General features: G+C 38.4%; 2 protein-coding genes across 3 annotated transcripts; both read left to right on the top strand.

Annotated features, from left to right (window-relative positions):
- Nucleotides 1-55,916: 55,916 nt before the first annotated feature.
- On the top strand, nucleotides 55,917-78,362 carry LOC146545690 (uncharacterized). The gene is made up of 2 exons (XM_085227120.1): nucleotides 55,917-56,619; nucleotides 78,199-78,362. Exons 1-2 carry the CDS (start codon nucleotides 55,917-55,919, stop codon nucleotides 78,360-78,362), a joined length of 867 nt encoding a protein of 288 aa, XP_085083246.1.
- Nucleotides 78,363-109,538: 31,176 nt separating this feature from the next.
- Nucleotides 109,539-134,337, top strand: LOC146545689 (uncharacterized). Of its 2 annotated transcripts, none has more exons than XR_014880878.1 (2): nucleotides 109,539-109,696; nucleotides 129,145-134,337. XR_014880878.1 is itself a non-coding variant. In XM_085215641.1 (2 exons), exon 2 carries the CDS (start codon nucleotides 122,508-122,510, stop codon nucleotides 123,339-123,341), a length of 834 nt encoding a protein of 277 aa, XP_085071767.1. In that variant the 5' UTR covers nucleotides 109,539-109,696; nucleotides 111,010-122,507; the 3' UTR covers nucleotides 123,342-123,877. The 2 variants fall into 2 exon arrangements, 1 of the variants encoding a protein (XP_085071767.1); XM_085215641.1 differs by lacking the exon at nucleotides 129,145-134,337 and adding an exon at nucleotides 111,010-123,877.
- The last annotated feature ends 9,842 nt before the right edge of the window (nucleotides 134,338-144,179 follow it).

Raw genomic sequence — 144,179 nt, 5'->3', positions numbered from 1 at the left:
AGAGCTGTTGAAAAAGCAAATTATAGATCTATAGTGAATTGGAAATTTTACCAGTATTTGTCATCATAATTTTTTTAACTTCTTAGCAACCTGATATCAGAGTCACAAAATAGTGGCTTAACTAATAACTTTCTACATATTTCCTTACTAACATTCTTAAGAGAAGTTATAGCTTCTTTAGCTGGAGAGTTACAAATGAATCATACGTAATTTTTCTCTTAACATTTTCCTCAAAATGAAAGGGACATAAATCAATACCAGCTGGCCTCTTTCCTTAATTAACTATTACAAATCCTGATTTTAGACTGCCATATCTGCTACTGCAGAAGGTGTAATTCCAGAACATTTCTTCCTGTGTCCTTTGAACTTTCTTCTATTGAGCAAAGAGCCCTCTAAAAGCTCTTGATACCCTTATTCTTAATTAGAATATGTAATAAATGTGGGGCTGAATAAGAGTGCACTGACAGACTTTCCTAGCTCCCTTCTAAAAGTGGACAATTTAATTATGTAAGGCTAGATGAGGCTGCTGGCTGATGAGACAGTTTCTTCTCTTCTGTTGCTTTAGTCCATTTGGTTAACTTGGATGGCTTAACACTGCCAGTTCAGGAAAACTTTTTAATATTTGCTAGCTGTAACGGTGTTAAATAAACTATCTTGTCTCAAATGTCAGAAGAAGCACATTTTAACATTAACTAAAGTCTGATAAATACACAATTTTTTTCTCTATCACCATGGAAGATAATACAGAAGAGAGAAATGGGAATCTATTCTGCAAAACGTATTTTATATAGCTTCTTTTGTAACCAAGCATGTTCAAAGCTGGATGTTTTCACCTCTTTTAAGAGAAAATCTAAGACAGTTATTGTCTTTGTGTTCTTTCTGCTATTGCAGTAACAGTTATCAGAAAAGATAATTCAGAATAGCAGTACAGAATGGCTGTTTTCAATGACATTTCTCTACCACTTTCCAGGAATTTTCACTCTACTGAAATAGAAGTTCTGGATTTGCCTCCCTTACTTGTGCAATTCAATCTCCAATATGCCTTTTATCAGAATATGATTACTTTTCAGGTTTTAAGTACTGACAATCATGTTTCAGTTAGGAGTGAGGAATTTTGACTATCACAATGATTCCAGTCATTGCTGAAAATTTAATTTTAGATATTGATGCATTGTGTTTAACTGAGAGTGGGGTGGGGCTGCATGTGTGGCTTCTGTAAGAGCCCAGGTGCTGCCCCATGTTAGATAAAAATGGGTAACAGCTAGAACCACTACCTGCCAAATGGAGACACTCAATGATGTTAGTTGTGCCTCTCTGAGACTACACTTAAGAACAACAAAAAAATAATACTGCACAACAACTGAGAGAGAAGATTAATAAAACATAGAGAGAAACAACACTGCAGACACCAAGGTGCAATAAGAAAGAGAAGTGGAAGTGATTTAGGAACTGAACAGAAGCTCCCTGCAGCCTAGGGGAGGCCTAAGGGGGAATAGGCTGTCCCCCTGCAGCCCATGGGCACCATGCAGAGCAGGTCTCCACTTGCAGCTGTGGGAATGGAATGTTGTTTCTGCATTAGATGTTAAAAAGGGCAATTGGTTTGAAGAAGTAGAACATAGTGTATTTGTATTCTGTAACTTATCCTTCAAAATAATTGTGCTATGAAATAGAAATACTGTATATGTTAGCAGCATGTTTTAGAAACATTATTACTGAATTATTTGATTAATTCTTTCTTGCAAAACTGCAACAGTTGTTAAATGTTCCAAACAATGTGGCTATAGTGTTAGGGATTAGAAGACATATTGTAGGGTTGTTCTGTTAGGATAAGAAACTCCCAGCCAAAGAAAAACAAATTTAACAAACGTCAAAGAAGCTAGGGCCTCTACACAAGGCTGGACTTGTGAGAAGGTTGAGATGTAACAGGCAGGCATCAAGATACTCCCCTCTGTCCTCCTTCCAAGATTATCTCTATGCAAGGGAGGACAAGCAGATATCCAGAAACAATGACCAAGAGTGGAGTGAGGGTCAGAAGTTAGATTAATTAATTAGAAGTTTACGTTTAGCCAGTGAAGATTTATGTTTGTCCAGTGATTGTATGTTTAATGAAGTGTCGGGAAGATTGTGAAGCTAAAGTACTCAACCAATGAGGAACTAGGGGAGAAAGAGATAAGTGTCAGGAAATGGGGCATAAAAGATGTAACACTGTTTTCTGTGTGCTCTCCTGCTTGTAGGAGGCCCACCATTGCAATTGCAAATAAAATCTTTATCAGAGATACCATCCTGATACATTATTCAGATATTTCCAATACGCTATGAAGAAGTTCACGGTGCAGCAGTGGATGAGGTCTGAAGGAGGCACAGCCCATGGAGAGTTCCCATAGGAGCTGTGGCCTGTGGAATATAGCCTGTGGTAGGGCAGGAGGGTTGAGGGAGCTGCCATTGGTGGGGACCCATGCTGGAGCAATGTGTTCCTGAAAGATGAACTCTGTGATACAGACGTTGGAGCAGTGCTTGTTGAGCTGCAGCCTGTGGGAAGCCCATATAGGATCAGTATGGGAAGGATGATATCCCATAGGAAAGACCCAGCGCTGGAGTAGAGATAGAAAGCTACTGCGAAGGAGAAGCAGAGACTGAGTGTAATGGACGGATCACAGTCCCATTTCCCATTCTTCTGAGTTACTGGAAAGGGACCTTGGTGTTCTGATGGACAGTTGGCTGAATATGAGCCAGCAGTGTGCCCTGGTGGCCAAGAAGGCCAATGGCATCCTGGCTAGTATCAGGAATGGTGTGGTGAGCAGGACAAGGGAAGTCATCCTACCTCTGTACTCGGCATTGGTGAGGCCTCACCTTGAGTACTGTGTTCAGTTTTGGGCATCTCAGTACAGAAAGGATGTGGAGGTACTGGAGCAGGTCCAGAGAAGGGCAATGAGGCGAGTGAAGGGCTTGGAAAATCAGTCCTAGAGGAGAAGCTGAGGGAGCTGGGGCTGTTTAGTCTGCGGAAGAGGTGGCTGAGGGGAAACCTTATTACTCTCTTCCAGTACCTGAAAGGTGCTTACGGTGAGAGCACGGTAGGTCTCTTCTCACTGGTGACCGGTGACAAGACAAGGGGAAATGGCCTCAAGTTGCACCAAGGTAAGTTTAGGTTGGACGTTAGGAAACACTTCTTTACAGAAAGTGTGGTTAAACATTGGAATAGGCTCCCCAGGGAGGTGGTTGAGTCACCATCACTGGATGTGTTTAAGAGCCATTTGGATGTGGTGCTTGGAGATATGATTTAGCAGAGGGTTATTAGAGTTAGGGTACTATAGTTAGGCTACGGTTGGACTTGATGATCCTTGAAGTCCCTTCCAACCTGAGTAATTCTATGATTCTATGATTCTATGATACTGAGGGTGGTGATAAGGGGTGGGTAGCTTGCCTGCAGTTTTCACTGCTTTAATCTGTTATCAGTAGGCAATAAATTGCATTAATCTCCCTACACTAAGTTTGTTTTCCCAGTGACAATAATTGGTGAGTGATTTCCTCATCCTTATCTCAACCTAAGAATCTTTTTTTCATTGCATTTTCTCACCTTTTTTTTCTGAGAAGTGAGACGGAGGCATAGTAGTACTGATCTATCTACTACTCTTAAACCACTACAGTGAATAGATATTTTCAAGGCCTTATTGTGAAAAGGATTAGATGTGAAGCCCTGTTTCCTGTGGAAAATGTACCCATCTGATATACACATTAAAAAAAAAAAAAAAAAAAAAAAAAAAAAAAAACACAGTAGACAATAGTCTTTCAAAGCAGAACAGAGATTCATCCATATTATTATTGTATGAACCAGTTTTACATGCTGTTTACATTATCATCTTACACTATCAGTTTGTGCCATTCAGACTATTTTGCCAAGGTTCACTTGCAGTTTCACTGAACACATACTTAGAATTATAGAATTGAAAATCCTGAGTGAAACCATTTAATATCATATACAGTATACATTTTTTTAAGTGCTGCTCCAAAAGTAATGACTTCTATTTTATTATTTTGTCCCATGTTGCCAGAGGCAGATGGTGGTATGTCAGTAGGATGGAGACTTTCTGCCAGTATCCGCTTATATTCTGTTGCCATGCAACAGATTGCAACAAGAGTGGCAGTCTGACAGAATGGTTTCTAATGTGGAAGTGTGTATGAAGTAAAAGTGTGGAACTGAATTCACACACGTGGAAGAAATGGCACCCACTGACATTCACTGACTTTTGTTGAACATTTCACAGAATCACAGAATCACAGAATTGTAGGGGCTGGAAGAGACCTCCAGAGATCACTGAGTTCAACACCTCTGTGAAAGCATGCTCCGTAGACCAGGTTGCACAGGTAGAAGACCAGGCAGGTCTTGATATCTCCAGGGAAGGAGACTCCACAATCCCCCTGGGCATTCTGTTCCAGTGCTCCATCACCCTCACTGTGAAGAAGAAGTTCTTATGCATGTTTGTGCGGAACTTCCTACACTTCAGTTTGTGGCTGTTTCCCCTTGTCTTACTGCCACACAGTGCTGAAAAGAGTCTGGCCTCAAGAAGCCAGATACTTATGGAGATCAAGCAGTGGATGTGAGCACAGTGAGATTATGGATGGTGTGTTTCTGCAGTGGCAACAGTAACAGTAGGTCACCTTCATTGGTGCATATTTTTATGAGCATAGCATGCATCTCTTATTTATCACTGGCGAAAGTACATAGTAATGGTGATGACTACACTGAAAAAACTGTTTTGTAGCTGAGAATTTGTTCTATCTGTGTTATTGTGCTGTTTGTATCTGTTGTAGTTCCCATGGAAATAAATAGAGGGCATTACTTTCAGAGCAATATTTGTGTATGTGGTCAAAGACTCAGTGTGGCCAAGCAAGCTAAAAGATTGGATATCCACACTATAAGGGTTAAAAGATCATTAATAGACTACATTTATTTTCATATATTCTCACCTGCATATTTAAATTAATAGTTTTGACACAACATTAATTTTAAATTGAGGGTAAGCTGGAATGTTTATTAATGCATGATTCAAAGGAAAGAAAGTTGCCGAAGTATCCAGCATTTCTTCTGCATCACTTACTTTATATTTTATCAGTAACTCATACTTGGTGATTTCTACTGGAGGCTTGAAAACAGAAATGTATCTTTTGAACGTCACTAAAGTCCAGGAAGAGAAAGCAGTGGTATATGCTCTTTATTCTTTATTTCTTACCAAGTTTTATCAGTATTTTTCAGAATATTAGAATATTTAAAAATATATACTAAGCTTTGTCTTTAAAGAACACATGTTAGCATTAATATTCTGTAAATATATACTAGTAATATGTGGAAAAAACAGAGCAAGGTCATCATGTTTATTTCATATGCTAAAGTACTTCCATCAATATTTTAGGGGCTGGTCTGCCCCGATTCTGAGACAAAAGTGCAGGGGGGACCCACAGACACATTGCCCCAGGAAAGGGGAAAGGGGGGAAAGTGGAAAGGGTAGGGAGATGGGCCTAAAAACAAAACAGCAGCAACAATCTGAGGAGGAAAGCTAATTTACTAACTATATTATCAGAATGCAAGATAACACAGTATAGTTCAATATAATTAGAACTGAAAGTAACAAATAAAATAAAATGAGAATGTCAAAAAAAAAAAAAAAATACACAAAAACGAAAGCCTTGCTCAAATGCTGAAGACAGGACATATAATCATAGAATCATAGAATCAAAAGGTTGGAAAGGACCTACAAGATCATCCAGTCCAAGAGTTCTCCCATTACGATTGCTACCACAAGGCACTAAACCATATCTCGTAACTCCTCATCCAGATGCCTCTTGAACACTACCAAGGTGTCGTGGTTTTATGATTTTTGGTTATCAGTATTCCACATCATAACATCATGTAATGCACTGGGAGTTTGACTGTTGATGCTCAAGTTCCAGGTGCCTGTCCAGAGGAGAAGAAGAACTACATTTCCCAGGGGGCTTTGCGGTCAGTGAGGAGATATAACTCCTGGCAAGGTCACCTGATGCTCTCTTCTTCACCTGCTCTTCTTCGCCTGAGCTTCTCCGTCTGCTCTTCTCCATCTGCTTTTCTTCATTGGCTCAACTGGACTGCACTTCTCACTTCAGCGTTGTGGTGAGACCTGTCCACCTTTCAGACACACTCTCTCTCTCTCTCATTATATTTTGCTGATACTATATTTAGTAAATTAGCTTGTTTCACCTCAGATAGTTGCCACTGTTTTCAATTATTTTGGGGTCCTTGTTTCCCTTTTCCGGAGGCGCAGATCTGTGGATCCCTCCGTCCCATTAGTCACGGAACTGGTCCAAATGAGCCCGTAAGCCGTTGACACAGGGATGACGAATCCACCACCTCCCTAGGCAAGCCATTACAGTGCCTTACCACTCTCTGAGAGAAAAAGTTTTTCCTTATATCTAATCTAAACCTCCCTTGGTACAACTTGTAGCCATTTCCTCGGGTCCTGTTTGTTGCCTGGAAGAAGAGGCCAAATCCCTTCTCATCACATCCTCTCTTCGTAAAGTTCTAGAGCGCAATGAAGTCGCTTCTGAGCCTCCTCTTCTCCAGACTAAACAATCCCAGCTCCCTCAGCCGCTCCTCATAAGACTTGTGTCATGGTTTTGTGTTTTTTTTTTTTTGGTTTTCAGTATTCCACATCATAACATCACGTAGTGCACTGGGAGTTAAAGTGTCAATGCTCCAATTCCGGGTACCTATCCCTATACATCACGGAAGTCATGGGATCTGGCCCTTCCAGGTGGGGCGGTCTCTCTTTCCGCCTTGCTGTGGGTGCTGGAGGGTGCTTTCCTAGCCATACAAAGCTTTTCAGGTTTGACTCAGTCTCGGGAACTCTCTCTCTTTCCTATTTTATTTGATTTATTAGTCTCAATTTCAATTAGATTGTATTATATTGTGTTATCTTGCATTCTGATATCATGGTTAGTGAAATAAGTTTTCCTCCATAGATCATTGCCACTTATTTTTTTTCCTTCCTTGAACCCAGCTTCCATCTCCCTATTCCTTTTCCCTTTCCATTCCATTTTCTGGGGCCAGGGTGGGGGGAGGGGGAGGCAGGGGCCTACTGCCCCCCTGTCACAGGCATAGATTGATCTAGTTAACTCCGTGACAGGTTTTGGTGGAGGATGCAGGCAGAAGATGCTTTTTAGCTTTAGAATGAATCTCTCTGCTCTCAGAAAGCTTCTCTGGGGAACATTATCAGTAGTTCAGGTTTCTGTGCTGGAAAACTTGACTTTGAAAGGCCAGGTGTACTGCCAGTATTCTGGGATATTTGTAAACTTTGAGCACTGCTTAGTCTGGGCAGTGCTTTTTCCTTCTTTTTTCTCCTCTTGTCAGCTTACATTCATTAATCCCTTTTTAACAGCTACCAGCAATGAACCCACTCTTTATCGTGGGGGCGCTGTGTAAGGGATTAAAAGCCACCATGTTCTTCATGACTTATTGGCCAATTATCAGTGTCATAAATAATTTCTTGTTATGGAATTGTGTTTGTATATAACCAAATAAAGGCACTGATGGAGACACCTGTGTGATACTTAATGCAATGTAGTATGATATGAATTTTGACACTTACATCCCAGATGGAATAGCTAATTTTACCAAACAACACAATGTTCAGACCAGTTTCCAAGCTTTCTTCTCAGTTTGTCACACGTTTTTCGGATGCTGAATTAATGCTCACTTTCATACTCTTGTGCGTGCAGTCTCCCTGAATGTATTCTTCTGTGTTCATGGTATGTAGAAGGAATCTCCTCCAAAACCACAGAATGCTGACTGGCAGGGAATATGGAGAGGTTGAGGCATGGGGACCTGCAATGTCATGGGATTTCACTCTTGAACACCTGTGGGTACCCAAGAAACTAAGCAGTATTTGAGTCAGGGACAGTGCAGCTTACACAGATCTTAGGAGGTACAACTTATCTGGGGTTTGGCTTGTGCTTAGCATGCCCTATATAACACTATTCTGGAGAGAGAAAGTTTCCGAGCTGAGGTTCAAGCCAAAGGGGAAAATCTCCAAGTCAAATCTGATCAATCACAGGAGACACCAGTAACAATGTCAGTTGCCCCTGTGGAAGGCAAGAAATGGAAATTAGTGTCCTCGTGTCTAGAATGGAAAGAAGTAGAGGAGGAGGTAGAGGAAGATCCAGGTGAGGGGCCCTCCTCAGAACCACCATTATTGGGGAAGGCAAAAGCAAAATCTAAGGGACATGCAGAAGAGAGTGATGAAGAGGAAGCCTCTATTACCATCACTTGTCGGCCTCTGAAGATGACTGAAACTCAAGGCTCAAGAAAGGAGTTTACAGGGTGCCCGAATGAAACTGTTTCCTGGTTGCTTTGCTGCTGGGACAGCGGGGCCAGTAGCTTGTCTCTAGATGGTAATGAAGCTCACCAACTAAGAGGCATTGCCAGAGATCCAGCTATTGACAGAGGGATTGGTGGATCTTTGGATGGGGCTGCCACCCTGGAAACATGTGTTAATAGCCATGAAGGAAAGATATCCCTTCAAAGGGCTGATCTGAAGCCTGTGATGAAAAAGGGGGATACAGTTGAAAAAGGTATCCAATATTTGAGGGAAATAATTGTGGTGGAAATGTTGTATGACCCTAATTTTGTTCCTAACCACCCACGCCAAGACCATGACTCTGAGAGAGTGAGGACGATGGTTGATATGTGGCAGAAACTCACAACAACAGCACCAGAAAGATACACCAGTACACTAGCAGCAACGTTTGACAGATATGAGAACCAACAGAAAAGACCCTTAGTTTTTGAATTGATTCTTACTCTCCAAAACTATGAACAACAGCTACCCCAACTCACGCTTCTATTTCCGCCATCTCACAAGTAATGGACCAACTGAATGAAATGTGAGAGCAAATGTCTTTCTTGATTAGTCGTGACAAACCTGTAGTAGTATCAGAAGCACTTGATGAAGATCAGGATAATCAAAAGAGTCTAATGAAGAAGGTAATCAAACTAGTGTGAATCCAATAATTAAAGATGACAAATTCTCCTTTTCATGTGCACTATATGGGAACTGCTGAATCACGACCTGAACCTCTGATTGATCACCTGAGGTGAGCAATGAGTCAGTTACTGGAGCACAAGTGAAGGAAATTCACCTGTGCTGCCTGAAGGGATGGAGTCTGGCTCCACCTCTCCTAGACCCATTTAAGAGCTGACTACGAGTGGGAAAGGATCTCTTCTGGACATCCCTCCTCTGGAGTTTTGTAGGGAGCCCAGGACATGGGTAAGCATTCTGTCTATTCTCTTTTTGTTATTATAACCTGTCTTGCCTAACTCTCTTGTTTATTTCATAATTATAACATCTTTATATTCATTGATTATACAAGTGCCATCAAAAATCTCAGCTGTTAAAGACAAACGCTTTCTGGCTCCAGTAAGGAATACTACATTGAGAGTTGCCTTGTGGCCTTACCTACATGACCATGGAGAAGAAATGAGGAAGTGGCATGACCAAGCCACTGGTAGGTTGATTATATCACCTTGCCACGATCTTGCACTAGTGTTATGTGCTTCTCATGGTGGAGGCAACCACTAGGTGGCATGATACATATGCAGTACCCCATGCTACCGCCCAAAACACCATACTGGATCTCGAGAAATGAGTCCAGTGAGGACATGGCACCCCAGAAAATATTGAGTCAGATAATGGGACTCATTTCAAAAATTCTCTTGTAAAAACTTGGGCCAAAGCTCATGGCATTGAGTGGATTTATCATATTCCCTACCATGTACCAGCCTCTGGTAAACTTGAATGATACAATGGATTGTTAAGAACTATGCTGAAAGCAATGTGTGGTAGAACATTGAAGCACTGGCAGAAGCCACCTGATTGGTGAACGCCAGAGGATCTATCAATCATGATGGTCCTACCCAATCCAGCCCCCTACATACTGTAGAGGGAGATAAAGTCCCTGTAGTACATGTAAAGAACATGCTGGAAAAAGCAGTTTGGATCCTTCCAGCTTCTGGAAAGGGCAAACCTCTTCATGAAACTGTTTTTGCCCACGGGTCAGGGTCCACTTGGTGGGTGATGCAGAAAAATGGGTAAGTCCAATGTATACCACAAGGAAATTTGATGTAGGGGAAGTGCAGTCAGTAATTCTATGTATATACATGTATATAGGAGTGTGTGTAATGCATCCTAATCATTTTTTGTTTGTATATACGTATATATATTAAGCTTGATGTAGTGATGTAGAATAAGGGATGGAATGTCATGGTTTTATGTTTTTTGGTTTTCAATATTCTACATCATAACATCATGTAGTGCACTGGGAGTTAAATTGTTTATTCTCCAATCCTGGATACCTGTCCCGTGCATCGCAGAAGTCATGGGATCAGGACTTTCCTGATTGTGTGGTCTCTTAGTGCCTTGTAATGGGTGTTAGAGGGTGCTTTCCTAGCTGTACCAAGCTTTTCAGGTTTGACTCGGTCTCAGAAACTCTCTCTCTTTCCTATTTTATTTGATTTATTAGTCTCAATTTCAATTAGATTGTATTATATTGTGTTATCTTGCATTCCGATATCATAGTTACTAAAATAAGTTTTCTTCCATAGATCATTGCAGCTGTTTTTTTTCCCTTCCTTGAGCCCAGCTCCCATCTCCCTATCCCTTTTCCTTCCCACTTTGTGGGGTTGGGGGAGGATAGGGGCCTACTACCACGGGCATAGATTGATCTAGTAACTCACAACAATTTCTGTGTGCGTTAAGGTAGGAAAAAAAAATCAAAGATGTTCAAGGGTGTTTCAAAATTAATTCCTCCTATTCTCTTGTGTTGGTTCACAACGTCAGATAAGGATATTGGTAGAATAGCAGTGGAGGTTGAAGTTTCCCACGAATATTCCATTACATTTTGATCCCATGCAACAGATAGCAGCAGAGGGGTAGTCTGAGAAAATGCCCCCTGATTTGGAAGCATATGTGAAGAACAAATTTGTGATAAAATTTCTCCATGTAGAAAAATTGAATCACTTGACATTCATCAACACTTGCGAGTATTTATGGAGACCAAACAGTGGAAGTGAGAACAGTGAGGTGAAGAGTGGTATGTTTCAGCAGTGGCAATAACAACATGAAAGACAAGCCACTTTCTAGGTCATGCATAGCAGTCACACCATGAAATGTGAACTGTCTTGATCACCTCATCCATGCAAACTTACTAATGGTGGTGGTGATGTTAAAAATATTGTATTTTTGTAGTTTAGACTTTGCTCTATCTTTGCTCTATCGTAGAGTGTTATTGTGCTCATTTTATTTGTTTTAATTTCCATTAAAAATAAAAGGAAGCATTGCTTCTAGAATGGCCTACGTAAAAGTGTAGGAAGAAAAGATGATCAAACTACTAAATTTTCCTCTGCAAGTATTTTGAAGTAATGTGACTCAAAACTTCTTTAACCAAAAAATATTGACATAACTTTTCTGATTCAATAAAAATAAAACAAAATATGTTCCCTTTTTAGTTGAATTTAATCTTTCACCAGATTTTCAAACACCCTGTAAGGGAATACCATTTAGTCCATATGGTAAAGCTTTATTTCATTGCTCTGAGAGTATCTTCCCTTCAAAGGTACATGGTAGCTGGCCTTGGCTGAGTTCCAGACACCCACTCAGCTACTGTCATCCCCCTTTTTCAACAGGAGGTGTGGAGAAAAATAAGATTAAAAAAAGCTCATGGATGAAGATAAAGGCAGGGAGATCACTTACCAATTACAGTAACAAGTAAAACAGGTTTAGCTTTAGGAAACCTATTTTAATATATTGACAAATAAAGTAGAATGATAGGAATTGTAGAAACAAACAAATGAACACACAAAACTAAAACATTTCCTTACCCTGCCCCCTTTTTTTCAGGCTCAACTTTACTCCTGCATTTGCAAATGTAGCTCATATTCACTAAATGGGTACTGGTTTTTTGTTGCTGTTTGTTTTTTAATATTATTATTAGATCAGACAAAATAATGGAATAACCTAAATTAGTGCAGAATATGTGTACCAGTATGGTGTAGAAATTTTAGTTTATTGTTGTTTATCTTTAGTATTGATGATAAGAGCTATGTTAGACCTATGATTGCCATAAATTATGACTTTAAAACTCAGATTATTACTGTGCTATTTACCTATATTATTTTATTTTTAATCGAACATAAAGGAAGTCAAATATTTTATATTTTTAACAACTTCTGCAATATATTGTCACTTTGGTACATGTGAGAACATCAAGCTTGAGTCAAATATGGAAAACAAACAAAAAGGAGCAAGAAGGCAAATTATGTCTGATGAAAATCACTTATCTCCCTGATTCCTTTCTCAGGAAGTAGCAGTTGTTCAGTAAGGAGTCATGGAAGGAAATATGACTTCTCATTTTAACTGTCCTGAACCTGCCAGCAGTTAGTCAAATAGAGGCACTAAACTTTTCCATAACATCATTGTACTTCTATTTTGACACAACTAATGGTAAGTTCCATTTCCTTCCCTCCTCTTTCCCTCTCCATTTATCTTGGTTGAGATAAATTGTCACCAAAAAGTGATTCATTCCATTCACAACAGATGTATATTTTCTATACATGCAAAAATGAAAGCTGAATATGAAATCAAAAGCAGTTACTGTTTGTATTAAAAAGTAATATTTGTATTAAGTTTAAATAGCAATAAGTGATTTATAGAATCAAGCATCTCAGTTGTATCTGGAAGGGAAATAACTTTGCTCCTGAATGTAATTTGTGCTACATTTTAATTTGTGTAGCACAGAACTTAAAATGAGTCATATGTTTTTTCCTCTGAATTTTTTGCTACAAGAGGAAACTGGGATTTTTCATGCAGCTGTTAGTGTTAGCCATTATATGTGTGTCTGAATATCAGTGACACCTATGCTTCCTCCCTTATGTATTTGATTACCATAGATCTTAAGTCTTTTTTTTTTTTTTCAAATCATAGAGTGTGAATACAAGTAAAACTTAACAAACAGATCCTAAACTAAATGTTGAGCCTGTGAAATATAAATCTGTTATCTTAGATAAATGTTATCACTGCAAAAATGGGCTAATGAAAGTTAGATAAAATGAATGAATGGTGATTTCCCATTAAGAGCAAATACAGGAATAATTTCTTCCACTATATTTGATATTGAGGACTATGTCTGCATATTTCTTTTTCTAGAAGACATCAATAGTTATTACTCAGTTTATGATGATGATGATGATTATTATTATTCAGCCTTGTTTATCAGACATGTAGGAGTTGATAATGCCACTGAGATGCTTCTTTTGAATTTTATGTTATTAAAACATTGCCACTCAACTGTTTCTACCTAACAATATCATTTTAACATTGGAATTCTGATAGGGTATTTACAACTTAAGTTGTATTGATTTTTCGATTGAATTAATAAGAAAATAAGATTTATTCAAATGCTTTGTGTTTGCCCTTGTGTATGCTCTCATTTCTTCATCATTCTACCCTTAAACAAAATCCCAGTAATGCTTACATCTACTAGTTAATTTCAGCCTAATTTCACAGAGGTTTCAGGATAAAAGAAGTCTTAAATTTCTGTGAAACTGGGCTGCTGTGTACAGGACTCCTATAACCACCCTGACAGTGGAAATAGCTGCAGGTGGAGCTCACATATTTTAATATAGAAAATCATCAGAGGAGAGGAAGAGAATGTAAAATAGAGAAAAAATAAATTTTTATGAATTCTTCAGCCATGGGAATAATTTCATTTTCAGCTAACATATTCTTAGATACCAAAGTCAAGCACAAAACCTCCAACTGTAAGAGATCAGATTTCATTAGTTTCTTGTTTCTAGACCAGGTTTTATTTTCCCTTCATTTATGTAAAGTAAAGGAAAAAGTAGGCACGCTGTATATTTACAAACTCAGTGGGAACATTCAGTGTTTAGTCACTCCCCACTGTACTGTTATTTACCAAGAACACTCTGAATAGCACTTACTCTCAGGGGTTGTTATTCTTCTGATAAACATTCATATATTTGGCCGTGCATCTTAAAGGACACCTTAATTGTTTCTATTCATATAGCTGTTCTGTTTTGATGTCTTCTCTAGAATGATTGCTAAAATTGCAAGAATATTAACCATAGCATAAAGAATTATTTTTAATTCCTGACATGTTGAATATTTTCCCTCTGAGGTTTCACAAATACAGCATTTAATCAATATTAAACACTTCAGCACTTTCAATAAATGAGTGGTTATCATATTTACACTAAAAAAATTGTGGTCATACTTTAGGCCTTTCAACCAAATCATCTTCTACTTAAATAGCAATCTAAACTTGATGCCTTAATTGACTATAAATAGCCATTTGTCAAGTATGAAGTAAATGCCCATCATAAATTAAAGGCATAAGCTAAAAACTTTTAGAAGATCATATTTCTACAATCAGAAGTTATTTCCTTACTAATATATCATGTTCCATTGAAGTGTGTGGAAAGAAAAAGTCATTTCATTTTTTCTTAATTCTTCTCAAAAATGAGAGGTTTCAATTTATACTTATCAACTTGGATGTTCAATATTATTTCAGAAGCCTTAGATTACTCAAGTCCTTCCTGTCAACATGGAAGATATGACCAGAACTTTTAGAATGAATTGCCCCTGTAGCACGGCAAGTGAAGGTCAAAAAGAGTACCCAAGGTTACCTAGAGATAAAAGCTTCTGTCCTTTTGAAATAATGAGAAAGAGGAATAGATTGTTGTATTTGAGAAAGAGTTTTAGGTAAGCAAATACGTGTGTATAAATGTAATTTAAATAAGAAAAATCAGACTTCTACTTCTGTGATATGATCTGATGAAAGTATGCAGTGCTGAAGTAAATTTTCTGTATATATTTTCTATAAACCTAAATACTTTCTGATCCCCTGAAGTATCAGTATAAGAATTAAGAACTTTAATTGTAGAAATAGTGAAGCAACTCCTCTAATATTTATTAGAAAAAAAATTGAGTAAATTTATTTCCATCTAGGATAGTATTTAGATTATAGTTTTATATTATTTTAATAATGTATTTAATAATAATGGGTCTTAATAATGTATTTACATAAAATCACAATCCTGCTGCAAACTAAAAATGCTAAACTTTAAATTAATTTACAATGACTAAGTTTTATGTGAAACAAATGAGCATTCAGTAGTACATTTGTCTCCTTTAAAATTGAAATAAAGTTTGTTCACATTAAATTCTAAAAGTATCAACTTTTACACGGCTTGATACAGCTTATGTACTGCCACATAAAACAGTACAAGACACTTTATAAAGTTGTTCATGTGTTCATTCTTAAACTGCATGTCTTTTTCTTACATGTAACATAAATAAAGAAGTAAGTCTCTGAGAGATAGGATGTAACCAATTTAGACAATTATGTTGATTATACATGTCAGCTCCGTAACTCAGCTGTAACAGATCAAAGTGCCATGTGTTCTGTGTTCTTGTCACTTTGAGTTATGAGTTTTCTGAATGAAAATTAAATATATATATAGATTAGTGACAGCTGATAGTTTTCTAACTGATTTATGTGAATGAACAGAATGTGTCTAAATGGTCCCCACTGGCCAAACAATAGCCTTGCAAACAAACAATGTTGATATTGAAAGAGTTAATCAGAGAAAATATATACAAAGTAGAAATCTAAGGCAAATGCATATACCATAACAATTGATATTACAAACCATTTCTGGCAGAAGAGAAGAAAAAGATTGAATACTTACAGCTTTGACTTACTCACTGTCTTTTCTCTTAGTAAACAAATATTAAGATACTAGTTTCCTTCATAAAAACAGACACATTTGCTCTGAAAGAAGATATACGAATCTAGCTCATCATGACTTTGTGGGGTCGTGCATTTAAAACTGTTATTTCTTAGATCTGTTCAGAATCCTATAAAACTTTTACAACTACTAACAGACTATATTTTATAGGTATGCATATTTAAATAAGATCGACAATAGTTCAAAAAAGCTATTCATGTTGTGTTAATATCTCTTCTAATGATGTTTTCAAATTTGCCTTCGCACATTTTTCAAGAATAGAACAGTACCTTTCGTCCCATGAAAACAGATCTTTTAATATATTTTAGTCTGGGTAGCTACATAAAATGTTTTTGTAGTGTAATAGTAACATATTCTAATAGTTACAGACTAAAATATGCTCCTTGATATGATTTTCCAAGTCTTTTCTCGTCTGAACTGTATCAATTTTCTCAGCCCCATGTCACAGAGGAAGTGTTTCAGTCCTTTGATCATCTTAGTGATTCTCAACTGGACTTTTTACTGTGTGTCCATTTATCTCTTGTACTGACGAGTTCAAAATTGGTTGCAGTAATATAAGTGTGGTTGCACCAATGCTGGAAAAAAAGGGAAAGGATTACCTCTTTTGACTTGCATGCAATACTTTACTTACTGCAATCAAGAATACTATCATCCCTCTTAGCATCAAGGGCTTATTCCTGGCTGATGTTTAACTTGGCATGCACCAGGAGTCCGAGGTCCTATTCTGTAGAGCAGCTTTCCAGCTGGACGATGCCCAGCAAGAGCTAGAGTTTTTCTTCCCGTGAAGGATATTCTTAAAGTTGTTGTTGTTGTTTGTGTTTGTTTTTGTTTTATATATAATATACCTCATAGCAAAGCAAAACTGAAGTGCATCAGAACCTAAAAATAATATGGAAGACAAGGAAAGGAGGGAAAGGAGGGAGGGAGGAAGGAATGAATATAGAAAATTGTAAGATGTGTAAGTATAAGTGCATATTTCAGGTCTTTCCTATAATATAAATAGCCCTACAGGGGGAAAAAAAAAGAAAAAAAATAAAAAAAACAATCAATTTGAGATCTTAATGATTTAATTACATTGTTTACCAATGACCTACTATTTTTCCAGTTTTACAACTTCAAATTTATTTTGTATCACTGCACCTTTAGTCATGATGGTTATCACATTTAATTCTGCAAGTCCCTGGTTCTTCAAAGCATGGCTATAATTGGTTCTTTGTACTCCAGTGTTTTCTTCTGCAAGATCTAGACTAATATCACTATAAAGATCCATAAAGATATTTTGAGATTAGTAGGTAAAAAACATGTGAAACAAAAACTTAATAAATGAAGCTTGAAGTATGGAATCTGACATATCCTGTTCTGTTTTCCTTTGTAGCCTGTAAATCACAGTGATTTTAGATCTTGAGATTATATAAACATAGATGATAACCCACTCCAGTAACAGAATCTTTCCAGCACCTTTGAGCTTTACATCAATCCTGTACGTTCTGCTTCCTTGACCTTTTTGAATCATGAAGAAAAGCATTTAAGCTATGAAGTATTTTTGCTGCCTGACAGTATGGAGTATTTTCACTGCACTGAATGGTTAGCACTGTATAATATATACTCCTACAACACATACACATGTATATGTATGTATATATGCATATACAGATATTTAAATTCCCATGATACTTGTTTCCTTCTTAACCAGAATAGCATTTGTTAGATTTTTGTTTTATTATTCTCATGTATTTGATATGAGACATTACAACATTATTATTTTTTTTTCCACGTATCCTCACGTTCTCACCAAAGTCTATTAGAATCTATCAAAGTTATATTTGGCCACACTGGATGTAATGCATTAATGCATCCTTTTTATTTCTATGGAATCTACAACAGATACATAGAGTGCAATAACACTGTTTGATAGAACAAATTTTTAGCTACAGAACACTATTTTTCAACATAGTCTTGACCACTAACTACACATTTTTGACAGTCTTGAACAGGAATCTGTACACCATGCTCAGAAAAATTTGCACCACCTCTTTGATCCATTCTCTCTGTCACTACTGATGAAATACAGCACTCACTGTTTCACTATGTCATCACCCACTGTTTGGTTTCCATGAATATTCAGAAAGTGTCAATGAATGTGTTTGGGTTCAATTTTTTTCCCATGGAGGAAGGGCAGGGAAGGGGGGTTTACATTAGATATCCTTTTTCTATCATTTGATTTTATTAGTGAAAATGATTTTTTTTTTCCCCTTTGGAATGTTTAGTTTTAATAAAACATCTTTCAAAAGCTGTAAATTAATTATAGTTTTCTGTTCTAAGAAAATTGTTTTCCATGCATACTTTGAGATGTGTACTTTCCTGCAGATGCCTGCCTCTACATATGAAGAATATTATCATAAAACCTGAAAAGTTAAATAAGCTTAGGAAATGATAAAGTTTTTCATCTTCCTGCTTTTTCTGACTGTGGTCACTTATATAGCTAGCATGGGACAGAATTAGGATAGCTGACCCAAACTGGCCAAACAGTTATTCCATACAATATGACATTATGTAGAAATATAAAACTGGGGAATTTGGCTGCAGGAGTGCTCCCACTGGATGGTAGCTGGCTGAGAAGTGGTCAGCAGGTGGTAGGTAATTGCATTGTGCATCACTTCCTTTGTATATTTTATTATAAGCATCATTTTCCTTTCATTTTCTATGCTTTCTGCCTTTATCTGAAATCACAACTTTTCATTGTTTTTTCTTTTTTTTTTTGTTTCCTTGTTTTATATTTTCCCAATTGTCTCCTTCATCCCATTGGAGAGAGAGAAGTCAGAGAAGGGCTGTGTAGTGTTTGGCTACCTGCGGGGTTGAACAACACCACAGATTCATTTCCCTCTATTCAGATGATCAATTCTCCCTTCAGTGAATAGACTATGCCTGCTTTTTGAAAGATATTCCTCTGTGGATATTCACCTTGCCAGTCTTCTGCTGTAAAAAAATCTTTATTCTTTTTTGACTGTAAAACCTCTTTACCTTTACTTTGATTATGCAATTGAAAAAAAAAAAAAAAAAAGTGATAAATCTGCTAATCATATATAACACAAATGTTGTTTAATGGCTTTTTTTCGGGGGGGGGGGGAGGAAGGGAGAGGGCATCAGAAGTGTCCACCATGAGAAGAGACTGGTGTTGACCCATACTGGATCTTCTATCTTGATCCACAACAGGCACACAACTGGCCCATCAGCTAAGCTGATGGCACCTGGTGAAATCGTATTTTAAAAAGGGCAAATCACCATATGGCAGTAAGTGGTGAGGAAAAAAGTGAGAAACTATCCTGCAGACATCAAAGCCACTGAAGATGGGGTGAGAGGAAGTGCTCCAGATGCTGGAGCAGAGATTTTCCTGCAATACATGGGGAGGAGCATGGTGGAACACGTTCTGAAGGACTAAAGCAGGAGAAAAGTGTGAAGAAAATGAGGAGGAGCAGAAAGCAACTGCTAAAGACTCACCATATTCCTTCATTCCCCTTGTCACTGCGCTACCAGGACTTGGGAATGAGGGTGTCAACAGTTTACGGGCTGGTTCGGCCCAGTTCTGCGACTAGCAGGGTAAAAGGATTTCACAAAATCCTTGCCTTTGGAGAAAGGAAACAAGACCCCAAAATAATTAAAAACAGTGGCAATGATCTGAGGAGAAACAAACTAATTTACTTAATTAGTACCAGAATGCAAGATAACACACTATAATACAATATAATTAAAATAGAAGCTAATAAATCAAATATAATGAGAGTGTCTGAAAGGTGGATAGGTCTCATCATAACGCTGAGGTGAGATGTGCAGTCTGTTTGAGAAGCAGGAAGGCGAAGAAGAGTCAACAAAGAAGAGCCGACAAAGAAGTGCACATCAGGTGACCTTGCCAGGGGTTATATCTCCTCTCTGATCGCAAAGCCTCTTGGAGAATGCAGTTCTTCTTCTCTTCCGGACAGGTGGCCGGAACTGGAACACTAGCAATTAACTCCCAGTGCAGTACATGATGTTATGATGTGGAATACTGAAAACCAAATATCACAAAACCATGACATTCCACCCCTTATTCCACATCACTACATCATGCTTAATATATACAAACAAATTGTAGTTACCAAACATTAAACACACGCACACACAAACCTATATATATACACATGGAATTACTGACTGCACTTTCCTACATCAAATTCCGTTGTGATGCACATTGAACATCCCCATTTTTTTGCATCATCCACCAAGTGGACCCTGGTCCTTGGACAAAAACAATTCCATGAAGAGGTTTGCCCTTCCCCGAAGCTGGAAAGACCCAAACTGCTTTTCCCAATGTGTTCTTTATATCCCTTTATCTCCCTTGGCAGTAAGTAGGGAGCTGGCAGGACCATTGTGATTGATCGATCCTTTAGTATTGACCAACCAGGTGGCTCAAATAGACTTGGACTGGAACACAAGAGTGAATTATTTCTAGCTCGGTGGGCCCATGAGACCTTAGGCCATCAAGGAAGAATGCAACTTAAAAATGGGCTAGGGACTGAGAGGTGGACTTAACTACGGATGCTATTGTACAGGTTATCCATGACTGTCCATCATGTGCCACAATTAAACAAGCCAAGAGGATGAAGCCTCTCTGGGGGGAAGAGCAATGGCAAAAGTATAAATATGGGGAGGCATGGCAGGTTGATTATATCACCTTGCCACGATCTCACAATGGTAGGCATTATGTGCTAACTATGGTAGAGGCAACCACTAGGTGGCTAAAACATATGCAGTACCCCGTGTTACTGCCCAAAACACCTTATTAGGTCTCGAGAAACAAGTCCCATGGCAACGTGGCACTCCAGAAAGAATTGAGTCAGATAATGAGACTCATTTCAAGAATTCTCTTGTAAAAACTTGGGCCAAAGATCACGGCATTGAGTGGATTTATCATATCCCCTACCATGCACCAACTTTCAGTAAAACTGAACACTACTGGGTTGTCATGGGTATCATGACTGAAGTAAACCATGATTTAAAACAAACAAACAAACAAACAAACAAACAAACAAATAAATAGAAATGTTTTAGACTTTTGTTTGCTTGCTTTTTTGTATTTCACCATTCTTTCTCAAATTTAATTGACAGTAAACAAAATTATATTTCCCCAGGATGAATATGTTTTACTGTGATGGTAATTGGTGACTGATCTCCCTTCTTTTTGCTTCAGTCAACTAGTTCCTTAATTTTATTTTGTCTATGTGTCATCCTGAGGAGAGGGAATGAGAAAAAACCTAGATGGCAACCTAGCAGCTAGTGAAGGTGAAGTCAACATGCAGAGGTAGTAAACAGCCCTCCTTTTCATGCTCCATAACAGTCAAAAAATATAAGGAGGTGTCAATGGTTTATGGGCTGGTTCGGCCCGGTTCCGTGACTAGATGGGAGGAGGGATCCACGGATCCGCGCCCCCGGAAAAGGAAAATAGGGGGCCCCGAAATAATTGAAAACAGAGGCAACAATCTGAGGTGAAACAAACTAACTTGCTAAATATGGTATCAGCAGAATATAAGGAGAGAGAGAGAGGGTGTGAAATTGAAGGTGGATCAGCCTCACCACAACGCTGAGATGAGAAGTGCAGTCCAGTTGAGCCGATGAAGAAGCACAGGCAGAGAAGCGCAGGCAGAGAAGCGCAAGCGAAGCAGCACAGGCAAGAAAGAGAACATCAGGTGACCTTGCCGGGAGTTATATCTCCTCACTGACCGCAAAGCCCCCTGGGGAAATGTAGCTCTTCTTCTCCTCCAGACAGGCACCCGGAACTTGAGCATCAGCAGTCAAACCCCCAGTGCATTACATGATGTTATGATGTGGAATACTGATAACCAAAAATCATGAAACCATGACATTCCACCCCTTATTCCACATCACTACATCATGCTTAATATATACAAACAAAATATAAACACGCGCACAAGGAATTACTGACCGCACTCCCTCAATATCAAGTTTCCTTGCGGTACACATTGAACATCCCCGTTTTCCTGCATCACCCACCAAGTGGACCCAGGTCCCTGGCAAAAACAGTTCCACGAAGAGGTTTGCCCTTCTCAGAGGCTGGAAGAACCCAAACTGCCTTTCCCAACATGTTCTTTACATGTACAACAGGGACTTTATCTCCCTCCATGGTATGTAGGGAGCTGGACTGGGTTGGACCATCACGATTGATAGATCCTCTGGTATTGACTAACCAGGTGGCTTCTGCCAAATGCTTCTCCCAGTGCTTAAATGTACCGCCTCCCATTGCTTTCAGTATAGTTTTTAACAACCCATTGTATAGTTCAATCTTACCTGAGGCTGGTGCATGGTAGGGAATATGGTAAATCCACTCAATACCATGACCTTTAGCCCAGGTATTTACAAGAGAATTTTTGAAATGAGTCCCATTATCTGACTCAATTCTTTCTGGCCACAGGACTTGTTTCTCAAGACCTAATATGGTATTTCTCAAGACCTAATATGGTATTTCAGGTGGTAGCATGGGGTACTGCATAGGTTTCAAGCCACCCAGTTGTTGCCTCCACCATGGTGATCACATAACGCTTACCACTGCGAGATCGTGGCAAGATGATATAATCAACCTGCCATGCCTCCCCATATTTGTACTTTTGCCATCGCTCTTCCTCCCAGAGAGGTTTCATTCTCCTGGCTTGTTTAATTGTGGCACACGTGTCACAGTCATGAATGATTTGCGCAATAGCATCCATACTTAAATCCACCCCTCGGTCTCTAGCCCACTTATATGTCGCATCTCTTCCTTGATGGCCTGAGGTCTCATGGGCCCATCGAGCTAGAAATAATTCACCCTTGTTCTGCTAGTCCAGGTCTATTTGAGCCACCTCAATTCTGGCAGCTCTGTCTACCTGATGGTTATTTTGCTGTTCTTCAGTAGCCCTACTCTTGGGCACATGGGCATCTACGTGACGCACCTTTATAACCATATTCTTTATTCGGGCAGCAATATCTTTCCACAGCTCAGCAGCCCAAATAGGTTTATCCTTTCTTTGCCAGTTGTTTTGCTCCCACTGATGTAGCCACCCCCATAGAGCATTTGCCACCATCCATGAGTCAGTGTAAAGATAAAGCTTTGGCCACCTCCCGTTCAGCAACATCCAAAGCCAGTTGGACAGCCTTTACCTCTGCAAATTGGCTCAATTCTCCTTTTCCTTCAGAGGCCTCTGCAACTTGTCGTGTGGGGCTCTATACAGCAGCTTTCCATCTGCGGTGTTTCCCCACAATACAACACGATCCATCTGTGAATAGGGCATATGTCTTCTCATTTTCTGGTAGTTCATTATATGGTGGGGCCTCTTTAGCACGTGATACCTCTTCTGCTGGCGGTGTTCCAAACTTTTTGCCTTCAGGCCAGTCCATGATCACCTCTAGGATCCCTGGACGGCTGAGATTCTTCATCCGTGCTCACTGCGTAATCAGTGCAATCCACTTACTCCAAGTGGCATCAGTAGCATGATGGATGGAGGGAACCTTTCCCTTGAACATCCAGTTCAGCACTGGCAGTCGAGGTGCCAGAAGGAGCTGTGTTTCTGTACCGATTACTTTGGAAGCAGCCCGAACTCCCTCATACGCGGCTAAGATCTCCTTCTCAGTTGGAGTGTAGCACTCTTCAGACCCTCTGTACGCCCAACTCCAAAATCCTAGGGATCCGCCTCGGGTCTCTCCTGAGGCTCTTTGCCACAAACTCCAAGTGGGACCTTTCTCTCCAGCAGCAGTGTAGAGGATGTTCTTTACGTCATGTCCCATCTGTACTGCCCTAGGGTGACGGCACGGGCTATCTCCTGCTTTATCTGCTCAAAAGCCTCCTGCTGCTCAGGGCCCCATGTAAAATCATTCTTCTTCCGTGTCACCTGATAAAGGGGGCTTACAATGAGGCTGTAGTTTGGAACATGCATTCTCCAAAAGCCCACTACGCCCAGGAACGATTGTGTCTCTTTCTTATTAGTGGGTGGAGACATGGCACTGATTTTGTTGATCACATCTGTCAGGATGTGACGACGGTCATCTTGCCACTTGATCCCTAGGAACTGAATTTCCTGGGCAGGTCCTTTCACTTTGCTTCGCTTAATAGCGAAACCAGCACGCAGAAGGATCTGGATTATTTGCTCTCCTTTCTCAAAAACTTCCTTTGCTGTGTTGCCCCACACGATGATGTCATCAATGTACTGTAAGTGTTCAGGAGCACTGTCCTGTTCCAGTGCGGCTTGGATCAACCCATGGCAAATGGTTGGGCTACGTTTCCACCCCTGGAGCAAATGATTCCAGGTGTGCTGAATGTTCTCCAGAAGAAAGCAAACTGTGGCCTAGATTCTTTGGCCAAAGGAATGGAGAAAAAGGCATTAGCAATGTCAGTGGTGGAGTACCATTTGGCTGCTTTTGACTCCAGTTCATACTGGAGTTCTAACATATCTGGCACAGCAGCACTCGATGGGGGTGTGACTTCATTCAGGCCATGGTAGTCCACCGGCAGCCTCCATTCTCCACTGGCTTTACGCACCGGCCATATGGGGCTGTTAAATGGTGAGTGAGTCTTGCTAATCACTCCCTGATTCTCTAGTTGGCGAATCAGCTTCTGAATGGGGAGCAAGGAATCCTTGTTGGTGTGGTACTGCCATCTGTGCACTGTTTTTACGGTTAACGAAAAATCATGAAACCATGACAGGAGGTTTTAGAAAAAGAACAGTACAACAAAGAAAAAAAAAACTACTATTGTATACATCTCTAGTGCACTACATCATGTGCAGAGGAGCGGTGTTTAAGAAATGTGGAAGTTTGGTTTTTAAGGACATAGTTTAATGCTGGACTTTATATTGCTAACTGATTTTTGAACTTGATAACATAAAAATATAAATATATGGAAATAGATATATAAATGATTCTGTGATTCTAAACAACAACTATATCAACAGCAACAATGGAAATGAACAAAGAAATAAAACCAAACAAATGAAACATCTATTACACAACAGAACTTTTATATAAGACACAAATATACAGGATAGGAATTATCAGCCTAGAAAAATATAGCTGAGGGAGATATGACAATTCTATAAAATCTTAAGGAAAACATGAATGTATTATTCACTGTCTTGTTCCAGCAAAAGAACAAGAATACACCAAAATAAAACAGACAGCAATTTAATAGTAAATTAAATGAAGTAGTTATTCATGAAAATAAGTATGCTAATTAGCTTAGTAAAGATATTTTTACATTCTTATGATCTCTATGTAGAAAAGTAAGCAGAGATAGGGAGTAATATTCTCTTTCAGGTAGTGAAAGAAATTGTGGAATTGCTGTTACACATTCTACCATAGTGATAAAGAGATCATCTCTAAGCATTCCAGTATTGGAATTGGAAATTTTTACTTGCCATACGTACAAATAAAAGAAAAGACGACTGAGAGGGGACCTGATCCAGGTTTATAAATATCTGAGGTGTGGCGGCCATAGCGATGAGGCCAGTCTCTTTTCAGTGGTATGTGGAGACAGGACAGGGGGAAACGGACATAAGCTACAGCATAGGAAGTTTTGCACGAATGTGCGTAAGAACTTCTTCACGGTGAGGGTGACAGAGCACTGGAACAGGCTGCCCAGGGAGGTTGTGGAGTCTCCTTCTCTGGAGATATTCAAGTCTTGCCTGGATGCCTATCTGTGCGACCTGGTGTAGGGAACCTGCTTTGGCAGGGGGGTTGGTCTCAATGATCTCTAGAGGTCCCTTCCAACCCCTACAATTCTGTGATTCTGTGATTCTGTGTGAAAGTAACAGTGAGTTTATTTTCTTCAAAGTATAGTAAGAATGACAAAAGGATCTCTGAAAAAAAATTTACTGACATGGATTAATTTGGAAAAACCAGGGAGAAATGTGGAAATAATTTGTTCTAATAAGTGTAGTAATCTCATCTATTTGACTATCAGCAAACAAAAATGACAAGTCCTCCTGTTCTCTTTTTCTGTTTTATTTTGCAAGAACACACGCAAACACACAAATCTGTACAACTTCCCATTTTGGAAAGAGTTAGACTGTTCAGCTAAACTGTCTGCTGTAAATCATAGACAACTAACTGTGAAATGGGTAATGTTAGGCAACTTTAATAATTTGTACTGTGATAAACTGGCACAGTACGAAGTATGCATGTATGTGTTAAGTGTCAAGTATGTTTATGTATGATATCATTAGAGTGAAATATTATAACACCATATCTTAACACCTACACATCTTTTTTTTTTTTTTTTTTTTTTTTTTTTTTTATCTAAAATATGTTGAAATTAAATGTTGCACTTTTTCTGCCTCTGCTGTTCAGGAAAAGGAGGGGCGGGTATCTAGACTCTCCAATACTCTGCATGGACAAAAGCATAACTAGAAGAAAATTCTACTCCAAGTGAAACTTCATGAAATAAAATTAGGCTTTTTGACCTTCTAATTTTTACTGCTGTTTATTGTGTTTTAAAATATGCAAATTTCTGAAGTAACTTTCATTAATGTGAGTGTTCCTTATCTACCAATAAAACACTTAAATTGTTACCCATCACCTTTATAACTCTCTGTATATACAACTTTATATATATATATATATATACACAGCAAAGATTGTAAGAGATAATTAATAAAAGTCGCAACAAGTTCTTAAATAATTAATTCAGTCTCTCTCTCTTTTCCTGAATTTTCTCCACAAATATATTTTAAGTTTTTTGCTCATACATAATATTATAGATGTGTTTTTCTTTGGTAGTCTTCATATCTCAAAACCTAAGAATTATGCAAAATTTTGCTTTGAATTATGTTTGTTCTGTTCTCCTATAAGTTTTTGAACTCACAGAAAGAGAATATTCTATGCATTTGCTGACCATATGTAGCTTACTCATGTCTGCATCCTTCCATTCTGATCTTGAAAGCTTTCTATCTTCATTAATAATATATTATAAAAATGATTGCTCTTTCCTCTGATGTTATAAGAAACACACCTTTGATTGCCTCTCAAACCAAACATGTAAGAAAGACTGTTGATGGCATTCTGCATCCAAACTAATAAATTTTTTCTTCTAAAACATTAGTCAAATCTGATAAGGAAAAGATTCTCTCTTGCCTAAGACAAAGCTTACTATCATTTTGAGAGAATCAACATTTTTATTTACATTTTCCCTAACATTTTGCACACTCAGAAATTTAACAAAATAAAAACTGATTTTATTGCGAGGCTGACATCTATGTTTTTTCTTCCCATTTTGTCCCACTTTATATTACTAAATACAAAAGGCCAAGACAAAGTTTACATTGCTTAGAACTAGACCCTTCTACATGTTACTAATGTTTGATCTCATTTGTAGTGCACCAAGAGCCCAAATACGGAATTATTCTGCTTTGCATATTCTTTTCTGTTTACTGAGTATGAAATAAAGTAAAATGTGTGTTGCAGTCCACCAATCTGAAATGGAAATTATGCACTGTGTGCTCTGAGATGAGGTACAGAGTAAAGTGGAAGTGTTCAGGAGTGCAAAGTTCAATGAAATAATGCTAATAAAAGGAAGGAAGCCAAATCTGAAATTTTAACTTTGCAGAAAGGTTCTTGGAGTGAATCACTTTTCGAACTACACCAATATTAAGAATAAAAACAGTTATAGTGTTGTAACAGCAAAGCATTTTAAATACTTGCTTTTCCTCCAAAATTCTTACCTCTTGGATTCCTCCAGTATAAGCAGCAGTCATTACCTCAGCACTTAAATGCTATTAAGCAACTCAAGCTCTCTGATTCGCCAGTAAGACAGATTTTCCGTACCTCTGATATCACAAATACCTACTCTTTACATCAACTCTACTTTCAATTAATCTCCACCACAGACGACCTCATTATATCATATTTCAAGCAACTCTGCACAACTTGTATAACGTCTTCCTTCCTCTTTTTGAAGTGCTTATTTTTCATATTTGTTTGTTTGCTTTCCTGTGACTGTATCATTTGGAAATATCAAAGTTCCTTTAAGTGCAGAATATATTCAAATCCTTTCTTATGTCATTTTTTTATTATTATTATTTGCAGGTGTTGACCTTGAATTTTGCATTGTTGAATTTCTTACTACCTCAATTATTTTAAACTTCAGTACCATTAATTTTTTTTTTTCCATATTTTATTCAGCCTTCCTTTTTTATTGACAAATTCTTTCTATGACTTTGTGTCATCAGCATTTTTCATCAGTACATTTCTACTTTCTGTGCCAAGATCATTAATGGAAATGCTAAGACTTAGACTTGAAGCGTATAATTCAGTTTTATGAAGTAGAATCCAACTCCTTTATTGAGTTAACTACAATAGGATAATCTCTGAAGAAGAGACTACTTGTGTTTGTATACTCCAAATATACTGAAGAATAGCATATAAAAATCCATAAACATTTTCAAGGCAATACACAAAGAAAGAATGGAATATACTCATTATTTACAGGTGATGAAAGAAAAAAATGTTTTGAAAATGACAAAGAAAGCATTTATTCTTAATAAAATTTATCAATAATAGAATTGAAGAAATTGTACATCTAAAAAAAAAAAAAAAAAAAAAAAAGCTACATCATCACCAGTTGGTGAATGTAAAATAATAAACCATCTTCAAGAAAATGATAATTCTGCAGCAAAATATTAACTAATGAAAGCTCTTGGAGTTCATCACAGCAGTAAAAGTCCAAAGCATAACATTGCACTAGCTGCACTCAAAGTGTCAATTAATGTCAGTTGGTGAAATTTAATACTTTTGCTTCATACACACTTCTATGTCAGATGCCATTTTGTCAGATTATCCATCTACTGACGTCTGTTGCACACCAAAGAAATTGAATGAAATGTTGTTGGGAGGTTTCAACCTCTATTGCCATACCACCAATATCTGACTCTGGTGTCATGGATCAATAAAATTGGAAGCATTATTTTTGGAGCAGCTTCTGTATCACTGGGGGGGGGGGGGGGGGGAAACCTGGCCGAGTGAGAAATTGATAAAAAGTAGACCTTGTAACAGAGAATGTCTTCCTAGACTTGACCCCAATTTAAGGCAGGTTAAGCTAACTGTTGCAGTTTTGAAGATCATAAGCAGGAGAAAATACAGATGAGGGTTGTTTGTGAAAAAAATGATGGAGCCTTTGGATGATTATTAGAAACTGGCTCTTCAAACCACATATGCGCTTAAAAAATGAATAGTATAATGAAAAAAAAAAATCAGAAAAGAACAGTCTGACCTAGTATAATCTAGAAACCACACTAGCTCCCCAAAAAGACTACCTTAAGGTACCTTAAAAGGTCTATTCCAATACTGCAAATTTATATGAAATGTCACAGGCAACATTTTACATCAGCCCATTTATGCTCTGTAGCGGTATGCTAAGCCAGAATTTGTTTGTTTGTTTGTTTGTTTGTTTTCTTACTTACTTACCTATTTAATTCATTTATTTATTTATTTTGCCTGTATATACACTGCTGTCACAGTTTCCTTAAAGAATCAGTTATTGATGTATTGAATAAATGGGAAGTGTTTCCAGCTATCCTGATTGATGTTAGACATCAGCTAGTGAGCAACAAATGAAAAGCTTACATTACATTTGAAGGTCTGCATTTCCCTACTGAATTCTTCACTTTCAAATATGTTGCAAAATGTTTATGTGAAGTTACTTTAAAAGGACTAGATGATTTTGCAACATTTTGTTTTGTAGGATGTGAATCTAGCTCTAACTCATAACTGAAGTTGCAATTTGTGTTCTATTGGATTAAATTCACAGATTATCTTCCATGTTCTATCCCGCTTTGTGTTTTCTTCCTTTTGCTCTAATGCACAGCTTATATACTATCTCTGCTTCTGAATGTATAGCTGCTTCCCCTCCAATGTGTGGACATTTTTAATATACTCTTTACTATTTACCAGTACTCCAGTTGATCCTTCTAGAGAATACAATTTCCTAAATTCACACTATGTGAAATAAGATGACGCAAGTTTGTTCAGAGGGGAAGATGGAAATATTCAGAACATGTTTCTATTAATAGTCTTCCGAAGAAATCAATATTTCTCTGCTAAAAGTAGAGTTTGCTGAGGGAAATTTTATCTTTAAGTCATCAAAGCCAGACTCTAAGAAATTCTCACAATTTCTATATTTGAACCCCAGTATTGTTTGGAAATCATTTTAATGTTGACAGCACACAGGTTCTGCTTCTTTTCATGTTTATTTGTATTCAGAAATAGCATATATATATAGAAGTTGGGAATAATATATACAATGTCTACAGGGTAACTTACATTTATAAGCCCATACATATACACAGATGTGGTGAACATATAGTCCCATTATTACATACGTACTAATGTGACTTTAAAAAATAACATAATGTATGTCTGAGTCATTTAAATATAGGTACAAATCACAATTACTTCTATATCACCGTGGTCTTTTATTTTAGCTTGTTTAACTTACTGAAGCTTTGGGATTCTGTGTGATTTTTTGATAGATGCTGAATTAAATATTACAGCAAGTAGCATTGTACAACAGTGACAACACTGTTCCCAATATGACCTTTGAATGCCAATGAATGACATTTAATTTCCATGTATTATTCAAAACCTGCTTGTTCCCACAAAATATTTTTCTCTACTTCAAAGATAAAGAGAAAAGGCTGTTTACCTCTTGCTGAATTTTTGCAAGATACATCAAAAAAGGTAACAGAAAAATTAAAGCAAAATCAGTCCAGAGCAAGAAAGAAAATATAGTTGCTACTTTTTGAATGCTATCTGCATTCATGAATAATTAGTTAAGATTGATGAAATTTAATGACTATTATAGTACTGTTTCTATTTGAGAATGATAGGGGTGTTTTTTTTTCTTTTCAGCTGGAAACAAGAGAGATCAACAAGAAATCTCTAAGGTGATTCAGAATGAGGCATTCTAAACTGTCCTTACATAATTGACTTCATTTTAAAAAAAAAAAAAAAAAAAAAAGCGGATGATTCTCTATAATCAATTGTATTTGCTTCATAATTCATACGATATTTATGCAGAGTAAATCATATTCACAGCTATGCTGTTTATAAATACAACTACAATATGTTGCAATAACAAATCCTTGTCTGCATAAAATATAGGAGGAGATTTTGAAGAGGTTAAATTCACTGATTACTTCATTCTAAGCTCTCAAAAGATAGATTGATGATTGCAGAACATTAAACAGTGTTACATAGGATCATTGTGCATAGTCATGAGTTCATAAAGGTATATACTGGCTTTATTGCATGTTATGTTATAATGAGAATATGCATAATGCCTTTTCAGTTACTGCCCATGTATATATTTTCTCATTCCTCAACTGCAATCATAAGAAAATCTACCTGCTTTTTTTTTTTTTTTTAGTTATGATGGAAGTCTCATGAGCAGATCAATTTGCTTCTTAGAATCACAGTATAATTTAAGTTAGAATTTAAGTTAGAAATACTTCTAGAAATCTCATCACCCAATCCCATTCTTAAAGCCAACACATAAAATGTTATTCAGGACCTCGTACAGTAGAGTTCCAAGCACCTGCAAGAGCTAAGCTTCTACAGCAGTAGTGTGCAACATGGGAATTTTTAAACATAATTCTTGGAAAGGCAAATGTGACCACATCTAAATACACTCACACACACACACACACACACACACACACACACAAAAAAAAAAAAAAAAAGACTACAACAGTAGCAGTTGATGTGTTAAAATATTATTTTAACAACTCTGGTATAGAAAATACAAAAATATATCAAATTGTTTTTTGGGGTTTTGTTTTGTTTTCTAACTATTGTTACAATTATTTATGTAACATCAATGATACTATAAAAGTAAATGGCTGTTGTTTTTTTTTTTTTTTGCTTTTCTTTTTAATTCCAGCATAAATTGAATGTTGTTGTGGTTTTTGTTTTTGTTTTTGTTTTGTCCTTTTTTGTTGTTGTTTTAATAGAAATATATTTAAAAAAAAAAAGTTTTATTACCTATGTACCTTAACTATATTATATAATTAATTGTTATTTGTTACATGTTTTATGTGTGTCCCAATACAATTCCTCTTCAGTCAGTGCAGCCTAGGCAAGCCAGAATATTGGACATCTGTGGTATATACATCCTCTCTGGTCAAACCATTCCAATGTCTAAACATTTTATCATATCATCTTGTCATCCCAGTTTTGCAGACTGTTTTGATCCCTTTGAATAACAGAGTTTTGCCCATTAAAGCACTGAATCACTTTTAACATTTTGGAATGCTCGGATCATCTTTTTTTCTCTGCCTCTTGTATTGGGTAAGGACACAGAAACAAACCAAAGAATTGTACCTTTAAATATTTGGATTCATGGCTGGCGCCATTGCCAGAACTTCATTTTTTGTTTGTTTGTTGTTTTTTGTTTGTTTGTTTGTTTTTACAACAAATTAGCCTACACTGTACTCTGATTGTGGTCACTGAATGAGGTTTGCCTTTCTCAAAAGGGGAGAGAGGTCCTTGGGGAAAAGTAGCGGGGCTCATTGGGAGGGCTTTAAACTAGATGTGAAGGGGGCTGGGGAGGATAGAGTGTCTTCCCATGATAAGTAGTGGAAAGACACAACTATACTAGAAAGACAGGGTGCTGGCAGGGGTCTTGAATGACCCACTGCCTTGAGAGGTGCTGGTAGCTCTGCAACACACACAAAACTCTGTGATGAGGCAGTGATTGTTGGGGCAACAGGAGAAGGCAGTGGGAAAAAATCAAGGGAAATACATAGAAGAAACTAGGGAGTTATCTTTTAATGAAGTGACAAGATGAGCTGCCAGCTCAAGTGTTGCCTTCCGCCTCGCTTACAGGCCCACCGCCCAGCCTTCTAGGCCCCGCGCACGACCCGGGCCATCCTCCCATTAACCACACCAATATGATGTGAGGTAGAATGGCGTTTATTGGCAGTGTGTCCCTTGCTTATATAGATTTTGTGTCCCCGCCTGCAAGCTGCATAATCATTGGGTAATTGTTCATTTGACATCTTTTGCCACATATTATCAAGCACGAGGCATAGGGAGGGATCCTACCACGTGACACCCGACATGGTGCATATCGCCTAATACAACACTGAAGTGCCTCTACAACAATGCACGCACCTTGGGAAAAAAGCATGAGGAGCTGGAAGCTACTGTGCTACTTGAAATCCATGATATAGTTGTCATCATCAAAACCTGATGGGATGATTCCCTTGACTGGAGTGTGGCTATAAATAGCTACAAACTGTTCAGAAGGGACAGGCGAGGAAGGAGGGATTTGAGGTTCAAGACCACCTAAAGAACCTGAAGGTGCACAAATCCATGGGACCTGATGAAATCCATCCACAGGTTCTGTGGGAACTGGTGGATGAAGTTGCCCAGCCACTATCCATCATACTTGAAATGTCATGGCAGTCTGGTGCAGTTCCCAATGACTGAAAAAGAGGAAACATAACCTCCATTTTCAAGAGGGGAAAAATAAGAATTAGAGAACTGCAGGCCAGACAGTCTCACCTCTGTGCCTTGCAAGATCATGAAGCAGATCCTCCTGCAGGCCCCACTAAGACATGTGGAAAATAAAGCTGAGGTAACTGGTGGTAAAAAACACAGCTTCACCAAGGGCAAATCATGCCTGACAAACTTGGTGGCCTTTCATGATAGAGTTGCAGAATCAATGAAGGAAGAACAACTGATGTCATCTACTCGGACTTGTGCAAAGCATTTGACACTGTGCATGACATTCTGCTCACCAAACAGGAGAAAAATAGATCTGATGAATGGACCTCTTTCTGGATAAGGAATTGGCTGGATGGTTGCACTCAGAGAGTGACGGTCAATTGCTCATTGCCAAGTGAAGACCATTGATGAGTGTTATTCCTCTGGGATTGCTGCTGGGACTGATGTTATTTAACATTTTTGTAGCCAATGAGGATGGTGGGATTGAGTGCACCTTCAGAAACATTGCAGACAACACCAAACTGAGTGGTGCAAGTTGACACCCTAGAGGGAAGGAATACTGAATAGATCAGGACAGTCTTGAGAAGTGGGCCCAAGCCAGCCTCATGAAATTCAACAAGGCCAAGCACAAAGTCCTGCTCCTGGGTCAGGGCACTCTCAAGCACAAATACAGTTTGGGCAGAGAATGGCTTAAGAGCATCCCTGAAGAGAAGGATTTGAGAATGTTGGCTAATGAAAGACTCAACGTGATCCAGCAATGTGTTCTTGTAACCCAGAAGGCCAACTATATTCTAGGCTGTATCAAGAGAAATGCGACTGGCAGGTTGAGGGAGGTGATTCTGCCCCTTTGCTTTGCTCTTGTAACACCCCATTTGTAGTACTGCATCTAGTTCAAGGGCTCCCCAACAGAAGAAGGACATTGAGCTGTTGGAGAGGGCCCAGACAAGGGCCATAAAGATGATTAAAGGCCTGAAGCACGTATCCTACAAGGAAAGGCTGAAAGAGCTGGGGATCTTCAGCCTGGAGAAAAGAAGACTCCAGGGGGACCTTATAGCAGCCTTCCAGGACCCGAAAGGAGCCTACAGGACGGATGGGGAGGAACATTTTATAGGGCCATGTAGTGGCAGAACAAAGAGAAATGGTTTTAAACTGGAAGAGGGTAGATTTAGACTAGATATTAAGAAGAAATTCTTCACTGTGAGAGTGGAACAGGTAGCCCAGCAAAGTTGTATATGCCCACTCTCTGGAAGCATTCAAGGCCAGGCTGTATGTGACCTAGAGCAACCTGGTCTAGAGGGAGGTGTCCCTGTCTCTAGCAAGGGGCTTGCAACCAGGTGATCTAGAGGTCCCATCCAACCAAAACCATTCTATGATTCTATGATTTTATGATTCTATGATTCTATGACTCTATGATTTATTATGTTCAGTAAGTCATGATGACTGTGATCAACCAGCCTGGACCTTAAACACCAAGACATTTTCTAGGATGTAGGATTTTCCAGCCACAGCAAAAGATTTTAAGTGTTTGTTACCAGAAAAGTGGATGTTCAGAAAAGCTTTTTAAATTCTATTTTTTATTGCTGTTCTAATTTTCTGCATGTAAAATATACAGGTCTGAATTTTTGGTTAATTTGGTTTGACATGATTTGTTCCTCTGCTTCATTTTTCTTCTCATGAGAACTGGCTTTGTAAACCCAGTAAATTTAATTTCCCAAGTTACTCTTTGACTTGTGCACTGTTAACATGAAATCTTTATTGAGGAGTATCTTTAACCTTTACCATACAGAAATACGTATTAAACAAAAAAAAAATCTGTTCATGTATTAAGTATGGAAAGAAATAGAGCTATTTTTTTGTGAGATCATCTCAGAATACATCTTGGCACTTCTTTATTCTTGTAACACATTATCTTTTCACATCATAATCTCGAAGAATTATTTCTACTTTTCTCTTTTATAATAATGGACACCTCTTCTCATTCTTGCTAACTATATGATTCAAAATCTTCAGAATATCATTACACATAATTACAAATATTACTGTCAAGGCAAGTGTATTTGTGAGTAGAACAAAAACTTCTCTCATTAAATTCTAATAGCTTCAGTCCATGTTGCTAGAGTCCAAAAACCAAAGTACTGCGATGGTGGTAATTGTGCTGGTAGTATAAATAAATTAAAGTTGAAGAAATACAGACTGCATATCTGAAATGGTAATGATACTCTTTGAGTCCAAACAGCCATCAAAACAGTGATTTTTGCTGAAATACATCGTAACTTCTGATAATCAAGTTGCAGAGAAATTGAATTTCCAACACTCTTAGCTAATCAATGATCTAAAAGTAAAAAAACTGTCCTGCAAATATATATTGATGTATTTTCGCAGTAGTTGCTAAAGATTTGAACACACAGTCCACCCTGGAAGATTTTCTGTGGTTCGTTACAACAGTTGGATCATCCTTTCACTTAAGTTGTGCAGACTCCTCAGTATACCACAGAGTGACTATAAAATGAAGCACAGAGAAAACCTTGAAGTCAGAGGTACCTTCTTTATTAATTTACTCTTAAGATTTTCTAGTTGCTTTCATTTCTCCCCACAAAACAGTTCAGCTTTCATCACATTTGTTGCTTACAGTTCTGTAGGACTCTTATCTGGATGCCTACCAATGCTATGTTAGAATTCTTTGTTTACTGCATGGTCTATGATATTTCATATAAACATATACCTGGTCACGAGTTCAAAAATGAATAACATTTAATACAACTGAATTATTATCTATGATTAGAATTCTCATATCACATCAAAGTTATAATTTTTCTGTCACAGCAATTTTCTATCACATGCCAATTTGAAGCTTAGAGTTTGTTTGCAAATACAAAATAAATAAATAAATAAAAATAAAAAATAAAAACACCCCACACATACCAGACTTAGAGAAGATACAGATAACTCAGCTCTACTGTGACCCACAGCTCTGCCCTAGTTACCAGTGCAGAGCCTCACTCTCATCTTACTTACACTGATTTCCCCTGCAGTATTTGATTTTGTGAACGCATATAGCAACCATAAAGGATTGTCAGAAGATCCCACTCATACCAGTAGCTGATGTTAGGATTTCATTTGCTTCCGAAGTTGGCATCCAGTTCACTAATGCAACTGATGTTCTAGACTCAAAGTCTATAGGATCCTTTCAGATCCAGAGGCATATGGACCTTCAAACTACTGACACTAGGATTCTGCTCAGCCTAGTAGCTGACACCACAGTCTGCAGAGCCCGCTCCAGTAGCTGGTATTTATTGTGCAGAATTTAGGAGAAAAAAAGAAAACCTGATTAAGAAACATGAGGCAATGTATAATTTAATTACTTGTAATTAAATTATTTATCATTATTTATACATATAAATATTGTAATCATTATTTATCATAATAGACATACTGGTTCATAGATTAACAGGGAAGACTAAAAACATGTATTTCTCAACAGTAAAACATCTCACGGTCTGGAAAGCTCGAAGGATATCCGCAAGTGTATAAAGTTGCATTTAGTTTCTATTATACAGTATTCTGAGTTGAGCCGCTCCATTTAAAAACTTGTTGATTCCATATAATTTTTCTTTTAACATTACGTCAGGAAATAAAAAAAAAAAACACCTGTGCAGCATCTGAGGCATGGACTCATTTATTGCAGGTTCTAACATCCCTGTATACATTCACATGTTTTCTCTTGTAACTTTCCCATGAATCACAAGTGTTCCTAGCCACTCACTCTTCCTCCAGTTAGGATCATTATCATGCAGGCATCATGCAGTTTACTTTTGTTTTTCTTTCCTGGAGCCTTCCTTGGTTCTCAGCATTCCTTTCTCATACCATTTATCTTGCTCCACAGATTCTGCTCTGAATATTCTTTCTCGAATCCCAACACACCTGTAACAGAACTGTCTCAAAGTACATACTTACTTATTAATAAAGGATCAAGAATCATTAGGTTTTATTTCTATTTACCTATAGCTTCTTAGATGAGAAAGAATTGAAAAATATTAAAGAAATATCAAATAATAAAATTTCATCAGTGTATTTCTTTTAACCTGATGATTCCTATCCCTAATACTGTGGAAAGAGTTTGTAATGCTCTTTTATTCTCCTGATGACCATCCTATCAGTGCACAATGGAAGACTCTTTTCCTTCTTGGTGTTATCACTCCATCACCAGTATTTGAAAAAAACATCCTGGTACTAGCCAGATATCTGCACTTTGTTATAATATTAAAAACTTCATAGAAAGATATAGCAAACCAGTTGTATCAAATATTTGCTGCCTATGAAGACTAAACCCTTCCTGTCATAGTGAAATGTATACATCAGTTAGCAGAAACCAGAAAGTAAGAAACCATTTAAGATAATAATCTAATTGAGGTGCATAAAATATCTATACCTGTGCCCATGTAGGTTATTACTGCTATTTCATACAGTCATAGATTGGCTTGAGTTGGAAGTGACCTCGAAGACCTACTTCTAACCGTTCGGTCATTGGCAGCATTGTCAACCACTAGATCAAGCAGTACATCAGATGGCCCAGGATCTCATCCAGCCAGGCCTTGATAATCTCCTGGAATGGGTATCCACAGTTTCTTTAGGCAGCCTGTTTCAGTACTTCATCATCCTCTTACTAAAAAGCTTCCCTCTGACATCTAATCTAAACTTTCTCTCCTTTAGACTAAAACAATTTCTCCTTATCCTATCACTATCTACCTGTGGGGGAAAACAAAAAACAAAAAAACAGGAGAGGTGCTTCATTCCTCTGATCATTTCTGTGGCCATCCTCTGGACCCTCTCCAAAATCTCCACATCTTTCTTTGTTGGGGGCTCCAGACATGGATGTAGTACTCCAGATGGGACTTCATGAGAGCAGAATAGAGAAGGACAAACACCTCCCTCACCCTGCTTACCACTCCTCTGCTGATGCAGCCCAGGATACTGTTGGCATTCTGGGCTGCAAGTGCACACTGTTGACCCATGTTAAGTCTTTCATCTATAAGTACTCCTAACTCTTTCTCAGTGAGGCTTCTCACAAGTTCTTCTTCCAGTCTTCATACATACCTGGAATTGTCATGACCCAAGCCCAACACCTTGCACTTGACTTTTTTGAACCTAATTTGGTTTACATGGAACCACCTTTTGAGTTTATCAAAGTTCCTCTGGATGGCATTTCTTCTTTCTGCTGAATCAACTGCACCACTCAGCTCAATATTATCTGAAAATTTGCTGAGGATGCACTCAATCTCATCATCTATGTCACTGATGAAAATGTTGAAGTGTACTCGTCTCAAGACAGACCCTTGAGAGACACCATTCATCAGGCCTCCACCTGGATGTAGAGGCATTGACCACAACCCTCTAGCTGCTACCTTCCAGCCAATTCCTTATCTACTGAATAGTCCACCCTTCAAATCTGTATCTCTCTTATTTAGAGATTAGGGATTCAGCACCATTTCAAAGATCTTGCAGAATTCCAGATAGTTGATATCAGTTGCCTTCCCTTTGTCTACCCATGCTGTCATTCCATCACAGAAGGCCACTGGATCAGTTACACAAGATCTGCCCTTGGTGAAGCCATGTTGACTATCTCAGATCACCTGCTTGTTACTCGCATGCCTTAAAATGCATTTGAGGGGGATCTGTTCCATGATCTTCCCAGGCACAGAAGTGAGAATCACTGGCCGGTAGTTCCCTAGGTCTTCATTTCTCCCTTTCTTAAAAATATAAGTGATGTTTCCCTTTTTCCAGTCACCGGAGACTTTGCCTGACAACTGAGACTTTTCAGATATGAAGGAAAGAGCCTCAGCAAACACCTCACCGGCTCCGTCAGGACCATGGGATGCATATTGACCAGCCATATGGACTTATATACATTCAATCTCACAAGGCAGACTCAGACTTGCTCCGCTGTTACACTTGGGAGAATTTTGCTCTTCTAGCTCCCATCTAGAGTTTCAAGGATGTGAGAGACATGAGGATCCTGGCTGACTGTGAAGATTGAGGCAAAGAACTCAGTAAGTATCTCAGTTTTCTTCTTGTTTGCTGTAGCCAATTCTCCTTTCTTGTTTCTATCAGATGGAGTACATACTCTCTGGCCTGTCTTTTCTGACCAATGAAATAGAGGAGATTGAGTCCTTTCTTGTCATTTTTAACATCTCCCACAAAGTTCAATTTGATCTTCACCTTGGCTTTCGTAATCCTGCCTTTGCGTGTCCAGACAGCATTTTTGTATTATTCCTGGGTAACATGTTCTTGTTTCCTCTGCCTGTATATGCCTTTCTTATCCCACAGTTTGACCAGCAGGTCTTTGCTGAGTCATACTGGTTTCCTGCCTCCTCTGTTTGTTTTCTTATAGTGGGATGCAGAGAGTTCTTGCACTCTCAGAGAGACTCCTTAAACAGTTGCCAGCTTTTCTTCGCTGCTTTGTCTCTAAAGGAAGCTTCCCATGGGATTTTACCCAGTAAATCCCTTAAATAGCCTAAAGTTTGCTTTCCTGAAGTTGTGTCCTGACTTTGCCTTTTGCCAGGCTCATTCTCCTCAAAATCACGAACTCTATAGCCACCACAAATCCAGCACAAACCCAGGGCCTGCTTCATTAGAATATACTTTATTTTGAATTAATGCAGTTGAAATTCTGTATTTGCAACATTTAAAGATTTCCTGTTTGGGAAATAATAATGCTTTGTATAAAAGTCCCTCCACTAGGGGCCGCACAGAGACTGTTTAAATATTACTTGTTAAATTGGAATTAGAGAGTAAAAGTACAATCAAAACCCAACATATTGCTTTGCTCTATGATGAACAGTTTAAACTCCTAGAAAAGAGTCGTTGCTGGGTTTTGTAGCTGCCGTTGCTTTGCTTATCTATATATTTTTTTTTCATTGTAAAATGTAAGTAATATTCACATTTTTTTCTTTTTAAATTGCATGGCCTTGACTCATTATGGATTAAAAAAAATGTCTTGTACATACTGCATTATTATAAATTTTACTGCACAAAAGAAGTACTCTTCTCAGACTTTTTTTCTCATTAAGTTCAGAGGAATCACAAGACTCCAGGTTTTGATGTGTTCCCAGACTAGGAACTCCTTTTTGATGCTTCCTGAGGTGTTCTTGGAAGTTCTGCTGAGTAAATAACAGGGAAGCAGTAATTACACCATCCTTATTTCAAAGGAGGGTGGATAGAAATAAACTCTGGGAGCCTTGATTGGGTCCTTGACCCCTTGCCCCACTTACTGCAGAAATCTTGTTCCACAAGGTGCCAACCCTTCTTGGGACAACCACCACTCCAGTAGAGAGGGGAACTGAAGCCACTGGCCGGGGGGGTTCCAGGAACATGAGTAGGAACAATGGATACCAGAGAGGCAGAGATGGTTTTCTTTGCAAATTACTTTTAGAAACATAAATAGGGAGCATATATCTGTTAAATGTACCCTTGCAGCTCAGAAAGCAAGTGGTTTCCTGGGCTCCATCAGAAGAAGGGTGGCCAGCAGGGACAGGGAGGTGATTGTCCTTCTCTATTCTGCCCTTGTGAGGCTCCATCTGGAGTACTGCATCCAGGTCTGGGGCCCCCAGTACAAGAAAGGCAGAGTTGTTGGAGAGGGTACAGAGGAGGGCCACAAAGATTATCAGAGTGTTGAAGTACCTCTCCTATGAAGACAGGCTGAGGGAGTTGGGCTTGTTCAGCCTGCAGAAAAAAAAGGCTGCAGGGTGACCTCACTGCAGCCTTCCAGTACCTAAAAGGAGCCAGGAGGAGAGTCAACTCTTTCAAAGGGTAAATAATGGCAGGACAAGGGGAAGTGCATTTAAGCTGGGGCAGGGAAGATTTAGGTTGGATATCAGAGGGATGTTATTTACCAAGAGAGTGGTGAGGTGCTGGAACAGGCTGCCCAGCTGTGGATGCCCCACCCGTGGAGGTGTCCAAGGCCAGGTTGGATGGGGCCGTAGGCAGCCTGGTCTGGTTTTGGATATGGAGGTTAGTGGCCCTGTCTGCGGTAGGAGGGTTGGATCTTGATGATCCTTGAGGTCCCTTCCAACCCCTTGGATCCCTTAAGCTTACCCCCTTCCCTGTTTTCCTAATGGCTGGGTACTCCATGTACACAATCTTAAGAAAGTTTTACATTTGTTAATTACATTCTGACACTTGTTAATTCATAGTCTATCTTGTTGCCAGCCCATCGCTAACCTGATGTTTCCAAGATGAGTCAGTACTTTTCTTATCATATTGATGTGGTGATTCTCTCCAAGTCCTCTCCCATTCTGTCCAAAGAACACTTTCTTTGTTAAACAGAGCACGAGGGGGTGCCAAGTCTTCCTGATGCTTCTTCAGGTAGGCATATTTTTATCTCATGCAATGTGTACGAGCATGAAATGCTAGCTATGCGTGTATATTATTCAAGTCTTTCTTCTTAAATTTTCTATCTCTTAGGTCTTATCTGTCCAGCACCAAAAATTACTATTCTTACAACATAACAAGCCTATTATCCTTGTCAAGGGTTTTTGACTTGTTAAAGTCATTGCAATGAGATTTCTAACTTTTCTTCAACTCAAGACTCAGAGGTATTCCAGATGGCTGGACAGATAAGAGCTCCAGTCTTCATACCTATAAATTAAGACCATCTTATGCAGGGGAAAAAAAAAAAAAAAATCAATTCCCACTACACTTAAAGAGATTATAACTGTATTCTTAGGGACCAGGAAGTTTCTTTCAGTTCATTTGCTATTGAATTTCTAAGCAGCTTTTGATCCGCATGCATGAAACTGTTGAGTGGCTTAGAAGTTCTTCATGCTTTTTTTTATTTATTTATTATTTTTTATTTGTTTGTTAATAGTCTACAGGGAATCCCAGAGATCCAAGCAGAAGTATTGATTGTGGTCCCTTGACTCTCTGAAAGTAATTGTTTTTATTTCTTCTTATGTAAATTTTGTCATTCTGCAAAATCAAGGGAAACAAAAGAGCTGTTCCTCATTTTCCTTTGAGTAAAATATTTAAAAGCCCTTGAGAGAAATGGTAGCATTTTGAGTTAAGAGAAACATTGTTATTATTGTTATTAACTGTTAAAACAAATGTTACTGACAGTGCTACTGCCAAGTTGATGAAGTATTGAATACTGTCTGAATAGCCAGGCCGAAAGGATGGTGATCAGTGGCACAAAATATAATTGGAGGCCAGTAACAAACAGAGTGCCCCAGGGGTAAACAAGTGTTCAGTCCTGTTCAACATTTTTACTAATGATCCAGATGATGGGTCAGAGCAAGTCTGAAGATGATACAGAGCTGAGGAGGGTGATAGATAAGACAAAGGATTGTGCAGATATTCAGAGGGACTTTGACAGGATAGAGAGATGGTTTAAGAGACTATTTCTGACAGATGGACAAGTAAGTCCTAGACAGTCTGCACCTGTTTCAAATCTTGCTGTTGGACAACTTCAACAGGGCAAGTTCAAGAAATCTTTTGTCTGAAGACTTCCAGGCCAGGGACAATGAGAAATAAGTTGCTGCCAGAGATAAGCAGATGCTGAATGGCCAATAAGCAGCTCTTTGTGGGCACATCTCTAGGGAGGTAACCATCCAAGAAGATCTGCACGCCCACAGGTGTTGCACGTAATTCTAATAGGAATGCCACACTGGCAGAAGAAGATGATTTAAAAAGGCACCTACAACAAAGAGGACTGTGCCCAATATTGTATGCCTTGTGGCATGATACTTGCCTGCTGCTTGATTCTACCTACGACCTGTCTGTTTCTCCTAGGCCATCTGTTGGTTGCCTACTTCTTACCTGCTTTCTGCCTAAGGCCAACCATTAGAAAGGAAGGAAGGAAGGAAGGAAGGAAGGAAGGAAGGAAGGAAGGAAGGAAGGAAGGAAGGAAGGAAGGAAGGAAGGAAGGAAGGAAGGAAGGAAGAAGAAGAAAGGAAGGAAGAAAGGAAGGAAGGAAGAAAGAAGAAAGAAAGAAAGGAAAGAAAGAAAGAAAGAAAGAAAGAAAGAAAGGAAAGAAAGAAAGAAAGGAAAGAAAGGAAGAAAGGAAGAAAGAAGAAAGGAAGAAAGGAAGAAAGGAAGAAAGAAAGAAAGGAAGAAAGAAGAAAGAAGAAAGAAGAAGAAAGAAAGAAAGAAAGGAAGAAAGGAAGGAAGGAAGAAAAGAAAGAAGGAAGGAAGGAAAGAGAAGGAAGGAAGGAAGGAAGAGGAAGGAAGGAAGGAAGGAAAGAAGGAAGAAAGGAAGAAAGGAAGAAAGAAAGAAAGAAAGAAAGAAGAAAGAAAAAGAAAGAAAGAAAGAAAGAAAGAAAGAAAAGAAAGAAAGAAAGAAAGAAAGAAAGAAAGAAAGAAAGAAAGAAAGAAAGAAGAAAAGAAAGAAAGAAAGAAAGAAGAAAGAAAGAAAGGAAGGAAGAAAGGAAGGAAGAAAGGAAGGAAGAAAGGAAGGAAGAAAGGAAAGAAAATTATCATTATATTCTCTTTAAGTTAGTTAATGAAGAAAAAAAGATTTAAAATATTTTAAATACGACATTCTTTGTTTGCTACAATATTCATTATCTTTAACAGAACAATGAAATAACTTAAGCCCTTACATGGTACATAGACTGTAAATTATTTTCCTTAAAATGTTCAGTGAATATGCATATACATTCAATAATCTGTTTGTATATGTGTACTCTTTATATATTTGCATATTTCAACTTCCCACATAAAACTAGTAATTTTCATTTATGTGTGTAAGTACAAGTGTATGTGTTCCCAGATTTTTCATATTTTATATGTCTGTAAATATATGTTTGTTTACATGCACATAAATATAAGTATTTTGCTTTAGATATAACTGCTCTCCCTGCATTCATTACAGATTCCCCAGTACTTCATAAAAATTAAGTACAAGAAAGAACTGAAAATTGATCACAGTGACTTTTTTATAATTCTGGAAAGTTTCACTGCTAGAAGATATTGCACACATAAATTATGATTGTTAGTACTAACAGTTTAGATAAAGTCTGTGCTATTATCTATGTAAAGTCTATGTATTATTACAGCTGTGGTGATTTGACTGGTGGCAACATCTACAATAGCACACTATGTGTGCTATGGCAGTTAGAAGTAAGGTTAAAAACTAGTTTATATTTGATATGTGCCTTAGCAGGTGCGTATGCTTAAGCCTGAAAAATGTTCCCAATCTCCACAGATCCAATTTGGAAATATGTGCTTCACAGAGAGGGGGAGACTGGTGAATTATTAAACCTTTAGACATTAATGAACATTCTTAAAGCTAAATAATTTTATTAAAAATTCATGAAAATTGACCAACCGTTTAACACAACATAGGCAACTGTCTGATAAAGAGACAGTGTCTTTTCATTTGGTCATAGTGTGTTCAATAATTTAAAAGACAAATGAAATAGAGTTTTGCATTATGCTGATAATATGTCAGAAATAAATAAAGGATCTGAGAAACGTATTCCTTTTGTCTTACTTCCACAGTTTGTGATTATTTCTGTAGCAAAGAAAATTAGGCTTTTAAGAGACAAGAAGCAGCAATTAGAAAATATAGAAAAAAAATATATATATATATATTATGATTCTTTACTTCTTCAAACTAGTGATTCAATAAATTGAGAAGAATAAATAGCCATCATTCCTTTATGATATGTGTACAGAGAACTGAAATATTTAATGTAGTGTTCTGAATCCTAATTGTCATACATTTCGCAGAGAGTCCCAGAAGAGGGATTTATTTACTCTCAAATAGAGGGGACATTTTTTTCTGTCTCCCAGTAGGTTTCATTTCATTTCTGAGTACAGTAACAGATTATCTTTTTTCCTCTGTAACACTTTTGTTTTAAAATACAATACAGTGGAGTACAAAGCTAATGTTTTCTCTTGCATTTTGCATTTTATCCATGATATTTTTGGAAAATTCCAGCTAGCATATCTATCCAAAATATGTACTTGGGCTAACTAGTTTTCTCTTTTCAAAGAAATATGACACCTTTTGAACTTCTGACAACAGTAATCAAGTATGGGTAAAAGTATTCTGTTAGTTCTTTCTGCATTTTGAGAACAACCTTTGAAAATATATTGGTTATGATGACAACATGTTATACTCTGGTATCAGCTAGAAGGATATAAAAAGTCAACTGCTAAAATTAGATTTAAAATAATAATAAAATAGCAGATCTGAATATATTTCAGCTAGTTTTAAAACACTCCACTAAGGACTAAGTCAATTCCACACAAGCAAGAATGGTCACCTACTGCAAGCCAGATATCCTGATATTGATCTGAAGAGTGGCAACTCAGCAGATGACATGGAACTTAATTTGCAATGTTTTTATTAATGCAAACTAACATGGGTTTATAAAAATCTTTTCAAAATTATTGGATATCTTTTTTATGAGAATTAAAATTTGAAGTGCTTTTTTAATTTGAAATTTTAGTTGAAAGATTGTCCTTGCATGTATATCTGACAGTGTCAGAGTGCTACATTATGTGACCTTGAGAAAAATACTATGAATATGTTTTATGTTGATTATTTCAAAGGTTAACCAATTGTTATCAAAGTTTAATTTTAAACTGGGGCCATGAGATAGGGGTATTAACTGCTCAGGTTCTTTAAGCAACACGTGAAGAGAGCTGCTTCAGAACCCAAGTTAACTTGACACTGAGGCGACTTCTTAGACCTAGATCAAGATATCAGCTGCACAGTCTATTCAGACATGTCCCACCTGCTGCCTGTAGGCCATATGTGACCCAACACAGCTCATAATGTGACCACCCCCTGCCCAATGACATCATGGTAGCTCTGTTCACCTCAGTGTGGCTTGTCTGGGCCTGGGCACACAACCATCACTGAGCAACAATGGAACACTGGTGAACTATTAAACCCATCTGGTCTAAAATCAGGGCATGGGGAAGGTGCTGTGCAGTGCTAAATCAAGTTATGCTAATGACGTTTATGGATTTTGATGCATTGGCTAAACATAGTTCAGTGAACAGTGAAAAAGATGCTACTTTGTTTTCCATTTAGATAAAGGAATTTGAGAACAGGTTTCAAGATTTGCAAAAGAAAAAAAAAAAGGGGGGGGGGGGTTGTTTGTTTGTTTTTTGTATATTTGTCTGTCCATTTTGAGTCAACATAAATACATTACCTGCAAGTTTTCACATGGAATGCATAGGGTTCCAATCCAAAATTTGTTCACATCTCTTTATCAGAGATTTATAAGCCCTATTTTACCAGAGAGAAATATGTATCACTACAGAGTCATGCCTTATTCATATCATTTTTTTTTGGCAGTGAGTACATTTGTGAACGATTTTCAAGGATGAATTACAGAAAGGGTAAATTTTTATCAAAAATCTCTGATGAATACTCTGAGAACTCACTATGAATTGCAACCACTATCAAACCAGGCTGATACACTAGTTTCACAAGAATGATGTCATGTATCCCATGAGTTTTATGTTTTTCTTGCTCTATTTTTTTATGTTTTAATTTTTAAAAAGGTTGTTTTTTTTGTTGTTTTTTTTTGTTTGTTTGTTTTGTTTTTTTTTTTTTTTACTTATGCACATTAGCTACATGATATATTATGAGGGCTCCTCCGAATGTAATACTTCTTATTTTATTATGCTGGCCCAAAATTTCAAAGGCATATGACAGTGATGTGGCAGTAAAGGTTGAACATTCCAAATAATATTCAGTTACGTTTTGTCCCAGTGTGACAGATGGCAGTAGAAGGACATCTGACAAAATGTTGTCTGACATGGAAGTGTGTGTGAAGTAAAGGAGTGTCACTGAATTCCTTCATGAGGAAAAAATGGCATGCATTGACATTCATCAATGTTTGCTGAACATTTATGGAGACCAGACAGTGGATGTGAGAACAATGAGGTGGTGATAGTGCATTTCAGCAGTATCAACAGTAACAAGTTACCTCTGCTGATGCAGATTGTTACAAAAGTGGAATGCAAGCTCTTGTTCATTGCTGGTGAAAATGTATAGCTAATGGTGACAGTCATGTGGAAAAAAAACTGTTTTGTAGCTGACAATTTCCTCTATCACCTAGTGCTATTGTGTGCTTTGTAACTGTTGTAGTTTCTATGGAAATAACTAGGCTGCATTACTTTTGGAGTAATCTACATAGATGTGGCCCTAGACAATTCTTCTTCACTCAGGCTCTGGCAAGCCACAAGGTTGGATATCCATGGACTAGATGTTGCTCTCCACCCTTATCAGTCTCTACCTTTCTCCTTAAGAGCTAAATGAAAATTCTGTTCTAAAATGCTGTCAAATGATCTGTTTTGGGAATTGAAACATTATCCCACATAAGAAAATCAAAATTCAGCACCTGCTACTACCATTCCTGTCTAGAAAAGTTTATCTTCTAGTTTTAAGAATCACAGAATCACAGAATCATAGGGGTTGGAAGGGACCTCCAGAGATCATTGAGTCCAACCCCCCTGCCAAAGCAGGTTCCCTACACCAGGTCACACAAGTAGGTGTCCAGGCAGGTCTTGAATATCTCCAGAGAAGGAGACTCCACAACCTCCCTCGTCAGCCTGTTCCAGTGCTCCGTCACCCTCACCATAAAGAAATTCTTGTTCACTTCTGTGCAGAACTTCCTATGCTGCAGCTTATGTCCGTTTCCCCTTGTCCTGTCTCCAACACTGCTGAAAACAGTCTGGCCTCGCCACTCTGCCCCCCATACCTTAGATATTTATAGACCTGGATCAGGTCCCCTCTCAGTCTTCTTTTCTCAACGCTAAATAGACCCAGTTCACTTAGCCTTTCTTCATAGGGGAGATGCTCCAGGCCCTTCACCATCTTTGTAGCCCTCCGCTGGACTCTTTCCAAGAGATCCCTGTCAAGAATGTTTCAGGATCAATTTTTAGTACTGCTGTTAATGCAGGTCCATTGTGTAGAAATGATCTAAAGGTTTATTAGATAAAAGGGAGAACAAAATTTTTCCTATATTCATATTTTACAAAATCATCATGTAGAGACTTTGCCAAGCTTTGTGATATTTGAAAAACTTACCTCCAATCTCTTCTTTTATATGTGAAGAGAAATGCTCGAGTTGAAGAAATTGATCTTATTTATTAGAATCATAGAATGGCCTGGGTTGAAAAGGACCACAGTTATCATCGAGTTTCAACCCCTCTGCCACGTGCAGGGTTGCCAACCACTAAACCAGGCTGCCCAGAGCCACATCCAGCCTGGCCTTGAATGCCTCCATGGATGGGGCATCCATAACCTCCTTGGGCAACCTGCTCTGGTGCATCGCTACCCTCTGTGTGAAAAACATCCTCCTAATATCTAACCTAAATCTCCCCTGTCTCAGTTTAAAACCATTCCCCCTTGTCCTATCACTATCCATCCTAGTAAACAGTCATACCCCCTCTTGTTATACGCTCCTTTCAAGTACTGGAAGGCCACAATGAGGCCTCCCCAGAGCCTTCTCTTCTCAACAAGCCCAGTACCCTCAACTTTTCTTTATAGGAGAGGAGCTCCAGTGCTCTGATTATCTTAGTGATCCTCCTCTGGACCCATTGCAAGAGTTCTGTGTCTTTCTTGTGCTGGGGGCTCCGGGCCTGATTGAAATTAGTTGATCCTTGAAGCTGCCTATACATATGGCAAGTTCAGAGATCAATTCCAGAGTGAAAACCAGAATGCATGATTTTTTCTTTTTGGAAAAGAATGATAAAATAACATAAAATAAAATAAAATAAAATAAAAAATAATAAAATAAAATAAAATAAAATAAATAAAATAGAAAGCTACAAAATTTTCGTGAGCAATAGGGTAGCTTGAATTTGATACTACCTCCCACCCATTCTTTTAATTCCAGCACCGCCACACTAGAACACACACACCTTAGCCTGACTATGAGATCGGTGCAGGATTTTTAAATCACCAAAGAGTGAAGAGGAAATTGATAATATGTTAGCTGCATTCTTGGTCATTGCTTTAAGTTCTAAGTTATTTCTTAAAAGTGAGCTTGCAGATCACTTTTTTTTTTTTTTTTTTTTTTTTTTTTTTTTTTAAGAAATTGTCAACAAATACTCCTTTGCATATGGAGCCTGATTCTGTCAGTGTGTGTTAGCATGCCTTAAGAACGCCTTGTCACTGGAGCACCATTGGATGTTTCCATCCTCCACAGAGGAAGACAGGTGCATTGTGATTAGCCCAAAGATAGTGATAAGGATGGATAGAGGTTTAATGCTTAATTTCTGGATTTTGATCAAATTTCAAAGGTAATCTGGACATTAATTTCCTGACTCAGTGAAAGAGGAGGTTTCTGTTCCTGCTTGTCTTTATCAGCAGCACTGCATATTCTCCCGGGCACAGGAAATGATAGTATTTGTGCCGTGCAGCCTTCTTTCATTCTTATTTCCAGTATGATGCTGATCCACTAATTCTGACAGTTCTGCACAAATGCTGTGTTGTAGCTACAAACACACACATGAAAAAAAAAAAAAAAAAAAAAAAAAAAGTAAATTTCTAATGTAATTCAAGTTTTTTTTTAATGAAATGCCCAGTTTGTCCTTTTAATATCCTTATGCAGTTGGACCCTGAGAATCTAAGCCAGAATATGAGTATCTCCCTTCCGGGAGAGAGTGTCAGTGAAGGAGGATATGCTGAGATTTATGTTACTCAAGTTTTAGACTCCCTTGCAAAATACGATATTTAAAGAAGTTCTTTGGACTGCATTATGTAAGATATTAATCATAGTGATTCTATTCAGATTTAGAATCTTATTGTCTGTTTTAAAAATATCTAACATCTCTTAGAAAAAAAAAAGCTTTTGTGAGTCATCAAAAATGTATGTATTTTTTAATGCTGTCATTATTCATATTGCCACTGTTACTGTGATTCTTCTTACTTTTGTTTACTGAGTAAATGTTTTAAACTAAACACACGCAGTTAAATTGAGAGTGCATTACTGAGGTATTTAATTCATACTATGTGAGAGAACAAATCAAAAGAAATAAAATAGGTTGCCCAGAGATGTGGTGGATGCCCTGTTCCTGGTGATTTTCAAGGCAAAGCTTGATCGGGCCCTGATCTAGTGGTGGATGTTCCTGTTTGTTGCAAGGGAGTTGGATTAGATGGCCTTTAAAGGTCCCTTCTAGCTCTAAGGATTCTGTGATTATATGATTCTTCATATCTCTTCTTAAAAGATAATGGATGGGTCATTTTTTTTCTGGAATGTTTTCATATATTTCTAAAGACAGATGGAATTTTATCCTTGTACAAAAATGTATGTCTGAAATGGTTCTAGGGAATATCATCTGTCCTTGTTTTATAATGTAAGTATAATGTCCCTGTAGGATAATGAAAGGATCTCTTATGTTGCATTGTTATGTACCATACTATTTGAGGACTATAAAAACATTTGCACAAAATAATCATGTAGTCATGTTCATGTTTATACATACTCATTGATAAGTAGATTTATTTATTCATTTATTTTAAATAATACAAAACTTTCTGGAATAGAGCTGTGAACAAATATTCTACCCATTGATTTCTCTGCTTGGAATGTTCTTCTCACTACACTAAACACGAAAGAATACACTAAACACAAAAGAATACACTAAACACAAAAGTTGGGTTGATATCAATCACAGATATCTTAGATACTCTAGAGTAGAATTTGAAGTTATTCCTGTTGAATTAATTATTAGATTGACATGCAGATTTCACAAAATTCGTGTTTAAAAAAAATGTGGTTTTTATTGCAGAAAAAAAAAAAGAGAAAATATTTTGGTTTGAGTCAGTATTAAAATATAAGCAATGGTGAGGTCTTGCTGGACATTTAGTATATGCATTTCAAATTGCCACAATTTTACTTGTAAGATTTATATCTTGACTCATAACAGAGAAAGCAGCCTTAACTTACACAGTCTGAGATTATTTGCTGATTACAAAAGACACATGACTCCAGTGCACCAGTCTAATAAATCCATAGCCAGAGAAAGATGTAGAAGGAGATATTTGAAAGTTCCATCTGAGAATGTAGAATCTCAGAGACTGAATTTGGTATCAGATCGGCTCAAAACGTAATATCTTTGTTCAAGAATATAAAACCTATTTTTTTTTTCTATTTTTTTAACAAACTAATTTTTTTGAATGTCTTCATCTGATTCTGCCTCTCAATATGTGCTCATGTTCTCCAACAGCAGCTGTACTTTTAGTCCACTACAAGCTCTCTAGCAGCCATCTCTTGTCAGATCTAGAGAAGTCCTCAGTAGTAGAAGCTGGCAAAACAGATTCCTTTGCTACATCTCTCAACATAGTTTTAAAAGCAGTCTCAGCAATTTTGACTCTGAAAGACATCTTGACAACGTCATATTTCATGGTATTTCATATTATTTCATGATATTTCAGGAAAGCATACTCTGCTGTCAAGAATATATCAGTCAGCATTATTTCAAATGATAATTTCCCTATGTATAGTGCTTCAATCATCTGCTTAATGTATGTGAAGGCCAGAAGAAGGCACTATAAAAAAGTCACTCATCTAAGAGATTATGTCAGTCTGAAACTTTTCCAAATATGTTTTTTTAGCCTTGTATTTTTTTTATCCTTTCTCTGGTGCATTTTACTTTTTCTATGTTTATTGTATCTGAAAGTATCGTGCTTTGCTGGCATTGTAAAAACTGGACATATTTGAATTTCTCTAACATCCAATCTTGAACAGATTTCTGCTACTGACAGAGGAGAACACAGCTTCTTCATAAGGAGAGTGGAGGGACAGGTGCTGATCTCTTCTCTTTGATGACAGCAGCAGGAACTAAGGTAGTTGCATCAGGTGAGGGTCAGTCTGGGGAACAGGGAAAGGTTCTTAACCAGAGGGTGCTTAGGCACTGGAACAAGATCCCTAGTTGTCATGACCTATTGGAGTTCATGAAGCATTTAAGCAGCGCTTTCAGACATAGAGTTCAATTATGACTGGGCTGGTGTGGAGCCAAGACTCGATGATCCTTGTTGATCCCTTCCAATTTAGTATATTTTATTCTAAGAAAGTTAGTCATATGTTCATTAACATTGTAGAGTCCCACAGCAAGCTGTTTGTCAATGTGGTAGGTAGATGGTTGTATTTATTATTTGCTTAACCCAGCTGATAAAAGATGGAATTTATAGAGAATAAGATTGTGCAAATCTAATTGAATATCTTTTGATTTTTCAAATTTAGGTTTAAATTTCAGCCCTCTGCAGTCTTTACAAATTTATTTCAGAGGCCTGAAAATAGATAATGAATAGTTTTTAGCAAATACTGCATTTAAAAGAAAAGGAAAAAACAAGACAAAAACAAAAATAACAACAACAACAACAGACAAACAAAAACACTTCTCATGTGGCAAAAAGTTTTAAAGCCTTACAGAAAGATGATTTTTACAACTTTTAAAAGGTAGGTATTTCTCTTAAGGGGACTTACTTGCTAAGGAGTAAGAAAATTCTTCCAAACAACTATGATAGATATATATAGGATCAATAAAAAGACACATGCCATTTTGCTTTCCTATTACTCTGATTACTGTAAACCTAAAATTGCTGACTGATACATTTCCTGTAAATACTTTTTCTGACAAGAAACATTTAGTTCTGTTTTTTATTCAACTTCAATCGACAACTGATTTGCTCTCTAAGGACACATGTACATATAACAGTGTTCTGGGCACAAAGAACAACAAAAACATTGGGAGAATTTTTACCTATACTAACTCATGATATTACTAAATGTTTAGTCACAGATGTCCAAGCAGAAACAGTGATGGAAGACCACGTCAAAATTCTTGGAATTGGAGAGCAATTGTGATTATCAGTGCCTTTAGACCTGTAAGGAATTAACATATGATTTCATTTTCATTACTTTCTACTAGAATATTCTGCTTCTTAAAAGTATCACAAATAATAACCCTGGCTGCATCACCAAAGCTGTTATAGTCTGAACTGTCTTTGTGGTTGTTTATTAATACAAGGAGATGAAACTGAAGAGGACTTCAAGTGTTATTGAAATCATCGACCAAATCTTAAATATACAAATCTGAAATAACAAGTGTGAATTCAGACAACATGTGAAATAGGTTTGTTTGTTTGTTTGTTTGTTTGTTTTGAAAACTGAGGAAATTTAGATGTGAAACATTTTTACGAGGAGCTATGCAAAAAGTTACATGAATTCAGTTAAGTCTGAAACTCAATTAAATGTACAAGGTACTCTGTTAATATTGTTGACACTGAGGGATTGCTGTTCAAAAGATGATTCTGTTACAATCATTTTAGCAAGAGAAGGCAGTAATTAAAATTAGTTGAAACTTTTAAATATGGAAAAGACAATTGTCTGAAGTTAAGAAAATATTTTATTCTGCATTTTCAAGTAATGATAACAGAAAGAACACAAATAAATTAGTGCTATTTTTGTAGTAACTAAATACGGAAACTAAATATGGATATATATTTTTTTAATTTATTCTTTTCGCATGTGTATGCATTTTACATTTCTTCAAAATTCTAAGCCAACATAGGCACAAGAGGCATTGCAAAAATTTTAGTGCCAGTGAAGAGTTGGTCTCATTGTACATGGATGTATAAACGGCATATAAATTGTTATGGAATTAAACTTTCTAAGCTATGTGAAAGACTCAGAATTGAACTCTTAAAATTGAAATTACCAAAAAAAGCAGTCATGAAGTTCAGACTGAAGCATATGTAAGTGTCTGTGATCTCCAGTTCTGAAGTAAAAATCATAATTCCAAGTTGTTAAAGGAAGAGAGAAACAGAAAGATATCTTCTGAGATCAGAGCTGGAGTCTCAACCAAACTAAAAGGAAAAAAAGCAAAGAGAACACACATTGTTACTCCAAAATTTGAATTAATTTTGTAAGCATTTACAAGAGCTTCCAGAATTTTCATAGAACAGGCAACAATTTTTAGCCCAAACATAATATTTATAACAGAAATTAAAAGTGATTGAACAGTAATTGAATTATAAGCATAAAAGCATGTGAGATTTGAATAATTTTAAATGCAACAAGCCAATGGGCAAGCAGGCAGCTACTGAAGAAAATTAAACATACAAGAAGAAATAACATGATGAGATTCAAAGATGTCAGATATATTTTTCCCTCTAAAAATTTATGAGGCTCATGAGTTGACAAGGCTTTCTTATTTCAGATGTGGGAGGCATTGTGCTCACAGACTCTCATCCTGGTGCAGGACTTCAACCATCCGGATATCTGTTGGAAAGATCACACAGCGAGCTGCAAGAGGTCCAAGAGGCTCTCGGAATCCATTGATGATAACTTTCTGGTCCAGGTATTGGACAGACCGACCAGAGGTGAAGCATTGCTCGAACTGCTGCTCACCAGTGCAGAGGAGATCATTAAAGGTGTTAAGGTTGAAGGCAGCCTGGGCTGCAGTGACCATGCCCTGGTCGAGTTTGTGATCTCGAGGGATGTGGGCCTGGCAAAGAGTGACATCAGGACTCTGAACTTTGGAAGAGTGAACTTTAAGCTGTTCAAGGAATTGTTGTCCAAGATCCCCTGGGATGCTCTCTTTAAAAACAAAGATGTTGAGGAGAGCTGGCTACTCTTCAAGGATGCCTTCCTGAGAGCACAAGAGCTCTCCAGCCCTCTGAATAAGGAAAGCAGGCAGAGGAGGTAGGAAACCAGCATGGCTTGACAAGGACCTGCTGGGCACACTGAGGATGAAGAAAGGTGCATACAAGCTCAGGAAATAAGGGTGTGTCACCTGGGAAAAATACAGGGATGCCATCCGGATTGCAGACGTGGGATCAGGAAAGCCAAGGCGCAGGCAGAACTGAATTTGGCGAGGGACATGAAAAACAATAGGAAGACTTTCTACAGGTACAGTGGAAAACTGGCTTCAACAGACGAAGAGAAGGCTGAGGTACTGAATGAGTTCTTTGCCTTGGTCTTCACTGGAGGCCAGGATTCCAGTATTTCTCATGTCCCTGAACCCTCCATCCCTAAACCTTGAGGTGGGGACTGGGGTGGTAAATCCCCCCCCACTGTAAGGGCAGAGCAAGTCCAAGATCACCTCATGAGACTGAATGTGTACAAGACTATGGGGCCGAATGGCATGCATCCCATGGTTCTGAAGGAGCTGGCTGAGGTTGTTGCTGAGCCATTTCTCCATTGAAAAGTCATGGCTGTCAGGTGAGGTCCTGGATGACTGGAGGAAGGGTCACGTCACTGCCATTTACAAGAAAGGGAACAAGGAGACCGGTGAGTCTCACTTCTGTGCCTGGGAAGATCATGGAACAGATCCTCCTGGATGACATACTTGATCACATGAGGAATGAGTATGTGATCCGAGACAGCCAGCAAGGCTTCACCAGGGGAAGGTAACGCTTAACCAATCTGGTGGCCTTCTATGATGGAGTAACGGCATTGGTGAACAATGGAAAGGTGACCGATGTCATTGACCTTGTCTCAAGCAAGGCCTTTGACATGGTCCCCCACACACATCCTTATCTCCAAATTGGAGGGATGTGGATTTGATGAGTGGACATTTGATGGATAAGAAATTGGTTAAAAGTCCGCAGACAGAGGATGGTCATCAATGCTCTATGTCCAGGTGGAGGCCGGTTACGAGTGACATCCCCCAGGGATCTGTCTTGGGACTGGTGCTCTTTAACATCGTTATCAATGACATCAATAAAGGAATCAAGTGCACCCTCAGCAAGTTTGCTGACAGCAGCAAACTGAGTGGTGCAGTTGACCTGGTGGAAGGAAAAGATGCCATTCAGATGGACCTCAACAGGCTTGAAAGGTGGGCTCGGGTAAACCTGATGAAGTTCAATACGGCAAAGTGCAAGGTTTTGCACTTGGGCCAGAGGAATCCCAGGCATCTATACAGACTGGAAAGAGCGGTCCTTGAGAGCAGCCCTGCAGAGAAGGACCTAGAGGTCTTGATGGATGAAAAGCTTAACATGAGCCAGCAGCGTGCTCTTGCAGCTCAAAAAGCAAATGATATGCTGGGCTCCATCAGAAGAGGGGTGGCCAGCAGGGACAAGGAGGTGATTGTCCCCCTCTGCTCTGCTCTTGTGTGGCCCCATCTGGAGTATTGTGTCCAGGTCTGGAGCCCCCAGTACAAGAAAGACAGGGAGCTGTTGGAGAGAGTTCAGAGGAGAGCCACGAAGATGATCAGGGGACTGGAGCACCTCCCCTACAAAGACAGGCTGAGGGAGCTTAGCTTGTTTAGCCTGGAGAAAAGAAGTCTGTGGGGTGACCTCATTGCAGCCTTTACTAAAGGGAGCCTACAAACAGGAGGGGAATCAACTCTTTGAAAGGATTGACAACTGCAGGACAAGGGGAAATGGTTTGAAGTTGAGGGAGGGAAGATTTAGGTTGAATGTCAGGGGGAAATTCTTTACAGAGTGGTGAGATGCTGGAACAGGATGCCCAGAGAGGCTGTGGATACCCCATCTCTGGAGGTGTTCAAGTCCAGACTGGATGGGGTCCTGGGCAGCCTGGTCTAGTATTTGGAGATTGGTGGCCCTGCATGTGGCAGAGTGGCTGGAGCTTCATGATCCTTGAGATCCCTTCCAACCCTGGCCATTCTGTGATTCTCTCATCAGCAAACTGCTAATAAACCATATTTACCTTTATAATTTTGTAATTTTAGGATCAGGTTGTCTGGACAAAGATCAAACAAAAAAAAACTATTACTAGCTTTTAGGTTTTTTTATTATTATTATTATTTCTGTAATCATGGTACTCTTGATAACTGTTCTCAAACAGAACCTTACACATGTAAATTAAACTGTCTCTTTGTTATATTCTTACTAACAATTATTATTTTCTCCAGGATTGAGACGGCGTGGATATGACATACATGTTACCTACGGGGAAAGGTTGGAACATCTGAATGCATGACAAGTCTTTGCCTCAGGAAGGTAAATACATCTTTGTAATTGAAGTGAAATTAAGTGAGTTTTATTTTGGTCTCTTTTTGAAGAAATGTTTTGGAGCACATTAATTATCACAACAGAAAGTTACAATTCTAATCCTTCAGTAATGGCTATTAGGTTTCTTACTCATCTTCACATAAAATATTATAGTTTAAGATGATAATATTGGATTTTATTTTAAACATAAATGTGTTAAAAATAAAATTTAACAACATGAAGTGTTATTCATATTTTCATGTAAACATATTGCTCAGTAGTAATGGGAATTAAGAAACAGGTTTGGAGATGAAAACAGTGTCCTAAATACTTCCTTTTAAGAAAAAAATCATTTTACAAGCTATGTATTTGTATTTCTTTATTAAAAACTTTTTGGTGTTAAGTTGGAGCATGCTTTTTTCCTTTCGTTATTTTTGTCAAAACCAAGACAAAACATATGCAAATTGTGATATAAAATAGATGCATGAAATAAAGAAATTTTCTTCATATGATTAAAAAAAATATATAATTGTTCTCCAAAGAAAGGAGAATCGTATATCTATTCAAAAGCAATCATTTCATTTGATACAAAGATTTGATACAAACTAATTTGTTTTTGACAGGTGTATATTTCCATTTTACTTTCAGTGTTTTTCACTTGTTCTTCACAGAGTCTGCTGATTGCAAGGAAGTGCCACTGTTCCTACAACAGTACTCATCATTCTGGTTCAAAGTCAGTTATCTCAGATCTTGATATATTTGAGAAAAGAGGTTTGATTGCTAAGTCTTGTGATCTTTTCATCATCACCATTTTACCATTACTCTCTTTTTCCTTTCTATTCTCTTAGATCTTACCTCCTTCCCCTACTCCTTCCCTTCATTCTGTAACCAATACGTTAAAACCAAATCCTAAAGAGAATCATAGAATAATAGAACATCTTGAGTAGGAAGAGAATTCAAAGATCATCTAGTTCCAACCCACTTGCCATGGGTGGTGTTTCCACCCACTAAATTAGGTTGCCCAGGGTCCCATCCAACATGGCCTTGAACACATCCAGGAATAGATCCACAGCTTCACCCTCTGAGTGAAGAATTTCCTCCTATCATTGAATCTAAATCTCTCCTGTTTTAATTTATACATATTTCACCTTGTCCTATTGCTATCAGACCTTGTTTAAAGCCAGTCCCCCTCTAGTTTATAAGCTTCCTTTAAATCCTGAAAGACTGCAATGAAGTCTCTTTGGAGACTCCTTTCTCTAGGCTAAACAAGCCTGTCTCTCTCAGTCTGTCTCCTGTGCTCCAACACTTCAACCATCTTCATGGTCCTCCATTGGACCCTTCTTATTCTTCTTATTTTTCCTGAGGTCCCAGACCTGGATGCAGTACTCCAGGTGGGGTCTCATGAGGTCAGAGTAGATGTGAACAATCACCTTCATTGCTTCTCAGGCCACCCCTCTTTTGATGCAGCCCAGGATGCAATTGGCCCTGTTGGCTGCAAATGTACACTGTTGGTTCATTTTAAGCTTTCTGTCCACTAGGACCCTCAAGTCCTTTTCCGTATGTCTTCTCTAAGAATCTAAAGAATACACATATAAATATAGATAATGTTAACGATTGTTATTTGAATAGTGATAAATATTAGTTTTTCAAATTTTTTATGGTCTATTGGTGATAACGTTACACTTGCATTTCACAATTTGAGTAGCAACACTGATTTCATGGGAAGTGTACTCATATGCTTTATTCAGATTCCCTCAGTTTGTAGAATATTCCTACACCATTCTTTTATGAGTCATTTCTGCATCAATTCCACTCAATTCCAACTTCAACTTCTTTACTTAAAAGGGTAAATTGGCTTTTCATAGGAGGCTTAAACTTCATCTTTGATTGCTTTAGTACTTCTGTTTAGGTTTTAAAAAATCTCGATGACCATATTCATACCCTTCCCTCCCTTTCTCCCTTCCTTTCTTTCTCTTTCTTTCTCTCTTACTCTATATGCCAAATTAATAGCATTTTTTTTTCCCTCTCTCAGCATATTTTAAAAGACTTAAGCAAATACAGAATTTTAAATTAGAAGGAGTGACAATAGAGGAAATTTTAACTTTCTAAAGACAACTTTTTCCTAGTTTTCCTGATTTCTCATTATTTCATTTAAGCCTTTGACTGCCTAGACACTTTAAGCTACAGATAGTAAGTCTTCTTTATTTCTATTTCATATGTCTTCGAGGTGTCTTTACTCAAGCACTGAGAAACAAGAATAGGTGAACAATTATTTGATAGTCAAATACATCAAATAATGCATCTATAATTGAGCTGCAGCTACTACAGGCATAAGACTGAATTTAGCAATATAGCTACCTTCTTTATTGCAGAAAGATAATTCTTCCTATCAGAGTGAAAAGAATTAAATACATTTGCAGCAATTAGAGTTCCTTACAATGGCATCAGACAGTAACATTTAAAAAGCTAACAGAAGGCAAACACTTTTAAACAAAATTTTCCATTGTGCTGTATTTTTACCAATATAGTGAAATAATCCTCTGGAGAAAGAAAGAAGTATAGCTCAGACAGCATAATGCAAACCATTGCATGCTGGAGTCTGTATGGAATGTTTTAAGAAAAATAAAAAAGACTTCTTCAGTTATTTTCAGATTTTTTTGCTGAGAGCACAAAAGATGTAGCCATATCATGATAACAATCATTACCAGGAACTTTTGCTGTTAACTAGATCAAGGGAAGGCTCACGATATTTGCATTACTTGGACTATATGCGTATTGATAAATAAAACACTGTTCTACTATTAAGCCTAGCTTCCTGTAGGGCAGATTGGCTATATCTCCACTGCATAGCACATGGTTCTTGAATTGTATTTTGTAGTGGCTATATGATTAAACCATGATTATATTCCCTTTTTTTCCTTTTTTTTTTTTTTTTTTTTTTTTTTTTTTTTTTCCTCTCTTCACTCATCAGGTCATAAACGAATTTAAAAGAAGAAAGGTTCCGTTGATTTTTGCCTTCCTGGTGTGACAGTGAGTCAGCATATTCTATGTGTTGGGCTGTGGAATTAGAACGTATACGAGTAGCTGAGGGTACGAAGTGTTCTGTGTTAATTTTGGAAAGAGATGTAAAGGAATTAAATCCTCTAACATTTTTGTGCATATTGGCTAAGGGAGTCATCCCTAGATTTTAAGACTCCTTAAGCTTTCTAGGAGATTGTCACTTAAATGTTGCTCACAAGGCATCCAGAGAGTGTCCTGACAATTACACAGTGTAGATAATCAGACATCATCATGTTGCATGGATTTCTTTCATTTAGCAGAGTAGGCATGCTGTTGCTGAGTAGATAAGCAGCAGTTAGCTTCCAAAAATAGATTGCCTGGTCTTTACATAATAGATGTCTCTGGCTCAGTTGCTCTACATGCTCTCAACGGTGTTTGTATTGGCATTATATGTAGAAAGATTCTCCAGTAATGCCAGTGTACAGCATGACTACTGACATACAGTTTTTTTCAATCTCATAGCAAATATCTATCTAAAAAAAACAGCTAAGGAAAAACAACTCAATTTAATATTTTGTTCTGTTTGATTTTTAAAAACCTGCTTGTAAGAATTCCTATAGTCTCCGTATTGATATTTCAGTTTACTTCTAAAGGTCTTAATAGGAATTAGAAAGCTGAGATTATTTTTCTGACTTTCTATTCTAATGTCATAAATCACCATTCTGTTTAGGGAAGAACAATTGCCACTGTAAACCTAAATTATTCCATAGGTAAACTACTGAAGACAATGTCTTAGATTTCATCTAAGAACATTCTGAGATCACCCTAGTGTTTCCCAGTGTTGTGGAGTTCAACATCATCTACACGGTTCATATTCTGAAAAATTGCTGAAATTTTGAAGGTTGGATTTTTATCTCATAAAGAATGAGACGTCAAGTAATAGCTTTATAATTTAATGCAAATTTATACACTGCAATCTGCCTCCATTGGAAATATGAAGTATGACTAAGTTTAGCAAATTAACTTCACAGAAACTTACAATGTTTGGTGCTGAGTTTTTTGCTAAATGGTAAGCAGGAAGGGTAAATGTCATGAAGTAACTCATTTGAGCTTCAAAAAGATAATAAGAGTTCTCATTAGCAAAGACAACCCTAAACAATATAAATCTTTCATAATAATTATGTTACGCAGTAGGATCATACAAAAAAGTCTTTAGACAAAAATAATCCATTTTAAGAAAACTGTGCATGAAAAGGTCTTAATAATAATACCTGTAATAGTATAGTATAGCAAAAGTAATAATAATCTGCCATTTAAAACATAATAGTCCTTTCAAAATACTTTGAAAGAGGAAAATATATAATTATTATTACACTTCATCTGAGAATAATGGTAGTTGTGTTCTTTGTTTTTGTTTTTTTCTTTTTTATATTAGTATAAATATGAAACAGCAAGCCTAGTAACTGAACACTCCCTATAGCAAGTAAGGAACTCATACTAAAAATCCTTTTGAGTTCTCAATATGTCTTTTCTGTTTCCTAGAAAAATTCTTTTAGTGTCAGATCTTATATGAGGAGGAAAAAGTGATGGTTAGGTTACTATTTTCAAATGTACTACTATTACAAAACAAGAAATCTGAAAGTATAACAGACATAGTCTTCCTGATATTTGTTAGTTGTTATGACAGAATTTGTCTCCCAAATACAGCCTTATATGAAGGAGGTTCTGAGAGCCTGTCTAGACAAGATCTAAGCATGTACAGATGAACACTGACATATAGAAAACAGAGAGAACATTCAGACCAGAGACAAATTTTATGCATTTTACGTAAGTAATATAAATAAGAAAAAAAAACAAAGTAAAATTAAAAAAAAAATTAAAAAATATTACATAAGTAATATCAAGGATAGATATTACTTAAGTATGGCCAACGTGATTTAGATGCCATAGCTCACCCTTAGGTAATTAATACCTTATTTGATTCTAATTTCAAATCTTGTTTTGATCAGTGATTCAGTCATTTATTCAACAGAGTGTATTGTGATGCTCAGCACTGTAAAACCTAAAACGTCAATACCGAAATCTGAATTTGCAGTGTTGGTATCAGTAGCAAGATATAAGTATATACTGAATACAGGAAATTAGCAATCAAAGAAGGCAGAATGCTTCATGCTGGCAAGTTCTGTACAAAATGTGAATGTGAGAGATTCAGAAGATGAAGCACCTTCTTGAGGATTCTGGTCTTTCTTTTTTAAATAAAAGCATTATTAAATGCCTGCCTTTTCTTCTCCTTGTTTCAGGAGACTTGTGATGAAAACTGTAGATTTGAAACTGAAGATACCAATTTTTCCCATATTTGCACTTCTAATGGTAACTGTAAATTCTGCATAAATGGCACTTACTGTCATGGATACCTGACCTAATCTTTCAGAAGCCTAATCTCAATTGTCTTTTTCATTAAATGTCTTCCCTTTGCAAATTAGTGCATCTGCAGTTTTGAAAAGGTTACACCTTTTTGGCAGTGAGCCCACACCACAAGTGTTCTGATAGTTTTATTGCATACCAAATACTGTATTTTATACACTGTCATGATATAAGACATTTTAAAGTGATTTGAAAAGGGGAAGTTATTGCTTTTACAATTCTGACTCTTTCAAAGCCCACTATGTGATAGTTTCCTCTTTGTAATTGGATAGCTATTTTTACTGTTGTGCAATGTTCTTTCTTTCTACATGAGCATATGTGTAACAGATGTAGTCTCAGCTGTTGTCTAGGGACTTCCAGTGTTTAAATCATGATCCTCAACAATTTTAGTGGAAAAGGGCTAGGGCCATAGTTTGGGGCTAGAAGAGACTATCACTCTCCATGACTGGGCACAAAAAAAAAAAAAAAACAGATCATAACACGTTTACTAGATTAAGCACATTCCGTAGGTAGCAAACTCCACAAACTGAAGCATTTCTCAGTCAGATTTAAATTCTTTATAATTTCCTCAAATGAACTAACAGCTGACATAATTCTTCCTAAGTCGCTTCTTGTAATAAAATTACATCAATGTGGTGTATTCTTCTTTTTCCCATCTGTCTCATAAAGTGAGTACATTATTTTATCAGAATATATTCTAAATGGAATGCAATTTTGTTAAGAAAAGAAAACAAAAAATATTATTTTTAGTAAAATCTGAAAGACCATATCTATCCTCTGATACATGATTTTGCCACTCAACTAAACTAAAAAAAGACAGCAAGCTGTCCTGGAAGAATAGAATAATGTATATATATATATATATACACACACACACACACAAACACATATATACATACATAAATATATACATAAGCATATACATATTATATATACATATATATTATATACTTCAGAATTATATATATTATATACTTTTGAAGAGAGCATGTATAAAAACTGAGGGTGAAGACATGCAATCAGGTTATCATGGCTTAATGAGTTAGTGCTCATAATCAGAACACAGGTAATTGTCAGTGAGAAGAGGAGGACAACAAAGGAAATACTCTCACTCCCTAAATGCTGTAACAGAGTACACTCCTTGTGACATTGTTGTCAATTCAAAGCATGCTGTCTCCAAAAGTTTGCTTAGATAATACACTTGTAGGTGAAGTAGAGCAGTTAGAATGCAAAAGATAAAGAATGCTACAGTATCAATCTGACTCACCTGAAAAATAGTTACAGGCAATTAAGGAATGGATTTCATAAGCAAGACAATCAAATCACCTTAAAGACTTGGTTTAAACAGATTAAGCCAGCAATAACTGTGAGATGATGTGACAGACACAGTGAGACTGGACTGAAGTAAATTATTTTATGAAGCATATGGACTCCAGCAAAGGATATGAACAAAGATAATTGCTACAGGTCAGTTTAGGATGGTACCTGGAGAGCAAATTTAAAAACAGTAAAGAAATAAGTTTTGCTTTATGTGCTGGCACAAAGGAAATTAATTCTTGGGGGCGAGGAGGAGATTAAAAACAAAACAAAAAACACTTGTCTACCTTTGATTTTATCTGTGCCTTAGGAAATTAGAATTTCTGCGGAATTTGTATATGAATATTCTCTGCAGATCTTTCTGATTTATTAAGGCCATGCCCTGAAGCAAACTCTTTCCAAAAGCAAAATTGTGCACATCTGCTGGGGTTATAAAGGAGAAACTGTCTTCATTCAAAATCAGTATTGTCCTGAATATATTGTTATGGTTTTGGTTAGGATGGAGTTCATTTTCTTCATAGATGCAATGTTTTGGATTTGTTTTGAAAACAGTATTGTAACACACTGATTCTATTGTTGCTTGCTGAGCAGACTCAAGGACTTTTACACTTCTCATGTTGCCCTACCAGCAAAGAGGTTTGGGGTGCACAAAAAGATAAGAGAAGGCAGAACCAAGGCAGTTGATCTAAATTAGCCAAGAGCTTCTCTCATAATATATGGTGCCATGCTGAACTATAAAGCTCAGGGGGGGAAAGCTCTTGCATCCAGCTTCTGTTAAATTTTCCTTTTGCATAGATCTGATTATTGACATATTCAACAAATCACATGAAATTATTTTCATAATCCTCTTTAATAGCAGTCACCAAATTCCCTGATACGTCTTTTCTCTTGATGCATCTGAAGATACACATTATTCTGCAACAGAGCTGCTTCAATTGAAATTCATAAGCGCAAGCTTCTTGATAGATAAGATGACAAGAGTGGTTTTGAGGATAATTTTGTATATTTACTAACTTAATAAGCAGTAACACATTTCCTTATGTTACCTATTACTATATCCCTTTAATCACTGTACTTACACATTTGCTGGATAGCTTCACATCTGTACGTTTATATAAAAGGCTCGAGATCCCAGTCCCATAAAGGTTGTCACTGATAGACATAATATGATAAATAAACCAATTTTCCAAAATCTTTCATACTTTCAGAAGTCAAAAATATGATATCCACTCACACTATGAGCAAATTAACATTAATTTTTGTAACATTCAAATAAAACTTTTAACTTGTTAAAAAAAATTATTTCAGAATTTAATCCCTGGTGCACAATTTGAGTAAACAGACCTAAAAACACATGAGATTGAATCTGATCTTTTAGAATGAACTGAAACTATGCTGAACAGCATGTGTCTGGGCTTAAAGTGAGTAATGTTTTAACTGAAGTAAATAAATAAATAAATAAATAAATGAATGAATAAATAAATAAATAAAATGAAAGTTTAAGTCAAAACTATTTGATAGTTGAATATTTTTTATGAGGTCATTCTGCTGATGGTGTTCCTAAGGAACTACCAATGTATCTTAAGGAACTGTATTATTCTATAGAATTGACAAGCTGTTAACAATTTCAAATTGCTAAAAGTTGCATAATTGCAATTACAAATAATTATCTCCTAGCTAAGCAGTAAACATTCTCAAACTCATATTCTCTCTCAGTAGTAAATATGATAATTTTTTTAAATATGTATTAGAGAAAGTACAAAAGTATTTTAAAGGCCATTTCATTAGAATAATATGAAGAAAAGTTTACAAGATTTGTGTTACAGCAACTAATGATGAATTGGGATTTATTTAAAAAAAAAAAAAACAACAACAGAAAACAACAACAACAACAATAAAATCATTGCTCCACACAGATTGCCATCAGATAAGTAACCTGTAAAGCTGTAAGCAGTATAAACCTTATATAACTTAGGAAACTACAGTGTTCCTTAAGTGATACTTAAAAACCTTTAACCAGCACTCAAGAATCTACTTTAAATATGTAATCCCATACCATTTAGTTGTTGTGGGTTTTTTTTGTTTGTTTGTTTGGTTGGTTGGTTGGTTGGTTTTTTTCTTCCTGAAGCAATGAATGTAGGAATTTCCAGTGGTAATTTGTTGTAAAATAAAAGAAGTAATTAGAAGATGCCCCATATTTCAATAAATAATACCATTCAACTGTTGCAATGCAAAGCCAAAGTTAAAGCTAAATTTTGAGTTGCTGCCAGAAAAGGCAAAGAACTTAAATTTCTGATAGTAATGCATAATATATACTGCACAAGAAAAAAATCCTGGTATTACTTATTTTTTATTCAGTAATGCTATGATTGAGAATTTTATTCATCTAGAGGGTAAGAGAGTATGGGGAAAATTAAGAAAGCAGTTCAGTTGCATATTCTAAGCACATCCATTTAAGAGTCTAAGTATGGACATCTACGTATGACTGAAGTATTCAACATCTGCATAAAGCAAAGTATTTTAGAGGCCATAAACATTCCACTAATCTACAGAGAACAGGTATGTGATTTAATATGCAGGAGACGTGCATTCATGTTTACTTATTGCTAGAAATTCAGTGAATGTGCTAGGACATCTCACAAAGCATTAGACACCAGCGTTTGGACAATCAAAGCATAGCAATAGTTTGGATAGCTAGAACTGCTATTCATCTGAGGAACTAACTCAATTCAGAATGAAGTAGTCCTTCACTCAATTCTGTTCAGTTATCTATGATAGAAGGTCTATTTTAATTCAAAGAATCTGTGTGACCTTGAGTCAATCTCACAGAGAAAATTGTTGCTATTATATGAAAAATTAATAGTGATTTAAAACCGTGAAAGAGAAGTAAAACCGCAGACAAATGTATAATTAATGAGATATAGACAGTTAGCAGCTTGAAGATTCAAGAGGAACAATACAGACGTCTAGATTGTACCCAGTCCTCTCAAAATGGGAGATAATCAGAAAACAACTCAGCAAAATTTTGGGCTATCCCAGTCCAAAATGAGACAAAGCATATTCTTTTCTACTCAACTGACTGCTGAACATACTATTGAGATAATTAGTAGCTTGTTAAACTAAGTAATATTCTATGTGCATTTATTAATAAATGATTATTTTGTGCTCTCGAATTCTGTATAACCTACTTGCATAGCTTCTCTGAACGTGATAGGCTTCTCCCAAAATATGACTTAGATAGAGAAAATTAAAGCAGGAAACTTTGAGAAGTCAAGAGGCATATTACCACATCCCTTTGAAATGTGTGAAATATATATATATACGTAAATAAAAATCAAGGATTATTCTTCTTCCTCTATGAGATTCACCAGGCAGATACTAGTCACGCTTCAAATTATGCCCTAATAAACAACCCTCACCACTACCTGGTGTACTCTAAGACAGAACAGAAAATAAATATCTACAGATTGAAATACATAAGATTGAAGTTTAATGCTTGAGTCTTTCTCTCCAAACAGGCACTACTATCATTAGTTTTGCAGTCAGGCTTTCCTCCATTCAGCCGGAATCAGAATAATTTAGATGTAATACACATTTAGCACAGCATGTAAAATTAACTGCTGTAGCAATATTTTCAGTATTCCAATTAGATAAAACTGTAGTCATAACAATCTGTTTGGATCTAAAGTGGCTTTGTTATGCTTTAATTGTTTTTGCTCAGTCTGTACTGCAAATGACAAAAATCCTAACAATATCAAAAGATCCTGTCACATATACATGTTAAAAAGCAGGCTGAAGGAAAGAAACCATCCACGTAGTGAAAGAGAGATGTAAAGATGTTTTTTTCTGTTTTTTTTTTTCTTTGTTTGTTTGTTTGTTTTTAAATTAGTATCAGTAGGATAAGTAAAGTAGCTAGAGAAGTCACATTAAAAAGCGTTATTTATGTTTTCCTTTATGACCATACACATCATCTTTCAAAATTCCATAGTCAAGATATGAAGAACATATAATGAACAAGTGCTTAGCTTCTGGAAAAAGTAATCCTCCAGCCTAAGCATAGTATTGCATTTCTATTTAAGACCAATACTTCTGGGGACCTTCAAAAAGATTAGATTACCAACAAATACCACTTTAGAAAGGAAAATATTTCATATCACTCAATACAGAAAATATTTCCTATTATTCCATATTAGCTCTAGTCTAGTAAAATGGAACAGAACAATACGATGTTAAAGCTGTTGGGAAAATTTCTACTCAAAAAAGCTCGCTTAATTATCTTTATCCCAGAAAGAGTCAGAGGAGTCTTTAGCTTTCTTTATTCAAATAGTGTAGAACCCATGGGGGCAGCCCCTCTCTCAGGATCTCTCAACCCCTCAAAGGTCACAGTCTTGTTTTTATCCATACTTCCTGGCCACATTGTCTCTCCTCCTTTCCTCATTTGCTGAAGAAATAGGAGGTTACAGGCTTCCTGATCTTACTAATACACACTACCCCTTATATATAACCTCCTTTGTATCATGTATCACATGTGTAATTAACTTCATGATTCCCTAAGAGGAGAAGTGAAGATGTTTTCTAATCACCTATAAAGGCTTCTACTATTTTACTGTTTTATCAGTAGCATATTCTGTCATGTCCTTAAATAATTTTCACTTTTGCACAGTCTTTGGATAAGAAGATTTTTTTCCCCCCTCATTTTTACTATCATTAACAATAAGATAATTCTGGATTTTTAATATCTCTAGTATATGATATTCAAAATTAATTGAGATCCTTAAATTATTAAAAGACTGCATTGTCTAATTCTACTGATAATTCATTTTGTGAACTTTCATTTATGCAAGTACTAATTTTCATTTAACTTTTCCTGTAAAAATCTTGCAGTATTCATGAGTGGAGACAAAATGATGTTTAAGAAGATAAAACTTTCAACAAAAATGTTCTGTAGAAAATTCCAGAGTTTGCAAAAAAAAAGTTAACTTTCATTACTATTTGGTGTTTCAAGCGTTTTGTCCTTCATTGGAAGATAAAACTACCACAGGTTGCCCAGAAATGTTACGGAGACTCCGTGCATGAATATATACAAAAGCTGTCTCGGTGGTCCTGGGTAAGTGGTTTTACATAATCCTACTTGGGTAGAATCACAGAATTGCAGAGGTTGGAAGAGACTTTGCCTCACCTCTGTGCCTGGGAAGATCATGCAGCAGATCCTCCTAGAAGCTATGTTAAGGCACATACGAGATGATTCAAGACAGCCAGCATGGCTTTACCAAGGGCAGATCATGCCTGACCAATCTGGTGGCCTTCTCTGATGGAGTGACGGCTTCGGTGGAAGGGGGAAGGGCAGTGGATGTCATCTTCCTGGACATCTGCAAGGCTTTTAACATGGTCCCTCAACACATCTTGGCTGAACATGAGCCGACAGTGTGCCCAGGTGGCCAAGAAAGCCAATGGCATCCTGGCTTGCATCAGAAACAGTGTTGCCAGCAGCAGCAGAGAAGTGATTGTTCCCCTGTACTCAGCACTAGTGAGACCGCACCTTGAGTACTGTGTCCAGTTTTGGGCCCCTCACTGCAAGAAAGACATTCAGGCCCTGGAATGTGTTCAAAGGAGGGCAACAAAGCTAGTGAGGGGTCTGGAACACAGGCCATATAAGGAGAGGCTGAAGGAGCTGGGAATGTTCAGCCTGGAGAAGAGGAGGCTGAGGGGAGACCTCATTGCTCTCTATAACTTCCTGAAGGGAGGTTGTAGTGAGCTGGGAGTCGGCCTCTTCTCTCTTGTCATTAGTGATAGAACCAGAGGGAATGGTTTCAAGCTATGGCAGGGGAGATTCAAGCTGGACATTAGGAAGTATTACTTTTCAGAAAGGGTGGTCAGGCACTGGAATGGATTGCCCAGGGAGGTGGTGTAGTCGCCAACCCTGGAGGTGTTCAAGGAAAGACTGGATGCTGTGTTGAGGGACATGGTTTAGTGGGAGCTACTGGTAATAGGTGAACGGTTGGACTGGCTGATCTTTTAGGTCTTTTCCAACCTTGGTGATTCTATGATTCTATGATTCTATGATCTCTACACCTACTGGAGAGGTGTGGATTTCAACAATGGATGTTCAGTGGATTAGGAATTGGTTGGCTGAATGCAGCCAAAGGGCTGTGGTCAATGGTTCTGTGTCAGAGTGGAGGCTGATCACAACAGTGTTCCACAGGGGTCAGTCTTGGGACTGCTGCTCTTCAACATCTTCATCAGTGACATAGACAATGGCAGATGACACCAAGCTGAGCAGTATGGTCGATACATTGGAAAGAAGGGAAGCCATCCAGAGGGACCTGGACAGGATGAAGAAGTGGGCCCACGTGAACCTAAGGAGGTTCAATAAGGCCAAGTGCAGGGTGCTGCATTTTGGTTGGGACAACCCCAGGTATTTATACAAACTGGGAGATGATTGCCTTGAGAGCAGCCCTGCAGAGAAGGGCTAGGGGGTTCTGATGGACAAGAAGCTGGACATGAGCCAGCAGTGTGCTCTTGCAGCCCAGAAGGCCAACTGTGTTCTGGGCTGCATTAAAAAAGGGGTGGCCAGCAGGGAGAGGGAGGTGATTATCCTCCTCTACTTGGCTCTTGTGAGGCCCCATCTGGAGTAGTGCATCCAGGCCTGGGGCCCTCAGTACAGGAAGGACGTGGAGCTCTTGGAAGAAGAAGGCCATAAGATGATCAGAGGGCTGGAGCACCTCTCCTATGAGGAAAGGTTGAGGGAACTGGGATTGTTTAGCTTGGAGAAGAGAAGGCTCCGAGGAGACCTCATTGCGGCCTTCCAGGGAGCATATAAACAGGAGGGGGAAAGGCTGTTTATGAGGGTGAATAGCGATAGGACAAGGGAAAATAGTTCTAAACTGAGACAGGTTAGATATTAGGAGGAAGTTTTTCACAGAGGTTGTTGATGCACTGGAACATGTTACCCAAGGACGTTGTGGATGTCCCATCCTTGGAAGTACTCAAGGCCAGGCTGGATGTGGCTCTGGGCAGCCTGGTCTAGTGGTTGGCAACCCTGCACATAGCAGGGGGGTTGAAACTTGATTATCTGGCCATTCTAAGATTCTGTGATTGTATAATTAGAATTGAAGCTAGTATCACAGAATCACAGAATCACAGTAATGCCAAGATTGGATAAGACCTACAAGATCATCCAGTCCAACCATCCATCTGTCACCAATAGTTGTCACAAATAGTAAATCAAATAAATGAGGGAGAGAATGCCCAAAAGCTGAACACCTTGCTCTAATGCTGTAGGCCAGAAAGATAGGAAGAACACGCCACAGAGACAAGCAGAAAAAAGGAAGTCATATGACTCCCAGTCAGTTTTATCTTTCCCTCTGAATGGAAAACGGAAACAGAATAATGAAGTCTTCTGGGAGCTGTTTTTCTTCTTCTCTTCTGAAAATGGTAAACAGAACTATCAACAATCCATGGGACTGCTGTATTAACTCTTTAACTCCCAGTGCACAACATGTTATGATGTGGAATATTGATAATAAAAATCATGAAACCATGACTTCTGTGGACAGAATTTATTTATTTCATCCTTATTTAAGTGTTTAATGTGATATAGCCTTAAGCAACATGAGAGTATCACAAGGGAGGCATACTGCCTGTATTTTATTTTATTTTTTTAATTTGAATGGGAACGTTTCTGGGATACATCTGCATTCCAACTAAGCTATTAAGCATCCCTGCCACTGAGTTCATTCCCCCCCCCCCCCCCCCCTCCAAGTTTTATTAGTCTTGTATTGAGTGGTCCAGGAAACAAACAAACAAACAAACAAACAAACAAAAATTTTAGGAACTGTTCTGACAGGGGTATCAAAATACTCAATGTACTGTTATAGTACATACATGTGTATTATTGCTGTGGTTTAACCTGGCAGGCAGTTAAACACCACACATCTGTTTTCATTGCACTATAACGGGGAAGACAACTGAAAATTGCAAGAACACACGCTGAGATAAAGTTTAGCAAGAAAGAATAAAAATAAAAATGAAAAAGAAAGGAAAGGAAAATTATTAAAAGGGAAAGGAAAAGGAAAGCCTACAAAATAAATACCAACAAAACGAATAAACAAAAGTAGTGGTGCATAGCTCAGTTTCTCACCACAAGCTAACCAGCTCTCAGCCAGTCCTTCAGCAACCATGGAATCTGAAGCTCCCACTGTTGTATTGTTGAGCACAACACTATATGGTGTGTAATATTAGTTTGCCTAGTTTGGGTTACCTGTCCTGATTCTGCCCCCTCCAAAGCTCCTTGTGCTCTACCCCCAGTTCCTCGCTGGCAGGTCAGCACAAGAAGTTGAAAAGTCAACTCAGTATAAGCGCTGCTCAGCAACAACTAAAATGTAGGTGTGTTATCAACATTATTATCATCCTAAATGCAAAACCTAGCAACAGATCATCTACTAGGGAGAAAATTGAATCTATTTCAGCCAAAAGTAGGGCACTTTACACTGATGTATATTAATGGAACAACCTTCACATTAGGGGAGAATAAACTAACTTGATTCTGGAACATGTTACTAAAAAATTACTTTTAGTACCAATTATTTCTGTATGGTACAACTGGGATGCCATAAGTTGCTGAACGTATGTGTTAAAAATAAAGCTAGTATTTAAATATAATTTAATTCCTAGTAACTGTAGTGCATTAAGAGGATGCTTTAATAGCCTTAACTGTTCCTAGCTTATCATACTTTTTACCATGTAGCTTGCAATTTTGTTTCTACTGATACCCATTTGCTTTACAATGCAAAGCAGTGTTATTAAAGGCTAACTGTATGCTTAGGATAAGACAAAGGAAATCTGATATACGATGAATGCTTAGTTTGTAAAATGAATATAAATGTGATGGTTAACCTTGGCTAAAGGCCAAAAGCCCATCCATTCACACCCCTAATCCTCCATGAGATAGGGAGATAAATTTGGATGAGAAGACTAATGTATTAAGACAAAGTCAGGGAGATTGTTTACTGGCTATGCTAGTGAGCAAAACCGACACAAATTTGGGAAAACTAAATTCCACAAGCTGCAGGGAAATCTCTTCTCTGGCACTTGGAACTCATCTTCCCTCTTGTTCTCAGCTGACCTCAGTATCTGCAGAGTTGTTCCTCATACTTTGTAACTTTCCCAGGCAACATTTAACTCTTTCTTAAGCATGTTTTCTCTGAGGTGGCAGAATCTTGACTGGTGAACTCAGTCTAGTCATGTGGTAAAGCCTAGAATCTGGCTGGAATTATGTGTGTCCACCAGCTGCAGCACCTTGGCACTGACACCCAATACAAGGCCTAGTGGTGTATCTTAAATAAATGCATTTTCTCCTTTTGCACAGAATTTATAACTTGTATTCACTTGGCTGTTAAAAATAACTTCTTCACTTTTGCTAATTTTAACCTAGTAATCTTTCAGTTTACTAAGAGTAAGCTTTTTACTAATAACTACTTACAGATTAGTCATGATATCAGTATTTAGTAGAAAATACATATTTAAAATTAAAAAAAAACAAATAAAAATCTTGTAAATCAATATTAATTTTTTTAGACTACAGTGTAAGATATATTCTGAAGCAAAAAAACTTTTCAACAGAAATATTCAAGTTCATTCAGAAAATGGCAGAAAATACTATCTGAGAGTTGGCAGAAATTGTTATGTTCCAAGGTTACTTTGGAAGTATTTATTTCCTATTTGATGATGTTGGCCCCAGTGTCATCAGTGGATGCTGGTGGTATGGCAGTAGAGGCTGAACTTTCCCACCAATATTCCATTCCATTTTCTTATTATGCAATAAGTGGCAACAGGGGAAAAAAATGACAATAAGGCATCCAGCACGGGCAAGTGTATGAAGCAAAGGTGTAATCGAATTCCTCCATGTGGAAAACATTTCACCTGTTGACATTCATCCACTCTTGCTGAATGTTTATTGAGATCTAACATAGGATGTTAGTGCAGTGAGGTGGTGGGTGACGCATTTCAGTGGTGGCAACAGCAATATGGAAGAGAAGTCACATTCCAGATGGCCATGCACAGCTGCCACATCACAAAATGAGAACTGTCTCAATCATCTTATCCACATAAATCAGCAGATTATGACCAGGGAACTGTTTGCAGAGCTGTATATTGGCTTAAATTGTCTGGAAATAATGGCGACACTGAAATATTGCAAAATTTGCACCAGGGAAGTCCCATGAATGCTCACACAGGAATAGAAAGAACATTGTATTCAAGTTTGTTAGGACTTATTGAACCTATATGAGGCTGAAGGTGACAGTTTTCTGGATCACTTAATCACCAGTAATGATATATCAGATTTTTATTAGCGCAGCATGCAGGCCCTTATTCATTGCTGGTGAGAATGTATAGGTTATAGTGATGTTTATGTTGGAAAAGAGAGTTTTGTAACTGAAAACTTGCTCTATCAAATAATGTTATTGTGCTCTTTGCATATATTGTAGTTTCCACTGAAATAAAATAAGAAGATATTACATTTAAAAGTGGCCAACTATAAACTATGTTCACTAAAACTGATATAGAAATTTTGCATTCTACAGCAGAAATATTCACTAGAAGAAAAATCTAATCACATCCAGTGACAGAGAGAAGAGAACCTTTGTATTTAATAAAGCAGAATATTTATGCTTTATTCTGATTTCCTGATTAAATTATTAAGCAAATAATTATATATTATATAGTGTTCACTTTTTATGCCATATCCCTGAAAAATACAAACATTGGTTCAATTAATTCAGTTACAGTAACATAATGTTAATATTTTACTAGAAGAGTGAACAAAAAAGATGACACTACCTTTCTCTAACTGTGGAGTAACCACCACTCAGCTACAGTCTAACACATTTCTAACTCTTGACTTCTTCTGGAAAATGTTTTGAAAAAATGATGCAGAGGCACATAAACACACATAAGTGTGACACATAAACTTCTTAGTATTCTTATCTCAATCTCTGCTTCACCCTGTCAAAGTTCTTTGCTCTTTTCCTAATTCTTCTTTGTGTTGTTTTGCTCCATTGGAGTATTTTTCTCTGTCTGCATCTGACCTTTTTTCTTTAGAGTAGTTCGGATATGGCTTCTTATCATGATTGTAGAATCACCAAAGTTGGAAAAGATATCTAAGATCATCCAGTCCAACTGTACACTTATCATCAACATTTCTCACTAAACCATGTCCCTCAGTATAACACCTAAACATTTCCAGAACACCACCACCTCCCTAGACAGCCTGTTCCAGCACCTGACCACCCTCTTGGAAAAGAGATAAGCACCTAACTTTACATCTATATCTTTAAAGCAGTCTATTTAGTCGCAGACTGGAAAATGACTTCATTTTCACTGCAAACTCATGAATTTATGTTGAAGGTTTATATTATCAACGGTAAAATACAAGAGATACTTTGACCACTCACATTTCACACTTTCAGGAGTTTTAGATAGCTTTCTTGCCTCTAGTAAGTGAAGTAGACTCAAGTAACTGAAAGCAAATTGTCAGATTTTAGCCAGAAATTCATCCTTTGTATATCTAAGCTATTAGTAGTATTCCAGAAAAGCTATACCAGGGGTTTTGATTCATCAAACTGTGAGCACAATATCCCACACCATTATAAAGAAATGACAGTTATAGAAGCATAGTAACTGAGAAATACTTGCTGCATTCCTTAGTTTCTCTTCTTAAGAGGAAATATATATATATATATTTTTTTTTTTTTAAACGAGAAATTTATGATGTGTATTGACTACATTTACATGTCAATCAGAAAGGTATTTTTATATACTGTTTCATTATCCAACACTGGTAATAAAACCAGCACTTTTATGCTGTTTTTATCAACTTGTTTAGAACAAAGGAAGAGCTATATGTTTGCTATGGTGCTTTAAATATCTTACAAAATTTTTAAATAACTGTCTTCTCATTGGCATGATTCATAGTGATAGAAGGGGATGCTTAATGTTTGCACATAATCACAGTTCCTATGGGTAATGTCTACTGATGATCACGATGATACAGATTTGTGTATATCGAATGAAAGCAGACTTGGTAGCTGAATAAATTGAGAGTATGTGCTAGAGGCATGAATTCTAGATCCACTGTAATTGTTCCTGCAGTGTGCTGGAATGAAAATAAAATAGATTTAATAGAGTTTTCCTCAATTAATAATATCAGTATACAATGCTGAGAACATTTAGTAATGCCAGTAGAACAACAGAAAATAGATTTGTCAAACATAAATGGAAGAACCTTAACAGGCTTAAATACAAATGCATGTAACACAGCTGGAGACTGCTCATTTTGTAACCTGTGTTTCTCAACATTTCCTTAAACCACTAGAGCAAAAAGAATCTTTCCCCAGGGATAATATTTGAGCAGTACTTCTAAATGACATGCTGTCACGTATGTCAAGATTTCCCATGGCTTAAATGTGCCATAGGCTCAATAGCAGTTATCACTACTGTCACTGACGTAATAATCACTTGGAAAAACATTTAATAATTTCTTTGCTGCATCTCTATTTGTAGGGTTTATTTTACTGAGAAACGAAGAAGACTCCCTTTTAACCATACCCCAAATTGTTAAGTTTACTGGTGTCTTTACCAGAATTGGCAGAATGAACATTTTTCAGAAAAGACAAAGTAAGTATTCTATACGCTTTTCTTTACTGGAACATACTGTTATCGTAGAACTTTTCATCACTTTAAACATTACTTCTGTCACCATTACAATAAATAGCAAATGATCATGTTTTATTTTCAAAATGTTCCATATTCCTATTGTTATATCTAATGCTAGATGTCATAATGTATTCGAGTCATGGAATCACAGAATGGTTTGGTTTGGGAAGGACCTTAAAGATCATCCATTTCCAATCCCCTACCATGAGAGGAAAATATTCAACTTCAATTCAAGAAGAGGTTGCCAAAGAGATGTCTAAAGTTGTGTTGAACATTTCCAGGGATGGAGATGTCACCAGCTTCCTAGCAAAGATTTTATTTTTTAATATCTAACCTAAATCTACACTCTTTCAATATGAAAACATTATTCCTTGTATTTTCACAATATACATTTCTAAAATGTCTGTCTCCATCTTTCTTACAAGAACCTTCTAAGTATCAAGAAGCTACACTGAAGTCTTCCTGGAGCTTTCTCATCTCCAGACTAAAAAATTCCAGTTCCCTCAGCCTTCTTGATCATTTCTGTGGCCCAGTTTTATGTTTTGATGAGATCTGTTACTGAATTCTCATTTGTAATGCACATGGTTTGATGTTATAGTTATATAGATATATCATTCTGCATTTTAAGTCACCATAAATACAAATTTTCAAATGTAAGCTAGGTCTAATTACTTGGACAGAGTAAGTAACTCATCTAAAATTATCTATGCAGTATGAATGGAATATTAAAAAAAAAAAACTGTCTATGAAACAGCAGAAAAAAATAAGCAATGTTTTAAACAGGAATAATTTGTACACAATGATATCTGTTGTCTCATTTGACATTGTCTCCTTTCACAATTATTCTGATTGTAACTCCTATCATGTGTAATATGTGATGATGTTTCTGTGTACAGCTTGTTCAAAATTCTCTCATATATAATGTAGGATGTCAAAGAGAGTGCATGAGCAGCAAGCTTGCAACTTCAGAAGAGAAGACTTTGAACTCTTCAAGGAACTGCTTGGCAGGGTGACATGGAATAAAGCCTGGGAGAGAAGAGGGGCCCAAGAAAGCTGGTCAGCATTCAAAAAACATCTCCTCCAAAAACAGAAACTGTGCATTCTGAGAAAAAGTAAGGTAGGCAAGAATACCAGGACGCTTTTGTGGATGAACAGATTGCTCCTGGACTTATTTAAGGACAAAAAGAAAGTTCATAGGGAGTAGAAGCAGGAACAGGTTACCTGGGAGGACTATAGAGAAGTTGTTCAAGCAGCCAGAGATCAGGTTAGGAAAGCTAATAGATAGAATTCATTCTAGTCAGGAACATAAAGGGGAACAAGAAGAAATTCTACATGCATATCAGTGATAAAAGGAAAGCAAAGGAAGATATGTGTCCTCTCCAGAAGGAAACTGGAGACCTGGTCACAAGGGATATGAAGAAAGCTATAGTGCTCAATGACTTCTTTTCCTCAGTCTTTACCGGCAAGAGCTCTAGTCACACTGTCCAAGCTGCAGAAAGAAATAGTAAGAACTTGGAGAAGGTAGATTTACCTGCTGTAAGTGAAGATGAGGTTCAAGGCCATCTAAAGAACCTGAAAGTTCACAAGTTCATGGGATCTGAAGAGATATATGCATAAGTTCTGAGGGAACTGATACATGAAGTTGACAAGACACTATCCAGATTTGAAAGGTCATGTGAGCCCCTTACTAAGTGAGGGGGGGGTCCTCGTAACGGGGGATGCTGAGAAGGCAGAGATACTGAATGCCTTCTTTACTTCCGTCTTCAGTGAAAAGGCTCTTCCGCAGGAATCCCACACCCTGGAGGTTAGTGAGAGGGTCTGGGGAATGGGAGACTTCTCTTTAGTCAGGAAAGAGGACGTGCGTGAGCGCCTAGGCAGTACTAAGATCCACAAGTCCATGGGACCTGATGGAGTGCATCCACGTGTGCTGAGGGAGCTGGCGGAGGTCATTGCCGAACCGCTCTCCATCATTTTTGAGAGGTCTTGGACAACAGGGGAGGTCCCTGAAGACTGGAGGATAGCCAATGTCACTCCGGTCTTCAAAAAGGGCAAGAAGGAAGACCTGGGTAATTATAGGCCTGTCAGCCTCACCTCCGTCCCTGGAAAGGTGATGGAACAGCTTGTGCTGGATACCATCTCCAGCCAACGGGGAGAAAAGGAGGTTATCAGGAGTAGTCAACCATGGGTTCACCAAGGGGAGGTCGTGCTCGACCAACTTGGTGGCCTTCTATGATGCTGTCACATGCTGGGTGGATGGGGGAAGAGCGGTAGATGTAATCTACCTTGATTTTAGAAAGGCATTTGATACTGTCTCCCACGACATCCTTATAACAAAGCTGAGGAAGAGTGGGATAGATGAGTGGACAGTGAGGTGGGTTGAGAACTGGCTGACTGGCAGAGCGCAGAGGGTCGTCGTTGGTGATGCAGAGTCTGGCTGGAGACCTGTAACCAGTGGTGTCCCCCAGGGGTCTGTGCTGGGTCTGGTCTTGTTCAACATCTTCATCAATGACCTTGATGAGGGGATAGTGGCCACCCTCAGCAAGTTTGCTGATGATACGAAGTTGTGAGGATTGGCTGACATGCCTGAAGGCTGTGCTGCCATTCAGCGAGACCTGGACAGGCTGGAGAGCTGGGCAGTAAGAAACCGGATGAGGTTCAACACAAGCAAGTGTAGGGTCTTACACCTAGGGAGGAATAATTGCATGCACCAATACAGGCTGCGGGATGAGCTGCTGGAGAGGAGCTCTGCAGAGAGGGACCTGGGCGTCCTGGTGGACGACAGGTTGGCCATGAGCCAGCAGTGTGCCCTCGTGGCCAAAAAGGCCAATGGCATTCTGGGGTGCATTAAGAAGAGCGTGTCCAGCAGGTCGAGGGAGGTGATCCTCCCCCTCTACTCTGCCCTGGAAAGGCCTCATCTGGAGTACTGTGTCCAGTTCTGGGCTCCCCAGTACAAAAAAGACAGGGATCTCTTGGAAAGAGTCCAGCGGAGGGCCACAAAGATGGTGAAGGGCCTGGAGCATCTCCCCTATGAAGAAAGGCTAAGTGACCTGGGTCTGTTTAGCCTTGAGAAAAGACGACTGAGAGGGGACCTGATCCAGGTTTATAAATATCTGAGTTGTAGCGGCCATAGTGGTGAGGCCAGTCTCTTTTCAGTGGTACGTGGAGACAGGACGAGAGGAAACGGACATAAGCTGCAACATAGGAAGTTTTGCATGAATGTGCGTAAGAACTTCTTCACGGTGAGGGTGACGGAGCACTGGAACAGGCTGCCCAGGGAGGTTGTGGAGTCTCCTTCTCTGGAGATATTCAAGTCCCACCTGGATGCCTACTTGTGCGACCTGGTGTAGGGAACCTGCTTTGGCAGGGGGGTTGGTCTCGATGATCTCTAGAGGTCCCTTCCAACCCCTACAATTCTGTGATTCTGTGATTCTGTGAGTCTGGTGAAGTTCCCACTGACTGGAAAAGGGGAAACATTAGCCCCGCTTTCAAGAAGAGAAAAAAATGAAGATCCTGGGAACAGTCCAGTCAGACTGACTTCTGTGCTTGGCAAGATCATGGAGCAAATCCTCCTGAAGGCACCAATAAGGCACATGCAAAATAGATGAAGGGATTAGTGGTAACCAACATGGCTTCACCGAGAGCAAGTCATGCTTGACAAACTTGGTGACCTTTTATGATGGAATTACAGTGTCAGTAGATAAATTAGATAAAGTAAATTGAGAGGTGTCTGAATACTGGAGGACAGTCAATGTCTCTCCAGTTGTAAAGCAAACAAAGGTGATGACAGAGCCTGTATTCAAGACACAGGAACTATAGAACACGATATCAAATAAAGAGGAATTAACTCACTCCTCCTGGCAACAGTTTGGAAAAAAGGGTGAGCTGAGAAATGTAGCCTTCTCTACTTTGAACTCTGGTGCACCAGAATAGGAGGGGAGGGCAAACTGCTCAGGCTCTGAGTGCATACATGCCCCCAGAAGCATGGCTGGAAGACAGAGGAAGGATGAATCTAGGCTCCCCATGCTTCAGGCACTCACGTACTCACGTACTGGTTCAGGCTGTGACCTGGCAATTCCACTGCACCAGTCTTCAAAAAGGGCAAGAAGGAGGATCTGGGAAACTATGGGACATTAAGCCTCACCCCCATCCCTGGAAAGATAATGAAACAGATTATTCTGGATACTATTTCCAGGTAATTGGAAGAGAAGATGTTTATCAGTAGTCAGCATGGGTTCACCAGGGAGAAGACATGCTAGACCAACCTGGTAGCCTTCTATGATTTCATCAATGGTTGGGTGAACTGGGAGAGAGCAGTGGATGCAGTCTACCTTGATTTCAGCAAGGCATTTGACGCTGTCTCCCACAACATCCTTATAATGAAGCTGAGGAAGGGTGGGATAGATGAGTGGATGATGAGGTGAGTTGAGAACTGGCTGACTGGAAGAGCTCACTGTGATCAGTTATGCAGAGTCTGGTTGGAGGCATATATTTAGCAGTGTTCCTCAGGGGTCAGTGCTGGGTCTGGTCTTGTTCAGTGTCTTCATCAATGATCTTGATGAAGGGATAGTGTCCACCCTCAGCAAGTTTACTGATAATACAAAGCTGGGAGGAATAGCTGGCACACCAGAAGGCTGTGCTGCCATTCAGCAAGGCCTGGACAGGCTGGAAAGTTGGGCAGGGAGGAACCAGATGAGCTTTAATAGGAGCAAGTGTAGAGTCTTCCACCTGGGGAAGAACAACTGCATGCACCAGTACAGGCTGGGGGATGATCTGCTGGACAGAAGCTCTGTGGAGAAGGACCTGGGGGTCCTGGTGGATGGCAGTTTGGCCATGAGTCAGCAGTGTGCCCTGGTGGTCAAGAAGGCCAATGAGATTCTGTGGTGCACTAAAAGGAGCATGGCCAGCAAGTCAATGGAGATGATCCTCCCCCTCTACTCTGCTCTGGTCAGGCCTCACCTGGAGTACTGTATCCAGTTCTGGGCTCCACAGTACAAAAACAGCAAGGATCTCCAGGAGATTGTGCAGTGGAAGGCCACAAAGATTATAAAAACCCTGGAGAATCTCTCTTATGAGGAAAGGCTGAGCAACTTGGGTCTGTTCAGCCTTGAGAAAAGAAAACTCAGAGGGAATCTGATTAATGTCTTTAAATATCTAAGGTGTGGGAGGGAACGGGATGAGGCCAGACTGTTTTCAGTGGTGCATGGTGATAAGACAAGGGGAAATGGTCAAAAACTGAAGCATAGGAAGTTCCGCAAAAATGTGCGTAAGAACTTCTTTATGGTAAGGGTAACAGGGCACTGGAACAGGCTACCCTGAGAGGTTGTTGTGAATTCTCCTTCTATGGAGACGTTCAAGACCTGCCTGGACACCTACCTGTGCCACGTGGTTTAGGGAGCGTGCTTTGGCAGGGGGTTGGACTAGATAATCTCTATAGGTCCCTTCCAGCCACTACAATTCTGTGATAAAGGAAGACAACTTGTCTCATCTACCTGGAAGATGCAAAGCATTTCACAGTGTCCCATGTGACATCCTGATCTCCAAATTGCAGGAAAATGGATTTTATAAATGGACCACTCTCTGGATAAGGAAGTGACTGGATGGTAGAACACAGAGAGTTGCAGATAATGGTTCAATGTTCAAGTGGAAACCAGTGATTAGTGGCATTCCTCAGGGACCTGTGCTGGGACTGATGCTATTTAATATCTTTGTAGGTGGCATGAACAGTGGGATCAAGTGCACCCTCAGCAAGTTTGCAGACAATATTAAGCTGAGTGGTGCAGCTGACACAGTAGAGGGAAGGGATGTCATCCAGAGGGATGACTTGACAGGCTTGAGAGGTAGGCGCATGCCAACCTTTTAAAGTTCAACAAGACCAAGTGCAGCGTCCTGCACTAGGTTGGTGCAGTTCCAGGCACAAATATGGGTTGAGCGGAGAACAACTTGAGAGCAGCCCTTAGGAGAAGGATTTGAGGTGTTTGTTGATGATTCAACATAAGCTGACAATGTGTTCTTGCAGCCCAGAAGGCCAACCATGTCCTGGGCAGAACCAAGAGAAGCATGATCAGCAGGTCATGGGAGGTGTTTCTGACCCTCTACTATGCTCTCATGAGACTCCACTTGGAGTACTGTGTCCAGTTCTGAGGCCGCCAACACAAGCACAGGGAGCTGTTGGAGTTGGTCCAAAGGAAGGCCATGAAGATGATCAGATGGCTGAGTACATCCCCTGCAAGGACAGGATGATACATCATATCATCAACTCATGTTTAAAATATAGATTTATACAAGAGGGGAAAAAAAAAAAAAAAAAAGTGACGATAAAGATTTCTGTAGTTTTAATTTGTATAACGTTTATGTAATAGGTACATTCTAAAAAGCCTAAAGATAATGATCAGATGAATACCTGACAGGTCCAGCTGACAATCAGTTTGTTTAATTTTCATGTTTTCTAGAGTGGATATTGTCCTAGGAAACATGCAGAACTGTGCAGAAATATGGTGGAACATAACTTATGTGTAGATAATATAGCTGTGTGTTTCACTACAGTTATGGTAACACATCCTGTGTGTTCTTTAAAATTATTTTAAGTGATAAACAGACTGCTCCGAATAACTGCAGCTTTTGTTTTCCTAATCTGTTTCTTATGTGTAGCAGATTTTCTTCTATAATACATTCATTTCAAAATATGACTTCAAATATGTAAATACTTAACACTAGTTCATATACTGAATATGCAAATTAGAAAGATACTATTCAAATCTTTTATTAAAAATTTAAATATTACAGTTCAAAAATTCAGATAGGTTTTAACAGCTGGCTTTGCAATGTATTTTTTTTTTGAAATTAAATCTCAGTTAGTGGTCTTTTATAAATATACTTCCTGCAATTTAGGGAAATAGCTCTCTCTACTTCATGTAAATAAACTTAGTTTTCAAGTGAATATTGTGGATTTTTCATCTCATATATACAGCCATAATGTAATCAGTCTCAAATGATATTCCATACTATATTCTTAATGAAAAATCTTTGCTTGCACTATTGTAAATGTCCAGTATATTGAGAAAGATAAAATTATCATGCCCTTCTATGAGAGAGCAAGTAATAAAGAAAATAGTGCAGAAGTATAGTGATTGAAGTGGTTTTCTATATGGGAAAACAGGACATTAGCTATCAGTATCCACTTCCGGGTGTATTTAATAATTTCACATTAAATTGATACTGATTAAAAAGAGTAAAGAAATGAATAAAACCAAAACATAAGGACAAACAAATATTTTTCTTCCAATTAAATTACTTTATTCATGAAGAGTTAGAGCTTTCTTTCACCTTTTTCTACCTTCACTATGTGACCATCCTATTGAATGAGAGAAAGACTGTGGATGTAGTCTAACCTAGACTTTGTTAAATCTTTTGACATTGTCTCACACAGAATTCTCCCCGATAAGCTGGCAGCCCACAGCTTGGACAGGTGTCCTCTTCTCTTGGTAAAAGACTGTCTGGAGGGCAGGGCCCAGATTGGTGATGAATTAATTTAAACCCAGCTGGAGATCAGTCCCTAGTGGTGCTCCCCAGGGGTCTTTATTGGAGCTGGTCCTGTTTGATGTCTTTATTAATTTTCTAGATAAAGGGATTGAGTGAGCCCTTAGTATGTTTTCAGATGACACCGGGTTGGGGGGAAGTGCTGTTCTGCTTGAGAGTAGGAAGGCCTTTCAGAAAGGTACAGATATCTCTATCGATAGGCTGAGGCCATATGTATGATGTTCAACAAGACTAAGTGCCAAGTTCTGCACTTCAATCACAACCTCATGCAGTGCTACAGGCTTAGGTCAGAGTAATTGGAAAGCTGCATGAAGGAAGAGGATTTGGAGGTGCTAGTTGACAGCCAGCTTAATATGAGACAGCAGTGTGCCATGATGGCTAAGATGGCCAACAGTATCCTGACATGTATCAAGAATAGTATAGCAAGTCGAACTAGGGAAGCGATTGTCTCCCTATACTCAGCCCTGGTGAGGCTGCACCTTGAGTACTATGTTTAGTTTTGAGCCCCTCACTACAAGAAAGATATTGAGTGTGTCCAGAGAAGGGTAACAAAGGTGGTGAGGGGTGTTATAAGGAGAAACTGAGCGAACTGGGATCGTTTAGTCTAGAGACAAGGAAGTTTAGGGGAGATTTCATTGCTCACTACAACTACCTGAAAGGAGCCTGTGGCAAAATGAGGATTGGCTTCTTCTCCAGGGCAACTAGAATAGAGGTAATGGCCTCAAGTCATTCCAGGAGAGGCTCAAGTTGGATATTAGGAAGAATTATTCTCTGAAATAGTAGTCAAACATTGAAACAGGCTGCCTAGGGATGTGGCGGTGTCATCACTCCTGGAGATTTTTGAGAAATGTGTAGATGTGGTACTTGGGAACATGATGTGGCAGGCATGGCAGTGAAGGGTTGACAATTGGACTTGGTGATCTTGGAGGTCTTTTCCAACCATAATGATTTTATGTTTCTATTCTTCCTCTTGCTTTATGGGTCTTTATGTGAATAGGACTTGAATTCTTATTCACAGTGGTTCACCCTTTAGAGCCCCAGAAGCTTCTATCTTGTGCTATGTAGACAAAGTTCTTTTTATTTTAATTACTGTCTTATGCTCAGGAAAACCTAGATATCATAAGCAAACTTCACAGTTGTGTCAATCATAATTGTCAAAGTACAGCTTTGGGAAAAAGAAATGAAACAAGAAAATAGACACTTTAAGAAAAGGATAAGATCTGAAGCAATTCGAAGTGATTTGAAATTAACAAGTTATATAAATGTAGTATGAAAACATGACCTCAGATATTGACAAACCATGTTGTGGATAAGAAGCATGAAGGTTTTATGGTCTAACATTGGCAGACAGCTAAGCAACAAACATTCCCTCATTCACTCCCACTCTGGTGGAATGGGAAAGATTTGTAAAGGTAAGAGTGAGAAATAATGGGTTGAGATAAAGACTGTTCATTAGACAAAGCAAAATCTGTGCATGCAAGCAAAACAAAACAAGGAATTCATTCATTGCTTCCCATTGGCAGACAGGCGTTCAATCATTTCTGAGAAAATAGGACTCATCACTTCTAACAGTTTATTGAGAAGACAAATGCCACCACTTCAAAAGTACCCTGTCTTCCTCCTTTTTTTCCCCAACTTTTCTTGCTGAGCATGATGCCAGCAATATGCTCATTTGATATGACTGATCAGATTTTGGTTACTCTGGATCAGCTTTTCTGACTGTGTCCCCTCGCAGACTGGGCACTCCCAGCCTCTTTGCTGGCAGGGCAGCATGAGAAGTAAAATTTGTACAAGAACTTCTTCAACAAATAAATATTAGTGTGTCATTGCCACTGTATTTTCATGAAAAATCCAAACCAGTTTCATATATGTCTCTTCAGAGATAATTTACTCCATCCCTGTCAAAATCATGAGAAGACATGGTTTCTTTTCTTTTCTTTTCTTTTCTTTTCTTTTCTTTTCTTTTCTTTTCTTTTCTTTTCTTTTCTTTTCTTTTCTTTTCTTTTCTTTTCTTTTCTTTTCTTTTCTTTTCTTTTCTTTTCTTTTCTTTTCTTTTCTTTTCTTCTTTATGTTCTGTCATATAGTAACATTCCCACATCAGAGTCAGCTGAAAGAATCAGCATTCTGTGATTAGTTTTGTGCTGAACAATCTTTGGCATCCTTTGTATGAACCTAACTCCGAAGGCAGTTTTAAGCTAAGATGATATACTTCCGAACTGAAATTTTAGCTGTAGTAGCCTGTTCTTTTTCTGCAGATTATTACAGAAATACATCTACAATTGGTCACATGGGTTGACCTGTCTGGACAGCTAGCTGTGTAACCTGTTGTAGGGTTCCTGTTTTGGCAGAGGGGTTGGTCTCCATGATCTCTTCCAGCCCCCACAATTCTGTGATTCTGTGAAATGCTAACTTGCACTGCAGAGGAGGATTTGAAAGTATGGAGTGAAAGTAAGTTTTCCAGTCTGGTCAGCTATGTAGTAATGAAGTGATACAAGTCACTGACAATCCTTCACCTATAATAGCGCTACAAGATGTTATATAGATTATAATTGGATGAGAAATTATCAGTGACGTTTTCAAGATATATTTCTCTTTGTATCAAGAATAAGAATGTAGATGTCTGCCACCACTCTAAAACACCTCCTATCTTGATATAATAAACCAGTTGTTTTGGAGACCTTTTATTTGAATGTAGCTTCATGAGGTTCAGGTTTCAAATATTACGAATGTAGAATTTCCTGTAAAAGACAGAACATTAGATAGTCACATTATATAATGTATTATGCAGGAGACATTCACCCTGTGTAACATCTCTCTCTCTCTCTCAGTATAAGTGTTTACATTTAAATATCTGAGTTTTCAGTACAGGAAATGAATATGTAGTAGTGGAGATAAAAGAGCAATTCTGATGGTTTCAAATGGATACTTAAAGCTTGACTCATTTGTCTAAACAAAGGGTCTCACAGTGTATTAGATAATCTAGGAATCCTTCCACATTTCCAGCTGTTCCAATATGTCACAGCTATTTTGCAGGTCCTCTGTGGCTAAGGTGAATATTTCTCAGATATACTAGAGCAGCAAGAGTTGGTCTGTTGCCCTATGGTTAGGCCAATTGAACCTAACCCATAGTGACTGGTGTGATGAAGTGCTTTCCAGGCTGCATCAACTCTCTGTGTGGTCCAGTGCCTAGAATTTGCCATGTTATTTGAGATTGTTTAGGTTATCAGAGAGAACAGACAGGAGATCTATGTCATCGTGAAGAAGGAGCTGGAGGTTAGAAAATATAATTTAGGACTCAGATGGCACTTGCCATATCTCATTAGGCAAGTGAATCAGTTACAGAAGTCTAGTGTCTGTAGTGGAAATTATTACTCTTAATTCACATGTACACATTATCCATGATGACTCAGGTGCATGACACTATTTCACAGATACAGTGTGAATTCTCTTTAATGAATGAATTTCTCTTTAATTCTCTTTGTTTGTTTACCTAACAAACAGTTAGTATAATTAATGAACGTGCATGCAATCATTGTATTGCTAAACTATGTTTATTTAACTGTTTATTTAACTGTTTATTATGCTGTTTTGTGTTCTCTTTTGGTAATTTGCATTCAATTATACTGGTAAGATTCTGGACAAAAGATACTAGTGTTTCTTTATAGCTATGTTATATTTTGCAGGTTATTATTCTGCCTGGCATCTGTTTTGTGGTACATAAGGGAGTGGGTCTCCAATAAAATTGTTTCAAGCTCTACACAGATGTCTCATATCCTTAGAGATCCTTGGTTGGATAGGTACCTTTTTACATGAACAACTGAATCAATGTCATAATGGTTTGATAACCCCAAACTCCTTCTAGAGCTTGCAGAAAAATATTAGCATCTCAAGAGACTATCTCATCTGCCTTCTCCTACAAAGGGAATTGTCTTTGGAGGTTATTTCAAAGTAAGACCAGAGTGACAAATTAAGACTTGCAGGCCTTTTAAATAACCAAAGTAGGGCAGATGAATCCCAAATATATGTACGTAAATTAGAAGATGAGTCTGCCTTGATGCTCATTCAGGCAGTGCAGAAAGATAAATTCCTCCAAAGAGATACTCAGAGCAGGCATCTAATTTAAGAGCTCTTTATATAGAATATCTTTTCATCCTCTGCTAATTACAGGGCAAACCTCAGGACTTTTACTCTCTCTGTCCTATTTTCTTTCATTTTTGGATGAATAAAGAAAAAAATACAAAAACCTGTTAAGGGTATTGAGAATTATCAAATAATAATAAACAAAACAATTAGAAATATTGTGACTCTTTTGCTCAAATACAATATAGAGGGCTTTAGGACATGTTTTGGTTTTGAATTAGAAAAAAAGTACAATATAAATCTGTTTGTAATTTTCAGAATGTGGTACGTATACCAGTACTATACTTACTAGAGGAGTCAATTCCAATTGAACATTTTGGTCAATAGTTGCTTTTTTCTTTTTTTCTTTTTCTTTTTTTTTTTTCCTTTTTTTTTTTTTTTCCCAAGTTGATACACTGTTAAAAATTTTTCAACTTGAAGGAATCTCTGACCCTCATTGTTGCTTGATTTTTCTCACATCTTCTTCATTCCTCTCTCTCTCAAGTCTTACTCAATGCTTTTTCTGCTTTTTGAAATGGACTTGATGGAGGGGCTCCGCTGTACCCTGCTGGGAGTCTGTAGGAGCTAGATGGTATTGACTATATCCAGCAAAGGACAGCCCCTGGCCTCTTCCTACAGAGCCCAAACCTTTCTTCATAAACAACATACCCTGATATTTGTGAGTAGTCAATAAATCCTTTCCAATACACCAGTCTATTTTTTAGGAAGTTGGAGAATGCTGTGATGCTTTTCAACTGCAGACCATCTATGCAGCAGGTCTGTTTACAGAGTTTAATATCTAGTTCAGGTGAGCATGATTTGGAGCTCTCTGACAAGTGAGTCTTATCTATAAAAATCTGTATCAAAATTGACTGCCAAATAGAGAAAAAATATCCATCACTTTAGAACAAGAATTTCTAAACATTCCAGGGAAACTTACAAATTAAGTAGAAAGTTCTTTAATTAATTTGAATATCTTCAATTTTATACGGCGTAGAAAATGGGGGTAGAAAATTTATATCCCATACAGAAATGGATACATGGAATTTAAGTACATTCAAATATATTTGATTACATATTGCTATTATATATATACATATATATGCACAAATAGATACACATATATACTATTAAATTGTTCAGTAACAAATCAAACACATATACACACAGAAATCTCAATACAGATCATATTTACATTCATAATAAAATTTAATATTGATACAGTAATTAAGACAATTAATACTTTATGGTTTTGTATATAGATCTAGAGTGGACTCTTACTACATTGCAAAGCAGACCACTGTTAAATCACACATGTAGTTCTTCTAATACATACTTCATAATTTGTGGAATAATGCAATATGGTCAACATCTCCATACACCAGTTACAAATAAGTTTTCCATACAATACAGAGTCTTTATGGAACACTCTAAAAATAATCTTAGAGTAGAAACATAAAACATTGAAACCTGACAGAAAGTCTGTCAAATGTCAGCTAGGATTATAGTTACACAGAATGTCCAAGAGATATTCAGAAACTTCTTATCTGTTGATAGCATACTGACTATAATCTTAAAATAAAAATTTATCTATGAATACTATTCCATGAGTTTTCATAACAAAATTAAATTTTAAAAAATGGTAATGCTATCTGGGGGGAAAAAAAATAAATGTATATTTGACATTTGAATGTCAATAGGATTCACAGATAAAATACATGCTTAATGATGCAGATTATAGAATGATTTATATATCCTGAATTTATATACTGTCTTTTATCCTACAAGTCTCCTTTCACAGGGACTTTCACTACTCAGGACATTGCAACTATTTAATCAACTCTCTTAAGAATAGATTGTTTTTGAAGGTCTCACGGAACAAGGGAAATATACAGTTCTGGAAACAGTGTGGAAGGAAAATATTTTAATATATGTTTCTGAAGACAGTTTACAGAATATACATTTTAAGATGAAGTGGGCACTTTAATTACTTCTGCAGGAAGTAATCTATGTATCACAATGAAGATTTCCAGGATCTCAAAAATAGAACATTTTAACAAATAATAATAATAAAAAAGAACAAGACTGAAACTGTCAGTGTCTTGTTACTGATCAGACTAGATCTTGACCTTAAAATCCTAATAGTATATCTTCTTCAATTTTCCATTTCTCCATGGAAATCTGTGCACAGTATTAAAATCTGTGGGACCTGAATAATGGTATATGCACTGTAAACACATGCTTGCAGTTATCATTACATTTTATTAGCTGCAAGTTAACATTTTAACACTTTCTGGAAAAACAGAGAATGAAAATCTTATTTAATATTAATTGTAATACAGCAAAAATAATCTTACCATAAATTTTCTCCATGGCAGAAACACTGGTGAAAGACTTGAAATCTCTAAAATTTTAAGATATCTTTCCTTAGCATTAATATTGATGGTATTAAACAACAAGAACTCAAGTTAATGCAGTTATGCAAATATCTTAATAATATATACTAGCAGTTGACTCACTTTCAGTCCCACCAATTCATGCTCGAAGGTATGGTTTCCATTTTCACACAGCAACTGCTAGTCTTCTGGAAATGAGAAAAATAAAATGCATCTGCTCAAAGATATAGACAAAATAGACTCATGAGTGCTGCAAAATCCATGTTCTATTTATAGGCTGAGAGTATTTCATGAAAAATTTGTCCAGATAAAATTACTGGTCTTCAATTAGATTCCAACTTAATCTTTAAAGGAACAATGCTCTTTTGTACTTAATGGAGATAGTATATCTATAGGATAAAGTGTGTGAAATGTAACAATATTTTCTGCAGTAAGACAGGAAACACTCAAAGTGTTCCCTAAATATATCCTGGTTTGTTCAGAGGTTCTTAAATTTCCTCAGAGATTCTTAAACTTAACTTCTATTACAGATATGTTATCTAGTTTCTGAGTTTCTCCCTAGTTCCAATACTAGACAGATTTGTCTATAAAGCAAATGTATACATTTAAAGATATTTGATTTGGTCTTTTCTTTGTACATCAAGGGAAATAGCAAACTGACTGCTACTCCATTAGTATTTTGCAGTAAAATCGAGACATCCTAAATTTGGAGAAAAGATGGTTGAAATGTATTTGCATTCAATAACAATGATAAAACTCTCAGAGAGATCCTAAAATGTTAGCTTAATATAAGATGAAGGGTCTTTCAAATGTTTCCCAAAGTGGTGTTGATTGTCACATGGTAGCATCCATCACTTGCCTTCTCAACAAATCAATCAGATTCTTATCACAAGAAATACCTCAGGAAGCAAGCTTTGAGCCAAAAAAACAAAGAAGGATTCTCACAGACATTCAAAACCTTTCTGGGTAACCTGTTCCAGCACCTCAACATTCTCACTGAAAAACTTTCCCCTGACATCTAACCTAGATCTCTCTACCTTTAGTTTAAAGTCACTCCCTCTTGTCCTATCACTTTCTACCTATATAAAAAGTTGTTTTCCCTCCTGTTTATAATCTCCCAGTAAATACTGGAAAGCTGTAATGCGGTTTCCCCACAGCCATCTCTAAGCTGAACAAACACATCTCCTTCATCCTGTCTTCATAAGAGAGGTGCTCCAGCCATCTGATCATCTGTGTGGTACTCTTCTAATTCCCCTTCAAAAGCTCCACATCTTTCCTGTGTGGGTGGGCCCATGCCTGGATACAGTACTCCAACTGGAGCCTCAGAAGGGCAGAGTAGAGAGGGACAATCACCTTTCTCACCCTGCTGGCCACATCTCTGCTAGTAGAACCCAGGATACCATTGGCTTTACAGGCTGCAAGTGCACACTACTGGCTCATGTTAAGTTTTTCATCAATCAGGACTCCCAAGTTGTTCTCAACAGAGCTACTCTTAAGGAATTCTTCTCTCAGTTTGTATATGTATCTGGGATTATATCGACTCAAGTGCAGAACCTTGTGCTTTGCTTTGTTGAACCTTATTATGTTCATATGGACCCAGCTCTTGAGTTTATCAAGATCTCTCTAGATGGCATCTCTTCCTTCCACTCTATCAATGCATTGCCCAGCTTGGTGTCATCAGCAAACATGCTGAGGGTGCACTCCATCCTGTCATCTATGTCACTGATAAAGATGTTGAACTGCACTGGTCCCAAGATGGATACCTGAGGGACACTGCTCATTGCTGAACTCCATCTGGACTTAGAGCCATTGTCCACAATGTTCTGGCTGTGACCTTCCAACCATTTCTTCATCCACCAAATAGTTTCACTCTTCAAATCCATATCTCTCTAATTCAGGCATAGGGATGTGGTAGGGAACCATATCTAAAGCCTCGCAGAAGTCCAGGTAGATGACATCAGTTGTCTTACCTTTGTATACTGACACTGTCATTCCATCACAGAAGGCCATCAGACTGGTCAAACACGACCTTCCCTTGGTGAAGACTGGCTGTTTCGCATCACCTGCTTATTCTTCATGTGACTTAACATATCTTCCAGGAGGATCTGTTCTAAGGTCTTCCCAGGCATAGAGGTGAGACTCACTGGCCTGTAGTTCTCTGAAAGTACTTGTTTTCTCCAATGACTACAATGAAAGACAAAAAAAGACAAGCTTAAGTGAAGACACAAATTAGCAGTGGATGGATGAAGTCAAGTGGGTGAGTTACTCTGCCTGAAAAAGTATAAGCATCTTTTTGCAATTCAGTATTCACCTATACTTTCCAGAAAAATTACAAGTCAGTGAACTTTTATAGGACTCTGAACTATCACAGAATCACAGAATTGTAGGGGCTGGAAGGGACCTCTACAGATCATCAAGAGCAGCCCCCCTGCAAAGCAGGCCCCCTACAGCAGGCTATATGGTCAGGCATCCAGGCAGACCTTGAATGTCTCTGGAGAAGGACAATCCACAACCTCCCTGGGCAGCCTATTCCAGTGCTCCATCATATAATCATATTCATACTGCAGAGATTGATGCAGTCAAATTGATACAGGTTGAGATCAGTAGTCCATTGTATATGTTTAGATTTACTTTGATGCAAGCCTTGCCTTGCCTTGCCTTGCCTTGCCTTGCCTTCCCTTGCCTTGCCTTCCCTTCCCTTCCCTTCCCTTCCCTTCCCTTCCCTTCCCTTCCTTCCCTTCCCTTCCCTTCCCTTCCCTTCCCTTCCCTTCCCTTCCCTTCCCTTCCCTTCCCTTCCCTTCCCTTCCCTTCCCTTCCCTTTTCCTGTCACAAATACTGAAAGACAAGTCTTATCTGATTTGTACTGATATGATCCTGTATATAAGATGTACTATAAATTTATTTATTGTTTTAACAGGGGTTTCGAACTAGCTGACTCCCAGAGGTCCCTTCCAACCCCTACAATTCTACATTTAAATGTTTCTGTTCTCATAAATGAAGTTGAGAGTGTCTTTCTTTTTACACTTGTGGTGAAGTGGTGTGGAATACATTGCATTCAGCTCAGAAAAATTTGTTCCTGAAAAACAACACTAAAAACTTATTACATTTTTGTAAATGTATTCAGTTATTACTAGTATGATCTTCTCTCCAGAGGTTCTGAAACAAAGAAATCTAACAGTGAAAAAAGCATCAACCTTTCTATGGAATGTAATCTCCTCTTAATGAATATAAAAATACATCTAAAATAGTATCTGTCTAGGATTTGCCAAGTATGACATGATCATGAAGTCCATTAAGAGACTCTCTAAGTCCTTTCAAAACAACAAAGATATAAAAAGCTTGGATATAAAGTAATTTATGTTGCACATTGAACAAATTTCTCTAGGAATACTCAGCATGAATTCTTATTACAATAATTCTAGGGAACTGTAAAGAAAGACAGCCAGCAATGACAGTAATGACAGCATGAGGGCAACATGAGATCACAGATACTTAGTCAACTGTCATTAGTGCAGTTTGCAAGCTTATCTTCATACACTTACACAAAAACAATATTCCTTTATGGCATAATAGTTAAGATGGAGACCAGTAGAAATATCATTTTTGAAAAAAGAATATGTTGCTGTTCCATTCTTTCACAAGGTAATTTATAGACAGTTAAATCTAGAAACACACAAGTGGAAGAGAGCCTACAGTTTTATTTACTGATATCTTATTATTGTTTGTTTCATATGAAGTGTAAATTTTCTCATGAATGCTTTCAGAAAATGGATTTCCATTCATAAAGACTTTAAATCCTTAAGCAAATTACACTTAACTTTTCCTGTAAAATCTGTACCCTACTTAGAGATCATTATCTAGGATAATAACCTCTTTGATATGGCAGAGATTATTAGATATAAAAATATAATAAATAGGATATTAACATTTATTTATTTTCATTTTCTTTTCATTCTTCAAGGGAACACACACACACACACAAAGTCTGAGTAATTTAAGAATAAACATACTGTGTAATAAATAATTTTGTCACTGTGTCTTATTTCAAGCAGTAGTTAGTAATGGATACCTTGAAAAGATACTCAGAATTTAAAGTCAGGAACAGTATTTAAACACATTTCAAATTCCAGCTCTGGAATAAGTACTTTCGAAACTGGAAGCAACATGTTCATTTCTGATTACAGCTTGCCAAAACTATGTGACCTGTTATCATTCCATTTACAAGTTCCATAGCATTAATAATATTTTTCTATGAGAAGCTGACTTTCATGAACTGCACTAGTCTCCCAACATGGAAAATTAAAGACAGTGTCGATGCTATTTAACATCTTTGTACGCAACATAGACAGTGGGATCAAGCGCACCCTCAGCAAGTTTGCAGATGACACCAAGCTGAGAAGTGCAGTTGACACACTAGAGGGAAGGGATGTCATCCAGAGGTACCTGCACAGGCTTGAGAGGTGGGCCAACGTCAAGTTCAATAAGCCCAAGTGCAAGGTCCTGCATCTAGACTGGGGCAATCTCAGGCACAGGAATTGGGCAGAGGAAGGTTTGGCAGAGGAAGGCTTGAGAGCAGCCCTGAGAAGAAGGATTTGGGGGTGCCAGTTGATGAGTCTCAACATGAGCCAGCAATGTGGGCTTGTAGCCCAGAAAGCCAAGTATATCTTGTGTTGCATCAAGAGAAGCATGACCAGCAGTTCGAGGGAGATGATTCTGCCCCTCTAATCTGCTCTTGTGAGATCCCACATGGAGTACTGTATCTAGTTCTGGGCCCCCAGTACAAGGACATTGAGCTGGTTGAGCGGCTTCAGAGGAGGGCCACAATGATAATGAAAGGGCTAGAGTACCTCACCTACAGTGATAAGCTGAGACAGATGGGTCTTTTCATCCTGGAGAAGAGAAAGCTCTGAGGGGACCTTATAGCGGTCTTCTAGTACATGAAGAAGGTCTACAAGAAAGCTGAGGAGGGACTTTTTAAAAGGGCATGTAGTGACAGGACAAGGTGAAATGGCTTTAAACTGGAAGAGGGTAGATTTAGACTTGATAATAGAGGTTTTTTGTTTTTGTTTGTTTGTTTGTTTGTTTTATTTTTTATTAATCTAAAGAGGAAAACTTCCAGTCTAACATTTTAATATACATTTTATGTTAAAAATTATTATTTTATGTAATACAAAGAAAGTTCAAGATTCTGTTTTTGCTGTTTTGAGAATGCTATGCTACTATTAGTAGTAATTAGCATAACTATAATAATTATTAATTATTTTATATACTTAAATGTGTGCTGCTGTATTGCCTGTTGTACTTGATTAGGAAAGACAGTCTCCCCATCTGTCTCCCTCAATTGCATTCTACTCCTATTCCCGTATTTCCTTCTTTCTTTCCACATTCTTCCCAGTCCTTTCCTTCTGCAGCTGTTTCTTGGGTAATTTCCAGAAATTTCCTTACTTATATGTCCTACTTACATACAAATCTGTATTACATATGTCTCTTAGATATTCTTTTCTCCTATCAATCTTGGCCTAATGCTGTTCACCTCGTCTTTTCTAATATTGTTTGAATACTTCAGAGCGTTTCTTTCTTTTCCTTGCCATGGTACTCAGCCTGCTGTCCCTGACATGTAATTCTTGACATCTCCACATAATTCTGTTCCTTGGATAGCTGACAAAATTGCAAAAGAATCATGTCATATACTACAACAGGCTTGCTTCTATTCTGTTAAAATACGTATTAAATTAGTATGTGGAAAGTTGCAGTTTTATTACAGAGAGATTCTGATGTTTGTAGTCGTAGAGCTATAATTAGCAATGACAACTACTTGGATGAATACAAAGTTACCTAACTGAAGTTTAAAGGGAAAAGTAGGAAAATACTATATCTTCTTTAAATGGAGCAAAGAATATTGTGAATTTCAGAACAAAATCCCAAATGGTGTCTATGCAGCTATCATCCACTATCAATTCTTTCTCTCCTCTCATGTATCATAATTCTCCCATTCACTTATTTTCACCACATATCTTCAAAGGAATATTTTTCACTTTTCTTTCACAACTTTGACAAAACCAACTTCTTCCCCCACTTTCCTCCACAGTTCAACATTTCTGCTCTGTTCTGCAGCCCACAACACTTAATATTTTTCTCCTTCCCTTTTGCTATATGTATCAAAAATAAAACAAAAAGCATACATCTTGCTACTAACAAGGGGATTTTCTAGGAATATAGAAAAAAATGCTATCTTTTTTTTTTTTTTTTTCCTGTTTCTTTCAATGGAAATTGGAATAAATAGCATGAGCTCCTAAATTCTCAGAAATGTTCAGCTTGATGATGATTTACGTAAAAATAAACTGGCTGATCACTGCAGTTCTTGTATTTCTAAGGGCAAATGAAACAAAGTACTTTGTGCCCTGGTGCTGTCAAATATTTTTTCCTCATGATCTCAATGTTTGGGGATTTTATTCATAATATTCACATACTTTCAATTTGTAAGTAACATCCACTTCATGAAGGGTTGCTCAGTAAAAGAACATGAATTTTAGGTCCTGCTATAGTATTAGAAGCGTATCAGAAGCATAGTAATATTTAATATAGTTTTTGCCCTACAGCATTCCATGGAGTAGGAAAATGTAACCTCACAATCACTGTATTATGAAGAAAGACCGCTAAATTTCTTTGAAAGCTATAGCCGAAGATCTACAGCAAGAAACCTTGGAGCATACAATGGAAATAATGTCATTTAAATCCCAGGCTTATTCTTTAACTCCCCCTGGGGTAAAGGTAAATGTTTATAAAAATTTTGTTAGTAATGAGAAATAAATTATTCCCCCCAAGAACAGGCCTTTTTATTCTATTTGGTCATTATGGTTCTAGCATCTGTCAAAACAAGACATAAATTTTTTTAAAACTAAACTTACAGAGAAATAGAAACAAGTCAGCATGCAACATAACGGGAAACTTTGGTTTTATCATCAGTGAACATAATTTAGAACCAAAGATTTTACCAAGCTCCAGGAGACATCAAATCATAGAAAGGCTTGGGTAGGGAGGGATCTTAAAGATCATTTAGTTCCAATCCCCCTGACATACGTAGGGACATCTTCCACTAGATATGGCTGCACAGGGCCATGTCCAACCTAGCCTTGAACACCTTCAGGAATGGGACATCCACAGCTTCTCTGGACAACCTGTTCCAGTGCCTTATCACCATCAAAGTAAAAATTTTGTTCCTATAGTATGTTTAATACCTTATTTTAGTTAAAAATTGTTATCCCTTGTTGCATCAGTGGCCAGTCAGTCATTTCTAGTACTTCTTGCTCTGATAGCTTCTCTACTTGGATGCTGAAAGTAGCTGGTCCTGAAACAGTGGTAATTGTTCTTTCCTAGATGGTTATGACTCAGAACACATCTCAGGTCCTTACTGCAGTTCCCTCTTCCAAGCCTATAGGAAGGTTCAATAAGGCCAAGTGCAGGGTGCTACATTAGGGGAAATCCCAGGAATTTATACAAACTGGGGGAAGATCACCTTGAGAGCAGCCCTGCAGAGAAGGGCTTGGGGGTTCTGATGGACAAGAAGCTGGACATGAGCCACAGAAGGCCAACTGTGTTCTGGGCTGCATTAAAAAAGGGGTGGCCAGCAGGGAGAGGGAGGTGATTATCCCCCTCTACTTGGTTCTTCTGAGGTTCCATCTGGAGTACTGCAGGCCTGGGGCTCCCAGGACAAGAAGGATGTGGAGCTCTTGGATTGGGTCCAGAGGAGGGCCATTAAGATGATCAGAGGGCTGTAGCACCTCTCCTATGAGGAAAGCTTGAGGGAACTGGGAAAGACTGTTTACAAGGGTGGATAGTGATAGGACAAGAGAGAATGATTTTAAACTGAAACAGGGGAGGTTTAGGTTAGATATTAGGAGGCAGTTTTTCACACAGAAGGTGGTGACACACTGGAACAGATTGCCCAAGGATGCTGTGAATGTCCCATCCCTGGAGGCATTCAAGGCCAGGCTGGATGTGACTCTGGGCAGCCTGGTCTAGTGGTTGGCGACCGTGCATATAGCAGGGGGGGTTGAAATTCAATGATAATTGTGGTTCTTTTCAACCCAGGCCTTCTATGATTCTATGATTTTATGATTCTATGATTCTACACCTGAATGCTAAACAGGAGTAAGCATTGTTAAGCATAAAAAATGGTTGAAAGGGAAAAAAAAAAAAAAAACATAAATGTCTGGGGAAAAGATTTGATCAGATTTACTAGGTTTTGGAAAAAAAAAATACTACATAACATAAAAATTAACTGTTTTAATCCACTCTTCTATCAAAATTAAGAAAATAATACGGTCTTAATCCTTGAAGACATTTCAGTGAGTATAAATCCCATTTGAAATACAAAACATGAAACACTGAAATTTCTGAATGATAGATTAGCAAATGTCTACTTTATACAACATCTTGAACCACAATATGTAACACAACGGGGGTGATTAAAATACCCTGATAAAAGAGATCTTACTTTAAGCTAACGTTTTATTATGAATTGTAAATCACCATGTTCCTGTGTATTTTTTTTTTCTTCATAAAATTTAATGAACTTATCAGGAAGAAAGAAGAAGACAAGAGAATGCTTCTGATGGATTCAGACTGCTGATGAACCCTGATTTCTTTGGTATTTTTATGCACATCTTCACTTTTTAAAATCTCAGTTTTGTTTTTAATATTAACTTATGTTTTCTGAAAAGATTCAAGGAGACATTTCAGTGGAGTATTCTGAAGGACTACAACACTTTAAACAGATTTCAATTGAAACAGAGTTACAGTGAATGCTATTTTGCTTTTTACATGTGTCATAATTCATATCCAAAAACAATTTCCTCTTTTTTTTTTTTTGTAGATTGAAAAGAGATATGTCATAACCAGAAACATTATGAATTCTGAAGAGTATTCAAATGTTATTTGATATAAGAGGAAGTTAAATCATAAAAAGTGGAATAAATATTTTAAGTTAACTACCTTGCTTAAAAAGTGTACAATCTGAAATTTCTTCTTAAATAAATAGATTATAATAGTTGTTCTTTTTCTCTAAACTTTTCCAGGGCACAACACTGCATTTTACTATTATACTGCTGAAACACAACCTTTAAAAACAAATATTAGTGTAGTGAAGTAAAATATTGTCTAAAAATTTTGAAATAAGCATATATTTATTCAGTTCAATATTATTACATTTTCAGGTGTTACTTTGCATATCCAGTGGTCATGACACAAATAAAATGAGAATAACACTGGTTCCAATTTTCTGGATTGTCCCTTCTTAGTGACATTAAAAAAAAAAAAATACTCTCTTTAGATCTGTTTTCAGGTATACTGCTCATAATAAAAAGTGACTTTAACATTTGGAAAAAAAATTACTGACAGATGGTATTGTTTCTTTCTTTTATAAACACAGTTGTAATGGAGTTGTAGTTTAAAGGCCCTTAGGCTTTTGTTAGTAATAGAATAAGGAATGTGAAAGGAAGCTTACAAATATTTTTAACAACTATGAAGACAACTAACACATGCTCCATAAGATTTGTTCATCACTAAAAAATAGAGTTATTTCTAGGGCAAAAGAAAAAAAAAAAAGAAATGAAAAAAAAAAAAAAAGAAAAAGAAAGTATGTAAAAATACAAAAATGAACTATGCTATGATGAAAGCAAGTATTGTCAATCTAATTCAGGCTGCTGGCAAAACAGTCTGCCATTAACAGATCAAGCATTTTAAGCCACTGAATTAAGATGGTGGGGTTTTGTTTTGTTTTTTTTTTCTTTTTGTTATATTTAAGAAAAAAAAGTTTTCACTATGGGAACAAGCTGTAACACAGGAAGTTCCATTAAAATATGAGGAAAAACTTTGTTACTTTGAGAATGGTGAAGCACAGGAACAAGCTGCCCAGATAGGTTGTGGAATCTTCTTCTTCATAGGTATTCAAAACCCAATGGGACACTTTTCTGTGCTACCTACTCTGGTGAATCTGCTTTAGCAGAAGGGCTGGACTAGATGAACTCCAGAGGTCCCTTCCAGCATCTACAATTCTGTGATTCTGTAGAAATGACAGTGAAGCCATGGACTGTCAATCATTTCTTGAGCAGTAAGTATTTAGCCATCTGTGCTGCTTTTGATATGCATTCAGAAGAGAGTGTCCTTGGAGTTTAATGTTAATTTCCAGATTACTCTAAAACTGCTCTTCAGCAGACTGTTTTACTGATGGTGCCATTGAACTTGAAAATTTTTGTGTGGCCATTAAGTATTCTGCAAATGCTTTCAACACCTGATGTGCTCTTATAAGCTGCCAAGATTTAACAACTGACCTGTGATGGATGAAGTGAGAAGAGCAAAAGCAGTCTGTAGAGTACTAGTGTCCAGAATCTTGCTGTGAGTCTGACTAAATTCAGTGAGAAATACTGAAGTCTGCCTGAAAAAAAAAGGAAAAGAATACTTGTCTCAATCACAGATTCAGAAAATCCTTCAAAATTAAGGTGTGAAATCTGACTTGTAAAGTCAAGTTACTCTAAGAAACTTCTACTCCAAATTGTGTTGTTGCTGTTAATTACTATTATTGACATTTTTCTTCTCTTCCCCTCTCTATTTCTTTTTTGATCTAAATGTAAAACATCTCAGGGAACTTACTGTGATATGTCTTGGATGAATATGAGGTATAGAATCATTTTTTATTTTATAATAAATAAAATGGTCCTGCTTTTACAGGTATGGCAGGAAATCCCATCTATTTTTGGCTATTTAAGTATTGAACAGGTCTGTAGTTACTGAACAAGATCAGAAGAAACTCATTTTTATTTTAATTTCTTCATCGTTAGGTACTTGGACTGAATTTTCATATACTGTTTGTTTTTTGTTGCTGTTTGTTTGTTTTAATGTATGTTATTAGCTACTAATTTAATGTATGTTATTAGCTACTAATTTTAATTCTTCAATTCTTGGAAAGAAAGTTATGAGATTAGTTGTTAACATATGTGCTAACACTAAGCATCGCGAATCATCACTTGAGCATAACTCTGATTTCTGGCTTGGATAGCAAGCTTTGTTAGTTATTGTAATGCAAAAGCACCGGTGCTTCTGTGTAAGATTTACAGATCTCGAAGAAAGTACTTAGAGGTAAGTTAATATTCGTCAGTTTAATAGAGAGGTACTCATGTTAATAGAAGCTTTTGGTAGATTCTCCACCAAGTCCTCAGTACCAGCAGGTTGGTAGGAAGAAGAACTCCCTAGGGTTTCCTCCAGTAGATACCAGTGGTGGCAGGTCGTCAAGAAGTCCTTTTGATCGCCGAGGTTTGCTGCTTCGGAGCTGCCCCAGGCAGAGCTGAGGCGGCTGATCGCGGGGTGCATAGGTGATTCGCTCGGTTTTCCCTCATCCAGGGATTCCCGAGGCAACGGAGCAGCCCGGCACCTCTCGCGAGAGCGGCTCACGTGGCGGTGATGTTGCCAGGGTAGCGGCTCTCCGTCCCCGCCTCCCTCCCCCCACTCTAATAAGCGCGTTGAAGAGACACAGATGATGAGGAGGAGTTTTTGTCACTGTGAAGAGGGTGATAAGTGCGGTTGCACTCGTCAACGACCTGGTAAAAGAGCGAGGGCAGATCCAGCACTATCAGTAACGGGCGGTGCTGTTTAGTCACATTTGTTAAGGCTACTCTGATTCTGCTAGTGCTAGTGGGTCTGCTGGATTGCCATGGCTGCGTCCCAGCGGAAGGCTACTGCCAGGAAACATGTGGAGACCCAGACTGAGGTCCCAAAACAGCATGCTAGCGTTCAGGTTGCTGGCTGCAACGAGTGCCAGAGTCTGGCCCTTGAAGTGCCAGGTGATGGAGGCAGCGCCTGTGTAAGGTGTGACCAGGTAAATGACCTTCTCAGTCTGGTGGCCTGCCTGAGGGAAGAGGTGGAGAGGCTGAGGGCCATCAAGGACTGTGAGAAGGAAATTGACTGGTGGTGCCAGGCCCTATCGGCCCCAAGGTCCTGGCGTGCACCTGAGGCTCCCTATGGAGCATGTGGCCCCCAGTCACCTTGCAAACAGGTGACAGAGAGGAATCGGCAGACAGACTGCGCTCCTGATACAGTGAGCCCTCAGTCTTCTCCTACCCCTCACAATACTAATGAAGAACTAGGGGGTGTGGGACTGGGTCAAAACCACTGTAACTTTTTCCCAAAAGGGCAAGGTGATATCCACTGCTCAGTGGAGGAGCCTCTGCCCTGTTGTTGCCGAGCAGAGCAAAGCTATTTGAGAGAGAAGGACGGGTGGAAACAGATACCGACTGGGCGTTGTGGGCGTCCCCCTCCCCGACCATGCTCGGCTCCCCAGGTGCCTCTGCGGAATAGATTTTAGGCCCTGGAACCCGAGGGAGAGGTGTGTGCAGGTGTGGAGGGAGGCCCACCCATGAGGGTGCCTCGGGGGAAGTGGTCACCCCCACGCCTCAAGACTTCTTCCACCCGGAAGGATAGAAGGGTGGTTGTCATAGGCGACTCCCTGCTGCAAGGAACCGAAGGCCCTATATGCCGGCCTGACCCTACGCGCAGAGAGGTGTGCTGCCTCCCTGGGGCACGGGTCAGGGACATCGCTAGGAGACTTCCCAGACTGATCTGCCCTTCTGACTACTATCCACTATTGATAGTACAGGCTGGCAGTGAAGAAGTTGGTGAGAAAAGCCTGAAGGCTATCAAAGATGACTTCAGGGGACTGGGTAGTTGAAGGAACAGGTGTGCAGGTGGTTATTACATCTGTACCTTCAGTGGCAGGAAACAATACTGGGATGAGCCTAAAAACCCATCTCTTGAACAAATGGCTTAGGAGTTGGTGCAAACTCAGGAGTTTTGTTTTTTTTGATCACGGGGCAATTTACTCGGCACCTGGCATGATGACTGCAAATGGAAGCAGCCTGTCTCCATGGGGAAAGAAGGTCCTAGCCGAGGAACTGGCGGGACATATTAACAGGTGTTTAAACTAGGTATGAAGGGGGTAGGGGACAAAATGAGGACCGCTGGGACTGAGGGGGCAGTTCGAGGCACCAAACAGAACTTGATGGGTGGAGACAGTGGAGTTCAAAGGCTTGGAGAGGGGTGGAGGGATGCTGCTTCTCTTAAGTGCCTGTATACTAATGCGCATAGCATGGGAAATAAACAGGAAGAGCTGGAGTTCTGTGTGCGGTTGCGAGGTCATGATCTCATTGGGATCACGGAGACGTGGTGGGACAGCTCGCATGACTGGAATGTTGTCATGGAGGGCTATGTGCTTTTTAGGAAAGATCGACTGGCTAGGCGGGGTGGCGGAGTTGCTCTTTATATGATAGAGCAGCTAGAATGTATTGAACTTCACTTGGGGGAGAGTGATGTAGCAGTGGAGAGCTTATGGGTAAGAATCAAGGGGCAGGCTGGTAAGGGTGACACTGTTGTGGGTGTGTACTACAGGCCCCCTGATCAGGATGAGGAGGTTGATGAGGCCTTTCATAAGCAACTGGATGTAACATCACGTTCCCAGGTACTGGTGCTTATGGGGGACTTCAATTATCCAGACATTTGCTGGACGACCAACATGGCCAGGCACACATGGTCCAGACGGTTCTTGCAGTGCGTTGAAGACAACTTTCTGATGCAGGTGGTGGAGGAACCGATGCAGGGAGGGATGTTACTGGACCTTATTCTCACCAACAGTGATGGACTTGTTAAGGAAGTAAAGGTAGGGGGCAGTTTGGGTTGTAGTGATCATGAGATGGTGGAGTTCAAGATCCTGAGTGGAAGAAGCAAAGCCAGAAGTAGGATTGCTACCCTGGACTTTAGGAGAGCCAACTTTCATCTCTTCCAGGACCTACTTGGAGCTATCCCGTGAGCTTGGCTGTTAGAAGGTAAGGGGGCCTGTGAGAGCTGGTCAGCATTTAAACAGCTCTTCTTCCAAGCTCAGGATCGGTGCGTCCCTGTGAACAAGAAATCGGGAAAAGGTGGCAGGAGACCTTTGTGGATGAGCAAGGAGCTCATGCGCAAGCTCAAAGGAAAGAAGAAGGTCCATGAAATGTGGAAAAAGGGTCTGACCACTTGGGAAGAATATAGGAATGTAGTCAGGGCCTGCAGGGATGCAACAAGGAAGGCTAAAGCCCACCTAGAATTGAATCTGGCTAAAGTGATAAAGGATAATAAAAAAGGCTTTTTCAAGTATGTTAATAGCAGAAGGAAAACTAGAGAGAATGTGGGCCCCTTACTAAGTGAGGGGGGCGTTCTGGTAATGGGGGATGCTGAGAAGGCAGAGATACTGAATGCCTTCTTCCGTCTTCATTGAAAAGGCTCTCCCTCAGGTTTCCCACACCCTGGAGGTTAGTGAGAGGGTCTGGGGAATGGGAGACTTCCCTTTAGTCAGGAAAGACGACGTGCGTGAGCGCCTAGGCAGTACTAAGGTCCACAAGTCCATGGGACCTGATGGGGTGCATCCACGTGTGCTGAGAGAGCTGGCAGAGGTCATTGCCGAACCACTCTCCATCATTTTTGAGAGGTCTTGGATAACAGGGGAGGTCCCTGAAGACTGGAGGATAGCCAATGTCACTCTGGTCTTCAAAAAGGGCAAGAAGGAAGATCTGGGTAATTATAGACCTGTCAGCCTCACCTGACATGCAGGGAGAAATAATTGCATGCACCAATACAGGCTGGGGGATGAGCTGCTGGAGAGGAGCTCTGCAGAGAGGGACCTGGGCGTCCTGGTGGACGACAGGTTGGCCATGAGCCAGCAGTGTGCCCTCGTGGCCAAAAAGGCCAATGGCATTCTGGGGTGCATTAAGAAGAGCGTGTCCAGCAGGTCGAGGGAGGTGATCCTCCCCCTCTACTCTGCCCTGGAAAGGCCTCATCTGGAGTACTGTGTCCAGTTCTGGGCTCCCCAGTACAAAAAAGACAGGGATCTCTTGGAAAGAGTCCAGCGGAGGGCCACAAAGATGGTGAAGGGCCTGGAGCATCTCCCCTATGAAGAAAGGCTAAGTGAACTGGGTCTATTTAGCCTTGAGAAAAGAAGACTGAGAGGGGACCTGATCCAGGTTTATAAATATCTAAGATGTGGCGGCCATAGTGGTGAGGCCAGTCTCTTTTCAGTGGTACGTGGAGACAGGATGAGGGGAAACGGACATAAGCTGCAACATAGGAAGTTTTGCATGAATGTGCGTAAGAACTTCCTTATGGTGAGGGTGACGGAGCACTGGAACAGGCTGCCTAGGGAGGTTGTGGAGTCTCCTTCTCTGGAGATATTCAAGTCTCGCCTGGACGCCTACCTGTGCGACCTGGTGTAGGGAACCTGCTTTGGCAGGGGGGTTGGTCTCGATGATCTCTGGAGGTCCCTTCCAACCCCTACAATTCTGTGATTCTGTGATGTCCATTCAACCTCTTAGTACCATGGCTTTATGTAGCAGCAGGAGGTCATGTACCAGGATAAGCAAGATCATTTGCAGAAAGCAAGGATACTTAGTTACAGCTGCAGAACACTTTATCACAAACATGTCTCTTCTAGCTACATGTAGAAGTTAGAGGCAATTGGTTTGTTACAGGCAATTCCCAAGCTTATACCTGCCCTTTCTCACTTGCTAGTCACCATGATCTGTATTTTTCCACACTGTTACTCTATCCAATTCAGTTAATACAGACAAAAACTGAACTTGTGGAAGATACTTAAATGTCAGTATCCTATTGTGTTACAGGAAAGGTGATTGTATTTCTACAAAGAACTGTAGCAAAAATCAATTTCACAAATCTAAAACATACCTGCTACATGCTACATTGCCTACTGAGTTAGAGATACAGTAAATTCCTATTATGGTAATCTGACACATGAAATTGAGTATTAATTTTTAAAATAATTCATCTGAACTGTGAGTTACCTGAGGACAATTCTCGCTCGTGACATAACTTAATATTTTTCATGGCTCGGTTCAGCTGTCAAGCGAGGATAAGAAATTAAGTTTTGCTTAGAGAAACTCAGGAATAGTTGAAGAATTTTAAAAGAATGCTATTTCCCAATCTTAATTTAAGGCATTTTGTCATTTAGTCTTTAGGGAAACTATGCTGTGTTTCTTCTGACTGACGATTGTCAAGTAAGGAGAAATTTTGAGACAGCTGTTCGAGTCCACACTGCTGGCTGCAAGATAGCATAGTTTTGATTCAAATTTCAGACTCCATACAAATCCCATTTGCCTGTATGTGACAAATTATAGTAAAGACACATGATATATGCAAGTTGGCACATTTTGTTTTTTGTTGTTGTTGTTGTCGGTGGTGGTGGTGGGTTTTGTTTTTTTTTTTTTTGATTGTCTGTTTTTTTTTTTTTCAATTTCTTCTGAATTTTGCGAACATCTCATTTTGCTATTACATATATTATGTGGAAGTAATGCAGAAGAATGAGTTTGAGCTCAATTTTGAATACTTGTGAAAATATGTTAGAAGTTGGTATGTCATAGAATCATACAATGGTTTTGGTTGGAAGGAACCTTTAAGATCATCTAGTTCCAACACCCTTCCTGTCGGCAGGTACACCTCCCTCTAGAACAGGTTGCTCAGAACCCCATCCAGCTTGGCTCTGAATGCCTCCAGGGAGGGGGCATTGACTACCTCACTGGGAAATCTGCTCCAGTGTCTAACCACCCTCACACCTCTTTACACAAGTAAAGAATTTCTTCCAGTTTAAAACCATTTTCCCTCATGATGTGGCTACATACCCTTATAAAATGTCCCTCTTGAGCTTTTCTGTAGGCTTCTTTGAGTTACTGTAAGACTGCTGTGAGGTCCCCCTGGACTCTTCTTTTCTCCACGATGAAGAGCCCTAACTCTCTCTGCCTGTCCCCATAGGGGGGTGTTTCAGCCCTTTGATCATCTTTCTCTCTACTGGGCCATCCAGAAATTGGTGCAATAGTCCAGGTGGGGGCTTTTTTTTTTTTCTTTTTCCTTTTTTTTCCTTTCCATTAAAAAAAAAAAAAAGGTACATTTAAAATGAAATGAAAGCAATAGCAACAGGAAAATTTCGTGAAGTTTGATCTTTGACTTTAAACTTGTCATCCTCCCCTCCTCCTCCCCCCCCCCCCCCCCCCCCCCCCCCCCCCCACACACACACACTAGGAGTTCTCCTGCATGCTTATGCTTATAAGAAATGAGGCTTTTATCCTGAGAGGAATAAATAAATAAATAAACTCATGAGAAGAGTAGACTGTCTCTAAAACAAAAACAATAAAATGGTTAGTTTCTAACTGCGTCAAGTGTCAGTTATCAGCAGGATCCGCTACTGCCTTTGTACTAGAAGAATGAACTAAAGTAATCTTGTAATGGGAAATATATAAAATCTTCCATAATTACATATTTAAATAATAAATCTGACTACATCTCCAATCTAAAAATGAATTGTTTTCTTGTTGTAAATGTATCATTAATGCTTACACTATGATTTATTCCCACATATGTCTCTCAGTAGTAATATGAAAATCCAAAATAAAATTTCAAAAAAAAGTTTACAGCTAAGATATTTACAACTCATATCTAATAGTCTGTCATGGGAATAATTACCCATAATGAGTATCCAAGGGATATAATTGTCTGCTGCTGTGAATTAGGAGTGCCACAGGTGGTGTTAATCACTTGGAAGTGTATTGGAGTAGAACACCATCCAGAGCCAGGGTCTGCTTAAGCTTGAATTGTGAAAGTGTTGTTTCTGGATGCTTCAGGCATAAATTGAGTAGATGGTAGTAATGATGTACACTCAAGTAATTACTGTAAGACAAAGGAAAATAAATATTGTTCCATATTATAGGATTCTTCTTTTTTCATTCTTTCCTTCTTTTTTTCTTCTTTTTTTTTCTCTTTTTTTTTCCTCTTTTTTCTTCTTTTTTTCTTCTTCTTTCTTCTACCACATATTTTTGAAGATGGTTATTAATTCAGACAAAACAAAGTGAATTTTCTCAAGCCTTCAGAGGAATTACTCTGTAAATTCTGTACAAACTCAACTAAATCTGTTACACTTTAAGGCATGGGGGAAGGGAAGGCTGATCAAATGTCAGTGTGGAACATTCATTCTTAATGTCAAAGCAACATAAAAATTTAATTATTTTTGTGATCTATAAAAGTCCTTGTCTTGTTTTAAAGGGCAAAGTTTTGTAAGCTTGTTATATACTTTTGACCTGTGACTTTTGAGAATTAAGAAAATATACTGAGAAATAAAGAAGTTCTAGCCACCCAAGTGTTTTAAAAAGAAAGACAAAAACTAATGTGGGCTCTCAAGTTTGATTTTTAATCAAGGTGTTGTATTATTTATTTATTTATTTTTACTCTTTAAAATCATTGTTTATAAGATTGTGGTTTTGCTGAGTTATAGGTTATAAAATTAGCATACAACATTAAACCACATTTCACACTCCAGCAATTTCTTTGTTTCTTGGAATGCAAAAGTGTATGGGCTAATTACAGCTTCAAAACAATCCATGAATGTGATGAACATCATCTTTTTTTTAGACAGGTTTATCAACACACATTTTGTTTTGCCTAAATAGGAGAACACATCTGAATAGCATCAAAAAGAAAAAGGACTGATCTTTTACTTTCACAATTCTTTGTTATAAATCCAAGGAAGTACTTGTTTTTCACTTGGTTTCTTAGAAATTTACATATTGTCAGATACACACACACCCCGAGACAACAGAGCGGCCGGGGCAGCTCTCAGCCGGGCAGCTCTCGTGAGAGTGGCTGACGCGGCTGGGGCGTTGCCAGGGCAACGGCTCTGCATCCACTCCCCTCGCCTAGAAAAAGCTTCAGGGACGGAGAGCAGGAGTCGGGGTTGAGAATCACCTGGGCTGATTTATCGAGGAGAAATAGTAAGCCACTCCTACACGGGACTCCCCAGCAAGGACGGGTTATCACTCTCAAGTGAGTAATAAGTGCGCGGGCTCCTGTTAACGACCCGGCAACCGGGCGAGGGCAGAGCCAGCACTACCGGCAACAGGGCAGGGCTGATCACGCACACCTCATTAAGACTATATTGTAGCGTTAGTGTGCCTGCTCGTTAGCAGTGGCTGCAGCCCGGCAGAAGCCTACCACCACGAAAATTGTGGAGACTCAGAAGGAAGTTTCATGCACATGCAGAAAGAAGACTGCAGCCAAAAAGAGCATGGAGACCCAGACTGAGGTCCTGTGCATGCTTGAAAGGATAGCTGATGCTCAGGCAAGTGTGGAGACTCAGACTGAAGCCCCAACACAAGATGCTAGTATACAGGTCACTGGCTGTCACAAGTGCCACAGCCTGGCCTTTGCAGTGCTGGGCGATGGAGGTGGCACTTGTATAAGATGCGACCAGCTTGCTTACTTAGTCAGCCTTGTGGTTGACCTGAAGAGGAGGTGGAGAGGCTGAGGACCATAAAGGAATGTGAGAGGGAGATTGATTGGTGGTTCCAGTCCTTATCAGCCTGAGATCTTGGCACACAGCTGAGGCTCCACATGGAGCATGACACCCCCTGCTGCCTTGAAAACAGATGGGAGAAGGGAACTGGCAGGAGACAGTGCTGCAGTGAGCCCTCTGTCCTCTCTTCCTCCTAGCAATGGTTTGAGAAAGGGAGAGTGGAAATGGGTACTGGCTCGGTGAAGTGGGCATCTCCAATCCCGACCATCCTTGGCTCCCCAGGTGCCTCTGCACAATAGGTTTTAGGCCCTGGAACTTGAGAGAGAGGTGAATGGGGGTGTGGAGGGAGATCTACCCATGAGGTTGCCTTGGGTGAAGCGGTCAACCCCAAACCTCAAGACTGCCTCCACCCGGAAGGACAGAAGGGTGGTGGTTGTAGGCAACTCCCTGGTGAGAGGAACAGAAGGCCCTATGTGTTGGCCTGACCCTAGCTGTAGGGAGGTGTGCTGCCTCCCTGGGGCACGGGTCAGGGACATTTCTAGGAAACTTCCTGGTCTGATTCGCCCTTCTGATTATTAGGCCTTATTGATAGTTCAGGCTGGCAGTGATGAAGTTACTGAGAAAAGCCTCAGGACTATCAAGAAAGACTTCATGGGACTGGGGTGGGTAGTTGATGGAGGGGGCGTGCAGGTGGTGTTTTATTCTATCCCTTCAGTGGCAGGGCAGGACACTGAGAGGATCCAAAAAACCCACCTCATAAATAATGGCTTAGAAGTTGGTGCAAACACAGGATTTTTTTTTTATTTATTATTATTTATTTATTTATTTATTTTTGGACCACGAGGCAATTTCCTCGGCACCTGGCATGATGACTCCAGATAGAAGTAGCCTGTCTCTGAGGGGTAAGAGGATCTTAGCCGAGAAACTGGCAGGACTCATTGAAAGGTCTTTAAATTAGGTATGAAGGGGGAAGGGGACAAAATGAAGGCCGCTGGGGTTGAGCAGGTTGTTTGAGGGCTCGTACCAAACTCGATGGGCTATGACAGTGGAGTACAAAGGGATGGACTGGGGCAGAGGGATGCTGGGGGTGCTGCTTTTCTAGGGAATCCTAGATCCTATAAAGGCGGTGAGATGGAAAGCCCAGCTGAAGTGCCTTTATATCAATGCACACAGCCAGGGAAATAAGCAGGACGAGTTGGAAACTGTGATGTACTTGGAAACTTATGACCTTGTTTCTATCACAAAAACATGGTGGGATGACTCCCATAACTGGAATACCTCCACTGAGGGATATCGACTCTTTAGAAGGGATAGGTGAGGTAGGAAGGCTGGGGGAGTTGCCCTCTGTATCAAAGAGTGGATAGACTGTGAGGAGCTCCCTTTCCAGAAACGGTCAGGAACAGGTTGAGAACCGGTGGGTTAGAATTAGGGACGGGTCTAAAAAAGGCCAGCTGGTGATAGGAATATACTACAGGCCACCTGATCAAGGGGAGACTGTTGATGAAGCTTTCTTGCTTCAGATGCAGGAGGCTTTGTGCTCATGGGCTCTCGTCCTGATGGGGGACTTCAGCCATCCAGATATCTCTTGGAAAGACCACACAGCAGGCTGCAAGTGGTCCAAGAGGCTCCTGGAATCCATTGATGATAACTTTCTAGTCCAGGTATTGGACAGACTGACCAGTGGTGAAGTGTTAGTGGACCTGCTGCTCACCAATGCAGAGGAGATTATTAAAGGTGTTAATGTTGGAGGCAGCCTGGGCTTCAGTGACCATGCTCTGGTCGAGTTTGTGACATCGAGGGATGTGGGCCTGGCAAAGAGTGGCATCAGGACCCTGAATTTTGGAAGAGCAAACTTTAAGCTGTCCAATGGACTGTTGTCCAAGATCCCCTGGGATGCTCTCTTTAAAATCAAAGATGTTGAGGAGAGCTGGAACTTGAGCCAGCAGTGTACTCTTGCAGTTCAAAAAGCAAATGGTATCCTGGGCTCCATCAGACGAGGGATGGACAGCTGGGACAGGGAGGTGATTGTCCTCCTCTACTCTACTCTTGTGAGGCCCCATCTGGAGTACTGTGTCCAGGTCTGGAGCCCCCAGTACAAGAAAGACAGGGAGCTGTTGGAGAGGGGTCCAGAGGAGAGCCACGAAGATGATCAGGGGACTGGAGCACCTCCCCTACAAAGACGGGCTGAGGGAGCTTAGCTTGTTCAGCCTGGAGAAAAGAAGGCTGTGGGGTGACCTCATTGCAGCCTTTCGGTACCTAAAGGGAGTCTACAAAGAGGAGGGAAGTCAACTCTTTGAAAGGGTAGATAACTGCAGGACAAGGGGAAATGGTTTGAAGTTGAGGGAGGGAGGATTTAGGTTGGATGTCAAGTGGAAATTCTTTACAGAGAGAGTGGTGAGGTGCTGGAACAGGCTGCCCGGAGAGGTTGTGGATGCCTCGTCCCTGGAGGTGTTTGAGGCCAGATTGAATGGGGCCCTGGGCAGCCTGGTCTAGTATTAAATGTGGAGGTTGGTGGCCCTGTATGTGGCAGGGGGTTTGGGGATTCATGATCCTTGATGTCCCTCCCAGCCCTGGCCATTCTGTGATTCTGCAGAGAAGGAACTAGGTATCCTGGTGGACAACAGGTGGACCATGAATCAGCAGTGTGCCCTTGCGTTCAACAAGGCCAACAGTATGCTGGGGTGCATTAAAAAGATCATGGCTAGAAGGATGAGGGAGATGATACCCTCAACTCTGCCCTGGTGAGACCATATCTGGAGTACTTTGTCCACTTCAGGATTCCCCAATTCAAGAAAGGCAGGGGGCTTCCAAATACAGTCCAGTGAGGACAAATATGACTAGGGAACTGGAATATCTCCCTTTTGAGGATAGGCTGAGAGACGTGGGACTGTTTAGGCTGGAGAAGAGACTGAGGAGGTAACTTATCAATGCTTCTACATGTCTAATGGGTGAGAATAGAGTGGATGGGGTAAGGATCTCTTGTTGCCCAGTGACAGGAGAAAGAACAGTGGGTACAAAGTGGAACAAACACATTTCCCTACGAACATGAGGAAAAAAAGAATATTTGAGGATGATGGAGTATTGGAACACACTGCACAGAGAGGTTGTGCAATCTCCATCTCTGGAGAATCTCAAAACATCCCTGGATACTTTGAAGTGCAACCTGCAGTAAGGAACCTGCTTTAGCAGGGGGATTAGACTAAATGATTTCTAGAGAGTCCTTCCAACCCTAACAATTCCATTATTCTGTGATACAAAGAGGCATGTTATAAACTGTTTAGTGACAGCAAGTGTTTATACTGGCAGTATTTAAGGACAACTAACATGTCAGAATGTATACCACCAATAAATGTATTCATAAATATTAATCCCAAACTCTGTATTCGACTCATTAGAACATTACTGTTTGTGTCCAGTTTAAAATACAAAAACAGTCAGAGACATCAGTGTAACGGATTTGTATAACAGATGTTTTTTATGGCACTAAGTACATGAAATGGTATATAAGTAAGAAATGCACTTTAAAATAAAATGCTTTTTATATGTAGCAAACAACCATTCAATACTGTTAAAGGTAAATTGAGCAATAAAATGTTTTATTCTGTCAATTTTATATGACAGAATAATTGACATATCAAATTGGATGAATATAGTGAATAGGTTTAAAAACAAACAAACAAACAACAACAACAACAAAAAACAACAGAATTACTAAGATACCACATCTTCATTATTTCTTTTCCTTTACATTCACTGCTCATGAAGAAAATCATTGCTCATAATCCATGGAGGATAAAGAAGAGGAAAAGAATAAAATGAGAAAAAAACATCAAAGTCTCTCCTTGATGAATAAATACTGCTTTACAAAGTGTCAAAACAGTGAAGCCATTTAGTTTTGTCTTAATAATTACTACATTTTAAAAAGAAATAACATAAAATATCACAGAAGCACTGCATCCCCAGATTACTTTTTTTTTTCCCCTCAGTAAATACTGAAACAAAGCCATTTTTAAAATATGCAGTTTCTTCTTTAAAATCTTATATTAATAATGTAATATGATTTGTAGTCATTGTTGGCATCTGCTTAATGGCATAAAAGAAGTAGCTTTCTTAAGTAGGTTGATAGATAGTAATAATACCATTAATGAAGAACCAATGCCCAGTCATGTGAAAGAGCATACAAAACTGTGTATATATTTTTATGGAGAGAGCAGCTGTGCATGACCAACAATAAATATTAAATATTTTAAGATTTAAATATATTTGTTGAAATTATGTAAACACAAAAAATGACAGAATGTTGTCTGACATGGCAAGATAAGAAGACATACAGACTTATGATGAATAACAAAAGGTTAAAATGTATGAGTGAAACAAGAACTTTGAGTTATTGCTAGGGAGAAGGTAGAAAGATTATGAGGATTACAGCTAAAGGAAAGGAAAATTTATTGAAAAAGATCTGGACACTTATGAGAAAAAAAGATTCAAAGCAGCAAAACAAAACTTCAACTATGAAATGAAAACAAAATAAATAAATAGTCTAAAGAATTGATAGAATTTAAAGAAAAATAAAGACTATAAGAGATTATGGGGTCATCAAAATAAGTAATAATTCTAAAGTGTAGAAAAGTTAATGCAATAAACAATTCAGACAATAATGCCTTACAAGAGGATGGGCAATAACACACAGACAAAAAAATGCTGAAACTGATTATTTTCTCAGAAAACATTCAATTTTCAGTATTTTCATCAGATTAGTAATATTATGGCCCAGTTGTCACAGCAATGACATGATTACTGTGCTATGTCATTTACATAGAGTTTTTATTTTTCCAATGTGGCTGTGTCGTTCTTGGCACTCTACATTTTCCGTTAATGTATGCGTTGCAAAATACCTTAGTATTCTTTACTATTCTTTCCACTGAAGAAAAAAAGAGGTGATACATATCACTTTTAAAACATCATAAGCTGAAACAAGTACGAGATATCAAGATAGATTCCAGTTTCTGTATTTAACACAGTCCAACATTCCATTTTATTTTTACAATTGAAAAACTAGTACTTATGCAGTGATCAGACAAGTAATAAATCTTCCATGTCAGCTAGTAGGAACACTGAGAAGAAAGTTGTTGTAAACATATCTATGTTATCTGTATACATTTTGTTTGAATCATAAAATTATATATAAGAAAAGGCAAAACCAGAAAATTTTGAAGGCTAGAGAAAAACTCTCACCTCTAAGAGTTAATTCTGTTATATAAATTATTTATGTGAGGCTACATATATAAGTGACAGTAATAATGTAATTTCTAGTAGATCTTTGCTAAGATATAGGACTTTTCTTTTGAAACTGATTTTTATTTTTCCTCTTCATCACTTATTTTAGTTGTAAGTACTTCAAAAGAATCATCATCTTGATCTCAAAATACCTCAGAGTGTTCCATAATATAGTCCAGAATTGTTTTCACTTTGTTGATAAATGCTTTGTAAAATATGTACATATATGTAGACAATATAATAGAAACAACACTTGGAAAAGCTTTGAGAGGAAAAGGCTGATGGTTTTACAGACCTTGTCAGTTACAATCAATATTCACTACTTGAATGTTCAAATCGAAGAAATTTTATGAAATGGGCTACAGCTGAAGCAGAAGTTATGCATTTCATACATAGGCTACTGTGTGAAATTCTGCAGTCTTTGTTAAGCAGAAGGCCAGCCTAGATGATCATGAATACTTACTTTCTGTGACTTTAACCACCAGAAGAAAATCTTCTATTGATAGAACTAAAATGACCTGCAAAATAAAGGTATTAGCAAACAAAAAATGAAACAAAAATATGTAGATGGTATGATCATCTCAGGCATTTCAATCTTTTATAAAAGTAATCTATACACATATAAAAGATAACAGGAAAATGCTTTTTCTTCATATTGGAAAACTATATATAGTAACGGCTGAAATAATGTGTCATTATGTCACATTTTAATCCAGTAAGCTTTATATACTGAAGCTCTGTACCACTAAAAATCATTTCTGGCTGTTACAAATTGACCACATGTGTCACCTTTAGAGGGTTGAATAAATTGCCTTGAAAAGTGCTCGTTTTTCCTTAGATGTATCACTTCTTATTCCCATAGATCCTGATTAATATGGGAAGTCATTTATCATCTATGTACACATATCTACTTTGATCAAAACTTTTTGCAACAATCTCTGAGGCATAATAATACGGAAAAAAATATGGCCCACATTGATAACTTGGTATTTTAAACAACTACAAAATATAAGGTTAAAAAAAAAAAAAAAAGGTAGAGAGGGAAAGAGAGAGAGAAATCATAACATGAGATGGTATGAAATTAAAAAAAAAAAAAAAAAAAGAAGTTTAAAATCCTATGAAATACTCCTAAAAAAGGAAGAAAATAATAAGTAAATAGATGTGAAGGACAAAGAAAACATTCTGAGGATGCGTGCACAGCACCCTTTTGGTAACACAGCTTGGATAACTGTTGATAAGGCAGGACAGAATACTGTGTCCAGTTTGGGCTCCCCAGTACAAAAAAGACAGAGATCTCTTGGAAAGAGTCCAGCGGAGGGCCACAAAGATGGTGAAGGGCCTGGAGCATCTCCCTTATGAAGAAAGGCTAAGTGAGCTGGGTCTGTTTAGCCTTAGAAGACTGAGAGGAGACCTGATCCAGGTTTATAAATATCTAAGGTGTGGGGGGCAGAGTGGTGAGGCCAGACTGTTTTCAGCAGTGTGTGGAGACAGGACAAGGGGAAATGGCCAGAAACTGGAGCATAGGAAGTTCCGCACAAAAGTGTGCAAGAACTTCTTCACGGTGAGGGTGACGGAGCACTGGAACAGGCTGACGAGGGAGGTTGTGGAGTCTCCTTCTCTGGAGATATTCAAGACTCACCTGGACACCTACTTGTGTGACCTGGTGTAGGGAACCTGCTTTGGCAGGGGGATTGGACTCGATGATCTCTGGAGGTCCCTTCCAACCCCTACAATTCTGTGATTCTGTGATGGGAGTGAAAAAATGTGTGAAAAGGAGATATGCAAAACTGTCTCAGAGACAGTAGAGACTGTCTTGTTTGTCCAAAGCTGGTAGTGCTGAAGAAGATGTTGACCTTCAGGTGACTCCAATGCTTGGAGAGCTTGCAATTGTGTGTACACATGTGTGAGTGTATGCATGTTTCTGTGCCTGTGGGGGGTGGGTTAGAGCTTCTTGGAAATAGCAGTAAATGGTGTTCAGAAACACGGTGGTGATATTTTATTGGTATAAGCATTCAGTGTCATGCTTCATCTGTTTTATTACTGTCATTGATCCTAGATATATGGTACACTGATTGTTGATTAATCAATAGAATTCTTCCTGTTTTGACTTAAACTATGTTAACTAAGACAGTGTTTGGTGTTTTTTTTTTTTTTTTTCCTGTGATAAATCCTACCGTATGCCATTGTTTATCTTCGTATTCATTTTCTCAGTTACATAATATTAGTTCTTTTTCAATATATGTCTTGCGGTTAGTTGTTAAAAAATAGATACAAATTTTGCTACTAAGCAGAAGGCTAATCTCTTTCTTAAGCTTGAATCTGAACGCTTTTTGGCTGCTGGCATTGCCACAACAGGTCCATGGGGTTCTAGTTCTGCAGTATACCTCTTGCAGCACGAGTCTCCCTTCTGTTAATTATTCAGGCTGAGCCCATGCAAAACACAGTGTACAAGGAGAGCTGATTATTACAAATTGAAACAACATTGTAGCATACATAGCTTACCTAAGGCAAGCATATACAAATGATGAACATTTTGTGAACTGATCCTATGACTATGATTATTAAGGAAACACAAAGTCAAGAATAATCATTCCTTACTTGCTATAAATATAAATAGATAAACAGTTTGAGGAAGATAGCCATTTTGTACACAATGCCTTTTACTTCTGGAGAAATTTGCAATTTGTGCAGCATTTAGTATGATAAAATACAAACACTTGAGTAAAATCTATACACTACAGGTCTGTTTCTGTTTCCATTAGAGATGAGAAACACAACACACAGATTAGAATATTAAGAAAGCAGAGAAAGTTAAGCAAGTTTTAAATACTACATTTAAACAAATAGAAAAGCAAAATTTAAGTGTTGTGCTTCGAGCATCCTGGGCTGCTAGAAGCCATTCTCACATTTACAACCAACATCTTTCAGTATTTGCATTTAAATGGTTGCAAAAAGAGTTGTCTGTTACACTGAGACACATTTAACTCTATTTAGATAAAGATCAGTTGCTTAATCAATGTCGAGTCACTAGGTTTCCTCTTCAGTTAGCAGAAATCAGACTGAAGTCAGAGAACAATATTTCCTACTGCAGTAGGTCTATTTTATGACCAACTTGTATCTGTCATCACATTGCTAAGACTATTTTATATTTGACTCCATTGATGCTACTTATTTCTCCCCAGTGATTATAAGTAGAGTTTTAAAGCATTCTGGCTTTGAAATGTCTAGAACTAGAGAAATTCCACCTCTAAGTCAAGAGTGAAAACTGCTTAGTAGGACAGATTGCTGTCACTTACAACCTTTTTTACTGGAGTCAGAAATAATCTCTAGGTGAAAAAATATTTACACAAAATAATAATAGGAAAAGACAGTTTTCTAAGGACTGAATATGCATGTTCCAAGATTTCGTATTACTCAGTATGAGGGTTTCTTTTTCCCTATACTATATCCTCTCAGTAATACAAAAAAATATATATATATTTTTTTATTTGCTTTTTTTTTTTATAGCCATTGAACAATCATAAAATTCTACCCCTTCAGAACAAAAACATTTTTCATTGCCAGTAACATTTCTCTAAGTTTTGAGATAGTAGATAATCAAACCTATTTTTCCTAAAGGATCTAAAGTTACTTCAAATATTTTCTCTCTTTAACTGATGATATGACATGTGTGCACTTATATTGCTCATTTTTCTAACAGATGTCTATTGCCCTCAGCACTTTCACCACATTTTTATTACATAGATAGAGGCAAGACATAATGTGGGTTGTGTTAAAACTGCAATAGTTGATTGAACTCTGTCTGCTGGAAAAAATAAAAATAATAATATAAAAATCTGATTTTATTGGAGGTTACAGTGGGATAGTTCTCGTTTGTTTCCTAAAATAATATTTCACTGTCTTATTCTTGCAGGCACAGCAGCACACAGAATGTGAAAATAGATACATGTGTCTTTTGCTTCTTTGTGTCGAGGTCAGCTTCTTTAGTTGCAAAGATTTATATAGAATGATGGAGTCTTTACAGAAGCTGAAATTTGAAAATACTTCTAAGTTAATTCTTTACACGGTAACGTCAGCTTATGCTGTCTTTATTCATCGTCTAGATTTTTTTATTTTTATTTTTATTTTCCATTAATAGGCCTGTAGGTGTAATATGGCATTCTGTTTTCAGCTTTATGTTTAATTACCATTGTGGATCAATTCCAGGAAGTCCAGAGGGCACTCAGAACTAACAAACACTCAAAAACACATATATTTTAGCCTTAGAAAAAGAATACCAACCCCATCTTTCAAAATAAAGACGCTGATGGAAAGCAGCATAGAACAACCTTTTTATAACAAAAAATTTACTAAATTGCACCAAAATATTAGGATATTAGGGCAAAAAATAAATGCTAATAAGGGCTTGCTGTATCAATTATCAATTTTTCTAAGAAGACTACTTCTTGACAAGGAGACAGGAGGTTCTAGATTGCAATTTTTTGAAAAAGGTATATGTTGCTTATACAAAGAAAAGCAGTAGGATCCTTGAGATAATGCTGTAGATCATCTGTTGCAGTTCTGTTTTTACATACTTCTATAAACAAATTGCAGGCAACAGTATTAGTCATCAGTCAAAACAAAGGCATATATGTTACTAAATTAGTACTGCTTGAGAATATTCAAGACAATTGTTTTCTATTCTGGAAGTAAATAGCATTATGCTTATCTGTTTCCTGTTGCAGAGGAACAGTAAAAGAGCACCTGAACTGTTTTGATGTTACATCTTCAGAATGATCTGTTATCAGTGCTTTAAAATTTAAAAGTGAGAAAAAGCTGTAATATTAATTCCTTTAACTGCAATCCATTCCATTTTCTGCTAACCTGAAGCAGCGTTAATTTGATAGGTCTTTTCTAATTTGTAATTAAATTTTGAAAAGAACTGTTTTCTGATGCTTTAAGCAGTGCAATAATTATTAATTTATGTTCTCTCATTTTACCTAGTGTTTATGCACTATGGACCCGACTCAGTATCCACTGAGATACAACTGTATATGAGATAAGCATTTAGATTATTCAGCATCCTTCTATTTCTAAACAGCTAAAACAAGATAAACTACATCACGATAAGTTTAGCTTACATCTCTTCTCAGCCTGGTTAACTGCTATATGTTTGCAAAAAGTTCTTACAGAAAACAAAACATTTACAGAAACAATATTAGAGAGTAGTGCCAACATTATACTACCTCAAACTGTTTGCAGAAGAGGGAACACACCTACAACCATATTTATTGCAGCCCTTCTTTTCAGACTTACTGTTTGTACAAGGATATGAAAACATTAAAGGGAAATTTGTTAAGTCATATCTGCTTTCACCTCAACCTGAAAACATGCCTTTAAATAATTAGTTTTGTACAGCATTCATGTACTTAGTTTACTTTGGCATCTTCATATTAATTCTACTGGTTTAGCGACAATTTACACACAAAAAGAAATTGGGAATCTATTACACTAGGAATTGTGCACACTTTACAGACATAAATGATTTGTGTCCTAACGTGCTGAGAAAAAGAATTGCAGAACAAGCACAAAGGAATTATTGTTGTGGCCAGAAAAAAATAACCTATCAGCCTTTTTTTTTTTTTTTTTTTTTTTTTTTTTTTAATAGTTTAAGAGAAAGTCAAAACAAAATTAAAACAAAACAAAAAAAAAAGTGCAGGGAGCAGAAAGATATCTCATAGAGACATACTTCTTGCCACTTGTATTCCTCTTCTTTTTTTCTTTTTTTCCCCCCCCCAAGTCTTCCTTAATTTTATCTTCTTTTCTGGAATAGAAGAGATTCAAACAGGTCTTATTTATGATTTTATTTGTGTAAAATTAAATTCCACAAATTTTCATTACAGTGTAAACACCATGCATTTCTATTTGAGCCAATCTTCATTTATATGGATTGTCTCTTAATATTTTATTTTTTGCCTTTCATTTTCAGATAGTTTTATAACTTTTCAGTGAGCGTGATCTTGTACAATGATCATGTATGAATATTTACTTCACCTATATGTTTTGCTACCCACGGTTTCTTAGAGTACTGTGATTGAGTTTTAGCAAAGCTATGTGTATTCTTTAGATATTGGAAACCAAAGGAGTTCAAGATTTTTGAAGTGAAAGATGATTACAAAACTGATCAAAAATCTACACTAGCACTGTTATTCATACAGCAAACAGATGGGTTGTACAAACAAAAGTATCTCTATTCAGTTCCTGTTCATTTAAAGAACCAATATGATTTTGATACTTCTGAAAGAATTCTGTATCAGCTGTTTGCCTGCAGCCCATAAATTTGGTATTGCTATTGCTGGTAGCAGGCCACAGGCTTTGTACCAACTCTATGAAGTCCCAGGACTGTTGACTTTTTGTCTTGATTTCTGTATTCTGTATTCTGCAAGGAACTGAAGGCCCTATATGCTGGCCCGACCCTACCCGCAGAGAGGTGTGCTGCCTCCCTGGGGCACGGGTCAGGGACATCGCTAGGAGACTTCCCAGACTGATCTGCCCTTCTGACTACTATCCACTATTGATAGTATAGGCTGGCAGTGAAGAAGCTGGTGAGAAAAGCCTGAAGGCTATCAAAGATGACTTCAGGAGACTGGGGCGGGTAGTTGAAGGAACAGGTGTGCAGGTGGTTATTACATCTGTACCTTCAGTGGCAGGAAACAATAGTGGGATCAGCCTAAACACCCATCTCTTGAACAAATGGCTTAGGAGTTGGTGCAAATGCAGGAGTTTTGTTTTTTTTTTTGATCATGGGGCAATTTACTCGGCACCTGGCATGATGGATGGCTGAAAATGGAAGCAGCTTGTCTCTATGGGGAAAGAGGGTTCTAGCTAAGGAACTGGCCAGACTTATTGACAGGTGTTTAAACTAGGTATGAAGGGGGAAGGGGACAAAATGAGGACCGCTGGGACTGAGGGGGCAGTTCGAGGCTCCAAACAGAACTTGATGGGTGGAGACAGTGGAGTTCAAAGGCTTGGAGAGGGGTGGGGGATGCTGCTTCTCTTAAGTGCCTGTATACTAATGCGCATAGCATGGGGAATAAACAGGAAGAGCTGGAGTTCTGCGTGCGGTCGCGAGGTCATGATCTCATTGCGATCACGGAGATGTGGTGGGACAGCTCGCATGACTGGAATGTTGTCATGGAGGGCTATGTGCTTTTTAGGGAAGATCGGCTGGCTAGGCGGGGTGGTGGAGTTGCTCTTTATGTGAGAGAGCAGCTAGAATGTATTGAACTTCACTTGGGGGAGAGTGATGTAGCAGTGGAGAGCTTATGGGTGAGAATCAAGGGGCAGGCTGGTAAGGGTGACACTGTTGTGGGTGTGTACTACAGGCCCCCTGATCAGGATGAGGAGGTTGATGAGGCCTTCCAAAAGCAACTGGATGTAGCATCACGTTCCCAGGCACTGGTGCTTATGGGGGATATTTGCTGGACGACCAACATAGCCAGGCACGCACGGTCCAGACGGTTCTTGCAGTGCGTTGAAGACAACTTTGTGATGCAGGTGGTGGAGGAACCGACGCGGGGAGGGGTGTTACTGGACCTTATTTTCACCAACAGGGATGGACTTGTTAAGGAAGTAAAGGTAGGGGGCAGTTTGGGTTGTAGTGATCATGAGATGGTGGAGTTCAAGATCCTGAGTGGAAGAAGCAAAGCTAGAAGTAGGATTGCTACCCTGGACTTTAGGAGAGCCAACTTCAATCTCTTCCGGGACCTACTTGGAGCTATCCCGTGGGCTCAGGTGTTAGAAGGTAAGGGGGCCTGTGAGAGCTGGTCAGCATTTAAACAGCTCTTCTTCCAAGCTCAGGATCGGTGCGTCCCTGTGAACAAGAAATCGGGAAAAGGTGGCAGGAGACCTTGTGGATGAGCAAGGAGCTCATGCGCAAGCTCAAAGGAAAGAAGAAGGTCCATGAAATGTGGAAAAAGGGTCTGACCACTTGGGAAGAATATAGGAATGTAGTCAGGGCCTGCAGGGATGCAACGAGGAAGGCTAAAGCCCATCTGGAATTGAATCTGGCTAAAGTGATAAAGGATAATAAAAAAGGCTTTTCAAGTATGTTAATAGCAAAAGGAAAACTAGGGAGAATGTGGGCCCCTTACTAAGTGAGGGGGGGGTCCTCGTAACGGGGGATGCTGAGAAGGCAGAGATACTGAATGCCTTCTTTACTTCTGTCTTCAGTGAAAAGGCTCCCCTGCAGGAATCCCACACCCTGGAGGTTAGTGAGAGGGTCTGGGGAATGGGAGACTTCCCTTTAGTCAGGAAAGAGGACGTGCGTGAGCGCCTAGGCAGTACTAAGGTCCACAAGTCCATGGGACCTGATGGGGTGCATCCACGTGTGCTGAGAGAGCTGGCGGAGGTCATTGCCGAACCGCTCTCCATCATTTTTGAGAGGTCTTGGACAACAGGGGAGGTCCCTGAGACTGGAGGATAGCCAATGTCACTCCGGTCTTCAAAAAGGGCAAGAAGGAAGACCAGGTAATTATAGGCCTGTCAGCCTCACCTCCATCCCTGGAAAGGTGATGGAACAGCTTGTGCTGGATACCATCTCTAGCCAACTGGGAGAAAAGGAGGTTATCAGGAGTAGTCAGCATGGGTACACCAAGGGGAGGTCGTGCTCGACCAACTTGGTGGCCTTCTAAGATGCTGTCACATGCTGGGTGGATGGGGGAAGAGCGGTAGATGTAGTCTACCTTGATTTTAGAAAGGCATTTGATACTGTCTCCCACGACATCCTTATAACAAAGCTGAGGAAGTGTGGGATAGACGAGTGGACAGTGAGGTGGGTTGAGAACTGGCTGACTGGCAGAGCGCAGAGGGTCGTCGTTGGTGGTGCAGTCTGGCTGGAGACCTGTAACCAGTGGTGTCCCCCAGGGGTCAGTGCTGGGTCCGATCTTGTTCAACATCTTCATCAATGACCTTGATGAGGGGATAGTGGCCACCCTCAGCAAGTTTGCTGATGATACGAAGTTGGGAGGATTGGCTGACATGCCTGAAGGCTGTGCTGCCATTCAGCGAGACCTGGACAGGCTGGAGAGCTGGGCAGTAAGAAACCGGATGAGGTTCAACACAAGCAAGTGTAGGGTCTTACACCTAGGGAGGAATAATTGCATGCACCAATACAGGCTGGGGGATGAGCTGCTGGAGAGGAGCTCTGCAGAGAGGGACCTGGGCGTCCTGGTGGACGACAGGTTGGCCATGAGCCGCAGTGTGCTCTCGTGGCCAAAAAGGCCAATGGCATTCTGGGGTGCATTAAAAAGAGCGTGGCCAGCAGGTCGAGGGAGGTGATCCTCCCCCTCTACTCTGCCCTGGTAAGGCCTCATCTGGAGTACTGTGTCCAGTTCTGGGCTCCCCAGTACAAAAAGGACAGGGATCTCTTGGAAAGAGTCCAGCGGAGGGCCACAAAGATGGTGAAGGGCCTGGAGCATCTCCCCTGTGAAGAAAGGCTAAGTGAACTGGGTCTGTTTAGCCTTGAGAAAAGACGACTGAGAGGGGACCTGATCCAGGTTTATAAATATCTGAGGTGTGGCGGCCATAGCAGTGAGGCCAGTCTCTTTTCAGTGGTACGTGGAGACAGGACGAGGGGAAATGGACATAAGCTGCAGCACAGGAAGTTTCGCACGAATGTGCGTAAGAACTTCTTCACAGTGAGGGTGACGGAGCACTGGAACAGGCTGCCCAGGGAGGTTGTGGAGACTCCTTCTCTGGAGATATTCAAGTCTCGCCTGGATGCCTACCTGTGCGACCTGGTGTAGGGAACCTGCTTTGGCAGGTGTAGGGAACCTCCTTTGGCATTGGTCTCGATGATCTCTAGAGGTCCCTTCCAACCCCTACAATTCTGTGATTCTGTGATTCTGTGATTTGTTTTGACTAGCCTGGACCTTTGTTTTCACCTTCTTTATAACAAGTTGTCTACCAGTGAAGAAACTCTTGTCTGATATGTTTTAGTTTGATCTTGGCTGTGTATACCTGTTTGTTGCATTGCTCATCAGTTTTATGCACTTTTTTAATTGTATATTGTGATAACAAGTAGTTGTCCTATGCAAAATCAGCTGCATACGATTCTATAATAAAACTGTAATACAGAAGAGTGCAGCCCTGTGATGACAATAGAGGCCCATTTTTTTACTCAAAATCTTATGTCACCAATGAAAAATACAGCATATAAACATGCAAATAAGAATTTATTTTCAGTCCAGATGTTTACGTGATGTAATACAAAAATATCTTGTTAATATCCTAGACAAAACTGTTGATTACACAACAGCTTCCTTTCTCAGATATTCTTCCATATCTTAGACATGGCATTTCTGGTACTTGTCAAGAAGATTTGCACACTCAGAAATCTTTTCTGATTATCATACAACAAAAGTAATATATATGTTATATATTCAGTTTCATATATAAAACCTCTCTGATGAGTGATAAACATTATTTTTATGCCAGATTCCAACCTTAAAATGAATAAACAAACAAACCAAATCTTACAGAAACGATAAATCTGGAGTAACATCAAAATAAGTCACCGAACAGAAGGCCAGATCTGTCTTTTTCAAAGTAAACTAGTACTGACATTAGGAATAATATTTCACAGAGCTGAGCTTCATGGTCAGAGATCAGCTCGTGGCCTTTATGTAGCAGTATTAATGTATAATAATTTGTCTTTTTTAATACATATTTTTTTTTAATAATGACCTTTGAATTTTCCTTCCTCTCTTTTCTATACCATAGTGATTTTCCAAGACAATGATTTTTCCGGGTGATCTTCAAATGAATTCAGTAGGATTTAGTATGAGATCATTCATAACCCAAACTGAAAAAATTTCATCATGAGAACCTACATCATTCCTGGAAAATGTTGCTGGAGGTTATGAACACTTTGGTCCTTAATGCTGAGATTATCATAAATTGTGGAAAAGCTGTAGGTAAAAAGGGCAGCATCAAAAGGTAGAGATAAAAAGGCAATTTATAAAATTGCTTATTCCAAAGTTAGAAGAAGTCTGCCAGTATGCAATTTAGGAAACGGGGATTTCTGAATATATAGCCTGAATTTTTATCTGAGTTTTTATTTCTGATTCTTGTTGATATCCAGCAGTCAGTAATTTTATTGAAGATATGCATCAGGCTAGGCAGTCTGTGGTTCCCAGGATCTTTTCTTCATTTTTATGCAAATATTTCTACTATATATTCAGTTCTCTAAGCATTTGAAATGTCTCCTGTCTCCATCTTCCTTACATTTTAATAATAATGATAATAATAAAGTGGTGGTTTGGAGATAATTCTGTTCTAAATAACAAATTCACAAATCAGAGGTTTAAATCTTTTGTATTATTATCATATCAGTTTGTTAGCTCTGTCAAGATTCTTTGGCATGGGGTGCTTAGATATGTCAATTTGTCTGTCTATGCTTAGACTGCTTTAGCAGGTGCTCTTTCACTTGTTCTATTGCTACAGACGGTGAAATCTTGATTTCTTCCAAGGAAACAAAACATTCTTTCTTTTTTATTCTTTGCATCAGAGGTCTAATACTGATGAAACTGCAATTTTTATGTCTAGTAGGGGTTCTACACACTAAAAATTTTAGATTCTATTTATCACAATATTATTTTAATAGAAGATATTTTATTTCTAAGGCAACTGGAATAACTTTTCCTTTGATGCTTCCAGACAAAGAAAATGAATGTATTTGTTGTTGTCATATTTCATTGTTATACAATGAAATCAAAGTTCGGAATATAAGAGCTGATTTTAAGTTTTACAGACAGCTGACAGATATGTTCAATGAAATAGTAAACAAAACCTAGGAAGCCACAGTTCTTGTTTTTTTTTTTATGGAAGCTTTTTTCTATATCAAAACATACAAAGATCTAACTACTTGTATACTTCTTTGCTTGTATGTTTATTTTCCTCTTCATAATGTATGACTTTAAATTGTTTTAAATAAATACTGTTGACTGGGAAATTAAGTCTCTCATTTGAGGTTAGTTATGACTGTTCTATATATGTTATTGAAGAAAGGTAGAGTTACAATAGAAATCAATATATGCAGACTTCTGCTTATCCCCTCCTGCAGCTGCTTAATGACTCCCCTGCCAGTACCAATCTCCCACAGCAAGCCATCGTCTCTGTCTGCTCTGCTGGACACTCCATGTTCCACAAATGCATAACTGTGTCCTCCCTCTAAAGGTTGGTCTGAGGGAAGGCCCTAATATGCTAGAGTAGATGTTTCAGGTGCTGCTGAAAACTATGCCCTGTGGCACATCAGCACAAACATCCCATACTGAACAGAATTTTCAGACTCCTACTCTGGCTATTGCATAAATTGCTGCTTCTATCTGCTATGTTGCTGGGTTTTGATGTTCTCTCTATTCCCAGCTGAAAGGAATTATTGACTCTTCCTAACTCCAGATTGAGTCAGAAAACAGATGAGAGAACCATTTGGCTAGAATTGGCTCTTAAAAGCTGTTAAAAAGTGCTAAAGCTGATCAAAATTATCATCTCTCTTAACTACCTGCATCAGCAGGCACCCTTCAGTTCCTTGGGCACAAAGAAGTCCTCTGCAGATCACCAAAATAAATAAATAAATAAATAAAATAAAATAAAAAATTCCAAGAGGTCAAAAAGATCTAGGAGAGACTAGAAAACTCTTCATTAATTGTTGAATCTCTTTGCTGCTTCTGTTTTCTCTGTTTCTCTTTTTAATTGTCCCACACAGTTTACTGAGTCTTATTTCAGAACGTTCAGTTTCTCTCGTCCTTGGGTATGGCTGCTGATGCTAGAGAATGGAATACAGCTATCAGCAGATGAGTTTCAGTAGACATTGCCTACTATGTTTGCTGCTTCCTTTCATTGGCCTCGTGTGTATAATATTCAATTTGATATCTAATTGAGAATTCTGAGGTGCCACAGACATATTTTCTCTCTGAAGAGCCACAGAATCAGAGAATAGTTGACGTTACAAAGAAGCTCTGAAGGCCATCTAGTCCAATGCCCCAATTAAGCAGGTCCATCTAGAGCAGGCTGTCTAGGCTAAAAAAGTGTTTCCTTGGTTTCATGTGGACCAAATTGTATGTTTGGAAACTTAGGGTCAAAGGACATTCTTAGGTTATAACAGCTCAGTTTCTACTTATTTAAAAGTAACAGAGCTTTAAACAAATAAACAAAAATTGGTAAAGTTTGAATTGAACAGTTTACGTTTGCTTACTATGCTTAGAATAATCATACTCTTGCTTAAATCTTTATGAACCTTGGGAATTTATTATTTATTTGTTTGTTTGTTTGTTTGTTTTTAATAAATATAAATTTCTTATCCATTAGATACTGTTGTTTGTGTAATCATCGATGTTGCATTTTATGACATTTTCAATAAAGTTTCATACTGTTGAAAACAAGACAGAAGTTTTCATGCATTATGTGTTTTGTAGCATAAAATAATGCATTTCCAACAGCTGCAATTCACAACAGTTTTGTGTTGATGTCTCACATATTTTTAATATTAATATTTTCTTAAGAGAAATTAATATTTTCTTAAAAGAAAAAGTTGTCATTTAAATCTCCTTATGTATTCAATTTCTTAAAAGTATCTGATTATTTGTTCTGTTACAAGTTTTATAATTCACACTCACTCTTACTGTAGTTAGTCATATAGAAAACTTGTCTGCTTTATTCACAGGATATGTTTGACTGGAGAAATACTAGACATTGATGCAGAGGCAGAAGAGTCATGCTTTCAAGAAAATGTATTTATTTCTTTATAAAGGAAAAGAGTATTTCAAGAGAAATAGCTTGCCCGAAGGGTGCAGATCAAGTGGCTATATTCCAACCTACTAATTTTCTGAATGAATAATACTGACAACTCCATTGACATCTGCAGCTCAAAATTTAACTAAAAGCATCTTTATTCTCCATTATATTTTTATTGGCTCAGTTTCCTATGTTCTGTCATTTTATATTTGTGAAATGGTAGATAACTCTTCAGAGTTATAGGGAAGGAGGTAATGACACAGTTCTGCTAAGATTACAGTAAGTGCTTTGCTACCACTGCATTAGAAGATGTTGTAGTTTGACATCTCAAAGAAGATCTTATCTTCAAAATGGCAAAAACAGAACTATATTCTATAACATAGAATTTCCTGAAATGAAATAAACAAAAAATCAGTATGTGAATAACAGCTGTAGTGGTAAAATCTCTACATAATAATTTCCTCTTCCATAGTAACAGGGACTACTATTCAGCTTCTCAGGAAACCTTCTATCTTCAAGTATTTTGTGGATTTTAAGCATAGCGTCTTATTCTTCATAACTTTCTTATCTCTCAGAATCTCTTCTCATGTATTTCCATTGAAAATTATTTATTTGTTTGTTTGGTTTTTTTTGTTCGTTTGTTTGTTTGTTTTTTCCTTTTATGTTAAACTAGATAAACCAGGCAAGAGTTTTTATAACTTGAAGAGAAGTGAAAATGTAGTGGATGGTGAGGAATAATTTGCAGGACAACATGATGGGAGTTGCTCACATGGTTTTCCTGTGAAAGTAGCACAAATAGCAGTCTGGCTCAAGCACCTGCACAAGAATGCGCACAGCATGCAAAACAGTAAGGAGGCATATTTAGTATGGAAGTATTGCCAATGTAAGAAGCTTTATCTGAAGATGGAGTGCATAATTTATTTAACTGTTTTGACACTCCCCTCACTTTATTGTTGATGCCATCTGTTGTGCACTGTGTTTCATAGGATAAGACTCTGTCAGTGTTACAATCTGGGTAGCAACAGGCCAGAGAGCTGTTCTAGGGAAAATGTTCTTGGGGCCCTGGGAGAAGTAAGGTAAATATGAAACAGCAATGAGCCCTTGGCAGCAGTGTTGACTGCCAATAGTATCCATGGTTGTGTAAATGGGAGCACATGGAGCAAGTCAATGAAAGTAATGATTCTTCTCTACATATCACATGTTAGATGACATCTACATACTGCATCCAGTTTTGGAAATGTCAGTTCCTGTTCTTAAAAGTTTTCAATATCCAACAGAACAAAAGCTTGAATGGCATGCTCTCGAATCATAGATGACCCTGTTTTTAGCAGTAGCTTGGACTTGAGACCTCCCGAAATCCCTTCACATCTGAACTGTGATTCCTTTGAATTACAGTTCTGAGTGCATTTGAAAAGGTGGGGCCTTGTTGAATTTACAGAAACATGAAGAAATAGCTCTCATGACAGGAGTGCTATGGTGGATGGATATATAAATTCAGGAAAAGTCAGGTTGCAAATGAGAGGAAGAAGCTATAATCTTTGTGCAAAGGTATGGTTGGTTATCCTTAGCTGATTGCCAGGTGCCCACAAAGACACTCACTTCTACTCTTCAGGAAAAGGGGGAGAAATTGAGTTGAAAAGAACCTATGGATCAAGAGGACAAAGATATCATTCACAAATTACTGCCAAGGACAAAACAGACTTGGCCTGAGCAAGATGAGTTTGACTTCCCGCAGTTGTAACAGAGTAGAACAGCGAAAAACATAAATAGAACTGAAAACATCTTCAACTTATCCCCTCTTTTTCACAGGCTCAATCTCATTTTAAAAGCATCTATCTCTCCTGCCCCAAACAGAATAGGAGAAAGAGGAATGGGTGTTGTGGTCAATCCATAACAGTTTATCACTGCTGTTCATTTATCCTTTCTCTCTTCCCCTGCTCCAGTGTGCAGTCTCTTCTATGGATTGCAGTCCTTCAGCAACTTCTCCAGTGGGGGTCCTTCTGACTTGACTGCAGTTCTTCAAGAACTGCATGGATCCATACCACTGGAGGCAGTCCTTATGGAACAAACTGGTCCAATATGCATTCCTGCAGGCTCTAGTTCCTGACCGAAAACCTGCTCCAGTGTTTCTGGTCTGGCTTCTCTCTGAAGGCAGCATTTCTGGTCTGGGATCTGCTCCTGCATGGGCTCTCTTCAGGCTGCAGCTTCCACCTCCTCCAGCCTAGGGCCCTCTGCAGGCTGCACAACACAAGACCTAACACTATTATGTTTGTCCTCAAAGACAACCTCCTTAGTGCACAAAGAAATTCCACTGCAGTCTGTAGAAAGTCAGTCAAATTTGGAAGATGTTATTGGTAAAGTGGCTAGGAACACCTGAGCTCAAACATGAAGAAGAAAATAGAACATGGAAGCAGTGCTGAACTACCCAGGATGATATTTCTTCAACATGTAAAGATTAAGCTTGGAAAGCTGAAGTTCAGCTGAAGATGAAACTAGGGAGGAATGTGCAGGGTGATTAAGGGGTTTCTGTAAATACACTGACAGAAAAATTAAATCTACAGAAAATATGGATCCATTCATCAATGAGGAGGCAGACCTAGTCATCAGGACATGGAAAAGAACAAGGTACTCTGTCCTTTTTGCCTCAGTTAGTTCTGTTAAAATTTGTCCTCATACCTCTCAGGGTCATAGACATGCAATATGGGAGAGTGAATCATTACTCACTGCAGAGGAAGATACAGTTAGGGAAAACTCAAGTTAATTGGGAAAACAGACCAGCAGGTGCATTCAGGGATGTTCACGGAACTGGCTGAAGTAATTGCAAGGAAGTGAGTCAAAGGAGGTTACTATTTTCTTCGGCACTTTTAAGACCCTGCCTGTTTTGCCTTCCTCGTACAAGCAAGATTTTAACATACTGAAGCAAGTCCAGAGGAGGAAGGGAACACCAGGATGGCCAGAAGGATTAAAAACGTTATGTACAAAAGAACCTAAACAAACAGAAATAACTGTTTTTGTTCATCCTCAAAAATGGATGGTGTGGGCAAGACTTTACTGCTGTCTGCAGCTACCCAATAGGAGCAGAGGAAGTGATAGATATACAGGGTGGAATATGGAAACTTTTGATTATGTGTAAATACGACCATTTTACCATGAAGATGTCAAACACATTAGCACATTTTCTAGAGAAGTTGTGATATATCTATTCTTGGAGATATTCAAAACTCAAAGGGACAAACCACGAGCAGAAGCATCTAATGAGACCTTCACTGAGTAGAACACTTAGATAACTCCAGTGGTCTCTTCCAAAGTAATGTTTTCTATGATTTTGACTCTGAAATTTATATTATTTGTCCTTAGACATTTATTTTAACTTTCTTGCAGAAAAGAAACAACAACAACAACAACAACAAACATTCACTTTGCACTTTTTTTGTTGTTTCATTGAAGGCCATACCTCATTTGCTCTTTGTCTTAAAAGCTGAGAAGTTTAGAAGCAGTGGTGTCCAGATATCTCTATATTTATTCCTTTTAAGTTCATCTTCAGAAGGAAACTACAAATTAATTTATAGATCAATTTCTCAAATATATCTCCACAGTGAATTATTTTGAAAAAGTAAGTTTTGCAATCTTTTTTTTGTAGGCTTACTTAGTAAAAAAATATAAGAAAAAAAGATCCCATTAGCACACAATGTACATTTTTCATTTCATTTTTCTTTCAGTATACTATGTCTTGCTTAAGAAAAAAAACCTTATGCATTCTGATCCCAGAAAAATGCTTGAAGGTAAAATTGATTTGAAATAGTTTAAGTTGTGGGAATCAAATGTTGTTTCTGCATTAGAATTGGATAATATATATATTTTTATTTCATGATCTCCGCTATCATAGTTCTTTTTGGGAGTCTTTCTACTTAACTTGGGGAAGATCTCTGATAGTTTGCGTCACTTATCGTCTAGATAACCCTTCCCAGGGACGCACGCTCTGTGTATAGGTGTATATAGGTGTATATATGTATATTTTGTCATACACACTGCAAGAATATCCTGCACGAGATCAAACCAGAGAACAAGTCATGGCATGCCCGAGGAAGCGCCTGAAGAGACATCGGAAGGCCTGGCATCATCCCCCGCCCCGGTGCTCCTTGTTTAACGAAGACTTGGAAGCAAATCACCATATCAATACGACAAGAAGAGCACTGAGACATCTTGGAAACAATAGGATGGCCACTGACTGACACCAGATAACAAACAAATTAACAAGTAAATAACAAATGTAAATCCTCTAATAAGATTGTGAACCTGGAGTACCCAGCCAGTGGGGAAATAGGGGAGAAGGGGGAGGCAAGGGGGAGAAAACAGGGTATAAAGGCTGTCATGCTGTGTCCATAGGCACGCTCCTGCTTGCGGGACGCCCGCCTTGCAATCGCGAATGAAATCTGCTGTTATCAGAGATACCGTCCTGACAAAATTATTTGGATATTTCCAACAAAGTCATCTAGACTTAAAGGCATCTATGCTTTTTTCTCAACAAGAATATTTCTCTGATTGGAATAATGAGTTTGAATGAGAATATAGTCAAGAATTCAAGATGAATAAGAGTTAGAAAGGAATGCAATGTAGGAATTTATTTTGGTTTACTAATTTATACCAGATGAGTTCTTACTTCTTGCCTTCCACATTCTTAAAAGTTCAATTTTGTTTTTAAATTTAGGTTCACACATTGTCATGAAGTTAACGTTGTATGGTTACCACTTAAAAAATCGGACAAAATTTTATATCATGAGCAAACCTAATCAAATTCAGTTTGATGACAGATATGTTCACTTTCACATACACACATGCATGAATATTCTACAAGGAAATCTTATCTCTGTTGTCTTACAGTAGGCGACTTATTTAGTTATCTATTCTGAACAACATTATGAAGTGTTTTTATTTTTCCAATAACAGTATAGGTGACTTGCTAATACTATAATTCTGAGTTAGTTAAATACGTATATACTAATTATTATTATTATTGTTGTTATTAAGCATGTTTTAAAATAATCTCTTTTGGAGAATGTATAGGTATTTTTGTTTTATTGCATTTTTCCCCATTAAAAATATTTACAGTTCTATAGAACAAGTGCAATTGACTTCTTATAGAAAGAAAAGTAGTACAGAAAAGTAATAAACAGTTATTTTAAAATTCCCCTGTACAATTGTCCCTTTTGCAATTATAACACCATTGTAAAAAGCATTTTTTTAGTATAAATTAGAACTAGATTTCTTTTTAAACATTATAAATTGAAGTCATTTTAGTGTTTAAACAAGAGTCTGAAACATGTTGAGTAACTATAACTGTATATTAAAAGAACAATGTTAACTTCCTTTAACCTTTCAACTCAAAAAATACTTAAAACTATATAAATATTTCTAATATATTTCTTTTGGAACGGTCAAATCTACCAAATTCTCAGACATTAATGCAGTCATCCTACTTTAAGCAGTGCATAATTCTGAAAACACTGACATTCATGGCATAATCCTACCTAACATTTTAGTTCTATGACTCACAAATAACCAAATTTGCTTGTCTCGCAATTGAAGAGGGTGACTTAATCACCAAGAAATGATGTACTGATTATCATTGTCCATCACCTTTTCTTCTGAAGCTGAGTCACTGTGAATATGCAAGTGAGGGTCTTCACACCAAATGAGAGCATAAGTGACCTTCATTCTAGCCTAGTGATTAGGGCACTCGAAATTGAAGCTCATTCATTTAGAGCAGGTGTCCCAATGACACTTATCTCTCACTGTAGGTGGTTATTTTTAACAGGGATTCATTTCCCCAAGGACATTTTGTTCCTTCATTCATATAATAAAAAAAAATTAGAAAGTCTCAGCACCCAGTCAGAATGGCTCAGCTTCATTATAGTCTCATAGTATCCTTATTCGAAAACATAAAAATACATACATATATCTTCCTTTCTTCTTCAGTGTTCATCCTTTCATTGCAAATATAGCTACACTATTTACAAATAAAAGATCCCATAAGCAACTAATTATTCCTAAAGAAGAAGACTGACATGCAGAGTTCCTAAAGGCACTCTGCGTGAGAAAAGACAACATTCTCCACCAGTCACTACTGAAATACAGGCTTATATTTTGATCTAGAAAAGCAAGCCTAGCTTACTACTTCTTGGTATCAACTCCAACTTACTGCGAACGTCAGATAAAGCAGTGAGTTCCATTGATGTCAGTTGTTAGTTAGGACTAGAAAGCTTGAACATTTTATGCCATGACAAGAGAAAAGTCTGTGCCATATAGCCAAGACAGGAAGCAGGATGCAGCAATATGTTAAATGGAAACAGGCTGTAAGGATGATATAGGATGAAAGATCCCAGAGTGGTCTCAAATAATTTGATTCCCTCTTAACTCTACACAATCTACAGAAGGAAGAAGGGGGAATTTGGAAAGAAAAGGAAACCAGAAATTCTGTCATAAGTTTTCTCAAGAACATCCCTTTCCATCTTGCCATAACAAATCGCTTATACTACAAATATGTTAACTTCTGTATCAAACTATGTGTACTTGAGGAAATTCTGCAAAACTGTCACATTATAAAGTATATGATCTACTCCAAAAGAAAATGACCCTTCTCAAGACTATAGAAGGATACAGCTATCTACACTATCACAATATTTAAGCAGAAACATCTCTTTCATCTATATATAAATATATACTTAACAACTAAAAGCAAAAAGGCACCCTGTATTTCCAGATTCTCTGAATGACACTCACTTCTATGGATACACAGAAGTTTCTGGAGTTGGTTGGCTGAACATTTCTTTCTTGAAGGTCCCCTTAACATAGCTGGAAGTATTACAGACATTGGAGAAGTGTGATTGCATGTCATAACTGTATGGGCTTGTAAATCTGAAAAAGGTCCAGCATGCAATAAAATAATAATAATATATCTTTTTGAAGTGAAAACAGTAGCTGTGGATAGGCAGATGAAAAGATAACACACAGTATCAAGCAAAGAACAACAGATGTAAGTATTTAGCACTGGAACATATCCTTCTTTATAACTTCAGAGTAAGATGATGGGGCATAATGCCAGAGAAGAAAGTAAGCAGTGGGAGTGGGTTCTAATGCAGAGGTAATGTTTCTTCTTTTAAGAAATGTGAAAAAAGCAAAACATCCCAATTGGCTTGAACTTCCAGAAGGAGTAAAGGCTGTAATTAAGATCAGCTCACACTCCCTTTGGGAAGGAGAAGTAAAGTAATATGGAGAACAGGCTTGACCAGAATTCTGAGACTGCCAGGATGTCCTGAGTATAGAAGGAACTTTGTGTGTTCTCCCCTGTTCTAGAACAGCATGTATTATCCATAGTTGTTACTATGTCCTCACTAGGTCCCCATATGCTCTTAAGATTCTAGTGCTTCTGAATTTATTTTCAGTTTAGGAATACAATACTTAACATGATCACCCAACATGATGCTTGATCGCCAAGGTTCACTGCTTCGGAACTGTTCCAGACAGAACCGCAGCGACTGACTGCGAGGTACAGAGGGGTTTCGGTTGGTTCCCTTATTCAGGGATCCCTGAGACAACAGAGCAGCTGGGCAGCTCTTGGCCGGGCAGTTCTCATGAGAGCAGCTGACATGGTGGGGGCGTTGGCAGGACAATGGCTCTGCATCCACTCCCCTCCCCTAGAAAAAGCCTCAGGAAAAAGGATCACACGGTGAGCTGCAAAAGATCCAAGAGGCTCCTGGAATCCATTGATGATAACTTTCTGGTCCAGGTATTGGACAGACTGAACATTGGCCAGAAGACACAGGCCAAAGCAAGTGTACCTCCTTTGGTAGATGTATAAGGAAAACTGGCTTCAACGGGCTAAGAGAAGGATGAGGTACTGAATGAGTTCTTTGCCTCGGTCTTCACTGAAGACCAGGAATCCGGTATTTCTCATGTCCCTGAGCCTGCATCCTTAAACCTCGAGGTGGGGACTGGGGCAGTAAATACCCCCCCACTGTAAGGGCAGAGCAAGTCCGAGACTGCTTCATGAGACTGAATGTGTACAAGACTATGGGGCCGGATGGCGTGCATCCCAAGGTTCTGAAGGAGCTGGCTGAGGTGGTTGCCGAGCCGCTCTCCATCATGTTTGAAAGTCATGGCTGTCAGGTGAGGTCCTGGATGACTGGAGGAAGGGTCACGTCACTGCCATTTACAAGAAAGGGAGCAAGGAGGACCTGGGGAACTACAGGCCGGTGAGTCTCACTTCTGTGCCTGGGAAGATCATGGAACAGATCCTCCTGGACAACATGCTTGATCACATGAGGAATGAGTGTGTGATCTGAGACAGCCAGCTTGGCTTCACCAGGGGAAGGTCATGCTTAATCAATCTGGTGAGCTTCGGTGATGGAGTGACGACATTGGTGGACAAGGGAAAAGGTGACCAATGTCATTGATCTTGTCTCAAGCAAGGCCTTTGACATGGTCCCCCACACACATCCTTATCTCCAAATTGGAGGGATGTGGATTTGATGAGTGGACTGCTCAATGGATAAGAAATTGGTTAAAAGTCCGCAGACAGAGGGTGGTCATCAATGGTTCTATGTCCAGATGGAGGCCGGTAACTAGCGGTGTCCCCCAGGGATCTGTCTTGGGACTGGTGCTCTTTAACATTTTTATCAATGACATCAATAATGGAATCGAGTGTACCCTCAGCAAGTTTGTTGACAGCAGCAAGCTGAGTGGTGCGGTTGACATGGTGGAAGGAAGGAATGCCATTCAGAGGGACCTCAACAGGCTAGAAAGGTGGGCCTGGGTGAACCTGATGAGGTTCAACACGTCAAAGTGCAAGGTTTTGCACTTGGGTGGGAGGAATCCCGGGCATCCATACAGACTGGAAGGAGTGGCCCTTGAGAGCAGCCCTGCAGAGAAGGACCTGGGGGTCTTGATGGATGAAAAACATAACATGAGCCAGCAATGTGCTCTTGCAGCTTGGAAAGCAAATGGTATCCTGGGCTCCATCAGAAGAGGGATGGCCAGCTGGGACAGGGAAGTGATTGTCCTCCTCTACTCTACTCTTGTGAGGCCCCATCTGGAGTACTGTGTCCAGGTCTGGAGCCCCCAGTACAAGAAAGACAGGGAGCTGTTGGAGAGGGGTCCAGAGGAGAGCCACGAAGATGATCAGGGGACTGGAGCACCTCCCCTACAAAGACGGGCTGAGGGAGCTTAGCTTGTTCAGCCTGGAGAAAAGAAGGCTGTGGGGTGACCTCATTGCAGCCTTTACTAAAGGGAGCCTACAAACAGGAGGGGAATCAACTCTTTGAAAGGGTTGATAACTTCAGGACAAGGGGAAATGGTTTGAAGTTGAGGGAGGGAGGATTTAGGTTGGATGTCAAGTGGAAATTCTTTACAGAGAGAGTGGTGAGGTGCTGGAACAGGCTGCCCGGAGAGGTTGTGGATGCCTCGTCCCTGGAGGTGTTTGAGGCCAGATTGAATGGGGCCCTGGGCAGCCTGGTCTAGTATTAAATGTGGAGATTGGTGACCCTGCATGTGGCAGGGGGTTTGGAGATTCATAATCCTTGATGTCCCTTCCAACCCTGGCCATTCTGTGATTCTGTGATTCTGTGAACATACTGTGAGATGTGTTGCACTCTCAATGAGCTGCTGCTTTGGTATTCTGAGTTTTTTTTCCAAACATTCCTTTACATTTTGTTTCTGATGTCTAACCCAGGCCACCTTCTGTCCACTCATCTTTTTTAACCTAAGTTTAGGTGCTTTCCCTTGTATGTTTTCTTAAGCTGTCCATGCTTTCTATAGCTTCCCTATTCTATCCCTAGTTTGAGTCTTCAATACAAGCTACTTTCAGTTTTTGTGCTTATATTTGGTCCACATTCACCTGCATGATGATATTCTCACAGAACCTGCTTTCCCTTTCCTTCTATTTCTGATCTTGTTGCTTCTTCAGGTCAGGAAGAAAATTCATGGGTTTTTGGATTTTATACTGGGAGAGAACAAAAATTGGTAATTGGATAGCTTGACTCTATAGATCAGTCAAGGTGCTCTATGCTCATCTGAGGAAGGAAATGGGCCTTCTCAGTGCCACAGAGATGATCAAAGGCCTGAGGCACTTCTGCTGTGTAGAGATGTTGAGTTGGGATTATTTAACCTATAGAAGATAAAGCTTGAGGGAGATCTTATAGCAAATGTATAGCCCTTATGAAATTAGAAGAGGCACTTCTTACAAGGGCATGAACTGACATGACAAGGACCAATAGCTTTAAACAAAAAGGGGATATAATATTAGATATTAGGAAGGAATTCTTCACTATGAGAACGGTGAGGAACTGGAACAGGTTGCCCACAGAACTTGTGGATGCCTCATTCCTGGAGGTGTTCAAGGCCTGAGTGGATGGGACTGTAGGCAGCCTAATCTAATGGAAGGTGTTTCTGTCCATGGGAGAGGACAGGAACTAGATGATCTTTAAGGTCCCTTCCAAATCTAGCATTTAAAATTAGGGGAAAAAAAAAAAAAAAAAAAAAGAAAAACATAAAACAAAAAAAACCCAGAAAGAAGTACCTTAATTTACTTGAATATTAATTAATCAACTTCACCAGAGTGCTAATGGAGATGTGAACTACTTTGGCTTTCTTACTCACAGATTAGCCCATTTAAACAGGTCTTTGAGTGCTGCCTAGAGGTGAGCTGAAATCCTTTAAATTTTGGACGATGTAGCTTCAGTTTTCATATCAGTCTGAAAAGTAGTTTGAACACTAGAATGTAGAGACAAGAAAATATAATGTTGCTATTGATTACAAGAGGCCACCACTTTTTTAATAGCATAAATTCAAGCCTGAGGTCTTGTAAGGGATTGTCTTGACCAGTTGCGTATCTAATTAAGCTGTGACTAAAAATTTATAAAAGTCAGCAGAGGGTCAAGAGGGCTATTTCGCTTATCTCTGCAGCATCTTATTTCTTATAATTTATTAATGGTTTATTTTGCTTCTGCTTAATCCTGATTCTTCTGGGGAAGAGTTTAATCATATCTGGCAATGATCTAAAAAATTGAGGTAATGGCTATGCAACTAAATATCCTGTGACTGGTGAGGAGAGAGTAATCAGGCTGTGTAAGCATACACAACTTTCAGTGCATCCAAGACTGGGGAGGAAGAAATTACTATCTTCACTACAAAATTCCTGCCAGTGGAGAGTACTGGATGTTAATGACTCACAACAAATCTTCCCTAGTAACTGAAAGCTGATGCTATCAGCCTTTAAAGAAGGATGAAGAAATGGTAAATATTTCAAAGGGGGAAAAGTTTAGAGTCTATATAGACTCTGTACAACAATTTTAACTGTATCATTAATTGAAATAATCGGTAAATGAATAATTGGAATACATATATTAAGACCATTGTAACAGAATTAATAATATCATTACTGCATTGTGAATAAATTTTCAATACATCAGTAAAACTAATAAAGTAATACTTTTGCATATAAATTTATCTTATTCCCTTTTTATCCGTAGATTTTTGAGTGCAACAAAATTTTACAAAAGCAAATAACTTTAGCAGCTGTGTTCTAGGCTGAAGCAAATTCTGGTAGCATGCAGTATGTTCTGAAAATTTATGCTGATCTTCACAAGTCTAAGATATAAGCATGATAAATTCAAAACAGTTGTAAGGTTGAGATTGCCACATTTTGCACAGGCTTTAGAGAGGCAAGTACCAGGTAAAGGTACTTCTGAAACTGGCCGACTTCCAATACACCCCCAGACTTATCTCTTTGATTGCAGTGTCAAAAACAGAATACTGAGCAAGATGAATGAAGACACGCTCCACTGGTCATACTCCAAAGCACTTTTAATGTTCTCTGCAAAAACATTAGGTTTTCAAGTTTTTTTTTTTTTTTTTTTTTTTTGTGAATAATTGAGAGTTATGAATTGCAGAATCAAACACTATAACTACAAAGTGGTTATTAAGCAGGTACGTTATTCAGTGTCACGTGCACGCTGGCGTAGGGGGGAGTAGCCCCTTCCTAGCCTGTGCACTAAAAGCAGATAAATATCCTTACTTATACAAGGAATACAAGCATATTCATAGTATTTCTAAGAGAAGGATTTGTTATTACAATTAATTCTGGGAATTTATTACAATATTCCATACTGATTCTATGCCCTGAACTCCACCCCTAATTAATATTTCTACACAGGTGTGGTGCCTCCTGGTTGATGTCTTGGTAGTTGTGCAGATGAATGCCACATGTCATCCTCGCAGTGTACTTCTTACCCCAGTGTAGTTTAAGAAAGTATTCCAGCTTCAACTGGTTCAGTTTCTAGGATACTTTCTAGGGTGTGGCTCCTTGGACCAATCAGCAGGATCCTTGGGTTACAGTTAAGGTACCCCATATCTTCTCCATTGTTCATATGTTCAACTATTTTTACAATTTTTAATAATATAATAAATTATCCCTTTATTCAGTTAGAATGAAATAACATTCAGAACCGGAATTTATGAACTTTGTTCCTACTGCCTTGGAATTAGAAGGGTAAAATTGAGATATATTTGTGAATTGAGATGATGACGTTTTAACAGGTAAATCAAAAGGTGTGTGTGCAAGTGGAGCAAAATAAGGAGTTGATTTGCTACTTCCTATCAGTGGGCACATGTTTAGCCATTTCCCAGAAAGTAGGGATTATCATATGTAATGGCAAATTGAGGTCAGTTCAGTGTCCCCTCCCATCTTGTGCACCCACAGCCTATTCACTGGTGCAATAGCATGCGAAATAGAAAAGACTTTCAGCTGTGTAAGAATTGCTCAGTAGTTCTGTTGCTGTTCAGTTTAACTGCTCAGCTAAAACACTGATGTATTACTAACACTGTTTTGATTACAATCCAAAACATAGAATTGCATGAGCTATTGTTAAAAATATTATCTCTATTCTAACCAAAATCAGTACAGTTCAGAGTCACTAGTAATTCAACACATACAGTTCAAGGAAATTGTTCTAAAGTGTCATATTTGTGTTATTATAACTGGAGTTGTAGTATAATTGATCAGAAGTACAAATTCAGAGTTGTTTTTAAAGGCAGTACTGACAGTACTGACCTAATGTTTGTCAACACGCACTGTACTGCAATCAAAGCTTCTTATTCCTGACAAAATTTATCTTTATGTAAAGTGAATTGGAAAATGCCTTTTCAGATGCACCTTACACAATTTACTTGCCAGTTACTTCATTATTTTCCAGAATACATAATAAGTATAATAATGACCATTTCAGAATAAGTCTTATTTCTATGATCTCAACAGGAGTTACATAAAATCTCTCTCCTCAAGAAAACAAAACAAAACAAAAACAGAATAACTTGCATCTTTATGCTTAAGGTTAAAATAACTCTTAAGAAGAATGATCTTGCCTGAAATCTTAAGATATATAAGAAGGTAAAATTGTTCATGATCTCTCTAGATGTGACCAAATCAAGCCTTTTCCTGAGATCATTTCTCCGTGTCATAACAGGTTGCTGTCAGATGCTTCTGTGTGATGTTCAGAAGTCATGTATTGGAGTTCCTTTTCTTTTACTTTCAGTGTTTCAAACTGTCACTGTGGTTTCACTTCAATAACATTGTTGGCAAGAGCTTTACTGTATTTTTTTCATCAATCATTTAATTCTATTGATTTGCAACTGGCAATTAACCCAATTTATTATGTCAGATACTTGAAAGCTGATTAGAATGGTGATTAGGTGTTTATTGGTGAGTTACTTTAATTGTTTTCATGCTTTAAATGAATTTGCATGTAAAGTAACTGGCAAAGCTATTAGAATACTGCACATTTTAGTAGTCTATTTTTTTTTTTTTTAATTGCAGTGAGTTAGTGATAAACATTGCAAATCTTTATTAAGAATGACTATTTTCTAGTTTCTCTTAAATCATAGAATCATAGAATGGGCTGGGTTGAAAACCACCACAATGATCACCTAGTTTCAACCCCCCCTGCCACAGGCAGGGTTGCCAACCACTCGACAACGCTGTCAGAGTGACATCCAGCCTGGCCTTGAATGCCTCCAGGGATGGGGCATCCACTACCTCCTTGGGCAATCTGTTCCAGTGCGTCACCACCCTCCGTGAAAAACTTCCTCCTAATATCGAACCTAAACCTCCCCTGTCTCAGTTTAAGACCATTCCCCCTTGTCCTATCACTATCCACCCTCATAAACAGCCGTTCCCCTTACCGTTTATATGCTCCCTTCAAGTACTGGAAGGCCACAATGAGGTCTCCATGGAGCCTTCTCTTCTCCAAGCTAAACAATCCCAATTCCCTCAACCTTTCCTCATAGGAGAGGTGATCCAGCCGTCTGGCCATCTTAGTGGCCTAAAATTTAATTTTAAATTTAATTTTAAATTTTAATTTAAATCTATACAATTAGATGAAAATATACATAGATTTTATTTTTTTTAAATTTTATTACTTTTATTGTGAGCAAAAATCATACATTCAGGAATTAATGTATTTGTTGAGGAAAAAAATATCTATTCCATGTTTTTCTAAAATTACTAGAAGGCAAGTCTTATGCAGAGCCATCACTATTTTCTGTGATTCAGAATATATGTTCATTTTGCATTGTCCCAACACATAACAACCTTCTATAACTATTGCGTAACCTCATTAAGACAAGTAATGTAGAAGAAGTGAATGCACTTAAAAACCATCTTCTAACTGCTTAGATTCAAAAAGATTTAGTCATTATAATAACTGTATAAAACTCACCCTTAGGCATTTTGAAAAGTACACGTAAAATCAACTATTAAGGATTCAGTCTTCATACTATAAGAATGTTGTACCTTTACTATGAGTTATTTCTTTAGTTTGATTTATACTTTTTATTAACTATTTCAGAGTGAGGTTTTGCTTGTTGGTGGGTATTCTGGTTGTTTTGTTTGTTTTGTTTTTTTTTTTGCTTCAG

This window comes from Meleagris gallopavo, chromosome 1 (assembly GCF_905368555.1).
Source record: "Meleagris gallopavo chromosome 1, MGAL_WU_HG_1.1, whole genome shotgun sequence".
Lineage (NCBI taxonomy): Eukaryota > Metazoa > Chordata > Aves > Galliformes > Phasianidae > Meleagris > Meleagris gallopavo.
The sequence above is the reverse complement of the archived record's forward strand: the minus strand, read 5'-3'. Positions and strand labels throughout refer to the sequence as shown.

Bases quoted from the DNA above. Each gene is read 5' to 3' on its own strand.
- LOC146545690 (XM_085227120.1), top strand. From the start codon at position 55,917: ATGGATAAGAAATTGGTTAAAAGTCCGCAGACAGAGGATGGTCATCAA. The intron at 56,620-78,198 runs GTCTGTGGGGTG...TCTTTTCCTCAG, and splicing joins GTTTAGCCTGGAGAAAAGAA to TCTTTACCGGCAAGAGCTCT.
- LOC146545689 (XM_085215641.1), top strand. From the start codon at position 122,508: ATGGGGAATAAACAGGAAGAGCTGGAGTTCTGCGTGCGGTCGCGAGGT.